The sequence below is a fragment of the Patella vulgata genome, chromosome 2 (assembly GCF_932274485.2).
Source record: "Patella vulgata chromosome 2, xgPatVulg1.2, whole genome shotgun sequence".
NCBI lineage: Eukaryota > Metazoa > Mollusca > Gastropoda > Patellidae > Patella > Patella vulgata.
In genome coordinates, this window is record NC_065880.2 from 78,061,926 (window position 1) to 78,182,000 (window position 120,075).

At 36.9% G+C, this 120,075-nt stretch overlaps 4 protein-coding genes and 1 long non-coding RNA gene across 6 annotated transcripts; 3 read left to right on the forward strand and 2 right to left on the reverse strand.

Annotated features, from left to right (window-relative positions):
• Positions 1-1,358: 1,358 nt before the first annotated feature.
• LOC126811608 (noggin-2) lies at positions 1,359-38,486 on the reverse strand. 2 transcript variants are annotated; one of them, XM_050537315.1, is made up of 2 exons: positions 38,395-38,486; positions 1,359-5,110 (listed from the first exon to the last, which is right to left on the reverse strand). In XM_050537315.1, the coding sequence occupies exon 2, from the start codon at positions 5,098-5,100 to the stop codon at positions 4,378-4,380; it is 723 nt and encodes a 240-aa protein (XP_050393272.1). In that variant the 5' UTR covers positions 5,101-5,110; positions 38,395-38,486; the 3' UTR covers positions 1,359-4,377. The 2 variants fall into 2 exon arrangements, with proteins under 2 accessions (XP_050393272.1, XP_050393271.1); XM_050537314.1 differs by lacking the exon at positions 38,395-38,486 and adding an exon at positions 30,451-30,711.
• A 5,898-nt stretch (positions 38,487-44,384) lies between these two features.
• LOC126812422 (uncharacterized) lies at positions 44,385-50,208 on the forward strand. Its single transcript, XR_007675923.2, has 5 exons — positions 44,385-44,526; positions 45,860-45,895; positions 46,535-46,681; positions 47,382-47,530; positions 48,908-50,208. It is a non-coding gene; the product is annotated as an uncharacterized LOC126812422 (long non-coding RNA).
• Positions 50,209-51,992: 1,784 nt separating this feature from the next.
• LOC126812417 (tetratricopeptide repeat protein 30A) lies at positions 51,993-70,283 on the reverse strand. The gene is made up of 16 exons (XM_050538809.2): positions 70,122-70,283; positions 68,940-69,005; positions 67,588-67,797; positions 65,423-65,479; positions 64,275-64,343; positions 62,662-62,833; positions 61,779-61,907; positions 60,821-61,023; positions 60,336-60,401; positions 58,738-58,857; positions 58,346-58,422; positions 57,346-57,556; positions 55,454-55,525; positions 54,722-54,825; positions 53,910-54,118; positions 51,993-53,087 (listed from the first exon to the last, which is right to left on the reverse strand). The coding sequence occupies exons 1-16, from the start codon at positions 70,173-70,175 to the stop codon at positions 52,963-52,965; spliced, it is 1,944 nt and encodes a 647-aa protein (XP_050394766.1). The 5' UTR covers positions 70,176-70,283; the 3' UTR covers positions 51,993-52,962.
• An 842-nt stretch (positions 70,284-71,125) lies between these two features.
• Positions 71,126-105,935, forward strand: LOC126812527 (chitotriosidase-1). The gene is made up of 8 exons (XM_050538980.1): positions 71,126-71,138; positions 88,173-88,347; positions 88,841-89,052; positions 90,140-90,152; positions 90,769-90,892; positions 91,463-91,648; positions 92,869-92,991; positions 105,930-105,935. Exons 1-8 carry the CDS (start codon positions 71,126-71,128, stop codon positions 105,933-105,935), a joined length of 852 nt encoding a protein of 283 aa, XP_050394937.1.
• Positions 98,836-118,277, forward strand: LOC126812420 (uncharacterized). The gene is made up of 4 exons (XM_050538815.2): positions 98,836-99,218; positions 109,856-110,633; positions 112,014-112,156; positions 117,794-118,277. Exons 2-4 carry the CDS (start codon positions 110,552-110,554, stop codon positions 118,034-118,036), a joined length of 468 nt encoding a protein of 155 aa, XP_050394772.1. The 5' UTR covers positions 98,836-99,218; positions 109,856-110,551; the 3' UTR covers positions 118,037-118,277.
• Positions 118,278-120,075: the final 1,798 nt, after the last annotated feature.

The window sequence follows — 120,075 nt, forward strand, 5'->3', positions numbered from 1 at the left end:
CAAGTAAAATTGACATCACGATTGCAGCTCAGATTAGGTGGGAGGGGGAATTAACTCTTCGCGCCATATGGACTAAGACTGTACGTAGTGCACCTATTTATAGCAATTCTCTCTTTCTCCCATTCACATAACAATTTTCGTAGACTTTTGAATTTCCAATTTTGGTGAATATTCCAGACTTTTAGGGCGGAAGAACCTGGAAGTAAACAGATATAAAATGGTACGTCACTGTCATTCATTTGACCATGCCTAGCAAAAAATCGAAGTGACCAACACCCATTAATAATAATATTTTTACCAGATGATTGTGACACTTTGGGCGCTTTGTAGTCATCAGAATGTTAAGAAAAAAATGCTATGGGCCAAGAAGTGTCACTGATTTGACAATGAAGTCAATAGGATATAATTACTAGTCTGAATCCTTATGGATTCACACCACAAATGTTATATTCGCAACTGTCGTTCTCCATGATAAGTTCAAGCTATTTCTTGGTACATATCTTAATTGAAAATCGCATGGATTCTAACGATTTAGCCACTTTGCCAAATAAGTCACAACTATCTTTTTGACAAAATATCACCTCGCGTACGATTCTGGAACAATGCCTGCAGCATATAATAGGTGTATGCAGTGAGGATTTACATAGAGGAAAAAGGTGGGGGGGTGGCTGAATTGTTAGCGCGTGTGCATTGTACGTGACAAGGAGTATGATCGCCTGTCCAATCTCTGGGTTTTCTCTGGGTCATTCGGTTTTATTTATTGAAATAAAATTGAACAATATGTTAGCCCCAAAAACACCTATCTCTCTCTCTCTCCGCCCCCCCCCCCACCCACTGCTAAAGACCACGACGCGCAAGCGAATTATTGAAATAAAATTGAACCATATGTTAGTCCCAAAACCACCTAGTTTGTGTCGAGTAGACGTTAAACCCCATTTCTCTCTTTCTCGCTAAGTGGGTAAGACGCTGGCTCGTTAGCCTGGAGGTCGGGTGTTCGATCCCTGCATTGGCCGAGAAAGTTCATCCAGATTTTCCACCGTGGTTTCCGCTTGTCAGTGATGCAGGACGGAGGGCCTGACAAGGACAGCTGTCTAGTCGTTCGGATGGTACGAAAAACCGAGGTCCCGTGTACACATTGGCGTGCACGTAAAAGATCCATTGGCAGTTGGAATTCGATATAAGAGTAGGCCGTAGTGCCGCTGCCCGGGCAAAATTTCCCTCATAGCACACTGTATGGCGTATGCCCGTCTTCATTAGCCCAGTTTAGGAGCAGAACAGTAGAACGTTAAACCCCATTTCATTTCATTTCATTTCTCTCTCTCTAGAACAAAAAATAAATTGAAATAAGAAGATAAATGTCTACTTTAAATCAGCTTTATTACAAGTTTATAATCTAATATTTATACAACTATTACATCATCTTTATAAATAATACACAAAACTATTTATACCCTGCTTTAATTATAAATACACACATTTACATTGATACATGATTAATTATACACGATGAGGTCTTTATATAATATACATGTGACCGGAACAACTTTCTAAATGAGGTGCGTCTCAAACTGATCAGCAGTGAATATTCGATAGGCCGCTACAATCACTGACAGGGGTGACATCGGTGCAAGTTAATTAGCTCACAATATTAACTTTTTTCCTTCTGCAAATTATTAGAAAAATAAATAAAGCTGTTTGAAGTATATCCGGATAAAAAATATTTCCTATCTAACGTAAATGGGTTCCTAAAATAGTACGCCAAGGCGTAAAATGAGTAAAAGGCACCATTCTGCCACGACCAGTTTTACATGACTACGCGCTATCGATGCCAACGATCGAAGTCGTATTGCCCAGTGAGTAAGACACTGGTTCGCTAACCAGGAGATTTAGGGTTCGCTCCCGGGGTTAGCCGAGAAATTTTCCTCGGGGTTGTCCGGCGCGGTTTTCCCTGCGGTCACTCTGACAAGGACAGTGTCTAGTCGTTCGGATTCTACAATGAACCGAGGTCCCGTGTACATATTGGTGTGCACGTAAAAGAACCCTCGCCAGTTAGAATTCAATTGCTGTCCGGGCAAGATTTAGCTTATGGCACACTGCATGGCATGTGTTCGCCTTTATCAGCTGGTTTCAATTTCCCGCTTGTACGTGGCAAAGAGTATGGTCGCCTGTCCAACCTCGCGCAAGCGAATTATTAATATAAAATTGAACCAAATGTTAGTCCCGAAATTACCTGGTTTGTGTCGAGTGGGCGTTAAACCCCATTTCCTTCTCTCTTATTTCTTATTATCGTGTATCATAATCTAACCCAAGACCCAGCCCTGTTTACATCTTGTGACCTTGGCAAAATATGCAGGTGGCCTTGTGAAATAGATCAAACCATCCTGCTCCCTATGTTACAAGACGGCCGTCATCTTTATTTGCTGTAAACAAAATTGTTTTTAATCTGATTGTAATCCAAGCCGGGATATTACCTTGCATTAATATTTTGATTTTCTTTTCTTAAACAATATGAGTACATATTACCATGGATTAAGCCGTGGGTCATTTGATATTTTAGGGCAAAATGCAAATGACGCAATGGAACTATTAAAGATACATTATGGGAGATAAAATAAAGAGCTGACAATTCTTACTATAATAGTTAAAAACTAGATAATGTAAAGGAAATTTGCTGAAAATTTCAGTCAAATTGATCCACCCTGAACCGAGAATTTAGCGATTGAAGTCGGTACGATAAAAATCATAGTCTCGATTATCCATTTCATGATTAAATCATGGATGAAAGTTGAGCAGCAAACCGGATCCTAATCCAGTAAATATCGCAGACTAGCGATGACATCGAGAGTTGATTATGGTCTGGATAAGTTAATTAATGTCTAATTAATAATTTAGATAACATTTCAGGCCTAAAGAAAGACCTGCAATAGGCAGATTTAGCTCTTGCATAATGTATATTTAAATAGTAACGGAGCTATTTAAAGCCCCGAAACGAATTTTAAAAACCCATTGGACTGCGTGAATCCATGTTTTAATTTACATGCACAGACCCTATACAATCTTTTAACACATTTTTTCTTCAAAAATCATTATATATCAATTGGCCCTGAACCTACAAACTGCCTTTTTGATTTTTTTCTGAATGGCTTGCCTGGCCGAGACTCAACAATCGACCCGAGACTCCACTGACTTTACCGCCCAAACAATTATACAGAGAAGTGGATAGACACAGTGTCGACACCCCCTGGTGGATTTCATTGATTTAACTTCCCTCTAATAGTCTGACATTGTTCACAGTCGCCACTCGCCATCACTTGATCAAATAATGTTCACAGTCGGCGAATTACATTGATAGCACTAGATCTGTCGGTTTTACACATACATAAATATATATATATATACAATTACATTATATACAACAAATAGCATATATACACATATACTTATATCATTTTTCATTGACAATTATAGCCTGGATTATTTACACTCGATTGGCACATTGAGGAAACTTTTAAAAAGTGGTGTCGCTTCACAATCATGGCTTTATTGACGTTAAATCCCGAGTTCTTTTTTAAAACCAATTATTAATAATTCACAAACTCGGCGACAGAAGAACGAACAATTCATAACGTCGTTTGAATAGTATATTTGAATTAGATATATAGAAAAATGTTCTCAGGGTCCTTATCAGACAACAGATATTGTCTTGTACAGGTTCACAAATCTGTCGTGTTGTTATAGAATATTTTAACATATAAATTTATTGAGTGACACACACAATGATTATTGTAATGTACAATCTACACATGTGTTAAAATCCAAAACAACTTTTGCTTTTATTCTAATTAAGAGAATACACCAAATCATAAACTAATTAAGGTATTTCGTGATGTACAGGTTTACAATCTGTTGTGTTGTTTTAATATATCAGTTTTTTGAGTAACACAAGTTATTGTAATGTACAATCCATAAATGTTGTGTTGTTTTGATATATCAGTTTGTTGAGTAACGCAAGTTATTGTAATGTACAATCCATAAATGTCGTGTTGCTTTAACATATCAATTTGTAGAGTAACGCAAGATATTGTAATGTACAATCCATAAATGTCGTGTTGTCTTAATATATCAATTTGTTGACTAACACAATTGTTATTGTAATGTACAATCCATAAAAGTCGTCTTAAAATCCAAACACACAAAGTCAGAAATTATATAAAAGCAACGACAGTCTTTCGTGTTGTCAATTATATAATAATTGTAATGGGAAATCTCCCATTCTTTCACTCGTGAACAAGTCCATAAATAAAATAAAATAAATGCCATTAAAAATCACAACCGTTGTTTTACAGTTTCTGATATGTCGAATATGTCGAAGTCACTTTAACACGAACAGGAGCACTTTGTTATGATTGGATATTGAAAGGCTAACCACTCACAGTCAGTTGGTATGTTCTCCACAGTTCGGTTCCTGCAGTACCATCTTAATAAAGTTTTCGTCGTGGATCCACTCGGACGACACGACATTCCAGGAGGAATCGAGCACGACCGTTGTTTACTGGATGCGCACGAGCCTTCCTTTATCCACCTCGGCCAGAATCGAATACCCAGATCTTTCCAAACATATTTCACAGGACAGTAAGTGTAATTCCACAAATATTTTTGAAATTTTCGCCTCTCTTTTTTCCCAACTTTTAATTTGAACGTTGGACCATTTTTGTGTTTAATGGATTTGAAGACTTTCACAAATTTGGGCCTTGGACCTGCTGGTCTTCCTCTCACCATGGTGAACATTGTTAGGTTTTTACGTTCAGGCGGCGTTTTGATGGACATGTAATGCTTATCATAAGCGTTACCTATTAAATGCTTCAGTATCTTTCTGTTGATATCTTCTGGTTTTGGATCATAAGAAGTATTTGGGTTTTCAATCAGATCTTTAATAGGGAGGGTATCTGAAGGATGAGGTCTGTGGCCGTCCTGGTGATGAATGTCTTTCTCCGATACCGGATCGTCTGCTTCCAATAACCGGAAGAAGAGTTGTGACGATGAGCTCGCACTGCTATGGAGATTGATGAGCAACGCCAGTAACTGAAATAGCTTCCACATCTTTAGAAATCTGAAAATATATTTTATAATATTAAGAATTTAATTTCATGCGGCCATGGCCATGTCTAGACATCTTAATTAGGTGTTCGAGAAAGCCTAAGCATATCCCGTGTCGCACACGACACAAGTCACTATTTATAGCTATTTGAAGCGAGATTTTATCTTTTGATTCTCCGAAACCAAGGTTACTTGTTAGGTAATATTTATTTATAAACCTATAAAGGTAAATCTCGTTTGGGTATATTCTATGCCCGGAATAACTTGTAGTCTAAAAGTCGGGGGCGGCTTTGGATGGGAATTTGAGGTTATATAATTCTTCTGAAAGGTTTTCTTTAAACCTGTAACGGGCTATTCTTCCAAGGTAGGTTTTTGTTCCATAAGAAAACATGATATAAGGTTTTTCTTACTGGAATTCTGGGATATTCTCATTTTACGTACATGTAAACATAAACGATTTATAAGCAAGATAAAGTCCTCGACTTCGGTTATGCAGGGGAAAAAAGACTCGGGTTTTCTTTTTCTCGGGTTATTTTCTTCAGTCTTTCTTTCCCCAGCATAATCCCAGCCTCGTGCTTTATACTACACATACCATCCCACAGACGCCCATGCAGATTCCTCGGATGTAAAAACACAGCAAGTAATTTATACGCCCCCAACTCCATGAGAAGTCATCTCGTGTATTCTGGACATAATGTACTTAGAAATGGCTGAACATGTAACGGGTTTATCCCTACCGGCAAGGGGCAATGTATCGTAAAAGAACCCTTGACAGTTGCAATTCCAGATAAGAGTAGGCCGTAGCGCCGCTGTCCGGGCAAACTTTCCCTCATAGAACACTGTATGCCAATCTTCATTACCCCAATCGGTGCAAAAAAGAAGGAAGTTAAACCCCATCTCCTTTCAATTCGTATCATATTTTATAAAAATTACAAGGACATCTTGCCAACTTTCTTATTTTCACAACACGACACGGGTTCATGGTGCCACGACACGGTATCATGGTGCCACATACCAACACGACACAGGTTATGGTGCCACATACCAACACGACACGGGTTCATGGTGCCACATACCAACACGACACGGTATCATGGTGCCACATACCAACACGACACGGGTTCATGGTGCCACATACCAACACGACACGGGTTCATGGTGCCACGTACCAACACGACACGGTTTCATGGTGCCACATATCAACACGACACGGGTTCATGGTGCCACCTAGAAACAGGAAAGGAGTTCGTCGTGCCACATACCAACACGACACGGGTTCATGGTGACCATAACAACACAACACCGGTTCGTGGTGCCACATACCAACTCGATACGGGTTCATGGTGCCACCTAGCTACACGACACGGGTTCATGGTGCCACATAACAACACTACATGGTGCAACATATTTCAATTTGATTCTTTTTTTTAAAATTCAGATAATGTTGACATGTTTACACTTTTGAATAAACATAAATACAAAACTGTTTTCAAGGTCTCAAAGATTAAACGGTCATATCATATTTTCTTTTTGTTATAAACAATATTTTAATCAGACTTGTATCTGAATAGGAATTTGGGAACAGGCATAGCCTATATTAAACCAATCTCATATATGCAATTTACATTTAAGGAGACCAGACGGATAATTAACCACAAACAGACGTATTTTTTTAAAAAAAAAATTATCAAATAGCGAGGTCATTCATTTAAAAATAAAATTGTCACATTCCGACTGCACACACCAAAGAAATTATAAAAGGTTTGATAATTCTCATTGATTTCCACTCTTACTCACAGTGTCTACGTGCATCTTTTCTTTGTTTCAATTTTCGCGGGGGCCGCGGTGGCTTAGTGATTAAGACGCTGGATCATTAACCAGAAATTGTCAGGTTCGATCCCGGATTTTTCAGTGCTCGGTCCCCACTTGCCAATGGTGCACAATATAGAGAGCCTAACTGACAAGGAAAAGTATCTAGTCGTACGGATTGGACGAAAATCTCAGATTCTGTGTACTTGCTGTCGTACACGTAAAGAACCATTAACAGTTGGAATTCACTAAACAATTGGAGGTAACGCCGCTGTCTATGTTCATTAGCCCGGTTGGCGCCCAAAAGTAAAGCTCAAACCACATTCATTTCATTCCACAAATTTAATTACAAGACTACAGTGTATATAGTATATTTAAAATAAATTATCTATGTCTCCGTAATACAGAGTTTAAACCCACTCATTTACAAAGAAAACGTCTTGCACTTAATATTATGCATCTTTTTCTATTAAATAACTGTTGTAGAGAAGTAAAAATAGCGTCAAACTAATTCTGTTATAGTATTTATAGACGTCGAAATAACATTAAAGGTAAATCAAGTTAATCAATATTATTTTCAAAATCGTCTTTTTAAAATCAGACGCATAAATAACACAAAAATACATATAAACAAGAAATGCGATAACATTTTTTTATATGTAAAATTAAGAAAAATGTACTAACCACCAATCCATTCAATCCTCGAAGCGTAGAAATTTACATTTCTTATGCCATTAAACAAATTTAAAAAAAGCGTCAAATATCCAAATAAAGTTATCCTAGGTCGTGACGTAACACACAGTTATCACATTTTATCGTGAGCACAAGATTGAAAACACTATAAACAAATCCTTCATGATTAATTAAATCTACAGAATCTTGATTAAACACAAAAATAGAACTGGCGCTAAGACGTCTCATTGGTGAACAACCACTTCAAGATTTCAACTTTTAGTAGAAAACGCACAACACACAACAGACCAGAGCTTGACGTGCACTGAATTAAGTTATTCCCCCTTTTTTTTGCTTTAGCTTTCCCCCCACTACGGAGCGCCGCTATGCTTGCCTGATTTCAACTGTATTGTGTATAGCTTACTATATCTAAGCCAAGGTGTAGTATATTTAGATATGTATATAAAAATCTACATGTATATGTATGTATAAGTAAAAGATATATATGTGTGGATAATTTTACTTAAAGTCCCATTGTCGTCAACTCGAATATGAACAAATACAGCGGCACGAAGTCTAGACCGTTGATAGCGATAATATGCGACCAAACCAGGGTTGGCTAACTATTGTCAACTATCTACTATAGCACCTTGAATGACAACCGCTACTTTACCGTCAATTCTCCACGCTTTAATTGGCGTTTGTGGTCAATTGAATCTCTTTTTACCAATGTCGGAGACAAGGGGCTAGCCGGCCTGCCCTTTGACTAACTATGATAGGGCTATTAAATGACACATTACTTATTTCTATTTACTTTTTACATTGAGGAGATCATAATTTAGACAGATTAAAATCGCGACATAAAGAATTATCTGTTATAAATCATCTCTGTGGTTAAAAAGAAATATTTCAAGTATCTCGAAAGTGGCAATAATCGTTTTAAATGGTAGAATAACCGAGTAGTTGTGGTTTTTGTGGTCGCTGTCTGTCGATCTAAAGCAGCTTAGCGATTTTTTTTGTTTCTTTTTTTAAAAGCGGCCCGCGACCCGATTTTAAACAAGGCATATCATTAAAAATAACAAGTTGGAATGTTTAAACTTCCCACACTTAAAAAACATAGGTTGCCATGCAACAGTATATAAACTCACAACAGCTAAGTCGTCCGTGCATTGTGATTTTAAGTGTAAATGAAAAGTAAAATATTTATATACTGTAAATAATCACTGGAGTGTTGAAAGGTTTAATTTTCTAAACTATTTTATCCGAAATAGTTTTAATTTTATAAACTATCACAAATACATGTAGTTTTAATTTTATAAACTATCACAAATAGCTTTAATTTTATTAACTATTTTATCAGAAATAGTTTTAATTTTATAATCTATCAGAAATAGTCGAAACAACGAACATACATCTATAACAGATCAGATGATGTTTGCTATTAAAGCATATACAAGAACAAATATCAAGAACTTTACATGGTAATTTCGAAATGTGCCGGGGCCGTACCTCCCCAGGTAGTATGTGTATTTGGTACACATTATAATGGTAATATTTAATAGGGGGCAATGGCAAAGGTACATTCATTATATGGTATTGCAATAGTCAAAAGACAAACTCTTTGCCATGTTTGTTCATGCCCGGGAGCCACGTTGGTCCAGTGAGTAAGATGTTGACTCACCCCCTGTTCGATCCCTTCGATTACCGAGAAAGTTCTTCGGAATTTTCCTACGTCGTTCCTCCTTGTCAGTGTTGTAAATTAAAAAAAATATGATGCGAGTCGGTCATAATTGTAAAATTTTGTTTTTGGAAAGTTTTTAATTGGCAGTGTGTGAAATGTATTTCTATTAATGTGATTATAGTATATGGTATGATGTAGATTTCGTGTGATATGTAAGATAATCTGGTAATATGACGGTAGTTGGCGACTGTCTGTCAATCATGGTCTATGTACCTACTACTTCATATCTACTGGATTAAACTAATACTTATATACGAAGGTGTAAAAACGTTATGTGCGGTCCGATCATACTTAACAATGCGGCTTCTATACGGTTGTCACGGATTGACAGGTCGTTAGATCTCTCCCGGTAATTTAGGATAATATATTTCAAGTGTACATGTAAATCACGAAACTTGATGACCTAATCATTTTAATTTACCTTGGAACAATACTCAATAGCCACAGAACGTTAGAGTAATGACCTAAGGTATGTGAAATGAAATGAAATGGGGTTTAACGTCCTACTGTTCTGCTCCGACTGGGCTAATGAAAACGGGCATTTTGCCTTGGCAGCGGCACTATGGCCTACTCTTATATCGAATTCCAAATGTCAAGGGATCTTTTACGTGCATGCCAATGTGTAAACGGGAACTCGGTTTTTCGTTCCATCCAAACGACTAGACAGCTGTCCTTGTCAGGCCCTCCGTCTTGCACCACTGACAAGGAGGAACCACTCCGGAAAATCTCGACTAACTCTCACGGCCAATCCAGGCATCGAACACGTGACCTCCAGACTAGGACTAGAAACTTCCCATTGCCATGCCCATGCATCATTGACAACGGGAAACTAAGCTGGGTCGTGCCCGGAAATTCCGGGTTATTAAGGCAGTGCCATATTCACCAAGCCACCGTCTAGGTATTGAGTGTTTTTATTGGGGGTGGGGGTGGGGTGGTGCTCTTGAACAATACGGCTGTGGCACAATACCCATACCTTGGCGGGGATTACTCCTGTCATCAGATCCAGATATCTAACATCATGAAATAGCATTTCTTTTATGTATCATTTACAAATAAGTTTTTTTTTGTCCTATTCTGAAGCGATACAAATATATTAACGTGAAATGGCCTTCTTGAAACGGTTGAGTTGATTATATCTTGTATTGAAACAACCCAATTATATATTTCACATCTTCTTCACAATACAGGTTACACCATAAACACAGGGCCGTGAAAAAGTGTCATATACAAGAATTTTAATTACTTATCTCTTATCTCAATATTCGGCTATGATATTTTTGACTGCACCCTAAGCCGACAAACAATGTTATTCAAATAGAAAAAAAAAACAGAAAAAAATTCTTAAAACCTGATGTTTATAAAATTTGTTACAGAGAGACAGAGCTAGCATGTTACTGAAACATTTCTATTTCTAAACAAGGTGTTAAAATTCACATTGTTTTGATAACGGTTCATCGACATCAAGAATTGCAAACATGTGTCTTAAAGTTGCATTATCACTTTCGTTAGGACAATATATGAAATGGGGTTTAACGTCCTACTGTTCTGCTCCGTCCGGGACAATGAAGACGGGCATACGCCTTACAGTGTGCTATGGGTGAAATTTTTCCCGGGCAGCGGCACTACGGCCTACTCTTATGTCGAATTCCAACTGCCAAGGGATCTTTTACGTGCACGCCAATGTATACACGGGACCTCGTTTTTTCGTCCCATCCGAACGACTAGACACAGACCCTCCGTCCTGCACCACTGACAAGGGTTATCCCGTCTGTCTACAATTAGCTTCACTTGAGAACATTTTAATTCGTAAGTCGATGATTACCCCGTCTGTCTACAATTAGCTTCTCTTGAGAACATTTTAATTCGTAAGTCGATGATTTTATTCGAAAACACTAAGCATACTTCGAGAAATTTGAAAGGTATTTAGTCTGCTTCCATGTAATAAAATTGAGAATGTCTATTTAGTATTTGAGTGTAGGTAAAACGGGGCACTACTACATTACAAAATAGATTACGATTTTATCAATATGGTGGTCATTCAGTACAGAGGTCTATTCTAAAAGTCTATAGTTCTCAGTGTGCAGAATGAGGAAAGTAATCTTTGTGAACTTCATATACATCTGTAAATGTATTACCAACTCCACGAGGTTCGACAGGTGACCCTACTCCTTGTCACGTTCTAGCGGGTAATCCCGCCACGTGACTCAATGACAGACCTTGTGATTTTACGCGCACGCGTTCAACCACTAGACCATCCAACTCCCTTGGTGTATTAGATCTCAGATAAACTTCAACCCGTAGAATAATCGCAAATGAGACTGGTAAATATAAAAGTAAGAGGGAGGGACTAACATAAGGTTCAATTTTATTTCAATAATTCACTTGCGCGTGGAGGTCCGTAGCATAGTGGGGAAACCGGAGGACCCGCGTTTGCACAGGCGATCTTACTCCTTGACTCAATGACAGACGTTATGATCTAAAGCACGTGTCTTATATTCTCACCCCCTCCCCCCGCCCTAACTATAACAAAAAAATAAAATAATTAAATTATCTAATTTTAACATGCCCGATGGTAATCAGTATGGTAATCTGAAATCAGATCGGAATTTATTTTTTTTATCAACCGGAAACAATTGCCAAAAGCGACAGCGACTCTTTAAACTGATCTAAGATGAAGTTGGGGTGAGACCACTGGTAAAATGCATTTCGTCATCTACGGAATGAGTTAAAGATGGGTGTGAGATTAGGGATGAAGGTTTCTAGATAATGGCTGCTAATCAACAATGATGTTGAAGAATGGAGATGACACGAGTTGGATTGTGTCATTAAAGGCCTGTGTTAATCCGAGTGGAAACATAAGAAGATGACTAGTGATTGTGTAACGTGTCATAAATAACACCATGTTAAACAATATCTTTAACTGAACAAATTAAAGAGGACAAAATCAATATGCATTCTGACCAACTTTATTTTCTATGCCGTCTCATCGGCGCTCCTCTAACATTTTTTTCTGGCTCAAGAACAATAAGGTGCCAATCCATCGCTTGCTTCAAATAACTTAATAAACACGCCACTTCCATACCGATTAAATTTAAAGTCTATTTTATTTTCAATTCCACAAAAAATGTTTTCTGAAATAAATGAATGATCATAATCTGAGTCTCACTAGAAAATACAATGACCGTAATTGTCTGTGATATTGCTACCGATATTACTACAATTCGTTCTTTGCAAATAGTATTAAAGTTTCTGGTGTACTAGAGGATTGGTGGCCGAATGTTTTGACGCGTGCGCTTTAGATCGTAAGTTCTGTCATCGAGTCAAGTGGTCTGGTTTCGATTCCTAGCTTGTATGTGTCCGGATCGCCTGTTAAACCTCGTGGGTTTTCTCCGCGTCCTCCGATTTCCTCCCACTTATAAAGACCCCCTTGCCCCCAGTCTACACAAAAGCGTTCTTTACGTGCACGGTTGTCTGTCCCGTACCATCAACTGTATTTTGTTCCTCGTCAGGCCCCCAACATCCAGATGAACTTTTTCAGTTAGCGAGCCAAAGTCTTACTCAATGAGCCACCGTGTCTCTCTACTTTCTTATGATTTGAATTCGTAAACAATAAAGGCGTCAATGAAGCCATTTTAATTCATTAGAATAAACTAGAACGAAAATCAACAATTGTATGTACATGTCTATATATGATACATTCATTGACAAGGTTATAATGCAATATTGTTATACTCGCTTACGTTTCAATATACTGAATCTCAGTGTATGTAAATATATTGTATGTATCTTTTTAAGTTTTCTGTCTCAAGTAAGGTGTACATAAACTTTACCTCAGGGGTACAGACATGGTTACTGCTAAATGATAAGGCTAGCTCAATTTTTCGTCATAGGTCACGAGATGTAAACACGGCTAGCTCTAATCCCAACACCTAACCCTAACCTTGGACCTAGCCCCAATGCTTATCCTAACCCTAACCTACAATCTCGCCAAAAATCACGCGCGCTAACCTTATTTCACAAAAATAGAGATGGCCTTAACAAATAGACCTACAGACTGCCGATCCAACGTCTTACTCACTGAGCCACCGCGGCTACCGATTTCTTATAACAATTTTATATACAAAATCACTCAAGATGAAGATGGAATTATAAAGTGGCCGGATGGTTAGCATGCGCGCGCTGTATCATACGATCTGTCATTGAGTCAACTGGCGGGGTTTCAATTCCCCGGTTGTACGTGACAAGGAGTAGGGTCGCCTGTCCAACCTCGTGGGTTTTCTCTAGGTCCTCCGGTTTCATCTCACTGCTAAAGACCTCTACGCGCAAGTGAATTATTGAAATAAAATTAAACCATATGTTAGTCCCGAAATGACCTAGTTTGTGTCGAGTGCACGTTAAACCCCATTTCTCTCTCTCCCTTTAAACACTTGAATATTTGCACTACTCTTGGGATAAACACATTCACTAGTCCCCAAGCCCGTATTATTTGCGGCTATGGCGCCCCGTTGATCAATGAAAACAGCCTTATATACCTGTAATTATGAATTTTCACAGGTAGGAGTCAATATTTAATTGACATTTGGTTCCTTGTAAAATGATGTTTAGTCTAAAACGATAGTTTCTTTGCCTTATTACATATTTGTAAAAATTTGTGACGTTTAATCTTTGCTTTTTTTTAAAACAAAGACTATCGTCTAGGCTAGTAATATTAGTTTCTTTGCTAACGGCGACAATGACGCCTTCGTATATATATAGTGTAATTACACAGTTTACATTTGGCTAGTCGTTATAATTTTAAAGTTTGTTTTTAGGAAATGTTTATGTTAGACAAGCAATAGGATACAGGTTTAATTATGCACATATAAAAAAAACCCCAACCAAAATGAAATATTTACACCTCCACACCGTGTAAAACCTAAACGTCATAGTTTTAAAGACAATGAAATGAAATGGGGATTAGCGTCCTAATTTTCTGCATCGACTGGGCGAAAAAAGGCGGGAATACGCCATACAGCGTGCTATTAGAGACATTTTGCCTGGACAGTGGGTTTTTCGCTTACTCTTCATTGAATTCCAACTGTCAAGGATTTATTTTTACACCTCAACGAGTGTACGGAGGGGCCTCGGTTTTTCGTCCCATTCGAATGACTAGACGGTTTTAGAACAAACATTGACTGCAAATCGGTGTCAGGTTATAAAATCTGGAGGAGCTTTCTCGGCCAAAACCTCGACCAAATCCCCCCACCCCCATCCTCTCCACCCGTGCGCTGATGGGCAAGAGCTACAATCACTGAACCGCCGAGGCCCCAATGTATTTTAAAGAGAATTGGACATCGTGTGTAAGTAATGTTAGCGGTTTATCCTTAAAAAAAAAAAAAAAATGATAAACAAGCTACTTTAATTGAGAACATTTTTTATAAGATGTTTTTCAGACGTTTTTAACAGGCACGGAAATTATGTCTAAACCGGGGATTTTTGGCATGTCGACTTTGTGCCACCTTCAGAGGTATCAAGTCCACATTAATTATCTACAAGCCGAAAGCATGACTGTGCTACGACGTAGTGTTAAATCTAAACTGTTTGGCACCTAGAAATGGGCACAAATAGGTTGCAACGCATATAATAATGTAATGCGGATGTATATAAACTGATTTACAATCAATCGTTTCTGTTTTACTGTAATTTCTAATCAGTAATGTTCGGCGAAATACGACAGAAGTCTCAATTGAATGGCAATCTTTGGCATCTGGTTATTTCAGTCCACACTGCAGGCAGTAATCGCCTGTGGGGTATACTTAGTCTTGTTCATCAAGTCGCTTCATTACAAATGGCGCTGGAAAGCATTTTGGCACGCGATTCTTGTGCCAATTTTAAAATTTCCATTTTGTCTTAAATATTGGATATCAGAAGCCCATCTTTTCACAGTAAGATAATAACACCTATAAGTCGTGTTTGCAATGTCGAAGACTTCTGATGATATTGAGTTAAAGACTTGCCTACTTTAATACCCATTGGTTGTTAAGGTCTATCAGACATGAAATGGAATGGGGTTTAGCGTCCTACTTAAGCACACCAACCGGGAGAATGAAGACGGGTATAATACGCTATGCTAGAATTTGAATTCTAACTCCAAAGAAATATTTTACAGGAACTCGATTGTTTGTCCAATCTTATGGAGTAAACACTGTTGATTGCCACGCCACCCGTCCGAAACCACTGACAATGAGAAGCCACCCGGGAAATTCCCGGTAACACCGACAGCGAATTCGAGACACCGCGGGATTAACACATAGTTCGATTTTATTTCAATAATTAGCTCGCGGAGGAGGAGACACGGAGAAAACCCACGAGGTTGGACAGGCGACCCTACTCCTTGTGTGTCTACATAGACTTCAGATGGTAAATTCAATAGCTGAAAAATAACAACGGTTGTACTCATAATGAACAGTGGTGTTCGCCTATATCACCATGTTATCAACATTTATAAGAATTTATACAAACGGTTCCTGAATTTCAGACTATCTCTGAGAATACAGAAACCTTTAAGAGACCAATTACTACTTAAAATACCGCAAGTACATGCGCTCTTTGTTTATAAGAATGAGACTGAACTCGACAGCAATCTCTGTTCAATATTTAAAATGATGTTAAAGGGACCATCCCGAATTGAACAGAGTCTCAAAAAATAAAAGTCCGAGTACGTATGAAATTTAAGCGCCCACTTATATTGAGTCGTTTGGACGTGAAAGTCAAAAATATTTATCCGGACACGTAACCCTTTTTAAGATTTCGGGTCAATTTTTTCGTTGGGCGACCTGATAATCGATTCCCGTTTCTTTAGGGGTCTATACAGATGAAGACTGGCGGGTTTAAGTTGTTTGAAAACGAATGACAAATATTGAGTTAGTTGTTCGGCACTAAGGTAGAGGATTTTAAGAGATTTTAACACAAAATTAAGCAGTTTTATTCTCCAAAATATTATCGGGATTGGCCCTTTAAACCAATTACAATAAGGTCAAGATATATATTAACAAAATGTAAACCCTCTTTCCAGACAATGTATTTAATCGAAGAAAACATAGATCTGGAAATGGGTGAGAGATAAAGATTAAAAGTTGCATTGACAAAATATACAATGGTCATTATTAGGGAAGACGTTATGGTAGCTACATGAATATTGTGCTGGCTCACTAACCAGTAGGGCTCAGGTTCGCCCCCCCCCCCCCCCGTTTTCACAGGATGGAGGGGCGTTTAGTCGTTTGGGTGGGACTAAAAACTGGCGAACTGTGGTTGGTTTCCATTGGCAGCACGTTAAATTTTGGGAACATTTGGGAAGCATTTCACTCATAGCACAGTACATATTATCCAATGGACAGGACGGAAGGTCTGACAAGGACAGCTGTTAGTCGTTCGAATAGGACCAGAAACCGAGGTCCCGTGTACACATTGGCCTGCACGTAAAAGATCCCTTTGCAGCTAGAATTCGATATAAGAGTAGGCCGTAGCATGGCATGGCATATGCCCGTTTTTATTAGCCCAGTCGGGGCAGAAAAGTAGGACGTTAATGATAATTATAAAATGCATATGTTGTCAATCGTGTTGGATCTGTTTCAAAGCACTAAGGGGGGGGGGGGGGTGGGGTGGATGGCCGAATGGTTAGTACACGCGCGCTGTATCATACGGTCTGTCATTGAGTCAACTGGCGGGGTTTCGATTCCCCGGTTGTACGTGACAAGGAGTAGGGTCGCCTGTCCAACCTCGTGGGTTTTCTCCGGGTCCTCCGGTTTCCACCCACTGCTAAAGACCCCTACACGCAAGCGAATGATTGAAATTAAATTGAACCATGTGTTAGTTCCGAAATGACCTAGTTTGTGTCGAGTTCTCTCTCTCTCTCACTCCCTGTCTCTCTCTCTCAAAGCACCAATGTTTCTGTGTTTATCAGTCTGAACTGTTATGGTAGAGTATGCTTAATATTTTCAAAATTCCTGCCATTACCGTACTACGTGAACACACTAAACATACGGTGGGGGAGGGTGACCGAACAGTATAACTCGTGCGCTTTAGATCATAAGGTCTGTCATTGAGTCAAGTTGCGTGCTATCGATCCTACACTTGTACGTGACACGGAGTAGGGTCGTGTATCTAACCTCGTGGGAGTTCTCCGGGTCCTCCGATTTCCCCCACTGCTAAAGACACGAATTATTAAAAAAAATGGAACCATGTGTCTGTCTCCAAATGAACTAGTGTTGAGCGGACGTTAACCCCCCCCCCCCCCCCCTACACACAGACACTAACTTGGTCTTTGAAATGTTATATAAAGTATTGTAAGTATACATGTGAAGTATATACATGGGGGCACCACTCTAACAATATCCTGGTCTGTGATGATGATATATGGTATATTGTAATTAGTAAGTATACATGTAATAATATGCCTGGTTTGTGATGATATACAAAGCATTTTCCAGCCATTACCGTACCACAGGTACACGCAAACAATAAACCTGGTCTGTGATGATGATATATAAAAGTATTGTAATATCCTGGTCTGTGATGATGATATATAAAGTATTGTAATTAGTAAGTATACATGTGAAGTATATACATCATTAAGGAGAGATTAAGACAGAAAGCTTGTAGAAACCACCTGTTGCAGGTATGTAGGTTGGTGCCATGGATCTGTGCTTACAACGACTAGACACAAACTATCACACTTTAATAACACGTAAAACTAGGTGTGGAGTCGTCTCACTTGATTCATTCACACAATTACCACTAGCCTCTTCCTGCTTAAAGATGAATTAAACCATCAAAATTTAACAAGATATACACCATCATTAAAGAATGGAACTCAAGTGGAAAATGAAATGAAATGGAGTTTTAAAACGTCCTACTGTTCTGCTCCAAACTGGGCTAATGAAGACGGGCGTACGCCATACAGTGTGCTATGATGGAAATTTTGCCCGGACAGCGGCACTACGGCCTACTCTTATATCGAATTCCAACTGTCAAGGGATCTTTTACGTGCACACCAATGTGTACACGGGACCTCGGTTTTTCGTCCCATCCGAACGACTAGACAGCTTTCCTTGTCAGGCCCTCCGTCCTGCATCACTGACAAGGGGGAATCACGCCGGAAAATGAACTGAAGTGGAGCTGCACCGACTGGGATAATGAAGACAGACTAAGAGGGAAATTTTACACGGACTTCTGCGCTACGACCTACTCTTATTTTCGAACTCCAACTGTCAAGAGGTTTTACGTGCACACCGTTATGAGCAAAACATCGGGTTTTCGTGCCACCCGAGCGACTAGACACTGTTCTTGCTAGTCCGTCCGTCCTGTACCACTGACAAGGGTAAGCCACGCTGATTCTTTCTCGGTCAACACCGGGATATAACCCCGGACATACTGGTTAGTGTACCAGCTTCTTACTCACTGAGCCACCGTGGCTTCAATGAATGAAAGGTAAATACATAACGCATTAGGATTAACAACTTATAACAAGCCCGTATCTCTCTAGGATCGTAATAATCTAAAGCACAGGTTTAAGACTTTCAGATTAATAACTTTTCAAGACTGTGAAACTATTCCAAATTCTTCTAATATGAGGGTGTTTGAAATACCAGCATGGTAGTCTATACATACCCAGCATGACAATCATATTATAGCCAATTAGCAGTAGTGACGCGGTAGTTGATCGGTATATTGCTGTAGTTATTAGTAAAATCACGGGAGGGGGCAAAATTTGGTCTGAAAAAGTCGTTACCACCCACTCTTGTTAGAATTAAAAATGTAAACGAAATGAAATGGGGTTTCACGTCCTACTGTTCTGCTCCGACTGGGCCAATGAAGACGGACATACGTCATTCGCCAAAATTGCTATGAAGGAAATTTTGCCCGGACAGCGGCGCTATCGCGTACTCTTATATCGAATTCCAGCTGCCAAGGGTTCTTTTATGTGCACGCTAATATGTACACGGGCCCTAGTTTTTTCGTCCCATTCGAACGACAATACGATGTCCCCTTCCGATCCCCACCCCCCTGCACCACTGACAATGGGGAACCACGCCGAAAAATCCCGGTGAACTTTCTCGGCCAACGCAGGGATCGAACACGTGACCTCCAGGTTAGCGAGCCAACGTTTCACTTACTGAGCCAATCAAAATGTAAACGGGTCTGTAAATAAATGTAACTTCTCCTTTAAAATCAACAGGCATCTTCATCTCATGAACTTATACATGTATGTATAAATTGCAAGAGACAATCAGATGATAATTTGAGCCTCTAGAGCGTCCACAAAAGTTTTTTTTTTTAATAAGGGCGTAAATCGTCCCATGATTTAACATATCGGATGATAACTTTAGTTTCTAGAGCGCCCACTAGCACTTGTGAATGAAGGACGGCTGGACGGAAGATTTTAATGTAGGCGTATAAAACTGACATGGCTATTCTTTGGTCAGTCACTGTTCAGTACAATACAAAAAGTAATAGAAACTGTTGCTGTTCTTGTTGGCCCGACCCTAATAAGAAATACAAACTGACGCTGTTCTTGTTTGTCCTTACCGTAATAAGGAATACAAACTAGTGCTGTTCTTGTTGACCCTGACCTTAACAAGGAATACAAAATAATGCTGTTTATTTTGGCCAGACCCTAATAATGAATACTAATAACTGCTGCTGTTTTGTAGAAATCCAGAAAAAAAAGAAACAAAAGAAATGAACCGCGATGTTTAACTCCATATTATCGTAATTCAGAGGACTAGGGAGAGAGAGAAATGGGGTTTAACGTCCACTCGACACAAACTAGGTCATTTCGGGACTAACATATGGTGTAATTTTATTTACACAATTCGCTTGCGCGTTGGGGTCTTTAGCAGTGGGAGGAAACCGGAGTACCCGGAGAAAACCCACGAGGTTGGACAGGCGACCCTACTCCTTGTCACGTACAACCGGGGATTCGAAACCACGCAAGTCGACTCAATGCAGAGGACTAGGACACAGACGATCCCCAACAATTGGCCTGAGTTCACTATTGCTCTTTATAACCCTCGATATTTCATGGGTTCCACTGCACAAACCTGTCCGTACGTTCAATATACACAGCTCTACAGAACAATGTTGGATTTATTTGTGTTGATTGCCCCAAGGGCCAAAGACACCAAAAACGGAACCGTATCGACTAGACAGAACTGCAGGAATCAAATGCTCGGTTTCAATAATGGCTCCACAAACGTTATTCCGTTTCAGATTTGATGATCTTTTTTACTAACAATAGAACCGGCAGATCAAACCAAACAAGTGTTTATTTATTTATTTATTTATTCAGTTATTTATCTTCATAACACCTTTACACCTAAACATAGGTTTCTCTGTCTAAAAGAACATAACAAGAGAACGGGTTTTAGAATCAGACTCAGATATACATCCCAACATTTAAAGCACGGTATATGTAATTACTTCCATTTGGCAAATTATCCACAAATAGAGAGAGAAAAAAATACTTGATGACTTGAAAAGGTTTGGCTAGACAGATAATAAAATAAGCACAGACTAACCGACGACTTGGTCTAGGGATGGAGAAAGACGCCATATATCATCTCGAGTTGTTTATATACATGAAAATAAGATTGATCTGCAAACAAGGAATCGGTTTTGTAGAAGTTGTTATGGTGGTTAAGAAATATACAGGTATATCTAACGGCTAGTCAAAACAGGTTGCTTTCTAAATTAAACATGGAGTGAGATGAAATGTTCTGATGCTTTTCTATTCAGCCTGGGTTAATGAAATGAAATGAAATGGGGTTTAATGTCCTACTGTTCTGCTTCGAACTGGGCTAATGAAGACGGGCATAGTCAAAACAGGTTGCTTTCTAAATTAAACTTGGGTGTGAGATGAAATGTTCTGATGCTTTTTTATTCAGCCTGGGCTAATGAAATGAAATGAAATGGGGTTTAACGTCCTACTGTTCTGCGGCGAACTGGGCTAATGAAGACGGGCATAGTCAAAACAGGTTGCTTTCTAAATTAAACTTGGGAGTGAGATGAAATGTTCTGATGCTTTTCTATTCAGCCTGGGTTAATGAAATGAAATGAAATGGGGTTTAATGTCCTACTGTTCTGCTTCGAACTGGGCTAATGAAGACGGGCATGGTCAAAAAAGGTTGCTTTCTAAATTAAACTTGGGGTGAAATGAAATGTCCTGATACTTTTCTATTCCGCCTGGGCTAATGAAACGAAATGAAATGGGGTTTATTAATGTCCTACTGTTCTGCTGCGAACTGGGCTAATGAAGACCGGCATACGCCATACAGTGTGCTATGAAGGAAGTTTTGCCCGGCCAGCGGAACTACGGCCTACTCTTTTATCGAATTCCAATTGTCAATGGATCGTTTACGTGCACGCCAATGTATACACGGGACCTTGTTTTTTCGACCCATCCGAAGGACTAGACAGCTGTCCCTGTTAAGCTCTCCGTCCTGCATCACTGACAAGGGGGAACCACGCCAGAAAATCTGGATGAACTTTCTCAGCCAATGCAGGGATCGAACACCCGACCTTCAGGCTATAAGCGAGTCAGCGTCTTACCCACTTAGCCACCGTGACCTCATGGGCTAATGAAGACCGGCATAAGCCAAGCAATGTGCTATGAGGGACATTTTTTTGTCCGGAAATGAAATGGGGTTTAACGCCCTACTCTACTCCAACCAAACAAACGAAGACCAGCATACGCCATGCAGTGTGCTATGAGGGAAATTGTTGTCCGGAAATGAAATAAAATGGGGTTTAACGTCCTACTTTTCTACTCCACCAGGCTAATAAAGACCATGCGGTGTGCTATGAGAGAAATTTTTATTCGGACAGCGACGCTACGCCCTACTTTTATCTAAAATTCTGTCAAGGATTCTCTTACGTGCACGCCGACGTTTACACGGGAACTTAGTTTTTCGTCCAATCCTTACGACTAGGCAGGTCACTACTGACATAAAAGAACCACGTTGGAAAATCTCGAGGAACGTGACACCTCAAAATAAACGCGATGTGGTCTAAGCATATACTGTACACGGTACCATTTACAACTCACTGGTTGCTAATTAGAAGCATAGTTTTGTTTTGGGTGTTGCTTTTATACACCAGTAATCACCATGATCTGAACATCCTATATTCTGATCCGGGAGTGTGTCCCTAGAGCATGTCAAAATGGTAGATGCTAATTGTAGGCCGGTTGGGGAGGTTCACAATGGACGCTTTATATAAATGAGTATTTGGGGGAATACTAACCCTAACCCTTTTTATAGGGGTAAAAGGTAAATTGGACCCAAGTTCAGTCTTCTAAAAAGGGTTAGGTTTAGGATTAGTATTACCGAAATACTCATTTATATAAAGAGGCCATCGTAGACTCCGGAAATTCCCGAACCTCTCCAAACGGCCTACAATTAGCATCTTCCGCAAAACTTTAGATAATTACCACATTGAAAAGGACCACTAAGGACCATTTTGAAACCGCAAACACGACAGATTAACGATACGTGGGTGTATTGACATTACATTAAATAGACATCAAGAATAAATTAAAGTGAAGGGTTTTCTGTAAATAATGTCGTCATCATGAAAGCTTCATGAATGAAATCTACAATGAAAACGACAGTAGTCTACTTATACGTGACGGATATTATCGGTAACCACGATATAAAGACAGAAAATATACCAGTTGAGGGCAATGTAACGTTTACGCCAATATGTAGTCAGTACCTTGATTTTTCGCCCTATCCTAACAATTAGACGATTTTCCTTACCAAGCCCCGCCCCCACCAGCCTTGCACCACTTACAAGGGGGAACCACACCGGAATATCACGAGGAACTTTTGCCGCCAAGACCGGGCCCCCCAAGGTTAGATAGGCAGCGCCTTACTCACTAAGCCACCGCAGATCCCAGATTACATTGCATGAAGGTAAAAGAATATAGCCATGTGTATTTCAGCCTGCTCTCAATATTTTTTTTTTGGATATCAATATAATTAATATAGACTTCCGTAATTATTCGTTAACACTGATCAAAATATATCTGATTTAAAGGAGCTATACCTCTAACTCAATATCATCCATAATATTCGACATTAAAAAAAAAATAGAATTTAATATTGGTCCATTTCAACCAATACTGAAGTTATCTTACCGTAAAAATATCCAATATTTAAGACACAATGAACATTTCAAAATCTGTACATGACGTCGTGTACTCAATAGACATAATGGTTTCGAGCACCATTTGTAATGAAAAAAGAAAAATATCTCACAAGACAATGCGGAAGAAACTGAACACGGCTGATTCACAAACGGCAAAATAATAAACCCATGTAGAATGGACTAAGCAGGCGCAAACGACTTCCGTTCAATTTGGACTGTTCACGTATTTCACTGAACATAGAAATACCTAAGATCGAATATAAATCACTTATATATACTTATATTACATTTATATGTGATTTTAGACTCAGTTTCGCCTATTCTAGGGTTCCAAAGAATAGAGCCGTGGTTCTCAACCCTTTTTTGCCAACGCATGAAAAAATAGCGGCACACCTGGCTAACTATATATGAAAAATATTTGAATTTTGCAAAATAAAAACATGTAAGTCAGACGGTATACAACTGTAGACAGAAACTAGTCATAGACACAGCTATGAACAACGGTGAATACTCAATTGGACTCACGTGGTTTTTCGCATTTTCTTAGTGTGCCTTTCAAAATTTCGCGGCACACTAAGGAAGTTCTCGCGGCACACCTGTGCGCCGCGGCACACTGGTTGAGAATCACTGGAATAGAGCCATGCGCCCTTTAATACTACAGAATATTATTATCTACTTCCTGAACCCAAACCAATTATATAGATAAATAGTTTAACTTACTGTTATATATATATATATGAATGAATCTATATCTCCATCTTTCTTCTCGTGAATAATTGAATCAAAGAACCTTGACTTAGAACGGATCTCTCTCTTTTCATATATTTGTTGAAATATCTATGTTTAATAAATCACATAGAAATTGCTTTGACTGTGTCTTAATTCAAGACCAAAAACAACGTAGTCACACAACTAAATAGACGGAACCTTTACTAACTTCCACACAGGAATGGTACCGATGAATAATGGTAAATGTATTAATATCAGGAATATTTATTTTTCTAATTTCTGATCATTAGTCATAATTCCTCCCACCAGTTATTGTGTAAAAGCCAATCAGAACGATGTTAATCGATGATAAAGAGACGCCTAGATCGATGTTAGATTATGTTGTCTTCAATCAAGTATGAAGACATCAATATGATCAATCACGTTGATATGTTTGGATAAATCTGATCAAATCAAAGAAAACATTTATTACCACCCCCTACATTCATCGCATTGCTAAATACGTAATTTCAGTGAGCCTTTGAGTTTCGGATTCAAGTCCCCTAAGGCGAATATCCATATCGGTTCAGCCAGAAAAGCCACAGATATGCTAAAGAAAGCACTAGGTTTCAGATTGGTACACTAAAAGAGAGTATTGCTTATAAAAAAAAAACCTAAAAAAAAACGACAAAGGGAAATGAATTGAAGTGGGTTTTAACGTACTACTGCTCGGACTACAGCGAGAGAGAGAGAGAGTGGGGAGAGAGGGAGATAGAGAGAGAGAGAGAGAGGGGAGAGAGGGAGATAGAGAGAGAGAGAGAGAGAGACTAACACATGGTTCAATTTTATTTCAATAATGCACTTGTGCGTAGGGTCTTTAGAAGTGGGAGGGAACCAGAGGACTCGGAGAAAACCCACGAGGTTGGACAAGCGACCCTACTCCTTGTCACATACAACTGGGAAATCGAAACCACGCCAGTTGACTCAATGACAGACCTTATGATAGAACGAGCACGCGCTAACCATTCGGCCATCCAATCCCCCGAGACAACATTATGCTTTAAAACAACAAGTTTTTACTGAACTTATAATAATATCTCTCAGAAACAAACATACAGATTTCGTCTTCTTTATTAATAGTCAATATTTTCACTGTGCCATATTCGGCTTAACAAAAATACTTGACTACTCGATAAATGCTAGCTATAAATTACGTCTTTTATTTAACAACAAATATATAAACTGTCAAAGTTGTCTTAGTGCCAGGATTATTGGGAATAACACCTACAAGGTACAAGAAAATCACATCAGGGATGCATTGTTTAACCATTAACCGTTTAATTTTAATTGCCCACATAGACAAACGACAAGAATTAAAGTACCATGAAAGGAGATTAATGATGAATTGATATTAGCGCGGGTGTTTGATTATTGACTATATAAAGAAATGATAAACCAATGAGTCGACCATGTCTAATAATGTGTTAAATTTAGGTATCTTTCATCTTTGGTATTGATGTAATTAGGTCTTCATTTTTTGACATTAATCTCCAAATGGTTGTATTCATATCTACAAAAAGATTGTAAAAGGGTAGGGGGTATTTGTTCATGTTTTAGCCACATCTCTAATAGCGCTTGTCAAAGCTAACTGGTATATAAGGAAGTCTTGTTCAGTAATGTTATATCTAAAACTATCACACATGATTTCGGTAGATGTTAAATAATTAAAAATATCACACATATAAATCATTCGGAAGTACTTAAACTGATTTTCATTCATTCACAACAACTAGGTCATTTCCAATCAGATCAAAATACTATTTCGTTTCGGTTTTTTTTAAAGATCAAATGTTAAATAATGAAAATATTATTTCCAGTAAATTTAAATTTATGCAGAAGTAATCAGATTTATAACTGATTTTCTACAAAAAGGAAGGGGGCGTTCATTCATTCAACAGAACTAGGCCATTTCCAATTAGATTAAAGAACCGATCCTATTTCGTTTCGTTTGTAATTGATAGTTCAAATGTTAAATAGTTAAGAATATCACACACCAAGTGGTCAAAGATCACGAGATGTGAACAGGGCTAGCCCTAACCCTAACCCTGGCCCTGGCCCCAACCTTTACACATACCCTAACCTACAATCTCCGTCAACAATCACGTGCCCTAACTTTTTCTACATCTCACCGACCTTGGCGAAATCTGGAGGTGACCTTAAGAAATAGTCTAGCACCAAATAGACGCTGGTATCTAAATACTAAGGCCAACTGTAGATTTAGTCACCCTAACCCTTACCACAACCCACAATCTCGTCAACAATCACGTGCCCTAACCCTATTTACGTTTCGCAACGTTGACGAAATCTGCAGTTGGTCTAATATTTAGATTTTACCCCACGTAGACTAAATATAAATTATACGGAAGTAATAAAATGTATAAGGGGTGTTCATTTAAAAATTTCGATTAATGGCTATAAACAGTTCTCGCTATAACAGTTAAACATTAGATAATGAAAAGGGAATATGTTTCAGTGAAATTAATCCATTCCGAGAGACGTTATGGCCGTTTGAAGAATATCTAGCTTTGGCTGTATGACGGAAAGTGATATGTAGGTAGCTACATCCATACAATTGTGATGCGGCTGTCGGTTTACTATTAGGAAGACTTGCCGCTTTTAGAAAGAAATTCTCAAAATGGCGCCATTCGAAGACATTCGGCACACCGCGACAGACTGCAGTAACCTACATCTAACATTAGCTGTTTTAGGGGATTGAAGGTGTGCCGAATGGCGCTACCTTTGCCAAGTGGGGATCCCAATATGAAAGGAAGGAACGGTTCGCAAAGCAATGGTAACGAGCATTTATCATTGCATCCGCCACTGCCACATTTACGAATCAACCATGGCTCATTACTTTCATTGTTCTACCACTTCTTTTGTAGACTAATGAAAAATTATTACAGTCTCGTTTTTTTTTCGTACTTTTATCAAATCTATTTCTGTTATAAATCATCAAATACACCGATTGAACTTTCCGAAATGTATAGTTTTTCTTCCAAATTCGAGTCGCAATTGTATCAAGTCGTAATGGTTCATAGAGAAACATAGCTTTTAATGCTAGTAACCACTACTTCAGCAATACGTTAATTATTATATTGGGCCACCAAAGAGGTATATGTTCTTCAAAAGAAACAAACGTCATAAATACATTATCTAACTATATCATCTTTCAAATTGAGCTTTGAAGTTAATTGAAGTGGTGCAAAATAAATCGATTTTTATTTTAAAACAAAACGATTAAAACGCCGTAGACAAGAATGTTTAAATAGAATATAATTGAATAATAAAGACAATAAATAGTTCCTGGATATTTGGTGCCAAACATCTCATAAACTATGTCTCGTTCTGTATAGAATAAACGTATTATAATGAAAATGGCTAAAGGTAAATCTATTTGAAGGAGTAGTATTGTACAAGTAGGTACTTCAATTACAACTTTAAAAATCTCTCCTCCTTCAGTATTAAAGATGCGTTATGTAAGACTAACGGTTGACTCGGCGCTCAGGGGGTTGGATGGCCGAATGGTTAGCGCATGCGCCTTGTATCATTAGTTCTGTCATTGAGTCAACTGGCGTGGTTTCGATTTCCCGGTTGTACGTGACAAGGAGTAGGGTTGCCTGTCCAACCTTGTGTTTTTTTCCGTGTCCTCCGGTTCCTCGCACTGCTAAAGACCCCAACGCACAAGGGAATTATTGAAATAAAATTGAACCATATGTTAGTCCCGAAATAACCTAGTTTGTGGACCATTTCTCTCCCCCGTCGACTCGGCGCTGCACGATTTATGGCCTTAACTCCGAAACCGGAAGTGGTAGGCCGTCGCGACCAAGCCTATGTTATTGTTACTCCCTGGTCTGACCAACCTGAAGCACGTGCTAACCATTCGGCCACCCAACCCCCCTCTGAAGAAACGGACGACAGTCAAAAATATTAGTATAGATTTAGATAATGAGATGGCCGTTCTTGCTAGAATAGGTCGGAGATAGACACGCAATCAAACTGAGGTATTGGTAACCCATAAATCATTTTTTTTCTCTTTTAAAGCAACATTATGTAAGATTTTGATAAAAGAACTGACCTTTCTTGCTATAAATGAATCTATTGGAAATTTTGCTTAAATTGCTTTATTCTAAGCGAAATGATGCTTATAGTTAAATATGAAATGGCTAAGATGATCTAATCCATTTATTATATAAGCCATCCGCTTGCCCAGAGAGTTGATTATGGGTTTGTCATGTGACTAAATGTCTAAATAATAGTTTATATAGCAGTTGAAGTTAGAAAAAAGACCTGCAATAGGCAGATTAAGCTCTTACATAATGCATCTTTAATAAAAGGATATAAAAAACCTCTCTAGATAAAAGATGTCGGACAAATAGGTTTTAATTTAATAAAGAGGTTTGACGCCAAGAACACTAAACATTAATTGAAATTACACCAGAATGTGTGGGCTATTCAACTAGAGTCGAAAACCATCACACTCCAAACTAACGACACAAAATCTTTGAAGTACAAAAGCTAATAATAAATGTACTATCCTGCAGCTGATTTGATTCAAAATGAGAGAGAGAGAGAGAGAGAGAGAGAGAGAGCGAGAGAGAGAGAGAGAGAGGGGGGGGGGTAAAGTCCACTCGACACAAACTAGGTCATTTCGGGACTAGCATATGGTTTAATTTTACTTTAATAATTCGCTTGCGCGTAGGGGTCTTGAGCAGTAAGAGGAAACATGAGGACCCTGAGAAAACCCACGAGGTTGGACAGGCAATCCAACTCCTTGTCACGTACAAGCTGAAGCTGGATACCACTCCACTTGACTCAATGACAGATCTTATGATCTTAAACGCACGCTTTAAACCACTCGACCTCCCCCCCCCCCTTCCTCCGTTGTATGAAGGTAAATGAAATGAAATGAAATGGGGTTTAACGCCATACCGTTCTGCTCTTAGTGGGCTAATGAAGACGGGCATACGCCATACAGTGAACTATGAGGGAAATTTTGCCCGGACAGCGGCACTACGCCTACCCTAATTTCGAATTCCAATTTTCAAGGGTTCTTATTCTTTTCGCTAATATGTACACGGTGTATCGGTTTTTGTCCCATTCGAATGACTAGACACTGTTCATTGACAGCCGCCAGGCTATCTGTTCTTAACATCAAGGGGAAACTTCAACGTAAAAAGCCCGGGAAAAAGCTAGGCCAACCCCGGGATTAAAACTGGGACCTCCTGGTTAGCGATCCAGCGCCTAATTCACCGAGTCACCGCTGCTCCACAGTAAAAAAAAGATACAATTTCTAATACGACCACCATAAGCACCCAAAAATGCTACTGACTTGTCCATAGACCTGTGGTCATCTGACATGCTGGCCAAATGAAACCGTGAGAGTAACGGCGGCGAAACATCATAGGCTGTCGATGTAGAAAAGTTTCACTCAGTCAAGATACACAAAAACTCCGCTGTAATCCTTTTGACAAAGCAGCGTTTCTACTTAATTTAACAATCATAATTTAAATTGTTCGAGTAACAAAACTAACATGCATGCAATTTTAAATAGGTGTAAGATTTAGATAAAGAGCTGACCGTTCTCATTGTAATATTTCAAACATAGATAATGCAAAATGAATATATTGAAAGTTTCATTCAAATGAATCCATTTTGAGCGAAGTTATCAATGGTTGTAGTTTTGACAAGATGTATGCTTGGTCGTAACCTCGTTTCGTCAGTTTTTAAAATAAATCATTAAATGTCCGAACTGTTCTAATCTACTTAATATCGGGGCCATCTGACTGATGGCATCGAGGGTTGATTATGATCTTGTCATGTCAACAAATGTCTAATTACGGTACTGGTCATTCGAGTCTTAGCCTCGCTTCTCCATTTTTAAATGAAATCATTAAATGGCCGAACCGTTCTAATCTACTTAAAATCCGGACCATCTGATGACATCAAGAGTTGATTATGATCCTGTCATGTCAATGAATGTCTAATTAATAATTATATAAATTTATCTAACACCCCCCACCCTACCCCACCACCACCTAAAAAAGACCTGCAATGGGCAGATGTAGCTCTTACATAATGCCTGTTTAAGTCTATAAAAGTATTCGTTTAATTCTAAGAAAGTAAAAGGAAAGCGTGAGTATATCAATATCGACCAGATATATTACAATAGAACCTACCTTAACATCAAGTCTGTAAGCTGAATCTCTATATAACTATATAATAAAAAACACGTGTTCAATATCAACACTTCCACAACAACAAAACACCTCTTTTCATTATCATATCTACTTTGTCTAAATCGTAAATTCTTTCCCATTTCACCTTTTATAGGTCTCATTTTCTCGCTACGGGAGCAATATTAATTGATCATGTTTAAGGCACCTTAAAGGCGCCAGTTTGTCCCTTTCTTTCACGTTTACCCAGCAACTAGAGCAATTAGTTGGACCACTTCCATTCAAGTGTGTCTCACCATCTTCTAGCCCGACAGCTCAGCCTGCGGTGCATTATTCTATTTGGAAAGCGGAATCCGCCAAAAATAGTTTAATCTAAACTAAATCAAGAATTCCGCGTAAAAAAGAAGAATAAAAGAAACAGACTGAAATTAGCATGAAATGAAATCTACGGAATGAAAGAAATTTCCATTTACATATATAGGTAGATTTTAAAACATACAAATGAAATGGTGTTTAACGTCCTACTTTTCTGCACCGTAGAGGCTAATAAAGACGGTCGTACGCCAAATACAGTGTGCTATGAGGAAACTTTTGCCAGGACAGCGGCACTACGGCCTACTCTTATTTCGAATTCTAACTGTCAAGGGTTCTCTTACATGCACGCCAACGTGTACACGGGATATCGTTTTTTCGTCCCATTCGAACGACTAGACACGGACCCTAGGTCCTGCTCCACTGATAATGAGAAACCATATCGGATAATCCCGTGGAACCTTTTCGACCAACACCGGGATTGAACGCCGAACATTTTGGTTAGTGAGCTACCGCCTTACTCACTGAGCCATCGCGTCTCCATAAAACATACAAGTTTCTATTTTTTTTAAAATAATGGGATTGGATATAATAACATATTTAACCCAAACAGTATATTATTACGTTAGAATGTAAGTGTTCGGGGAAGGATGGGAGAATCTTTTATATCCACTAGTGTTAAAAATAAACATATTTAAACAAACAAGCAACAAAACTATTTATTAACTAGAACTGCCATGCAGTGATGACGGGTTTCACCGGTGCCAAAATGAAAAAAATGAAATGAAACGGGATTTAATGTCCTACTGTTTTGCTCCGAACTGGGCTAATGAAGACGGGCATACGCTATACAGTGTGCTATGAGGGAAATATTGCTCGGACAGCGGCACCATGGCCTACTCTTATCTCGAATTCCAACTGTCAAGGGATTTTTTCAAGGCCCTCCGTCCTGCATCACTGACAAGGGGGGGGGGGGCACGCCGGTGGCACGTTACCTTTTAACTTCTGCCATTCCCATTACCAATAAAACCGTTAAACAGAATTTCCATATGAGCATTGCACACGTGTTATATAATGGACGAAGAATTAAATTAAATCCAGCAATATCAGTTCCATTTATACATTTGTTACATATATCATAAAGAACATACAGCAAACAAAGACTCGACACGATGAAACCACTTTCTTATCAACAAAATTTATAAACTCTTTATAACGTCTTATTATAATGCGAAATATCTTAAAAAAACAGTCCTGATAAAATTGGTTTTCTCGGCAATTTAATAATTAATTATGAATCAATTATTTAAATCGTCCCGCTCATCACAAAACAAACGTGTTGTTTCTTGGTTGGGTCCCCTTATATGAAAGTAAATTGGAAAATATGGATCCATGAACAAAAATACAATACTGCTTGGTGGTTTTTAAAGAAGCTCTTGAGGAAGCCCCGCGGGCATGCGACCGGTGTTAATACAGATCACGCTGTTCTAGAAGAAAAGGTAAAATGAAATGGGGTTTAATGTATAAATGGATTGCACCGACTGTGCTAATGAAGACGGGCATACGCCATGTCAATGTATGTATCCTTTGTTTGTTTCATGTATCTTTCTATTATGTTTATTTGTATATGCACATAACCTTGTAAGGTTGTTTTATGCAATAAAGTTTCTGCCCGGGCTGCGGCACTACGACATGTGGAATTCCAACTTTTAAGGGTTCTTTTAAGTGCACTCTAATGTGTACACGGGACCTCGGTTTTTCTTCCCATCCCAACGACTATACGTAGTCCTGTACCACTGATAAGGGAGAAACACGCCGGGAATTTTCTCGGTCAACACAGGGATCAAACGCAGAACCTCCAGTTTAGCGAGCCAACGTCTTTCCCACTGAGCCACCGTGGCTCCCTTGAAGAAACAGTGAGTTAATTTTGACTTCCCATTCTTTCCATAGTATAGTACATACATCATCACACTAGAGACAAATGAATCTGTTTCACTAGCATCAAGTTACATGCTAATTATAAACAAATCACTTATATATTAATTATCAGGCGTGAAACTGTTAAATACGTCGGATTGAAGGGGTGTTCAGACAATAAAAACTAGCGGGAAGCCCTGTCTGGAGGAATAGAAAGCCATCTTAATGAAAAAAAATATTGTCTGTATTAAAGGCGCTGCAGCTCTTAAACTTAGGTTCAACTGTTTGGTTGAATTTTGTTAATTTTAATCTGATTTGAATTAGTGATGGGATGATCTTTGTGCGATTAAATATTCGTATAAACAGGCAAGCGGAAGTCAGTTTGGCTTTTAATTTTTGTTTCGTTCTTTGGCTAAATCTATGGACAACTGAAGGTAAAATCAATAATATCTCAACTTTAGCCCTGTGTTTTCGGGTCTTGCAATTACTGAAATAAAATTGAACCATATGTTAGTCTGAAAATGCCCTAGTTGTTATCAAGTGGCCGTTAAACCCCACTCCTCCCTCTCACTCTTCCTTGTTAAAGAGGAGAATTGTGTTTTTTCGACCACCAAGTACCTCACGAAACAATACGCATTAAGCATTGTGTCATGCTACTAATATCTTTCTACTGCCCCGACAGAAAATGCCGCCCTAGTTACGCTACTCTACTAGATATATGGGAGTCACGGGGGCTAAGTGGGAGTCACGGGGGCTAAGTTGGCTCGCTAGCCTGAAGGTCGCGTTTTCGATCCCTGCATTGACCGAGAAAGTTCATCGGGATTTTCTGACGTGGTTTCCCCTTGTCAGTAGTGTAGGGAGGAAAGCTTGACAAGGCCAGCAGTCTAGTCGTTCGGATGGGACGAAAACCCGAGGTCCCGTGTATACATTGGCGCGCACGTAAAAGATCACTTGGCAGTTGGAATTCGATATAAGAGTAGGCCATAGTACAGCTGCCCAGGCAAAATTTCCCTCATAGCACACTATCAGCCCAGTCGGAGCAGAACAGCAGAACGTTAAACCCCATTTCATTTTATTTCATTTCTACTAGATATGAGATTCATACATCAACGTAAATATCTATCAAAGCCTAGCGTTATAGTGCATCAGATTTAAATCTAATATCCCCAATAAAAAAATATCAAAAAGCGATTAAACTGTCAATAATGCTCGTTGAAAACGTCTAAGAGGGAGATTACAAGTGATCTCTATAGCGACATTTCATACAACATCGCTGAGCGGATTGACGCCAATTCACGACTTGAAACCCCACGAGACAACCCAAGGGCCCTATAGACCAATAACACCTCTCCACTCATCCTGAAGATTGAGACGATTAAAATACTTGAATGAATTTATTCTTCTTATCGATACGTAAAGTTGGTTTGATATTTCACGACACAAGAGACAAATCTTCATTTAATTTTAGTGGTTAAAAGAGCCACTCAAGGCTTCAAGATCAGCCATTTACAAAAGATGGCGTCAGTTAGGCGAGTCGAACACATTTATTTCTACATCTTCCGCAGTGTCTTGTGTTTTTCCAATTCTAACCAAAACAACCCCATATGCCCACAACCCATTATTTTTCATTCGGTACACCACTTCATCGGCTTCATTAAGCTTCAGAGTAAAATACTGGACATTTTTTCTCCCCGGCAATTGTGTCTGAATGTAGCATCACCTCTTGGCCCGCACAGCGCCGTACATTTTCACAAATCAATCCGCCTTTTATTGTCTTGTCAGACAGACAACAAATATTCTAAGTTCCTGAAAGTCACAGACAGTTAATAACTCATTCATTTAATTAACGTTTTACTTTTTTCTTACACTACAAGTTATTGGCAAATTTTCCTTGGTCTTTTTTCCGCGCGGAGAATGAAATGTGTATTAACGTCCTACTGTTCTGCACCGACTCTACTGCTGAAGACTGGCATACGCCGTACAGTGTGCTATGAGAGAAATTTTGCCCGAACAACGACACTGCCGCCTACACTTATAAAAAATCTCTGACAGTTGGAATTCGATATAAGAGTAGGCCGTAGTGCCGCTGTTCGGGCAAAATTTACCTCATAGCAAACTCGATGGCGTATGCCCGTCTTCATTAGCCCAGTTCGGAGCAGAACAGTAGGACGTTAAACCCCATTTCATTTCATTTCATTTCTTTTGCTCTGAAGTCGACAGTTTCTTTAAAACTGTTTCTCAAGTTCTCCTTTTCCAAGAACAACAGTTTGTGATTTTAAACTAATATGATTAAAACACAAATTTATACGTCGTATTTCGCTTCGGTTTTGTATAATTCCGGTGACCTTCACAAAATGAAGTCAAGTACAAGTATAGAAAAGTAAAACGAAATTTTGAACTTTAAATAAAAAACGAACGAAATAGGATATGTGGGTTTGTCATGTTGGGTCTATACCAAAGCCTGCCGATTTTCAAATAGTGTACTTGTGATCAAAGTCGGACATTTTTTGGCGATCTTTTTAAACGCACAGATCACAGCCTATATCTGAATAAGGTACAAAAACGTGTTCAAGGTACATGTACGCTCCGTTTGAAATCCATCCATTTATTAGACAACGTAAGACTTATGTGACATAATATAAACCGTAACAGATTTTTTGGGGCCCAAAACACGTTATATATACACCGAGTCATTTGGAGACTAAATCTAGCTAATTTTTGGAACCTAGAAATGGACAAAAATGTTTCGCAACGGTTTCCTCTCACTGCTAAAAACCCCGACGCGCAAGCGAATTATTGTAATAAAATTGAACCATACGTTACTCCCGATATGACCTGGTTTGTGTCAAGTGGACGTTAACCCCCCCCCCCCCCCCCCAAGCCCCGCCTCTCTCTCTCTTTAACGTTTACCCCCCCCCCCCACACACACTCTTATTAACGTTCGTTTATACCAAAGTGACATCACCCATAAACAACCCAATCCCTATATGAACGCCTTCTTCTGCCCAGTCGGTGCAGATAGTATAGGTAGCACGTAGGGACCTTTAGCAGCAGGGGGGAGACGGAGGAACCTGAGAAAACCCACGAAATTCACCCTGCTCGTTGTCACGTTCAAGAGGGGAATCGAAACCACCCCACTTGACTCAATGACATACCTTGTGATTTCACGCGCACCCGTTAACCACTAGATTATCCAACTCACCCAATTTCAATAGGAACTCTGCACTGATTATTATTGCAAAGTTTCCGTACGATCATCAAATTTCTTTTATCTTACATCGCGTGTGTCCTAAGAGGATAGGTAAGACGTCTGCTATATTTTGATAAACTTGCATCAACGATCATTAAACGACTATCTGATATGTGTATTTACTCGAAATAAGTCCCGCCAATTTAATTTTATGTTTTTTGGGAACACCTGTAAAATTTTTCCTTCTTATTTTATTGGGGAAAAACTAGTTTCAATTCCAAAAGTACTTGGTTGCATTTTTTTTTAAGTTTTGAAATTTTAAACAAGAAATAATTCGCATAATTCGTGTGGTTATTTATTAATCTACACCCGGACTAACAAAAAATCAAATTGGTGTAGCCTAAGAGTAAGCTTACAGGATGTGAGTTCATTCCAGATTAACTTCGTTTCGTATTTTGGTGTCTTATATTACGGGATGAAAGCCGCGGTTATCACTTTTTAAATGGCCAAGACCCGAATAAAACCATTTATAGTATTATTGTTTAGCTTCACTAAATAACCTATTAATCTTCGTATGGCTAATATAAGCCTTTCGTTTTTTTTTTACTGTAAACGTCTGATAGACTTTAAGACGCAGGATCTTTTCTTATTAAAGGCACGATAAAATATATAAGAGTTCTTCCCGCGCCTTGAAAAAACAACATCAAACGATTAGAAGATTAAACAATAGACATTAGATAGTCATTATTATTCTTTACATACCAATATTAACCCTTTCTACTCACCGGCTATATTCAACATATCCATTTTCATTACAAGTTCATCAAGAGCAATTGGGAATTGCAAGCAAATTTGAAAAATTGGTGTTCACGTAAATACTTTTGTGTAAGAAAAAAAAAAAAATAAAAAAAAAAATAAAGCAAAGCAAAGCGCCGTATATATCAATTAGTTTTTATTCAACGTATCTATTCCATTTTCATTAAGGTCATCAAGGACCACTGGGAATTGCAAGTGGTTTGAAAAAATGTTGTTCACTTCAGTAGTTTAGTCGATAATATAAGAAAGATAATATTATAGCAAAAAAATCCCCAAAATCCCCCAAAAAAAACACCCCCCCCCCAAAAAAAAAAACAACCCTTATATATTAAGCAGGCTTCATGTAGGAGCTAATTCTGCCTATTGCAGGTATTTAATTCTTTGGGCCTTTAATGTTATTTAAATTATTAAATAGACATTTATTAACATGACAAAACCATAATCAACCCTCGATGCCATCGGATAGCAGATTTTAAGCAGATTAGAACGGTTCGACGACCATTTAATGTTTTAATTTAAAAATGGAGAAGCAAGTCTAAGACTCGAATGGCCAGTACGGTGGTTACGGTCAATGCACGCATCTTGTCAATAATACAACCATTGATAATAATTACGCCCAAAATAAAGTAATTAGAATGAAATAGTTCAATATGTTCATTTTTTCATTATCTATTTTTGAAATATTTTAGCGAGAATGGCCTAAATCTTACACAATTCCTCTATAACTAGACTCTAATCAGCCCGTCCTTTCAATTTTCATTATGTTCATAATGGTAAATTGGGAATTTTCATTATGTTCATAAAGGTTAATTGGGAATTTTCATTATGTTCATAAAGGTTAATTGGGAATTGCAAGTAATTTGAGAAATAGTTTAGTAGTTATTAAAACCCCAAGAACCAAAGAATTAAGACAAAGAAAAACTTTTTAGTAAATATCCATTATGATTTTATTCAACATACCCACATACCATTAATTTCACAAGGAGCCGTTGGCAATTGCATGTAAAATTGAGAAATTGGTGTAACCTTGTAAGATAGTTTAGCAAAAACAAAAAAAACAAAAAAAAAATAATAAAAAATAAAACAAAAAGACCCCCCCCCCCCCCGAAAAAAACCCAAAAAGAAAAACAAATTAAAACAAAGAAAATCATATTGCGTAAATATAGGGTAGACTGTATTCAACATATCAATTTTCAAGATGTTCAGAAAGGACTATTGAGAAATGCAGTCAGTTTGAGAAATGCAGTCAGTTTGAGAAATGGGTGTTCACTTGTAAGATAAGTTAATAAAACAAAACCTAAAAAAAAAACCTTAAAAAAAACCCTCAAAAGAAACTTTTAAAAAATCGGCGTCCCAGAATCTGTTTTTCGATGTATCTGATGTTGTTGTACGAGTGTACAATATAAGCACACTAAGTCAACCGCACGATGTAGATGACGTGAATGAAGAGAACGTGTTTACAGACGTATGTTGCGATTGGCATCCAATGATGATGGTCGGGTTACATAGGCAACTGCGATTAAACCAATAATGTTTGCAAAAACATTCAATTACACCGGCTAAAATTTTCATAACTATGTAGAAGTCTCCAAAGCAAATATAAAGTACAATTGTTGGTATAAATATTGTTTGAACAATAATCGAAGCGTTCTTTCTAACGTCTAGTTGTTAAAATTATTACAAGTTATGTCGTAATATGATCCAGTTCTTACCTTATGGTCTGTGTATTGCGACCGATGATTGTCCGACTGTCCGTCTCCACCAAGTCTGCAATTATATTGATAGAGACTATACCACTCGACAACCTCACAGCCAATTAGCTTTTGTTATAGAAATTCATTTACAAAAAAGGTGTGAATAATTTTCATTTGTAATACAGTTGACGCCAACGACAATGTCAAGCATCTCTTTCAGTCACTTTGTAAATTCCAATGCTAACGTTTCAACCTGGCAAGGACAGTTTTTTCTTCTTGTTTATAGTGCTAGAAAATAATAAAGACACTCAGAAGTTTGTTTCTACAAATATCAGAAAACAATCAGTAATTTCAAACTTTCGCTCGTCCGCCTCCGCGGTGTCGATGACTACGTTAAACGTGTGTTTCATGTATAAAGAAGCAAGATTTCCCGCCAGAGACAACACCACAGTGTATACCCTTGTCTCTGTTTGGCGGCGTGTTTTTGACGTTTGATACCCGAATTATCTAGTCTTTGGTCTTGTGTGGTCACCAAAATCGACCTGACCTTTGACCTTACCTGTTTACTACCCTTATAAATGAGTCCCAGTGGCACCAAATCTCTCTAAATTCATTCATCTTTAATCGGAAGATGAAGTCTTTTACAATCTAGACGATATAAAGAAAATACATTTGAAAATACATTAAGTGACAAGAGTCTTGATAATCGCATATTAATCCTATACTGATATGCATGGATTAATGTAATTGCAGTTTACCTAGAACAACCCTCGACTTCGTCTTCAAGCTGTATTTCAATCGTTTTCAACAAGCGTGTTTATTTACGTTATTATTAGCCGTGTTGCGCTTTAAAAAAAAAAAAAAAAATAACAGTCGTCAGTCAGACTGCATCATTGAAATTGATAATTTTAATCGGTTTCAACGCGACAATCAAATTGAGAGGGATTAAAAAACACTCAAAAGGGGACGTCTATGTTTGAAGAGCAGAGGTAAACTAAGTCTTACTACCCTACTGTAAATTCCTCATTACGTAAAGAAATATGCTAGGCCATACAAAATAAATATCCTGGGTCCTGTTTCACGAAATTTTAACTAAAGATAAAATCCAAATTTTAGTAGATACTTCTATTTTGATTAGATAAGCAGTACAATCAGTCTAATATTATAAAATCAAATTACTAAAATTTGGATTTTATCTTAGTTAAAATTTCGTGAAACAGGCCCCTGGTTCTCTAAACGGGCTGTATGACCCTTTTAACTTTAATAATAAAAAATAAAAACTACATCATGTAAATAGTTCCCCACACCTCTATCACCGGTTTACAGGAAGCAACCCTATAGGTACATTTGAATGAAACCAGAAGCGTTACGTAGGTTAGTTTATCAAGTCCGCAACCATGAAAAATGTTACTGGCAATCATAAATGATACTGGATAATCATACATTCTTTAAAACAGCACGAGGAGGTAAATATAGTGCCTCGATGTGTTTATAAGAAGTCATTTAGCCCAGTAGTCAACATTTGAAAAACAAAAACATAAAAATACACCCCCACCCCCACACACCTCCTTCCCGCATCGGAGTTTTAGGATGGATCGTCTGAGGGGAGTCAAAGTGACTAAGTGGGTAAGACGCTGGCTCGCTAACGCTAACTTGGAGGTCGGGGGTTCGATCCCTGCATTGGCATTGGCGTGGTTTCCCCTTGTCAGTGGTACAGGACAGAGGGTCCGACAAGGAGAGCTGTCTAGTCGTTCGGATGGCACGAAAAACCGAGGTCCCGTGTATACATTGGCGTTCACATAAAAGATCCCCCGGGCAAAATTTCCCTCATTGCCCACTGTATGGCGTATGCCCGTCTTCATTAGCCCAGTCGGAGCAGAACAGTAGGCCGTTAAACCCCATTTCATTTCATTTGGATCGTCTGTGAACCAAAATAATTTTTTTTGTATGGCCTTACGCGTCTTCAATGTTACGACTATATTGTCAGTCTCCAGTGTTATATATATTGTCAGTCTCCAGTCGACGAAGGCTGGGGTCGCGTGGATGACAAGTACAAATCATGCCTTATCACACCTCTTAGATTGACACAAGGTTTTAGGGATATCTAAAACATTTACCTTGCTTCTTGTCAATAGATAGATACACAAGTCTAATGTATATATTTACTGTGTCGTAATCGCCGCCCGCAATTCATAGGTGTCACTCAAACATCCCTAAGTGACGGAGGTATTCAACATTAAAAGGGCAGGGCTAGTCTGGGTATTGTTTAGATAATTGTAGGGATTTGAAAATGTATGAAATAGCTTTAATTTAACGCATAAGTAGCAGACAAGCGGGATTTGAAACTCTTTTAATACTGAAAAATTCGCTTCAAAGATTTATGCACGAGAAGGAAATGAAATGGGGTTGAACATAATCTTTAAGTGGCATTTAGCGATTGAGAAAAAAACATTAACAGAACACAATTTTTATGGGAAAAATCACTGGTTTTATTCTAAAAGCACGACGTTTCGACAAGTATCATCTTATCGTTATCAAGCAAAATTGTGTTCTGTTAAATGAAATAGGGTTTAACGTCCTACTATTCTTCCCCGACTGGGATTATCAAGACGAGCTTACACCATACAGTGTGCTTTGAGGGGAATTTTGCCCGGACAGCGTCGCTACGGCCTACTCTTGTATCGAATATAAAATTCCTACTGTCAAGGGATCTTTTACGTGCACACCCATGTGTATACAGGACCTCGCTGTTTCTTCCCATCCGTACGACTAAGACCCTCCGTGCTGCATATTCCCGAGGCATTGGTAACCAGTGACGTAACATGGTACGTAACATGGTAGGGACGATGGCGTGGGGTTGGTGGGGGGGGGGCAGTCGCCCTCAAGCGCAAAGGGGCGCCAATGTGCACTTGCTTATAGTACCCGTTTATTAAATTAATAATCCTTCCGCCGATTTCAAATTTATATTTCGGCTCAAATATTATTATATATAGAGAGAAATGGAGTTAAACGCCCACTTGACACAAACTAGGTCATTTTTGGACTAACACATGGTTCAATTTCATTTCATTCAATAATTCACTTGCGCGTAGGGGGCTATAGCAGTGTGAGGGAACCAGAAGACCCGGGGAAAACCCACGAGATTGGAAAGGCAACCCTACTCCTTGTCTCTCATAAAAGTGGGGAATCGAAACCACACCACTTTTGGTTTCACGAGAACGCGTTAAACGACAAGACCCCCACCCCCCTGCGATATTTACCAGATTTGAATACATTTTGTGGTGGATAACCGAGACTTTGTTATCATACCAATGTTAGTAATAACGAGTGGGACTAGCTAAAATAAATTGAATGGCTAACATCGTATCTCGGTTCAGAGTCAAAGTATGACTGAAATTTTCAGCATACTTTGCTTTCGTTATCTATTATTTAACTATTATAGCGAGAACTGTCAGCTCTTTTTCTAATCTTACCTAATGCACCTTTAACTTTTATAAAACTTTAAGTGACTTAAGGACAACCAATTTTTTTAAGAATTAACATCTTTTGCCCGGACAGCGGCACTATACGGCCTACACGCCAATGTGTACACGGGACCTCGGTTTTTTCGTCCCATCCGAACGACTAGAAAACTGTCCTTGTCAGGCCCCCCGTCCTGCATCACTGACCAGGAAAATCTGGAATCGAACACCCGACCTCCAGGCTAGCGAGCCAGCGTCTTACCCACCGTGACCCCCTGAAAGGCCAAGATCTTTGCTCAGAATAAAGTAATTTGAATGAAATTTTCAATATATTTATTTTGTATTATCTATTTTTGAACTATTATAGCAAGAACAGTCAGCTCTTTATCTTAATCAGAAATAATGTATCTTTAATATATTTAGTAATGCAACACATGGTTGTGGATGCTCTCAATTATATTGTTGAATCGAGGCTGACTGTCATTGATATATATATATACAAGTTGTTGTTCTTAGTGTTTAACGTCCGCTTCCACCGAGGGTGATATCGCAGACAGGTTGTCTTATTTTCATTTTCTTATTATCTCAGCGCACGCGCAGGGGTCTTTGCTGTGGGAGGAAACCGGAGTGCCCGGAGTAAACCCACTAGGTTGAGAAGGCGCCCCTGTCTCCAAGCCACATACATGTACGCTTACACCAGGGATCGGAACCACGACCGCAAGCCAGAGGTGACCGGTCAGCGGGAGCTCGAAGTGCGACACTCTAGACCACTAGGCCATCCCTACCCCCCGATATATACAAGTATATCCTACGCTTATAGTCTATCCATGGGCTCAGTCGGGGATTTGTTTAATGGTTGTTGTAGTCTGGTTTTGATTGAGAGAGGATTATCACTTATTGTGTTAGTTAGCATGCTATGTAACAGGTAGTCGTGAGACGATGTTACGGTTTGGTGCTAATCCCAGAACGTGTTGTTAGCCGTCGTCTGAAAACGTCACTCTCGTGAACTGCCCGCAAAGCAAAACAAAATCTCTTCACGTATCCAAGAGAAGAGGGTTTTATTTGTGGAATATGAATGAATTAATGTTGACAGATCATTGAAGTAATTAATCTTTGATACAGATAGCACAGCCAGGATTATAAAGGGGTGGTTACTGACTGTCTGGTGGCATATACTGTTTACAAAACTTGTTTACCTTAAACAGTATGTAGATAATGAAACAATTTGCCCAAATTGAGAGAGAGAGAGAGAGAGAGAGAGAGCATATGGTTTAATTTCATAGCAGTAGGAGGAAACCGGAGGAGCCGGAGAAAACCAATAAGGTTTGACAGGGATGCTATACTTCTTGTCAGGCACAAGTGGGGAATCGAACCTCACCACTTGACTCAATGATATAGCTTATGATCTAAAGCCCACGCTTTAAATTATGCCCCCACCCACCCTCCACCTTGTTTAAATTGAGTACGGTACTACTAGGATTATGTCTTGTATCATTAAAGACGTATTGCTGTTACGACCCATGTTTTAGTAATGTAGGCCTATCCTTCGTCTGGAGGCTGGAAGATATAATATTACCATGAATACTGATTTTCTTGATAAATTACGCTGTATTAAAAAAATCTAAACAAGTGTTGTCAGGCAACAGTGGCATAGCCAGTCACTTGCTCTGGGGGGTGTTCGGGGGTATGCATTACCGACATGATGACGCGACTCCAATAGGGATGGGGCTTGCTCCCATCCCCTCCCCCCCTAAAAACTTAAGCACTTTAGCTGTGAGAGGAAGAAACTGGAGGACCTGGTAGAAAACCCACGAGGTTGGACTTGAACAGCCTTACCACCAAGTGTTAAACCATTCAGTCACCCAAACAGGGTTTAACCACAGAGGTGTAGGCCATTTATTTTGTCTACGCCATTCATGACTGATAAGGGGTAATCACGCCGGAAGATCCCGAGGAACTGATATGATTGAGCCATGGTGGCTCAGTGTGTTAGTGTTAGGGCGCTGGTTTCCCCTTTTCAGTCAGTAGCACGTTGACGAAATCGAAGGGTCTGGCAAGGAACAACGTCTATCCCTAGTCGTTCGGATGGGACAAAAAAGGAGGTCCGGTGTAGGCTACACGTCACATTAATAACCCTTGACAGATGGAATTCGATGAAGAGTAGGTTGTCCGGGAAAAATTTCCTTCATGAGTCAAAGCACCATAGAATAAGAGTGCAATCTTTTCGTTGCTAAGGACTGGTTAATCAAACATAGGCCACTGCAAACTGGACCGCAGTGGATCACACTTTGCTGCTAATGTCAAGGGAAGACACGAGAACTTGAATATTCAATGTGAGCCAGATTTTGACTATCGGTTGTCTCTGTTCACACATAGTACATGTTACGATTATCTGTACATGAGCCAAGTGCATGAACCATCAACACATAATGCGCTTAAAGCTAAAATTCGTAATATCTGGCAGGTCAGAAGTTTTAGTAATATGGATGAGATTGATGCAACCCAACCAGAGTTATCTCCCATAGAGCACCTGTTTCACCCCGAGTGAATAGCAGACGTTTTTCGTTGAGACCATGATCTTATAAAATGTATTTAAAGACGCACGAAATTGTGTTTTATATTTCATTTATTGAAATCGTCTCAGCTTTGATGAATGGTAAATTAAATCTTCCAGATAATTTATCGAAAGGTGAAAAGCTTACTTCTAATTTTTCTACCCGATTTCTTGTTCTTCATTCTTGACGACTAGGCTAAATGATATAAGGCCAGCGCAATTTTTCGTCAAAGGTCACAAAATGTAAACAGGGCTAGCGCTAATCCTAACCCTAACCCTGGACCTAGCCTCAATGCTTACCCTAAGGCCTAACCCTAACCTACAATCTCGCGTGCCCTAACCTTATTTACAATATTACATGTACATGTCAGCGACCTTGACAAAAATTGAGCTGGCCTTAACAAAAAATAGATTTAGCTGACTTGAGTGTGTAAATCAGGGCCCTTATTCACGAAAACTTAAACTAAGATACAATCGAAATTTTAAGAAATACTGCAATTCGATTGGCTGACCAGTAAAATCAATTGGATATATGCAAATTGATTTTACTGGTCAGCCAATCGAATTGCAGTATTTCTTAAAATTTCGATTGTATCTTAGTTTAAGTTTTCGTGAATAAGGGCCTAGGATGAATAAAATCAGATGCCATTCATAATGTATTCAATCAAAAAAGTATTGATATAATTTAGATGATTTGTACTAAATACGGGGGGTTCGATGGCCGAATGGTTAGCATAGTGCAGTGAGTCAACTGGCGTGGTTTTGATTCCCTGGTTTTGATTCCCTGGTTGTACGTGACAAGGAGTAGAGTCGCCAGTACAACATCGTGGGTTTTTATCTGGCTCCTCCGGTTTCCTCCCACTGCTAAAGACCCCTACACGCAAGCGATTATTGAAATAAAAAATTGAACCATGTGTTAGTCTCGAAATGACCCAGTTTGTGTTGAGTTGACGGAAACCCCATTTCTCTCTCTCTCTCTAGTACTAAATACTAATAAATTGTTACAAGTATTGGTACCAATTATTACAATTTAAATGATTAGTCCACAACAAAATTACAAAGCATCACTAAGTGTAAGTGATAGACACAATTCATATTCCTTCTTCTCACTACTTTTGTCTGCAGTCCCACTTGCAAACCACCCTACCAGTAGCACCTCACCCCTAAATTTCAAACTTGCTTGAGCTGTTATGATTTACAAAGCTAAAAATTGAAAGAAAAGTTGTAATAGTGATTAGGTTATTCATTACGATACTTTAAGTAAAATTCATTTTCAAGAAGATACAAGAGAAAAACTTATTTGCAAAGGTAAATGAAATGCCTCCAAATGTTGATAAAAACAGTCTGACAAACAAATATTTTTTGTTTGTGGAACTATATTCTTGCAAAGTTACTTGGTCGCTGACAGATGGATCGGATATATCCTGTTCTATTATCCTACTAATGCTGTTTGGTTTTTATATTTCAGAACTCTACTGTGCAGGATGTGAGGAAACTGTTAAAGGTAGGCTATGTTGTCTGTAATTTCATCTGGATGCATACTCCTCGCAGTGTTTCGTTTGATTAGAACTAATTCCACTCAAGCATTGCCGTAATGAAAGCTAATTTCTGTTCCAAATTATGACTGGTCAATAGTCTGATTAACAACCAATGCCTAACTGCGTAACAATGTTATTTGGGTTTAAACAGAACTCCACATTGTTTACATAACATTACGTCATAACCAGTGCATAGCAGAATATTGCAGAAAAATTAATTGCATGACAAACAAGGCTATCAAACAGCTACAATGTAAACAATACTGTTTGGAAACGAACAATACTTTCACCGTTTTTAATACCTTAATTCACTGTTAAAAGTTTTAGGGAAGACCCCAGATTAAACGAAGGGTTGTCATGTTGCTGTACTTAGGAGAGATTTGATTGAACAGGGAGAATAGACACACTCCCTCAAAAGCTCAAGTATCATAAGTCAATCCAGCAATGGCCAGAGAGGGATTTCTCGGGCCATTGCTTCAGGAATATGATCTGAATGAAGCTATCTGTGTTTTAAAATAAAAGTTTTTGGGGAAATATTTAAGGTTAATTTAATCATTTGAGTTTTCTGTCTGAATTTATTTATAGTGTCTCTTTTTATATTTCAGCATTGGACAAGATGTTGAGTCCTCGTAATAGTGATACATATGATGTCCGGGTCCTGGAAGCATTGAGCATGATCTGTGAAAAAAATACCTTCAAATCATCAGAATATTCTCCTCATTATATGAGTATAGCATGTAGTCATATGTTAGGTAAGAAAACCAATTATTGTAGTTATCAAATGTGTTCTAATAATGTGAAAAAACTTTTGTAATCCAGACATCAGAATATTCTCTAGACATGTAGTGCCTTTCATAGCCTTTTTATTTAGAGAAGGGGGTTGGATCTCCAAATGGTTAGTGCGTGCACGTTGTATCATGAACTCTGTCATGAGTTAATTGGGTGGTTTATGACCGGGTTTGTGTGTAGGTTACCCCCCTCTCTCTCTCTCTCTCTCTCTCTCTCTCAGTCTCTCTCTCTCTCTCTCTGTGGTGTGGTTTCCCCTTGTTAGTGGTGCATGACGGAGGGTCCTAGCGAGCAACAGCCTCTAGTCGTTTGGATGGTACGGAAAAACCATGGTCCTGTATACACTTATTTTGTCCGAATAACCAGACTTCTCAGGATTTTTCGCCGTGGTTGTCAGTGGCCACTGCAGAACGGTAGGCCTGGTATGGAACAGTGTCTAGTTGTTCTGATGGTACAAAAAAACAAGGTCCTGTGATTGGTGTGCACGTAAAAGTACCCATGACAGAAGGAATTTGAAATAAGAATATGCTGTAGTGCTGCTATTTGGGCAAAATTTATCTTGTAGGTGTAGCACACTATATGGCGTATGTCCGTCTTCATTAGCCCAGTCGGTGCTGAAATGTAGGATTTTAAACCCCATTTATTATTATTGTATCTATATTTCAGAAGTACATGATGATGTTTTAGATCCATTTCTTGTCAGTCATTATAGTAGAATTAACAGAAACGGTTTTTCTGAATTGTTAGAACAAGTCTGTAAAGGACTTTCATCTGCATGTACAAAAGTTAGTCGAAGCAAAATGGAAAAATTAAAGGTAATGTGAGAACTTATATAGAAAGTAGATTAAAACTATAAGATACATGGAAGTCTGGATCATTCAGTATTCAGTCTTTAACATCGTCATTGGAAATTGTGAATCTGGCACAATTTCAAGTAGTACACATTGTCTTACACTGCAAAACTGCTAGTCATTGAAAGTCTCCAGCCTGAACTCCCTTTGACTTTTTTGATATATTTTCAATTTAATACAATTTTCTGACTGTTAAGTCTCAATTTAGTTCTAAAGCATAAGACACATCAAAGGGAGTTATAACTTGTTTGATTCCCCTGTTTATTGCATACTGAACAATTTCTGTATACAGCTTAGTTTATAAGAAGGGAAATAACTCTTTTAGACCCCAATTAAGATTGATATAAAGTTTGTCATTTATGAATATTTGGTTTCTAATACATATGCTAAAACTGTGTGTTCTACTGTCTCTTTAACAACATATTGCTGTAGTTTTTAATGTTAAAATTTATTGCTAAATTGTTGCTTTTTTTTGTATTACATGGAAGCTATCAATCTGTTTCACAGAGAATTACGAGTCTAGAGTAATATATCTGTCAAAGATGACTGCCTTAACACGTGCCGTCACAGCACGCGCGTCAATCATTGGCTGAATGGCGTGTGCATTGTTTACATTAAGACATTACTGCTTCGGGCGGGATGCTGCGTTTTAGTCATTTTAATACCCATTTTACACTAAATAGGAAATAATTTTTACCTACATATACGTCAAACACCTTTATTTTTTTTTCCCATACATAAAAAAAAATGTTTAGAATTTAATTTGTCGCAGGAAAAAAGTTAATATTTCTGGCTCATAAAGTCGCATCGATGTCATCCTTATCAGTGATTGTAGTGGCCTAGCGAAAATTCACTGCTGATCAGTGTGGGAAGCTATCTGATTGCTGGGATGATCATTAAAGGTTCATTTTTTAATCCCTCCCTTTGAATATTTCCAATAATAATATAATCTCTGGTCATTATAGGGAGACATGGGGATTCAGTGAGTAAGACGATTGCTCACTAACCAGGAGGTCCGGTGATCACTCCCAGTGACAGCTGAGAAAGTCCCGTAGGGCCTGGCAAGGACAGTGCCTAGTTGTTTGAATTGGACAAAAACTGAGGTCCTGTGTATACATTGGCATGTGCGTAAAAGAACCCTTGACAGTTGGAATACGAAACAAGAGTAGGCTGTAGCACCGCTGTCCCTACAAAATTTCATGCATAGTGCATTGTATGGCACATGCCCATCTATTATTAGTCCATTCGGAGCAGAAAACTGGGATTTTAAACCCCATTTCATTTCACTGGTCATTATAAATATATTCTTATATATTGCCACATGTATGTTTTATATTTTAGAAACGAGATGTTCGTATCAAGGATGATGGATCAGTGGACCTTAATGAAGGAAATTGGAAAAGACCAAACCCAGCCCATGAAACCAGAGATGAGTTTTAGAATAAGCTATTTACAAGACAAATTTTTAGCAAATGTCGATAAGAACAATTCATTTTAAGAATGTGTATACACTTTCAGTAGATTTGATAGGAAAAGTGGATTTAACAAATTTGTATAATAAAGTTATTAAAACTCTATGCAATATGCTTTCAAATAAGCAAGAGAATCTCAGTGAAATTGACAAATACCCCTCACTCCCTCCCTTTACCCATGTCAAAATTCTTTTCTAGATATAGCTGTAGTTAGTGAATATATTATCTTTCATGAAACTGACACAGGTTTTATGTTTAATAATTGTATAAATGAAGGTCAGGGATCAGAGTTATCACTTCAAAATTTTGGCAGTTGGTCAATTCTTGGAATATTTTGTCCAAAGAAAATGATAGTTTTCTTTTAGCAATACCCAAATTTGTTGTATATTTTTTAAGTGTTTTTACAAGTATAAACCACAAATTTAACTGTATTTTTTGATTTTTGAAATTCAGGGGATGGGGGGAATGGTCTAGTGATTTGATGTGTGCATGTGAAATCACAAGGTCTGTCATTGAGTCAAGTTTCTTCTAGAGTTATGGCCCTTGTTTCACCTGGTGAACGCTCTAACAACAAAAAGTTAATATCCGATCTGTATGAAATTTATATGCATCATTCAAATTAGTGAAACGAAGAATTATATTGAATTTCAACAATTTCTGTCAATTACGTCAAGGGTTATGGTTCTTGTTTTACTTTGTTGAACCATGTGAACATTCGAATGATAAAAGTTATCCAATCTGTACAAAATTTATATGCATTATTTAAATTTGTCGAATTTAAACAATTTCTGAACATTAATTTCAAGAGTTAATTTCTTGTTTCAGTTTGTAGAACCTTGTGAACCCTCAAACGACAAAAATTATAATCTGATCTGTATGAAATTGTCTTGTAAGTGCCCCAAATTACCAACAAAAGAATAAATATGCAACAACCCTTGTCGACCGCTCGGACGATGTTTTATTTTATAGGCTATACTATATATTGTGTGTTTCTACTTGACAAGCTCTACAGTCATTTATATCACTGTTTTTTTTTCTTCGTATTTATTAAGAATTTATAATAGTATTATTTTATAGGGTATGATGTGATATTTTTTGAGTTTATAATATGTTCTATATTTTACATGTATTGTAATAACCTGTACAAATAATAAACAGATATAAATCTGATTTAAATGTCTACTTTCTTTAGACTAATAAAGGATACCCTCTTTTCTCATTCAATAGAAACACATCCGGTAATACATGTTTAAACATATATTATGCAAGAGTTAAATCTGCCAATTGCATGTCTTTCTTTAGGCCTATCTAAATTATTAATTAGATATTAATTAACTTATCCAGACCATAATCAACTCTCGATGGCATCACTAGCCTGCAATATTTACTGGATTAGAACCCCGTCTGCTGCTTCGGATTAAATCGAAAAAATGGATAATTGAGACTATGTTTTTTATCGTACGGACTTTAGTAATGATGATTGAGACTAGGCCCAAAATTCAATTGCTAAATAATCGGTTCAGGGTGGATCAATTGAACTGAAATTTTCAGCACATTCCCTTTACATTATCTAGTGTTTAACTATTATAGTGAGAACTACTAGCTCTTTATCTAATCTCCCTTTCTTAACATTAATAGGGATACCTTTCAATTTTTCATCAATAGAAACAAAGTTGGGCTTCTCTAATCGGGGATATTATTAACACCAGAGGATTCTATCTATGAGTGTTTAATATTGCAAGTTAAATATCTGTGTGGGGATTGCAAAAAACCTGTAAGTAGCTAGTAACTTTGTATTAATGACTAGGCCCCGAGTTCACAAAGCATTCTCAGACTAAAGTTAAGAATTTGCTCAAAATTGTTCGCCTTATTTTAACTAAATTATAGCCCTTTAAAAAACTTTTATATCAAATACATCAATAAGAAACTATGTGCAAACATATTTCTCATAAACAGTGATTGAAAGTTGAGTAAATTCTTAACTTAAGTTTGAGAATGCTTTGTGAACTTGGAGCCAGTTGTTGTTGAGTAGAGAGAAGTCATTTCAGGACTAACACATAGTTCAATTTTATTTCAATAATTTGCTTGCGTGTTGGTTTTTTTTAGCAGTGGGAGGACCTGGAGAAAACCCATGCTGTTGGACAGTCAGTTGATGAGTAGAAACCACCAAATAAAACCTACAAATAAAAGCATCATTAATGTCCACTATCATGACTAGTAACATAATTAAATTTAACATTACATGTCGTGGTCACATATTGCTGCTGCTGGATACAACTCCTTGTAATCACTTTACCAGAGTTTTTGCTTTGCTTTTTTTTTTTTACATATTACTTGCCGATCTAATTCAACAGCTAATGAACCCAGACAAAAATTTTGCACATAGCTGAACAGTAGGGGGGAGAGAGAGAGAGAGAGAGAGAGAGAGAGGGAGGAGAGTAACGTCCACTGGACACAAACTAGATCATTTCCGGACTAACATATGGTTCAATTTTATTTCAATAATTCACTTGCGCATAGTGGTCTTTAGCAGTGGGAGGAAACCAGAGGACCCGGAGAAAACAACCGGAGAATCAAAACCACACCAGTTGACTCAATGACAGACCTTATGATATAAGTGCACGTGCTAACCATTCGACCATCCACCCCCCTCAGAACACTAGGACGTTAAACCCCCCCATTTCATTTTCAGTCATTTTCAAATTACTGGGCTTATGTAGAGATGCATTTCAAAACATTATAACATCTATACACAGCTTGGGTGACTTAGCTGCTGGTGGCCTGATGTTTCATTCATGTGTCCAAATAAATAACCTGCCTAACAGGGTGGTTGGGTTTAACGACGCTATTGAATCATGAACCGAAATATGTCAACATTTTCTTTCTCTGTCGATGCAGGTCCGTTACTCTAATATCTTTATATCATCATCTCCAATTCATAACATCAAATAAAATTTTCTAGTATATAACTTTAATTAAGATTTGTCATTTTACAATAAACACATTATCACAGATTAACCAATATTGGGGGGTGCTCGATTGTCAGTTCGGAATGTTCGGAACTGATGCAATTGTTATTGAGTGATACGAAAATGAGTGCCGTCACAGTTCTTCCAGTCCCGAAAAAAGATTTTGTGAGCAAAATGTTTCAGCTATAGTGACTGGTTGAGATTATATCATGTTCAGTTTGCATATGCCTTGTCTCCTGAAAATCTAGTGTTTACTCGTTCCGTATCGACAAACGTCTAACTGGAAAAATTCCCAATCTGACATCAACATATGGTAAATCACATAAAAATTCCGAAAAATATTGACTGTACTGCAGGTATTACTATTACTAATCTCAATTGTCATTGATAATACTGCGGATCATGGAACTGATTAAATGGGCATTATGTAAGATTTAAATACATGCATAGAGCTGACCGTTCTCTCTGCCATATTTGCAAAATAGATAATGCAAAATGAATATATTGAAAATTTCCTTCAGAATACTTTATTTTGAGCAAAGTTATCTATGGTTGTAGTTTTGACAAGATGTGTGCATTGATCGTAACCACCGTACTGTTCAGTCAAGTCTTAGTCTGGCTTCTCCATTTCTCAATTAAAACATTAAATGGCTGAACCATTCTAATCTACTTATAATTGGAGCTATCCGGTGGCATAGAGAGTTGACTATGTTCTTGTCATGTTAATAAATGTCTAATTAATAATTTAGATAACATTTAAGGCCCAAAGAAATACCTGCAATTGGCAGATTTAGCTCTTGCATAATGTATGTTTAAGTAATTTGAGACAATTTAATTCCGGAACGTTCAATCGAGTATCTCCACTGATAAAAGGACGGAAAAAACAGGTTTTCTCAAATGAATGAATGAATAAGATTATAATAAATAGGACAGATTGACATCTTGATATTGACACTTAAATCAACTGTAACAATAGACTCTTTAATAGCCGTGCTTGAAAGGCAACAGTGTTTCTCCCAGGATGCATTGGTTCTTCTTCCAGAGGTTGTTCAATGATAGCTTTAACATTTCTACCAAACACTGAAAAATATATTTAAATTGTTTCAAAAAAGCAAAATTCAATTAGCTAGCAATTGTTAAAATATAAAAAAATAAAAAGACTGATTGAAATTAGCAAAATTTGACACAACAGTGTGCTATTAGTACATGTGCCATTTTTTAACCTCTTGGAAATATTGTGTAGCTAAACTTGATTCAAAATAAAGATGTTGCACATTGAGAGTGCGAGAGAGAGAGAGAGAGAGAGAGAGATGAGGTTTAACCATCCACTCCACACAACTAGGTCATTTCGGGTCTAACATGGTTTAATTTTATTTTAATAATTTGCTTACACAGCCACAGGGGTCTTAAGTAGTTGGCCAGGCAACTGTACTCACATACAAGCAGGGAATCAAAACCATGCCACTTGACTAAATGACAGACCTTATGATCTAAAGCTCATGCATTAGACTCTGGATTCCAAACCTCTTTTAGTATGGTCGTGACAGACAACTCTGAAACTTTGGAAAAATGCTATGTTTTCATGAAAAGCATATAAATCTCTGATCTATACACCTCTTGCCACATAGCCAATCCCATTTCCTTTCTCACGCCCACGATTTGTTTCTTCAGTCTCTCATTACAACATTTTGATCTGGAAAGTGAAACTAGTTTTCAGGCATTCCCACTCTTTCTATATCCGATTTTTTCTTCGGGGGTCACATTAAAATGGTGGTTTCTGGAATGGGGTCCCAACCAACAAAAGGTTGGGGACCACTGTGTTAGACCATTCGGTACCACCCCATCCCCTGTTAAATTGTCTAATTAATAATCTAAAAATTAAAATAAAGTAAATCTACTCACATTCACAGCATTCTAGGAAAGCGATACATTCTTGAACCACAGTATCTCGGATCATGATCATGTGTTTTGACATATTTTCTATCAGAGACAGGAAGCATCTTTTAGCATAAAACCATGTATCTGTACCAAGTTTTTTGTTGAAAGGTTCCAAGCTTTTCATAACACGAGAAATACCAAATTCATAATTCCCTTTCGCACAGTATAAGGTTCTGTAAAAAAAATAATGGGAATATAAAACAGAAATAAAATGGAGTTAATGATAATGGCTTACTTTTCTGCACAAACTGTGTAATAAGGACGGACATACATCATGCAGTTTGCGTAGAGGAATATTTTTTTTGCAGGCAGCAGGCCTACTCTTATTTCGACTTCCATCTGTCGAGGAATATTGTTCTCGGACAGCAGGACCATGGCCTACTCTTAAGTCTTATTTCGATTTCCAATTTGTCAAGGGATCAGGATCTTGCTTTTTTCATCCTATTAGAACGACCAGACGCTAAGGGGAAACCAGGATGGGAAATCCTGAGAAACTTTCTCGTCCAATATTGGATCGAACCCGGGGTCTCCTGTACTCGTCAAACCATCGTGGCTCTCTATAATTTATACAAATTCTCAATATTCAGGTATAGATGCCCATTTAACATGAAAATATAATGATATACTATTAAAAATATGATCAGGACTGCTTATTATATCATGTCTTTTTGACTTAGGATGGGGTTTCAGAATAATGAAATGAATATGGTTGATGTGTATGGTTGAGCCATTTGCAGAACTACTATTTATAAAGATTATTCTGAGATGTTCCTTACCCAATAACTAAATTGACAATACACAGATGGTAGGCTTTTTTATCAGGGTCTTCATATGCTGACTGTTCTTCTTCTTTTTCTATTTTACGCATCAATTCCTCACCCTGAATTATTATATATTGTCATTACAGATGCATTATGGAAGAGGTAAATATGCCTATTGCAGATCTTTTTGGGGGTTTAAAATGTTATTTAAACTATTATTTAGACATTCATTCACATGACAAGCCAATAATTAACTCTCTAGATCGTCCGATGGCCGAGATTTAAATGGATTAGAACACCCACAATATTTAAAAATTTAACAATAAAATAGTGAATTAAGACATTGTACCCGGAGAAAACCCATGAGGTTAGACAGGCGTCCCCTAACCTTTACACGTACAAGAGGGGAATCGAAATCACTCCACTTGACTCAAAGACAGACCTTATTATCAGCTAGAGACCTGACTGAGATTATATATAGCAGAATATAAACATTGGAATATGACTAACTTGTTAAGAACCAATATAAACAACATCTAAAATCAATCTAGCCATCGAAATTAATATTTGGCCATATAGGGCGATATAAATGACAGCTGAAGGCTTGATTGACGGAGACCTGATTATTGACAAACCATATGAACAGACAATATCTAAAGCACTGAAACCATTTATAAATCTAGCTAACGAAATAAATGTTTGGCCATATAGGGTGACAGAATTGTATAGATTAATTATTAATCTTACCTCTTCATTCTGACTGGTCATAATATACGATACGCACAGGTTAGCTAATACTATAGCACTAACATTTAATAACTGAAAAAAACAAAATATACAAATTAAATAAAACTTTATTTAATCACAAAATGGGTTTTTGAAAATATGCTAGTTCTACCACATGTAAATTATCCGATTGGTTGCAAGCAATTTCAGTTAAATTTTAAGACAAAAGAGACAGTTTAATTTCCACTGGAGATAAACTAGGTCATTTTGGGACTAACATATGGTTAAATTTTATTTCAATAATCCGCTAGTGTGTAGGGGTCTTTAGCAGTGGGTGGATACCAGGGACCCGGAGAAAAACCACGAGGTTGAACAGGTGACCCTACTCCTTGCCTTCTTACAATCAGGGAATCGAAACCACACCACTTGACTCAATGACAGACCTTATGATCAAACGCGTTAACCATTCGACCATCCAACCCCCAACACAATAAAGAGAGATAAATTTGTGTCAAAATATATAAAAGTAGTTGGGTAAAATACTAAAAATTGCCATTCTATTGAAAATATGTTGCTAATCTGATGTGAACAAAATACATCAAACTTGATCAGTTGGCAAAAGTGACAGACCTATCGTTCATACGTATTATTATTATCACATACAGAAGCAGGACTCTCAATCATTTATATAAATGAAATGAAATGGGGTTTAACATCCTACTGTTCTGCACTGACTGGCCTAATGAATACGGGCTTACACCATACACTATTCCATGAGGGCCTACTATGGCCAGGGCTGCCGACAACCAGTATCGCAGCGCAATTTGCGATACATATTTCGTCCGTTGCTAACCAAAAATTAAAATCTGACGTTTTTGATTCGCAGTTACTGCGAATCATTAATGTGCCTGTCATTTTGGATATTGTCACAAGAATAATCCACATTTTGAAGACTAGAAGGCTTACTCAACACTTTCAACGTGTATAAAATGTTGAATAAAATTTTATAAACAAAACTGAATTCTCCGTGTGACATTTTCTTCTCGAACTACCCAGACACAATACTATATAACACAGGGACATAACTCTATGAATAGGGACTATTAAACCGGAAATAGGGAATCAAGTAGTCGCACTCACGTTGCGAGACATCAAGTAATTATATCATATTCATTTTGAAATAAATAACTCCAGTGTATCGCACGTATTGTAAATAAAATATAAAAAAATAAATACATGTTAACGTATTGTAAAATGATAAATCAAAGTAAAAATTCCCGTAAAATATTATTGTTTATATCGCGTGTGTCTAGTTAATCGAGGTGCGCCCGATTGAACAAAAATAGTAATACACGATAAAAAGCAGACGAGATCGTTTTCTAACGAAGATTTCTAACGTAACAAAAAAATAACAATTAAAATGAGTGGGGCTTCGGAAGTCACTGTCAAGAATTGGCTTCAGACATAAGACCTAACTAAATGTCTACATCACATTTACAAACTGTCACAAGTACTTGTGGCAGTGCTAAAAAAATCTAAGAATAGTCAGAATGGAATCTAATCATATTTGTTATGAATTAAAGTAATATCTAATTATTTACATTGAAACTGAAAAACTGCTAATCAATTTTTAAATTTGCTAATCAAATTTGGCAAAATTGGACTTTTTGATTAGCAGTGCTGCTAATCAACTGTGAAAAATTACCGACAGCCCTGACTATGGCCTACTCTGATTTTTGAATTACAACTATCAAGGTTACTTTTACCTGCACGCCAATGTGTACAAGGGACCTCAATTTTTTGTCCCATCCGAACGAACAGGCACTGTCCTTGTCAGGCCCTCCGTCTCGCACCAATGACATTGGAAATCTACAGAAAAATCCTGGTTAGTCTATAACGAACAATCAACTTACATTGTCATAATTCTTTTTCACAATTGGTTCATAAAATCCAGTAGCTTCTTTATATTTATTTTCTTGCATGAACAGAACATGAGCTACGTTTAGTTTCCATGCATCATGTTCATTACAGAATTCTACAGATTTACGGAATATCTTCTCTACTTGTAGATAATTATCCATATCCCAATATATCTTAGCTTGCTGCATTAATATAGGTATATATCTGAAAATATAATAGGTTTTATCCTTGAATAACATTTAGAAGTAGAGGTATAATATTCATAAAAACACAACTTTATGGATTTACTACTTCTTAGTTTATTACATGCAACGTTTCAATACTAGAACAGGTATCTTTATCAAGTTAGAGTATTTAAATGTTGCATGGAATAAACAAAGTAGTAAATAAATAAATAAGAATAGATTTTATTTGTGGTTTTTTTTTTGGGGGGGGGGGGTTAAAAAGATTTATTCGTAATAAGGCTTGATAAGAGAAATGATTTGTTTATAGTTTAGATATAAAACAAGTCACAACATTAGTTAACAAACTTTGATGGGATAAGATAAGAAAGGGAGAAAGAGAGAGAAATGGAGTTTAACGTCCACTCGACCCAAACCAGGTCATGAGTTCAAAAACCATTCTCAGACTTACATTTAAGTTAAGAATTTACTCAACTTACAATCACTGTTTATGAGAAATATCTTTGATCCAGAAACACAGTTTTTTATTGATGTATTTGATACATTAAAACAACAAAAGTTTTATATTTTAGTTAAAACAAGGCAAACAATTTTGAGTAAATTCTTAACTTAAATCTGAGATTGTTTCGTGAAATCGTGGCCTGGGTTTTTCTAAACCCATGCCAGGATTAGACCAGGATATTCTAACTGAAAGTCAGTTTCCCTTCACTTGACTATATCAGCCCCAGATAACAAAACAGTCTTCATCACTCAGTGATAAACTGGTTAATAACGTATGAAACAAACACAATTGTTAACACAGTAAACTGACCTTTCTAAAGCATCATCATAATCATTAACAGTTTTCTTCACAGCATCATCATCATGATTCTGTCTGGCTTCTTGTACCTACAATAAAAAACTAGAATTCAAGACAAAAAAATAATGTGCATTGATTGTTCATTAGCGCAACCACAGTACTGGTTATTCAGAACTTAACCTCGCTTCTCCATTTTTAAATTAAACCACTAAATGGCCGAACCATTCTACTTCAAATTGGAGCCATCCGATGACCTAGATTATGGTAAGTTAATTAATGTCTAATTAATAATTTATATAACATTTAAGACCTAAAGAAAGACCTGCAATAGGCAGATTTAGCTCTTGAATAATGCATCGTTGGGTTGGGATTATCTTATATTACATGTACAGGAAAATTCTAACCTGTTTTGTCAGTTTTCTCAATGTCTCTGTTTGTTTTGATGCCATATCATCTAACTTTCTATAAGCTTCTTCTGGTGATGTCTGTCGTGTTATAACAGCTTCAAGGAAATCATACAAATACTGAAAAAAACAACAAACCCATACATATTTGTGACAAATACATCTCCCTCCATTTATCAACCCTCATATAACTGACTCAATTCAACTTATATTAATGAATAATGAAGGGTGTATCAAAAATGTTAGATGCTTTGTACTGATAGCTTTTAATAAGAGGGATACAAATATAGCTAAATAGGAGTGAGTGGCTGCTCGTACAGATTCTACTGTACAGGGAACACAGTCCAAAATAGTATTTTAAAGTTCTGATCTAAAGTCGTTGACCACCGTTTGAAGGATTTTGCATTCCTTGCAAAAAATATTACTAAAAAAGATGAACAACTAATTATGAAAGGATATTAATCTAAAACAGTACTATTCCTTGAGAGGCATTTAGTAACCGGGTAGATCAATAAACTATAACTGGTTTCGAATCCCCGGTTGTACGTGACAAGGAGTAGGGTCGCCTCTCCAGTCTCGTGGGTTTTCTCCGGGTCCTCCGGTTTCCTACCACTGCTAAAGACCCCTACGCGCAAGCGAATTATTGAAATAAAATTCAACCATGTGTTAGTCCCGAAATGACCTAGTTTGTGTCGAGTGGACATTAAACCCCATTTCTCTCTCTCTCTCTCTCTCTCAATAAACTATAACAAATACTTACGGAAAAACAGCTACTGAGTTATTTAGGCGACATTTCTAAGAGTATTATCTTAACATTATCGAGCTTGATAAGATTTTGATAACGTTGAGAGAATACTGTTTGAAACGCTGTTTAAATAAATCAGTAGCTTTTTTCCATAAGTATGTGTTATAGTTTATTATTCTAAAACAGATTCTATTCCGTTAAGTGTTTACAACGACATGACGAATCGAAAATTTACAAACATTCAACATTCTCTCCAGATGATATTGTATTAAATTGTTTGACGGGTTTCTCATTAATTCTTTTGAATCAAAGCCATGGAAATGAAATGAAATAGGGTTTAACATCCTACTGATGTACACCGACTGGGATAATGAAGACGGGCATATGCCATACTGTGTGCTATAAGGGAAATTTTGCCAAGACAGCAGCGCTACAACCTACTCTTATATCGAATTCCAACTGCCAAGGGATCCTTTACGAGCACTCCAATGTGTACACGACACGTCGATTTTTCGTCCCATCCGCATGACTAGACAACTGTCCTGGTCACCTGTCAGCACCACTGACAAGGGGAAACCAGGCCGGAAAATTTTGATGAAGTTTCACAGCCAACACTGGGGAGCGAATCTGCGATCCTTCACGATAGTGAGCCAACGTCTTACCAACTTAACCACAGTGGCTCCTCAAAGCCTTGGAGATTATCTACCAGTGATACTTTGATTTATTTTTCTAAATTAAATACATTTTTAGCCTTGAACAATTATATATTAAAAGGCAATTGATGTTCAACTCCCTACACTTAATTCTAAACTAATTATAATTATTAACAGAGAATTACCGAAACTATACATACCGGTGTCAGATATTTGTAGGTCATGTGAGCATTTTCAGCTAAAACATCTGCTGCTAAATCATAGTACTGAAATATTAGATAAAATATTTACAATAATTCAAACAGTATCATTAAATTTTAATTTTAGAATTCACAGTTTTTCTTTTTATACTGCCATTTCTCAAGGCCACATGAAAATAATATATTAATTTCTAATCATTAATATCTGATAAAACAAAATACAGATAACTCTACATGTACAGATCCCCAAATATATTCACAATAACAAACTTCGTAAATATACAGATCTCCAAATACATTCACAATAACTAACCTTATATCTCTAAAGATACCCAATTATATTCACAATAACTAACCTAGTAACTATACAGATCCCCAAATATATTCACAATAATTAACCTTGTTATTATACAGATCCCCAAATATATTCACAATAACTAACCTTGTTATTATACAGATCCCGAAAAATATTCACAATAACTAACCTCATATTTAATATACAGAAGCAAGAGATTTCCAAATGTTTCCAATGGGAATGGATTTTGTTGGAGAAGAAACTGTAATTTTTGGAAGCCTTGTGTAGGTTTAGCTTCCATGTTCATTAAGGCTTGATTGTGTAGTGTAACAGCATCAAGTTCTTCTTCACCTCTTGGTGGCATATCTGTTAAAGCTTCACAAGCTGCATCAACTACAATAAACAACATAGTCTACATATACTGATGGTGACATTTAAATTCAGTCAATGCAAATTCTGGTCATCATGGATATTAAAGTTGCTTGTTCTGATCCATACATGGTATTCCCAATGGAATCGTTCTGTTCTACCCCACTAACCCCTGGGTACATTCACAGGGTTTACACAAATTCAAATTATCTGCCCTTGATGATTTCATTAGCCATGTAGGTTGATTCTATGAACCAATCAAAAACCAGTTTACATACTAGTCTTTGCATCATTGATCAAGTTCACCACAATACAGCAGCTTGTACGTTTGATATAAGATGGTTCATAAGAAATATAATTTAAGCAAGTGACATGCACACAAAAAGATGTACGCTTTAAAACACATGACCATCCATCCCCCACCCCCAGATTAAAAGAATTTACCCAGCAGTTATTGGTGGCGCTGGTTTGTTTATATCGACAGCAGTAGATGCTTAATGTTTAGTGATTCATCTTTGTAATTATTAATCGGAATTCAACCATCTTTGGACTGCTATTCATTTTTCACCATATTGTAATTTGAAAAGGATATAAAATCACTCAAATGCTGATCAGAGCCATAAAGATATCCAGGGATACATTTAATTTTCTGTCAACGTAAAACTCTAGACCCAACGGATTCGTTCTTTTTTTTCTGTTTTTACTTTGCAGTGCGTTTTCCAGACATTTACTTTTTCAAATTCTAACTGCCAATTTTTTAATTTGGTCTCAGTACTTACCATTTTTCAACTGATATTCTATAGCAGCTTTAAGATTAAAGGCTTCTATTAGAGCTGTTTCATGTAGAGTTAAAGTATTACCTACACTACGAACATCTATACCTTCTGTTGTCATACCAACACTTAACTCTACAAATATACACATATACATTATTAATATGAATAACAAGCTGTTGACAAGCAAGATATAGCCACATTTTGAATAAGGTGGACAGAGAACAAGCTTCATCAAAATTGGATAAAAACTGTGACCTCTAGCGTCCACAAGCTAAAAACAAACGTGATTGATACATAGGGTACTCAACTGGTTGCTCTAGAAGTCAACCAACAGTAATATCAAATAAAAGAATATCCAGCAACAAAGCATGTGGTAAGTAAAATGCGTTAAACGTTTTCTGAATCTACTAAGAGGGTTTGGTGGGTGAATGGTCTAAAGAATTCAGTAATGAAGACTATATTATGATCTGTTCTCATGCCAGAATGTTCACGACTGTTATTGTGATAGATGTTAAAAACTGACTAAGAACTTCACAGTGTAACAGCGTGGAGACAGGTTGACCCTAGTTACTTTCGGAGCAGTACCAGTACCATAAACGGTATATAAATCATATTTCAAGGATTATCTCTCTCTTTTTGGAGATGCTGGAGCATGGCTAAATCTATTTGTTAAGGCCCGGTCAATTTTTGTTAAGGTCGCTGGGATGTAAATAAGGTTAGGGCATGTGATTACTGGCAAGATTGTAGGTTAGGTTTAGGGTAAGCATTGGGGCTAGGGTTGGGATTAGCCTGTTTACATCTCGTGACCTTTCATTAAAATTGAGCTGGCCTTTTTATTTAGTACTAACCGCTGGAGCAATTGATAATGACATAAAGTAGTAATTACCTGGATGTTCACGAATACCCCTCTCTATAATATCAGCTATATGTTTTAACGCTGGAGCATATTGTTTTAGTTGATAATGACATAAAGCTATATTATATGACAGATGGGGTTGATAACCTAGAATCTGTATAGCGGTAGTAAATTTCTGGCATGCTTCTTCATATCTCTCTTCCTTTATAAAAATACAATAAATGTCACAAATTTAAAAAACTTAGTTAAATTTGTTTCCATTGAAACACAAAAATGATTAAATCCAAGAAACTCCTAATTAGCAAAGGCTACAACTACAATAATATGTTAACACACGACACAATTACATGGAATACAAGTTATTTCTGGTGACGTTTCGACGACGGTTCTCTCGCTTTTATCTATAATAGGCGTATACACGTTCATAAAGAAATTAAACAGGTTTAACGTCCTACTCTGACTGGGCTAATATAGACCGGCACACGACATACAGTGTGCTATATGGGAAATCTTGCCCAGACAGTGGCGCTACAGCCTACTCATATCAAATTTCATCTGCCAATGGTTCTTTTACGTGCCAATGTGTACACTGGACCTCAGTTTTCCTCCCATCCGAACGACTATATAGTGTCCCTGGCCAGGCCATCTGATCTGCACCACTGAAAAGGGGGAACTGTGTCGAAAAATCCTGATGAACTTTCTCAGTCAACACTTGGAGCAAACAAAGGACCTCTAGGTTACCAAGCCAACGTCTTACTCACTCAGCCACTGTGGCTCCTCAAAGATTTATAAAGATATCTTGAATTGTTTATGAGATATGCTATGGAAACAAAACTGGGACCTTGGGAGACCATTTCAATATCCCTTCCTTTACTTCATTCAGTGTGGGATAATAACCAAATATTTCATATTTATATACTGATCATTGGGTAGAATTAAAACAAGAGAGAGAGAGAGAGAGAGAGAGAGAGAGAGAGAGAGAGAGAGAGAGAGAGAGAGAGAGAGAAATGAGGTTTAACCTCCACTCCACACAAACTAGGTCATTTCGGGACTAACATATGGTTTAATTTTATTTCAATAATTCGCTTGCGCGTAGGGGTCTTTAGCAGTGGGAGGAAACCGGAGGACCGGAGAAAACCCACGAGGTTGGACAGGCGACCCTACTCCTTGTCACGTACAACTGGGGATTCGAAACCACGCCAGTCGACTCAATGACCGACTTTATGATACAGCGCGCGCACGCTAACCATTCAGCCATCCAGCCCCCCTCAATATACATATAGTAATTAAAATAGATCAGATAGTATAAAAGCAGCCTGATTAAAATGAATTTCTATGGCCTCCACTACATTAAGATCTGACTCTTTCTCGTGGGAGTTCAGGTCAGAGGTCATGGGAGTGACTTTTGACCTTATAATGCCAGTTATTCGGTAAACAAGCAGTGTTGGTGTTCAAGCGGCTCTTCGGAAATACAACTTTTGTTTTATTTTGTGCTCTATCACTGCGAATATCTACCAACAGATAAAAACTAAACTGTTCATTTGATTGGTTGATCCCTCAGATCACCAAGAACGTGGGTTATTTAACAATTTTGAATCAATATAAAAATCGAAAACAGGATCTGTATTAGGTATAAAAGTTACCTTGAATAAAAGACAGCCAAAGTTGATTTCTGTATCTGGGTCATCCTGCGGACATTGTTCTACTAAACTCTGAAAAAAAATAAATACTAATATTTCATTTTGAAAAACATGTAGTTAAATCATTCAATTTGACATATCAATATCATCCGTCATTCATGTCAACTCCTACAAAAGTGCTTTTTTCTTTTGTCATTACATGTTTTTATTATTTTGAAACATATCAATATCATCTGTCATTCATGTCAACTCCTACAAAAGTGCTTTTTTTCTTTTGTCATTACATGTTTTTATTATTTTGAAACATGTCCTTGTATTACATCAGGTGCTTGTATTACAATATATGTGCTAATATTACAATGTGTGCTTGTATTACAACATGTGCTTGAATTACAACATTTCCTTGTATTACATCATGTGTTTGTATAACAACATGCCCTTGTATTACAACATATCCTTGTATAGCAACATGTGCTATTATTGGATGCATGTTAACTCGTAAACTCGTCCACACCAAAAGTCTAGTCAAGATGTTGACAAATATTGAAATACATTGGTTGAGTTGTCTACACGACATTGGTTATGTTATAGATATGGACAGTATTCATAGTGATTATAATTAAGTGTACTGAGTGATGCTTTATCATCTATCCATGTCGTTTTCAGTGATTGATATGCATATAATTTTCATGACGTCAAACTATCAAACTATCGCCATTCAGATCCATTCCCTAATTAAACTCTATATATAAACCCATAAAAAAACCCACAAACATTTATTGAATAAATTTGTGTGATAAGCTCAATATACTTGACCTTTCCGTCAGAGATCTGTAGCTCCTCCCACTTTTTATAATGACATCATCTTAGACAACATTGACGCACCTTAGAGATTAACAAGCCAGTGGAAAGTCGGTCTAATGCAAATGTAATTGGACCGTTTCTATGTAACCAGCAAAAATAAAGCCAGAAAACGCAGGCTTTAAGTTCTTTAGCTGGCCAATTTCACTGCCAGTCACTCAGTACTGGGAAATATGACTGAAACAATAGTCAAAACTGGGAAATATGACTGAAACAATAGTCAAAACTGGGAAATATGACTGAAGCAGGAGTCCAATCAACTTTCAGTCAGTTTTATCATGTTTAATTACCTTAGCTGCTGGAAGATCTTCTTCACCATATTTAATAGCTGACTGTAACTTGGTTATCTGTTCATAAATAAACAACAAATACACTGATTAACTTAAAAACACATTCAAACAAAAATATTTATAGGATAGTTTTTTTCAAATAAAGAGAGAGAGAGAGAGAAATGGGGTTTAATTAACATCCACACGACACAAACTAGATCATTTTGGGACTAACATATGGTTCAATTTTATTTTAATACTTCGATTGCATGTAGGAGTCTTTAGCAGTGGGAGGAAACCGTAGGACCCGGAGAAAACCCATAAGGTTGGACAGGCAACCCTACTCCTTGTCACGTTTTTCAAATAAAAGTATGGCATTTTGGGTATATATGGAAAGAAAAGACACCCAATCTTACTAGAAAAATACTAGATTCCCTGAAAAAACACCCATGGGGTGCCCACAGGGCAAAGATAAGAGGGTGTCACAGGTCACTGACAGCCTGTCTCCTCAAGTTAATCTAATGGACCAAAGGTTGTGAGACTTAAACTTAATCAACTGCCATCAAACATATTACTTTTATTTTGCTATTCAATGAGTAGTGTGTAAAGTTAGCTACTGGTGAGGTCTTTATTAAAGGAGCTATATCCCTATTTTTGGGCACCTAGAAATGGACACAAATGGTTCACAATGCATATAATATGTACTATGGATGTATAGAAACTGATTTACATTCAATTGTTTCTGTTCCTACTGTAATTTCTAATCAGTTATGTTCGGTGAAATATGCAAAGAGCCTAAATTCAATAGCAGTCTTTGGCGCTTGGTTATTCCAGTCTACACCGGTAGTATTCTCCTATCGGGTATGTTTGGTTTTGTTCATCAAGTCACTTCATTACAAATGGCACTTGAAATCATTTTGGCATGGAATTTGTGTGCCAATATTCAAAATTTCATTTTGTCTTAACATACTGGATATCAGAAGCCCATCATTGCACATTAGGATAACAACATCAATGTTGATTTAAATTGACCAATAAGTCGTGTTTGCAATGTCGAAGACTGTGGATGATATTATTGATAATGAGTTAGAGACTTGCCTCCTTTAAAGTGGTATTTTAAAAAGAAATGATCTCAACTAAATATATTGTTATATTATACATGATCTACCATATTATTTTAAAATTGAGAAAAGTCAAAATAATCAGGGCAGTCAGAAAAATCACAGGGCAGTAAGAATAATCAGGGCAGTCAGAATAATCAGGGCAAATATAAATAAAACACAAATCTTAAAAGAGAATGTAACAATTCATGAACAAAAATATATCTTAAAAAAAAATAAAGCCAAAGGAATTATTAACAAAACTTAATTTTCAATTCAAAATTTTGATTTCAAATTTTTATAACTGGCAACAAAAAAAGAAATAAAGAAATAAAATTTCCTGTTTTCTTGTTACGTGATGGGTGTATATGGGTGTAGTATCGCCATTTTCACTCTAAAAAAAATCATTATTGTCACTCTTACAAGTCATCAACATTCTATTTTGATTTATCCATCATTTTTTACTCAAATTTTTAAAATTATTTTATAGTTAAAACAATTTTGTTAAAACAAGTTTTACGTAAGACAGAGAGAGATGGGGTTTAATGTTCACTCAACACAAACCTGGTCATAATTTTATTTCAATATTTCTGCTTATGTAGGGGTCTTTAGCAGTGACAGGAAACCGGAGGACCCAGAGAAAACCCACAAGGTTGGACAGGCAACACTACCCCTTGTCACGTACAAGCGGGGAATCAATGATCAACTAAGACTTTATGATGCAACACACACACGTGTTAACCATTCGGCCACCCAACATACCTTATACATAAGAAAACGGTTGCTTAAACACAGCCTGCAGCCTAGCTAATGTTTAGGTTTAGACACCTATATAAACACTATTAAGAGGACAATAAAATATGGTTGTTTAATTCACATCCAATTAGAAATGTATCCAGTCAGTGCAGATAAACATTTTGCCAAGGCAGCAGCATCAAAAAACAATTTCTCAGGAAATAGAAATTGCAATGCTACTATATTCAGACAAATTATACACTGCATGAATATCTGTACTAGGCCACTTGCTTTCAAAATTGGAATAAAACCTGTAATTGTCTTACACCATAATTAGTAGTGGGTAATTACCTTTCCTTGGTAGTCTGGATTATCTATTTGGCAGGCAACTTTCATAGCTTCTTGAAACAGGCTGGTTTTATAAAGACATTGAGCAAAATACAATCGATAGTCTTCGTTATCAGGGAATAACACTGTTAACTGTTCATAACAATCAGAGGCGTTTACAAAATCTTGACTTTGAAAGTAACAGTAACCTAGTAGAGACAATGCTGGTCTGGACTGAAAGAAAATTTAAGAGTTATACTTTTCAGTTTTATTAAAATACATGAAATGAAATAGGGTTAAACGTCTACTTTTCTGAACAAACCGAGACAATGAAGACGAACATATGACATACAGTGTTATGAGGTTAATCTTGCCTGGCCAGCGTAGTTTCTGTTTATTCCTCATCAAATTCCTACTATCCAGGGTCCTTTTACGGGCACACAAACTATGCAAGCTGGAATCAAGATAGAACCTGGGTATGACTGACTGGTGAGCCAGTGGCTTAGTCAAGTCTGGTTTTATTTTTTAATCCAGATCATTGGCCATCATGGTCATCACTGTTGTCTCTTCTGTGATAGAGTTAAATCTGCCTATTGCAGGTCTTTCTTTTGGCTTCAAATGTTATATAAATTATTACTTTAACATTTATTCACTTCACAAGCCCATAATCAACTCTCTAGAACATCGGATGGCAGTGACTTTCAATGGGTTCAAACACAATCGCCATTTAATAATTTAATTTAAAAATGGATAATCGAGACTGTTTTTATTGTTGTAACAATTGTACTTGACAATCCAGAACTTCAAACCCAGAACGACTAATTTCAAATATAATATATTCAATTTTCATATAAGCTTACTATTAAAGTTTATAGCAAGAACAGATAGCTCTTTATATAAATCTTCCAGTACCGTATACAGTGAGTTTAAAGGCTCAATACCACTCTGGTTGTAACTGAATAATATGTCCCAATCTTTATTCTGGTCAACAAATTGTACTATTTTAGAATATTTCAATTAATTAATGATACAAATTTCATCTTAACACACCTTATTTAAAATTTTTGAAAAATTCAACATATTGGTTTGAAACGACTAACGTAAACCTTTTCAAATGAAACTTCGATTTAAAAATATTTTCGAACCCTCTGGACAAATAAAATAGGATGTAATGGATAATTTACACAACAGGTAGGACACTTAATCATCTAGTACTTAGATAGAGATATTATTTATTTTCTGGAGCTTTCAAGCCAGCAAGAGTGTTATTGTCCCTTTAATAAATCTTTATACAGTTTAATAAATGTTTATTATTTACACTGCTTTAATTCACATTTCAAAGCCATGTGTATCTAATAGGATAAATACTGTTATACCTTAGGATGTCCTTGTAACTGGTGATTTAAAACCTGAATAGCTTCATTATATCTTTGATCTTTAATCTGAAATATATAAAAGTATGGCAGATTTAATACAGTTTTACACAAATTACTAGAATAAGACAAAGAATTTAAGGAAATGAAATGAAATGGGGTTTAACGTCCTACTGTTCTGCTCCTATACTGGGCTAATGAAGACGGGCATACGCCATACAGTGTGCTATGAGGGAAATTTTGCACGGGCAGCGGCACTATCGCCTACTCTTATATCGAATTCCAACTGCCAGAGGATCTTTTACGTGCATTCTAATATATACATGGGACCTCGGTTTTTCTTCTCATCCGAAGGACTAGACAGCTGGAAGAATTTAAGGAGGCAATATCAATGTCAACAGATATGTGCTTGATCTTCATAATAATATAATATAATAAATGTCCATTTCTTACAGCAAAAATTCCACAAAAATTCATACTCCTCGCAGTGTTTTGTTTGATTATATTCAATCCCAGTAAACACTGCTGTAAAGGAAGCAAATTTCTGTCCAAATTTATGACTGGTCAATAGTGCGATTAACAACCAATAGCTAACTGCATAACAATATCATTACACTTTAAACAGCTCCAAATTTGACTAAATGTTTACATAATGTTACGTCATGACTCACTTTTATATTATGCCCAATTAACCTGTGCATAGCAGAATACTGCAGAAAAACTAATTGTGTGACAAACGAGGCTATAAACACGATACAATGTAAAAAATACTGTTTGGAGACGAACAATACTTTCACCATTTTTAATACCGGTACCTTAAATCACTGTTCAAAGTTTTAGGAAGACCGCAGATTAGAACAGAGTAGAACAGAGGTGGGGAAGTGGGGTATTTTCATATAGGGCCTATAATAATATATATTGCAGCTATAGCCTATTGGAACTGTAGACGCAGTGGACATCATCCGCTCAGGGACAATTCCTAAAGGAACTAAGATAAATCATGGACAACATAGTATTAATTAATGAAAATATGAAACGTATCCAGTATCATAACAACATAATTAATAATTAGCATTACTCATTTGGACTATACGTGACATATTTATTTGATACCGGTAAAATATATTTATTTAATATTTTTTGTTTACTTGATTAGCTTTTTGCAATTACCATATCCATACTTACCATTCCATACACAGTAGACGTGTATTCTCCTTCTTTTAACTGCAAATGAGCCATTATAAATAACAGATATAGCTACCAGTTTATTTAGTTTCTCAAACTTACAACTTCTCCGCTGTTTTAGTTTGTTTACCTCTGGAATGTTTGACTACGCGAGACATTAGAAACCTCTTCCGGGGAAATAACTCTTTGGGAAGTTATCTCCCTTTATTAACTCGAGAAGAGTCGTATCCAAGCTGATTCTGAGCCGCATATAAATATTCGCTTGGCGGCTGTGTAACAGTTTATGCCAGATCTTTATACACAACTCTAATTAAAAGTTTTTGATTTGAGTCCCACAAAAAGAAGAAAAAAATAGGTCGATTTCATTTAAGTTTATATGTTGATTTATTTTGTGGAACTAGCTGAAAGTGTCTTTGTTGAAAATTTAGAGTCTATAGATAAAACCAGTGTTGAGTTAGCCAAAAATTGAATTAAAATTATGTACACAACGAAAACGTAAGCGTAATCTTTCATGGCAGACTTTTCCTCATCACCAATCGAAATAACAATTGAAAATAAACATAATTCAGTATTTTTTATAGCTCCTTCAAGTAAAGCAAAAGTATTTTACCCTAAGGTAAAAGATTATAGGACAACACAACTTTATTCGAGGGAAAAAAAGGAATGAAAAAAAAAAGAATATACTATATATCTTATTTTCACTGTTTTTGGAATCGCTTGTGGCTCAGGTACATTACTACCTTTAGCAATTTTAAACTCAAGTCAGTCGATTTTATAAACCAGTTTGAAACTATTTACAAAAAAATTGAAAAAGCGCAAACCGTTTCAAACTGGTTTTTTTTTCCGATTGATAGAAAATGCAATATCTATCATAGTTTGTATGTATATGACAAAGACAAATACCACATTAAAACAGAATGCCTTCATCATTTTTTTAAAAAAAAGACACACCCCCAATTAATAAATCAACACGTATGCAGAAACAGCCCGATCTCGTCGGTGACATGGACAAACCTCGTAAATCTACTTATCGAAAACAATTTTTTTTTATATTTATATTCTGTATTTAATTTTCCACCTGTCAATGTCATTGGCTAGATTTGATCGTATATAAGTTATCCACAATTTCAATTTGAAAACAACCCAGGAGGTTTTCTATGATCACTAAATACGAAATAAATTCCTTTGGGTTAAGTTATTTGTAATTATGTGCAGGATAAACACATAAATCAGCATATTTTGAGTCCATAATGAAATTGGAAACCCCGCAAGAACAAACAATACCCAATTATTTACATTATTTCATGTTAAATTTAGTCATATCTTACAAACAACACATCAAAACTATACATTTCAGCAACTTTATCTGTAACCTATAATCTCTGCTAAGAATGCAATCCAATCTGATTTAAATACAGATCTATATTTCGTTTCGTTTTTTTTATACTTTTGATGGCTTACACTACATGAAGATCTGACAAGCTGTACTCGAAGGTCATGTCAAATGTCTTACGAGCGGTTTTTGACTTTATGACGTCAGATATTGATTAATCAATCAGCGTTGACGTTTCTGGCGGTTTACCCACAATTCCGTGCATGGCACGCCAAGAAGTCGCCGTAACAGACCGCTTCATTGGCTAATTTATCACCCTTCCAGATCCTAGTGTAATAAAGACAAGTAAAACGGAACAAATAGAATCTGTGTTTTAATCAGATTGAAATCCAATCATGCTAAAATGTTTTTTTGTGATTTTCTCAAAATCACGAAAAATGACTTGCCAGGTTTTTCCATGTCATCGATGCTATGTGTTGGTATTTGTTATGGTAGGCCTATGTTTATTTTCTTATATCAACATGATGCGTATCCTTCAGAATGGTCAAACTGAGAAAGTTCATCGGGATTTTCCAGAGTGGTTTCCCCTTGTCAGTGATGCAAGGTGGAAGGCCTGACAAGGACAGCTGTCTAGTCGTTCGGATGGGACGAAAAACCGAGATCCAATGTACACATTATCGTGCACGTTAAAGATCCTTTGGCAGTTGGCTTTCGATAGAAGATTAGACCGTAGCGCCACTGTCCAGGCAAAATTCCCCCCCCCCCCCATAGCGTACTGCATATATATATGCCCGTCATCATTAGCCAAATTGGAGCAGAACAACAGGACGTTAAACCCCATTTCATTAGGATTTGTGAATTTCTTCTATATTTTTAATGACATATTTCATAGTATATCTAATGGAAATTTTAAGTCGATAAAGGTTGACAGTGTTAGCCCTTTTTAAAACAATCTCCTGTTCCTGAACACCAAAATATGTCTGCCGTTTAAAATGAATTTCGTATATCACAATTATTATTTTTTTTTACGAACAATTCGTTTTTTTATGAATTTCTAATATATGTTAGATACTGCAAATGAAAAAATAATAATAATAAAAAACCCCAAACAATCAAATTTTCAGATGAAACTGTCAAAATATATCTTCGTACACAGAAAACCCTTACAGCTATGTTTAAAATACATTTTCAAAACTAAAATAGGAGCAAACTTGTCATAAATTTGAAATTCAATAATTTATGTAAATGGAAGAAAAAAATTAAAATGAACGACTGCCATTCAATTTGGACTGTTCACGTATTTCACCGAACATAATTGATTAGAAATTAAAATAGAAAACTTAAAAATTGAATATAAATCACTTAATATGCATTCATATCACATTGATATGTGTTTTTAGAGCCATTTTCGTATATTTTAAGATTCCAAAGAATTGAGCTATACGCTTTTTAATGTATTGTCTGCATTGAGATCTATATTTCGTTTTGTTTTTCTATTACTTTCGATGGTCTACACTACACGAAGATCTGACCGGTTGTAGCGATAGGTCGCGTCAGAGGTCATAAGAACTGCTTTTGACCTATGACGTCAGACATTTGATTAAGCAATCAGCATTGATGTTACTAATGGATTACCCACAGTTCCGTGCAAACACGCCCAAAGCTCGCCGTAACAGACCGTTTCATTGGCTAATCCCTCACACCATTAAGAACACGTCAATGATAACAACTCTTCCAGATCCTAGTGTAGCAAAGACAAGTAAAACGAAATTTTGAACTATAAAAAACGAAACGAAACATGATTTGTGTTTTAATCAGATTGTCATTGAGATGAACCGACACGGTTACTTTTGAAATATAAATTCAGTAAAATAGGAGCAAACAGGATACCAATTTGAAATTCAAAAATTTATGTAAATGGCCAAAAAATTAAAATAAATACCTACTTGTCATACCGCGACACGTTTTTCCAAAATATTTACTTCCCGGGTGATTCTGCTGTCAAAATTGCACGTAATAATGTGTTCTTGTGAAACTCTTTTGGTGAAATGAAATGAAATGAAACGGGGTTTAATGTTCTACTGTTCTGCACCGAATGGGCTAATTAAATCAGAGATATGCCAGAAGTATGGTCTACTCTTATATCGAATTCCAACAGCGAAGGAATATTTTATATGAACGCCAATGTGTACACGGGATGACTATACGTTGGAACTGGTCAGGCCCTGGGTCCTGCACCACTGACAGGGGTGAGTCACGCCGGAAAATCCCAATGAACACCGGGGTCGAACACGGGACCTTTAAATTAGCGAGTAAACGTCTTGCTCACTGCGTCTCCCCGACTCCCCTCTTTTGGTGAAACAGTCAGAAAGATAAGGAGACTGGGAATAGATGTTTGAATATGGAAATGGTAAAAACTCCACAGTAACTAGGACTCTCTTAAGGTAGCCAAATGCCTCGTCATGTAATTAGTTGCGCGCACGAATGGATTAATGGATTCCCACTCTCCCTAATGAAGAGATCTATTTGAAGCAGCGCTACGGTCTACTCTTTTACTTCGAATTTCAACTGTCAAGGGTTCTTTTATGTGCTCGCAACTTAATCGTATATTGGATACATATTTTGTATAATGGGAATTCCACAAGGATTATAAATCTGCACTTATATTTTTACATAGGTGTACGTGTGTTTTAAAGAGTGAAGACCTTTAGAATTTGACCTTGTAGACCATGTGACCTTGAGATGTAGTTTCATGAAACATTTAGCCCAACATGTTTACCACACAATGTCAAACAACTGGAGACATAACAGCTTTTATAAGCATGTAAAATCAACTTAAATATTCACACCTGAGGCTGAAAATCAGTGTCTTTACACTTAAAGCAGGATACATAGTAACCTGCTGCCGACTTTCCTAAAGATAGATAAATATGATTCAAACACCAAGCTTCTCGCTTTTCCAGCAATACTTATTCTAGCAATTTTGACCCCCTCGGTTACTGGGTTATGGCCATTTGAATAATGGTGGTCACGCCCATTTTGGCCGAAATCCCCCAAATTGGGTGGACCGTAAGGAACCGTTAGTCGGATCAAGCTAAGATTTGGAATATCAGCAAAATCGAAGGGGCACGGTTTAACTCACTGGATGATAATTGATATAGAATGACCCAAAACACAGATTTGGACAAAATCGAAAAAATATCGAGATGGTATGGGACTAGAAGGTTTTCCGGTATATAGTATTGCCAATTTTTAGGTGCTCATATACCGGGTTCAATCGGCTCGAAAATATGAGGCAATTTTCGAAAATTTGTGTCTGAAACCATATTCGAGGCCAATTTTCTGGGAATCTAGTGAAGACTGATGCGTTTTCATATGTTTCTTATGTACTACTACTGACAATCTCTAGATCGGCCAAAACTTTTGTCTGTATCTATTACTTTGTAGCTCCCGAAGCACTACAAAATCCAGAAATATACAATTATACCACATGTTTTTCGTTTTTCATGGCCATGATTGCCGATTCATAATCTACACAAAACGTTCTTTAAGACTACCAAACGTGAGCCCTATATCTTCAGTAGAAAGGTAAAAACAAGATATCTGAAACTCTAGTAAATTATTGATACATATAGTGTTTCGAAAACTTATCAGTAATTCTTAAAACTCAAATGCCAGTATCTCAATCAATTTTCAAGCTACAGACCACAGTTTCTAGTTTTTACATGTACAATAACATATTTTTTTTCCAGATTTTCGGGGGGTCGATTTCCCAACTTTCTGAAGACTGACCGACTTGACAAGCAATGACCGTATAATATTACATGTTTATTGGAATCTGTTTAGATTTGTCGAAGTGTCTGATGATCAATATATTATTTTACCTGTATAGATAAAGATCATAATTCAATGATTCTTAACCCCTTTCCACGCGCGACCCCCCCCCCCCTTCGGACATTTTATAAATCTCTTTGGGGCCCCTGAATCTGTATTTACTTTGTTCCGACAAATAAGATGGACCACCTTACCCTGAATACAGAGGCCTGATGCAATCTTGTCGAGCGTATCGAGAACAAATTATTTGGGAATGACGTTTTCCCCAAGAAATTAAAAGCCCGGCAAAGTTGAATAAAAATGTCTATTTGTGATATTAAAACAGTTTGTGACATACTTGTTTTTATTTCCTATATGTTCGCGCAATATTTACGACAAAAAAAACCAAAAGACAGACGACTTGAATGAGCTATATAAATCTATTCTAACTCTTTGAAGCTTGATAAGTACAAATATATTTTACAGGTTTTCAAGTAATAAACAATATGCTTATTGCGTCGTATGTCATTTATGACATTATTGACTCCCAGCTCTACGAAAACTGCATATACGTCTTGCATCTCAACTGGTCGAGCAAAGGTAGTATATAACAGACGATTAAATTGCCTTGAACTATGATATGGATACATTTTATGTTTATATTTGTATTTATAAATAAGAAGGCGATCGGAGATAATAATTACATTTTAATCTTCCAAATCACCCTTTCACTACAGGTTGGGAAAACATATATTACGAGAATCCTAAATGCAGATAACTAAATGAGGAATAGCGATATTGTATGGTTGTACAGAATTAACAAAAATGATAATTTTGTAAACACTGAAAATCCCGATGTTAATCCACACGAAATCCCTATTGTAATGAATACACACACAATGGCAACAACCTACCCACCTCAATCAAAAATAATAAAAAAAATCCAATTGAAAAAACCAATCTGATTAAAATACATATCTATATTTCGTTTCGTTTTTTTATACTTTCGATGGCCTACACTACATGAAGATCTGACAAGTTATAGCGATAGGTCACGTCAGGGGTCAAAAGAATACTGATTCAGTATGTGTTATAAGTTAGAATATATTAATGTGATTATTGTGATATATTATTTCTCAATTTTGTATTGGTATTACTATATTATATTGTCCGATATTTAACTATATAACTCCGGAGATAGTTATCCCTTGAAGACGGACACAGATCCCTAATTTTTCCGAAGTTTTATTAAAGATACATTATGGGAGATTCGGTAACGAGTTGGCAGTTCTCACTATAATAGTTAAAAACTAGATAATGTAAAGGCAATTTGGTGAAAATTTCATTCAAATTGATCCACTATGAACCGAGAACTAAGCGACTGAAATTCCCATAAGCCTCGGTCATCATTACTAAATTCAGTACGATAAACAGCATAGTCTCGATTATCCATTTAATCGTTTAATCGAGAAGGAAAGTTATGCAGTAAATCGGCTTACAATCCAATAAAGATCGTAGGCTAGCGCTGCCATCTAGAGTTGATTATGGTCTGGATAAGTTAATTAATGTCTAATTAATAATTTAGATAACATTCCAGGCCTAAAGAAAGACCTGAAATAGGCAGATTTAGCTCTTGCATAATGTATGTTTAAAGGGATTTTTTTGTTGGCAGGACTGTGCTTTGAGGGAAATTTTACCCGGGCAGCGGCACTATCGCCTACTCTTATATCGAATTCCAACTGGCAAGGGATCTTTTACCTGCATTCCAATATACACACGGACCTCGGTTTTTCGTCTCATCCGAAGGACTAGACAGCTGTCCTTGTCAGGCCCTCCGTTCTGCACCACTGACATGGGCAAACCACATAGAGTAATGTTAGAGTAATAATTGTATATTATATTGCTGTGGGCGTACATTATGTATATAGTTGATACAAAATCAAAGTCAGGCGGATTGACACTGCATACCACTAGGAGTGTTATGGTTTTTAATTTGAAGCAGGGGAGGAAGAGATAGAATACATAATACGGTGATTTTACATGAAACAAACTCGAAACAAATACTCACTAAATAAATATATTATATACATAAATAAAACCAAATATCATAGTAAATATAAAATAAAACAAATATGAAGATCATTATATATACATGTATTAAAGATACATTAAAAACTAGCTAATGTAAAGGGAATTTGCGGAAAATTTCAGTGAATCGATCCACTATGAACCGAGAATTTAGCGATTGAATTTTCTAGCCTCGATCATCATTACTAAAGTCGGTACGATAAAAAAAAAACATAGTCTCGATTATCCATTTCATGATTTAATCATGAATGAAAATTGAGTAGCAAATCTGATCCTAGTCTAGTAAATATCGCAGGCTAGCGGTGACATCGAGAGTTGATTATGGTCTGATAGATTTCGATGAATTTTCATGATCCCATCACACTGAAGTCTATAATTGTAGAGTAGAAATTGGGCATACCATAACCTTTCTGTACTAAGGCTTGACGTAATGATAAACCATGATTTATTGTTGAGTATATAAAGACATAAAATTATCAAAAACATAACTGAATTTTTTTTTGTCCTTCTAAATTTTTCTTAAAGATACTGTCAAACTGGGTAGGGTCCTAAGCATACTAATCTTACGCTGCCTGTCTACAATTAATTCCGTCTGAGGACAGACACTAAGCTAGTTGACGGACATTTTAAGTTCTAAATCGACGATTTTAGTGGAAAACACTAAGCATACCTCGAGAATTTTGATAAAACTGAAAAGGTTTACTTAGTTTTTTTTGTGCAAGACAGATGTGAAACAGAATAGAACCGCATTACAAAATAATATAATAATTTATGGATATGGCGGCTATTTAGGGCACATATCTATTATCGAAGTAGGTAGTTCTCTGTGTGCATAATGGGTCCTAAACTTAGATGTCCATTTTTACATGTAAAACGGTTCCACTAGAATGGTTCAAAAAGGGTCCATACCAAAATAAATTTACCATTTTATAAACTACAGTACACATAAAAGGCCACTCAAAAATCATTTAATAGTTTAATACAGTCCAAAATCAATGTTGGTTTGCGCCTGCAGCCGAACTGTTTTACTGCAATTAACGGTTAACGGGAGGTATTATATATGTTTATTTTTTTTTAATTCAGTTTAATAATAGTAACGGATGATGTATGCTAGCAAGAAAGCGTGCAAAAAAGGAAGTGGCGAGTAAGCAGATCTTGAGGCCAGGGTGATGCCGAGAAAGAGAGAGAGAGAGAGAGAGAGAGAGAGTCGACACAACCTATTTCGAAACTAATGTATGGTTAAATATTGTTTCAATAATTCGTTTGGGCCTACGAGTCTTTCTTTAGCAGCGAGAGGAAACAAAACCACGTCATTCCACTTTATCAATCACTGAAAATTTCTCATGTCACTATATTAGGCATTTTCATATTATAGATTGTTTGGAAACTTTAAGGTCCACCCAGTGATCCATTATGTACATGTACCCGTGTTTACGACTAGTTCAAAGTTAAACCAAATTTAATAGAAAACCGTCTCAGTGACGAAATCGATTGATCTATTTATATAAAAAGTAATAAATAATATTATGTTTCAATGGATTCGGCGTTTTCACACCCGATCCTCATTTATTAAGCGTAACGCCCGGGGATCTCAACAAGAAAAGATTCCTTTGATTCGGATGCAATGGAAATAAAATGAAACGGGGTTTAAAGTCCTCTTTTTCTGCACAAACTCGAGATAAGGGTGGTTGATCACTCCTGGTCGTCTGTTCTCGCTGTTTGTTTACAATAGGTCCAGTAGCAATATTTTGCCTTAACTGGGCTACACTACACGTGTCGGGATTTTTATGACGTGCTATATTTATTATAAAATATCAAGATCAAATATCAAAAATATAAGATATTTTATTTTTACCTCGAACATTGCTTATATTTCTCGTTTTCATTAAACCGGAGAACGCTAGTTTGGAGACGGTCTAGCACGTGTGTTAGGTTTAAGAATTTTTTTTGTTTTTGTTTGTGGGGGGGGGGGGGGTAAGTCTCCACACAGGCACTGACCTAAGGATGATGGGAATATAGTTCGTGGTGTTTCCTAGTTTTATACATTAAAAATTAAACATGATTATATATAAAACCGGTATTGACCAAATTTATACAGGAAATATCCCGTAGGGATTTCAGTGATGCAGGACAGAGGGACAACCTATCATAACTTCATGGCTTGTGGCCCATGATTGTACGAAAAATTACAATTTTATTTTTAGCTTGTTCTCTCCCCATCTCTTGCAAAATGTGGGCGTATATTGCCTGGCAACCGCTGGTTTGTTCAGCACGTCAGAATCGATTGTATTTGTTATATAAGACAGCTGCAATTACCCGTTTTGGTCATGATTTCCTTTCATCATATCATACAATTGAATGAAATAAAAAATTGTTTTTGTGATTGGTTGTGGGATGTGTCATATGATTTATCTTAAATGTACATGTATATAATAAGTCATACAATCCGACAATCGCTATAAATAGAACAAGCCACATACATCCAAATAATTAATATGCATTTGTGCTAACAATATAAAAAAACATGACAACTAATTGTACATTTACGTTCATTTATGATTGATAGACAGAAATATTTTAAAGAAAAGACATATTATGAAACCGCGCCTTGTTTGTCGACGACTTTTCAGACGTAATCCGGCGGAAGACAAGTTTACTATATATTCATCTTTTAACATATTCTTTACTTCTCATAAAATACTACCGCTGAACAAACGGATATTAAGAGATACATTCAATTGATCTGAAAGCAAGAACAATAGAGAGATAAATACCTATATTGTGAGTTAATCGCGTGGAGTAACATTATTAATATCATTATCAGGCTAATATCGAATTATTAAATATAATGGCCAATAATTGTTTCGGATTTAAAATGGTAAGTTGTTTTTATCTGATTATTTTACTAAAAACATCATTTCTTACATCTTCGAAATTTTTAATTTTACTTTTTTTATTTCACATTAAATTTATTAAAATACTTGCTGAATTATCTCAGGAATAATCTGAGAAAATTTTTCATTACTGTTTAAATTGATTTATTATAAATTGGTATTAAGCATTGGGGTCATGCGTGTACGAACCCAATCTATTCCCCACTCTTCCAACCCAGATTAAACCTTAAGACCACGATAATCAGATTTGCTTTTCATAAATTCGAGTCAATCATTGGGTCCATGAGAGAACGAACCCTATCGTTTTCGAAACCTTCCGATCCAGAGCTCCCCCGCCCCCCCCCCCCCACACACGTGATCTTCATTGCTAAAACCTTGTGAACCCGATGGAAGCAATAGTTTTTAACAGATTTTTTTTTTCATGTTGGGTATTAACCACCAGGATCATACGCGTATGCAAGGAGGGGGGGGGGGGGTGATTGGTCTAGTGGTTTAACACGTGCTCGCGAAATCATAAGGTCTGTCATTGAGTCAAGTGGCGTTGTTTTGCTTGACCGCTTGTACATGTCGCCTCGTGGGTTTTCTCAGGGTCCACCGGTTTCCTCCCACTGCTAAATACCCCTACTCGCATGATAATTGTTGAAATAATTATAAATCATATGTTAGTACCGAAATGACTTAATTTGCGTCGAGTGGACGTTAAACCCTCTTCTATGTTTTTTTTTTAAAAACATATTTTATTTTCAAATTGGATGTGTGAAGCATTGGGGTCTCATTAGTCGATTAATTCGTTTAATTAGTTATAACGAAATATTAATTCGTTATAACGAAATATTAATTCGTTATAACGAAATATTAATTCGTTGTAACGAAATATTACGTCGTTATAACGATATAATATTCCGTTATAACGAAATAATATTCTTTTAAACGAATTAATTATTTCGTTTGAACGAATTAATTATTTCCTTACAACGAAATAATGTTTCGTTTAAACGAATTGATTATTTCGTTATAACGAATTAATTATTTCGTTATAACGAATTAATATGTAGCATAAACGAATTAATATTTCGTTTAAACGAAATAATTATATAAGAGTGGAAACGTGCCCGAAAAAAATTATATACGAGTGGAATCGTGCACTTAAGGGGCTCCGTAATATCCCATTCGTTTCGAAGGAAGAATGTTGTGTACTTAGCATTTGACTATTACCAGTAATTTGCCACATTACTTGACATAAAAACAAGTATTATCTTATCATAATCTAATAAAACTGTCGAGTCCTTGTCCAAATTGTCAGTTTTATTATTGCATGCATGTCCATTTTCACATATATAATTAGACAACAATTGTTTAAATGTAACAATTATGTTCATTTAGAATTTTGACGTAAGACATTTTAATTGGGTTAATTTTTCAAATAATTTTCTGTTCTGTTTGCAAAGTTACGTGGTGCATTCTAAGTATATAAAGTTCGTTTGGTTCACCATCTTTAGACAGGGGGGTTGGATGGTCGAATGGTTAGCACGTGGGCGTTCAATCATGAGGTCTGTCATTGAGTCATTTGGCCTGGTTTCGATTCCCGGTTGTACGTGACAAGGAGTAGGGTCGCCTGTCCAACCTCGTTGGTGTTCTCATGGTTCTGGTTTCCTTCCACTGCTAAAGACCCATACGGGCAAGTGAATTATTGAGATAAAATTGAAACATATGTTAGTTCCGAAATGACCTAGTTTGTGTCGAGTGGACGTTACTCTCTCTCTCTCTCTCTCTCTCTCTCTCGCTCTCTCTCCATCTTGTTTTCGTCAAGTTTCGAATTATGAGTCTGCCATGGCAATCTAGGAAAAAAATCGTTTGCACTCTGTAGTTGAAATAATATAATCAAAATCACCTTGTAGATTCATAATTTAATTAAAGATTCACAATTCAATTAAAAGAGCTTAAAACACCTTCAAATATACCTTCAAGCTTCATAATTTAATTAAGAATTGCTTAAAGATTCACAATGTAATTAAAAACACCTTAAATAATCATAATTTAATAAAAAAACACAATAAAGATTCACAATTTAAATAAAAACATTATAATGATTCACAATAAAAGAATACGTTAAAGATTCATTATTCTAAACACTAAGTAAAGTTCAAATACAGGCATAAACGAATAATTTTGGAAAATGGAAAACCGTGAGAAAAATCGCACCCGACTTATCATGCAAGAAAAACCAAACAAACCGTATTTCGTATTAATACTACTGTTGGCGATAAAATGTATAAGATTTCTTCTCAGAAAGAAAAATTCTTAGTTTCAGACATTAGGAATTATTTTCACTTCTTATATAATAATATAATAATATATCCTAGCTTCAAGAATTTTAATTGGTAAAACTGTTATCGCGAGTTGCGGTTCGGGTAACTTAAAGATACATTATGTAAGATTTAGATAAAGAACTGGTCGTTCTTGCTATACTAGTTCAAAAATAGATAATGAAAAATGAATAGATTGAAAATTTCATTCAAATTACTTCATTCTGTTTAACGTTTTGACAAGATTGTTTATCATCGTAGCAACGATACTTGTAAATCGAGACAAAGCCTCGATTCACCACTTGAGAATTAAATCATTAAACGGCGATCGTGTTTCAATCCGTTTAAATCACCCCCATCTGATGTCCAAGAGAGTTGATTATAGGCTTGTCAAGTGAATAAATGTCTCAATAATAATTTATAAAACATTTAATGCAAAAAAATAAAGATCCGCAATACGTGGATTTAGCTCTTATATAGTGCAACTTTTTAAATCAGAACTATGTAATTTATTTAGCCACAGTTTAGGTAAAGAAGAGTGTAGCGAACAAAACGGGCAGAGATCACCCAACAGGCAGAGATCATCAAATAGGCAGAGATCATCAAATAGATTGACCCTTTAATTACCTACCGATGTGATGTAACAATATTGATTTGTTTTATAATTGTAGGTTAAAGTTCAAGTGATGATGGTTTTGTTTATGTTGGATATATCCTATATCACAGCAGGTAGGTACTAATTATAACCTATATATACTAATATTGTATCTATAATTATAAGCTTTATATCTACAAAATACTGCCTCTAATATTCTAGTTTGCCTCTGGGATCGCATAGCGAGGTCGTGCACGAGGCAGAGTAGACACGTGATGCTTGTTTTATACGCCCCAGTGTGAAAACACAAAGTACTTGTATTGAGATATTTTAAATTCGATTTAGATCTATGAGTAATAGTTATTGAATAAATTTTAATACAACGAGGGTGAAATCGCAGATAAATAATTTATATGTCAGGGGGTCACGGTGGCTATGTGGGTAAGACGCTTATCGCTAGCCTGGAGGTTGGCCGAGAAAGATCATCCAGAAAAACCGGCGTGGTGCCCCCTTGTCAGTGATGCAGGATGGAGGGCCTGATAAGGAAAGCTGTCTAGTCGTTCGGATGGGATGAAAAACCGAGGTCCCGTGTACACATTGGCGTGCACGTAAAAGATCCCTTGTCATATAATAGCAGGCCGTAGTGACGCTGTACGGGCAAAATTTCCGTCACAGGCACACTGTATGGCGTATGCCCGTCTTCATTAGCTCAGTTCGGACCAGAACAGTAGGACGTTAAACCCCATTTTAGTTCATTTCATTTCCTTTCAGTAACTTGTCAGACGAGCCACTTGTGTGTGAGAGGCTCCGTTCCCGTAGATAAGATAAGAGCGCAGTCGTGTGTAAGAGTCTCTTGTCCCCGTGGATAAGGACACAGTCGTGTCTCGTGAAACATTTTCAGGATCTAACGCGTAAATAGCTCCTAGGAATAAGTGATAATGGATAATTAGTTTAAATGTCATATTATGAGTAAGCGATTATTTCTATTAATGAGGACACGGACGTGTTGTCAGTTTTTGGGATAGTCTTATTGACGACTTCCAACAATACATTGCTTGTCATATACACTATAAGTCCTTAAGCAGAACTTAAGTTGACGTAACCGTCATCTATTTGCCATATTTCCATTCGGTGTGTATGTTCTCGACAACCCGTGATGTAAAAGTTGGTCAGAAAATGACGCCACTGGCGTATTCTTGATGCTTCCGTAATAATAACTCAAATAAAATGGGCTTAATTTCTCGTCAGTACTAATATACTTTGTTAATTTCTCACCATACTTCCAACCTCGTGGGTTTTCTCCAGGTCCTCCGGTTTCCTCCCACTGCTAAAGAACCCTACGCGCAAGCGAATTATGGAAATAAAATTGAACCATATGTTAGTCCCGAAATGATCCAGTTTGTGTCGTGTGGACGTAAATTTTAATGCTCTTAGATTAAAGGGGCTAAGTTTCTAACTCAATATTTTCCATAATATTCAAAATTAAAAAGTCTAATTAGAATTCAATATTGGTCAATTTCAATCAATATTGATATTGTTATCTTGCTTAAAATTATAGGATCGTAATATCCAGTATTTAAGACACAAATAGCAATTTATAATCAGTACCCTATGCCCCCACAACCCGCACGCACGCACACACAACACACACACTCACGAAAGACCAGATAAGAAAATCCTTGTCCGTGTTTTGTAAGTAACTTTATTTGTTTATGAAGGAATATAGCTATTAAAATATAAACTATAATAGGAAGCTGAATGTATATTGCTGTTAACATTTAAGCTTTTCTATATATGCTCGGACAAGAATCGACAAACGCGTTTTTTTTGTCAGTTTCAATTATCCATAATTGTTTTAATTTTTTTTATGAAATTGATTAAATTTTGAACATGATGTGAATATCTATATGACCACCTTTTGCAATAATTTTGACGATAAGAACGCTCTGGTCGATCCGTAATACCTACTAGTTGATAAATTAATATTAATTGTCTCCGAGTTCAAATAAAGATACCTATACACATGGGGAGTTGGGTGGCTGAATGTTGTAGTTTTTTAAACATTAAAATAACCCTCTAGGCGTAACTACATACTAATACTACTCAATCAACAGTAATACACACAAACACATTTGTCAAATTAATACTACATATCAGAATTTCGTGGAATGTATGCTCAGGGGCTGATCCAGGCTTTTTCAGCAGGAGGGAGTCAGATCTCCATATTGAAGTGTGGTATCCCAGAAAATTTGGAAACATGGGCCGGCGGAAGCAATTCTTGATTGGCGCATATAGGACCGTCACTTCCTATATATATATTTTTAGCTTGTGGGTCCTCTAAAGATCACAGTTTTTATTTGATTTTAAAAAAGTCTGAGTCTCTTTTGATATTGGCGCGTATTGGACCTTAACCTTCTGGATTATGACGCCTGACTGAACGAAATATCACGTTTTTAGCTTGTGGGCCCTCTAGAGGTCATCATTTTTATCTTATTTTCGAAGTCGTTCAAATATATCACCGTTACATAATAATTATGGTTGAGTCATATTTTGTATCAAATGGCCGCTCCCTTTTACGCATATAGTATAATGCATGTATTACTCAGGTTGTAGACCATCTAGAGGTAACAATTTCTTATCCGATTTAGATGAAACTTAAAACGAGTATCACTAGTTCTTGGATGAGTACGATTTTGGTGCGCATTGACCTCCTGCTTTTTACCCAAAATTTGAAATATGAATGAAGTTTGTGGACCTTCCGATTCAGGAGATAAAACTTAAACTATGTGTTAAGGATCAAAAGTTCCTGGATGAGTCTGACTTTGGTACGCATCAGACCTTACATTCTAGTGCTATAGCCCCTGCGTTTTACACAGAAAGTGAAATATGTAGCCCTTTGGAGGGGCTACAATAATGTTGTCCGATTCTGAAGAAACTTAACCAATGTTGTAAGGATCAAAAGATCTTGGATGATAAGATGAGCCCTATTGATTTTACCTCTTCCCCATACATTTCTTACAAAATGTGTCATACCTAATCTGTCATAGATACAACGGAAGCGAGGTGGGGTTGAATTAAAGATCGACTGTTCAGTTAACTAATCGTTTCCCTCGCAACTGAGGATCTCTCAACCCAGGGATCAGTATAGATCATACCTTGGTTTTCTTCTGAAACTCTAAGTTCTAGAAGTCTCACTTCTATTTTAAAATCAGGTCTCGTTGTATATAACCGCATAATTACTTGTGTGCAATAACCTGGAGAAAGGGGTACTTTACCCCAGCCACGCCCACTCCGACGGGCCTGCTGTAGATGCCACCTCCGACTATCGCGGGCCCCGGGCCCCTAAATTGAGCCTGAGTAGTGGGGGTCCACCATCTTTGGATCCGCGCCGGATTTTCAGACACCTCGTAGACAAATTAAAAATAGGCTCAAATTGGTCCGATGCGTCATAATAAAAGTTAGTGTGTAACAAAACCACACTCAATCAAAAGTACATGTCTCAGTTGATATAATAATATTACAATCATATCTGTGTTTTGTCAAAATCAACCAAGCTGTTCTGTCAAAATAGAGTTTCTGGTGAATGTTCTGCTCACAGGAGACTTGACCTCCAAAGTTATCAGTTTGGGGTTATCTATTTTCAGATCAATTTGGGAAGAGTTCAGGTCAGTTGGGAAGGTCATTTTGAATTATAGATAGGTTTAGGGTTATCCACCCACTACCCACACCGACATACCCAAACACTCCCAACCCAACCCTGGAAATATCCTATCGTCCCAACCTCCATGGAAATATCCTATCCCTCCAATCTCCTTGGATATATCCTATTTCTCCAACCAACCTGAAAATGTCCTATTTCTCCAACCTCACTGGAAATATCCTATCCCTCCAACCACCCTGGAAATATCCTATTTCTCCATCCTCCCTGGAAATGTGCTATTTCTCCAACCTCCCTAAAATGTCCTATCCCTCCAACCTCCCTGGAAATGTCCCATTTCTTCAACCTCCCTGGAAATGTCCTGTTTCTCCAACCTCCCTGGAAATGTCCTATCTCTCCAACCTCCCTGGAAATGTCCTATTTCTCCAACCTCCCTGGAAATGTCCTATTTCTCCAACCTCCCTGAAAATGTCCTATCCCTCCAACTTCGTTGGAAATGTCCTATTTCTCCAACCTCCCTGGAAATTTCCCATGTCTCCAACCTCCCTGGAAATTTCCCATGTCTCCAACCTCCCTGGAAATTTCCCATTTCTCCAACCTCCCTGGAAATGTCCTATACATGTATCGACTATCACCCTGGAAATATCCAATCTCTCCAACCTCCCTTGAAATGTCCCATATCTCCAACCTCCCTGGAAATGTCCTATATCTCCAACCTCCCTTGAAATGTCCTAACTGCAACCTGTCTGGAAATGTCTTATCTGCACCCTCTCTGGAAATGTTCTATCTTTTCAACCTCCATGGAAATTTTCCATGTCTCCAACCTCCGTGGAAATGTACTATCTCTCCCACTAACCTGGAAATATCCCACCTCTCCAAACTCCCTGGAAATGTCTTATCTACAACCTCTCTTGAAATGTCCGATCTGCAACCTCTCTGGAAATGTCTTATCTACAACCTCTCTGGAAATATCCCATCTCTCCAACCTCCCTGGAAATTCAGCCCATCCAAGTAGAAGTAAGGCACGAGTTAGTATAATATTAGTTCCTCTGAAAGGATGAAGTCCTAGGACAGTTCCTGTTATGCCCGACCTCCCTGGAAATTAGACCCTTCCAAGTAGAAGAAAGGCAGGAGTTAGTATTATATTAGTTTCTCTGAACGGATGAAGTCCTATGACAGTTCCTGTTATGCCCGACCATATAAAGCTGAATATGAAAATACCGCCCATGCCACAATGACAGAAATTATGATCTAAAGCGCATGCTATAGACCATTCGGCCACTCAACCGCGCCTATAAAATTCCTGGTTTAATTTAAAAAAAAAATAATTTATGATTTTTGTTTTACAATTTTTATTTTTCCAGAGTACAGAAGGGTGTGTTATTTGACGAACAGGTCGAGGTTCAGACAATCCCAAGCCCAGTTTTTACCGGGTTTGATTGATCCATTTCTTTGTACTCACATCATCTACAGCTTCGCTGATTTTGCTGTTAATGGCAATATATTTGCAGACAGAGAAGACCAGACAGAATATGATATGTAAGACATTTTGTAAACAAGTACGAGCGTACTTAGGACCAAGAATTGAGCATGACGTAATCGCCGCCATCTTCGAATTATGACGCCATCGCCGCCATCTTCGAATTATGCCGCCATAACAAAAATTTAATTATCCAAGGGACAAGCATGCTAGGTTTCATGTTTATCGTACTTGAATCGGCGGAGCTTTAGTCTTCTTTCGAAGAGAAACGCCTCAACCGTCTGACCAAAGCAGTGGGATAGAATGGAAATCCGTTTACACATTGGGGTGAAGGTAAAATAAACCCTGACAGTTGAAATTCGAAAGAAAACTGTCCAGTCCGTGCAGAAAAGGGCGAAGTTACGGCGTCAAACCCCATTCCTTATCATATCATTTTTATACTGCTTCACAGCGGTACAAAAATTAATACTACCATAGAATGGGCAGAAATACATGCTTCATTTGGAATCTTTATACGAGGTTTATTTTGTATAATTTTATTTTGGTAAATAGGTATGCCCAACTCAATTCTTTAAAGAATACCAATCCTAAACTTAAAACTATACTGACCGTTGGTGGATGGCTCGAAGGTGGATCGGATTTCTCAGATATGGTAGCATCGTTGACAGCCAGGTCACAATTCGTGCAGAGTGCAATAAGGTTTTTGAGAGAAAATGGATTTGATGGTCTCGAAATTAGCTGGCAGTTTCCTGGATCTAGAGGGGGTAAAGTCGAGGACAAAACAAATTTTAGTTTATTTCTGAAGGTAAGTATTACGATATATTTATTTCATTATCAAATGGTCTAGTTTTAACGGGAGTCGGGAGTCTCAGTGAGTAAGACCAGGAGATCCTGGGTTCGATCCCGATATTGGCCAAGAAAGATCCTCTTGTCGTTCGGATGGGACGAGAAATCCGAGGTACCGTACACACTTAGGTGTACACGTAAAAGAACCCTTGACAACTGAAATTCAGTTGCTGTCCGGGCAAAATTGCATTATTCCAATCGTACGTTGTACCCAATTTCATTCACTCATTCATTCATTCATTCTTAAAAGGTCTTGTGTTAACACCTTATCTTGTCCGAACGACCATGCAACACCTTTCTTATCGGCACTGATGAATCACCCCTTTGGTTAAACGGTCAACTCTAAATGGATTGGGGATGGGGTGGGCTAATGTCTTGTCAACGCAAAACACAGCAATTATTTTGAGACAAACATATAGTAATTTTTATTTCGATGGTTATATTAGTACTGTCAAACATGTGAATTTTGCTCTCACAGCGAGAACTGGGGTTTAACGTCCACTCGACACAAATTAGGTCATTTCAGGACTAAAATGGTTCAGTTTTATTTCAATAATTCGCTTTCGTGTAGGGATCTTTAGCGAGCAAGCGAGAGAGAGAGAGAGAGGTAGTGAGAGAGAGAGAGAGAGGGTTTAACGTCCACTCGACACAAATTAGGTCATTTCAGGACTAAAACATGGTTCAATTTTATGTCAATACTTCGTTTGCGCGTAGGGATCTTTAGCAGTGGGAGGAAACCGGGGGACCTGGAGAAAACCCACGAAGTTGGACAGGCGACCCTACTCCTTATCACGTACCACCGGAGAATCGAAACCACGCCAGTTGACACAATGACAGACCTTATGATACAGAGCGCACGTGTAAACATTCGCCCAACAACCCCGCCACCCAAGGGATCTTTAGCAGTGGGAGGAACGTTGTTTTTAAATGACTAACTATACTTTGTTTTTATGGTGTTTTATAATATTGTTTAGTAATATTATTTTCGATGCTTCTTTTTTTCAGGAATTGAAGGAAGGTTTTTTGAATGAAGAGACGATAGCTACTAGATTGTTATTAACGGCGGCTGTTAGTCCTTTATTAGATATAGTTGATAACGGCTATATTGTTCTAGATTTAGCTGAGTAAGAAATTGATTTGTATTTTAAATGTAATCAATACATATAAAGATAGTTTTTAAACTAGAAAATGAAATGAAATGAAATAGGGTACAACTTCCTATTGTTCTGCTCTGAACTGGGCTAATGAAGACGGGCAATACAATGTGCTATGAGGGAAATTTTGCCCGGACAGCGGCACTACGGCCTACTCTTATATCGAATTCCAACTGTCAAAGGATCATTTACGTGCACACGGGACCTCGGTTTTTCGTCCCATCCGGACGACTAGACAGCTTTTCTTGTAAGACCCTCTGTCCTGCATCACTGACAAGGGAGAACCACGCCAGAAAATCTGGATGAACTTTCTCGGCCAGTGCAGGGATCGAACACCCGACCTCCAGGCTAGCGTCTTACCCACTTAGCCACCGTGATCCCCCTTTTTAAACTAGAGTAAAACATGAATTTCTAATCTGAACATTCCGACAAGTATTATTCTATTTTGTGTGTATTTACATTCTCATATTTTTTTTGTAGGTACCTCGACTTTGCCACCATTATGACGTATGATTTACATGGATCATGGGATACGACTACAGGATGCAACAGTCCACTTTATCCCAGAAGTAGTGAAAGGGCAGAGGAAAGAGAACTGAATATGGTAGGACTCTAGATGAATGTGTTTTATAGCGACTGGTATACATGACCACACGTCGTACGGGAATGTAGGACGTTTCGGGCAGTGGACATTTCGGCCTAGCACATTTCGTCCTAGGACTTTCCGGCCACTTTATTTTTTAGAAAGAGGTCGTTTCGGCCAGATTTATTTGTTTGTTTTCTCCTACAGATCTTTTCTTTGCTGTGTATTTTGGGGTTTTGTTTTTGTTTTTAACTGCGCCAAATATATTTTTCTAAAAAAAAGTCTGAACTCGTTGTCAACTTTGTACATGTTGCAAGTCTTAGTGACTAGACGTGTCTCCAAGTTGATTGAGTAAGGTGATAAAAACAGTACCGAATCTGTACTTGTGGTCCATGCACTGCATGAAGAGCAAGATCTACAAAGCGTTCAAAGTCTATTATAACAGTTGATGGGTCACATCCATGCTTCTCTAACAAAGAAAACATTAATCCATAAGTTGTCTGAGACTTGTACTATGATAAATAGCAACAATCAATACCAAGTACTGACAGGTTTATTTTCGTAGCTAAATTTCTTTATTTTCTTTTGAAGGATTTTGCGGCAAAGATGTGGGAACAAAAAGGATTACCAAAAGAAAAGATCAATATAGGATTTGCGACTTATGGTAGATCCTTTACATTGGAAGACAGTGAAAAGTTTGGTATTGGTGCAGCAGCTGCAGGTCCTGGTGCACCAGGTGATCTAACTGAAGAAGCTGGTTTTCTATCGTATATGGAGGTTAGTAGGAATAGGAGTCCCTTGCAAACCACAATATTGTGAAAGATAAATCTCTAATAGGGACAGGACGTTAATATAATTTCATTCCATTCTTCGATGAAACAAATGAAATGAAATATGCTTCAATATGCTCCGACTGGGCTAATGAAGACGGGCATATGCCATACAGTGGGCTAAGTGGGAAATTGTGCCCGGACAGTTATTAAATGCCTCTAAATGTCGTGTGTATATAATATAGTGATTGTTATCGATGAATATGTCCATACTTATGTCCCTTATAAAGTCCACATCCGTTGGACGGTCGTCACAAACCTTATTATTACACTAGAGGCTACAATAATTTATAGTTATACTCTCTGCCCTGGAAGATGATCTTAAAACAAAGAACAAACACAAGATAGTTGGTGTGAAAATGTCAATTTATTAAATGACGACTGAAACACAGGTTCTGAGAGTAATTAAATATAAATAGATTACATTAAAGATAGGTGATTATTAAAAACTATCAAGCAATTACCCGAAGAACTTCATGCTTCTGAGGATCAAATATTTCTATATCTTTTTGTCCCCCGCCTTTTGAAGATAACTTTGATTGTAACGTATGGAGAGTGATGGAACTTAGCACCAGGTACTTCAAAACCATGACTGTGTTCGATAGTGATCATTTGCTCGAGATACTCTTCAAGAAGATACATGTGCAGTTAATTAATATGTGTCATCTATTTATTTTAGGATCGCGGCGGGGGACATGATTAAATGGAATGGGGTTTAACGTCCTACTGTTGAGCTAATGAAGACGAGCATACGCCATACAGTGTGCTGTGAGGGAAATTTTGCCAGGACAGCGGCACTACGGCCTACTCTTATATCGAATTCCAACTGTCAATGGATCTTTTACGGGCATGCCAATGTGTACACGGGATCTTGATTTTTCGTCTCATCCGAATAACTAGACAGCTGTCCTTGTCAGGCCCTCCGTCCTGCATCACTGACAAGGGGGAACCACGCCGGAAAATATGGGTGAACTTTCTCGGCCAATGCAAGGACCGAACACCCGACCTCCAGGCTAGCGAGCCAACGCCCTACCCACTTAGCCACCGTGGCCCCCCTGTTGGCTTGTTAGTGAGTTCTCTGTCTCTTTGAAACGGAGAAGCCCAATATATTTCAATAATAATCTCCGGTGTTTTTCATAAAGTTATGTTTCATTTGAATTAATGTAGATCTGTAAGAAAAGGAGCAACCCGGGAGTTAATATTTTCTATGATGAAGAACAGAAATGTACCTATGTAGTGTCCGATGATCAATGGACGGGTTTTGATGATTTAGCCAGTTTCGCGACCAAGGTTGGTATTTGTTTAACTATAGCAGAAATGAAATGAAATGGGGTTTAACGTCCTACTGTTCTGCTCCGACTGGGATAATGAAGACGGGCATAGACCATGCAGTGTGTTATGAGGGAAATTTTGCCCGGACAGCGGCGCTACGGCCTACTCTTATATCGAATTCCAACTGCCAAGGGATCTTTTACGTGGACGCAAATGTGTACAAGGGACCTCGGTCTGTTGTCCCATCCGAGCGACAAGGGGAAACCACACTGGGAAATCCCGATGAACTTTCCCGGCCAACACCGGAAGGGAACCCGCGACCTCCAGGTTAGCGAGCCAGCGTCTTACTCACTTAGCCACCGTGGCCCCCGTTTTAGTATAGCAAGGAGTAGGTAAATGTTCCTCTGCTGACGAAGTTTGCCCTACTGCTTTGTAAAGAAACAGTGGGGCAATACCTATGCTGTATAGTGAAAAGCACAATTCTTACAGAAAGCATGGGGCGTTCACACCACAAAACACCACTAAGATGCTCCAGATTCGTGGGAATTCTCCGGGTCTTCTGGTTTCCTCCCACTGCTAAAGGCCCCTGCAAGCGAATTATTGAAAGAAAATTGAATCATATGTTAGTACCGAAATGACCTAGTATGTGTCGAGTGGACGTTAAACCCCTAGCCTCTTTCTCTCCCTGTCTAACATGAAAATACACACGTCTTTACATATCCATTTTCTTTACAAATTCAGACGGACTGGGTAATCGAGAACAGATACGGGGGTATTACGTTTTGGTCTGTGGAGTTAGACGACTTTGCTAACGTTTGTGGCGATGGGGAATTTACTCTGATATCTCTAGCCAAAGAACGACTGATTGCCGATGAGATAGCACAGCAAACTACTACCCCAGCACCAACGACGACAACTATTGAACCAACAACAGTGCCAATTGTGACGACAACGGTCGAGAGTACAACAGTTGAACCAACGACGATAACTGTTAAACCAACAACTGTGCCAATTGAACCAACGACGACAACTGTTAAACCAACAACTGTGCCAATTGAACCAACGACGACAACTGTTAAACCAACAACAGTGCCAATTGTGACGACAACTGTTAAACCAACAACAGTGCCAATTGTGACGACAACGGTCGAGAGTACACCCGTTGAACCAACAACAACTGACGTCGCAACGGGTACATCCACGATTATATCTCCAGGAGCCGAAATTTCAGACGAGGCCTCTTCCCCTTCAACGACGACAGATATTAACGCATTGAGGATGAAAATTATCAACTATAAATATAATAAAAGTAAGTAATATTCAGTTATATTATATTATCAACTATAGATTTAATAAAAGTAAGTAATACTCAGTTATATTATATTATCAACTATAGATTTAATAAAAGTAAGTAATACTCAGTTATATTATATTATCAACTATAGATTTAATAAAAGTAAGTAATACTCAGTTATGTATATGAATGTATATATGTATGGTAAAAATTATTTTTTTTGTATACATTATTAATATCTGACGACGCCTATAGAGGACAGACAGGTAGCTTATATGAAAGTATTTTTTATTTATTTATGTATCTATCTACCGTAAACATAGACGTACTCGTACTTTATCGACTTTAATTATACACTGATTTATATGGATGAGCTATCATGAGACATCGTTTATCTTCTATGGCCAGGCAAATTTTGACATGGCAGCGGCTTTTACGCCTACACAGTAGCACTAATTGCTCCACCATAAATTCTATTTTCCACCCTTCCGAACTACTAGACACTTTATACCTCGGGTTCTTATCGGTTCTTAGTCGTTCGGATGGGACGGAAGAGCAAGGTCCCGTGAATACATTGGCGTGTATCTATAAACGAACCGTTGACAGTTGGAACTCGAAATAAGGGTGGTCCGAAGCGCCGCTGTCAGGACAAAATGTCCCTGACAAAACACTGTATGGCATATTCCCACCTTCAATAGCCCAGTCGGTTCAGAAAAGTAGGACGTTAATCCCCATTTCGAACTAGGAATACCTAGTGGTTGTCCTAATGCACTATTTGGCCCCCTTTATATTATGATTTGATTTGTGGGCTTCAGTAGGATGAGGAGCGTGACTGTGTTACCGGGGGAGGGGTGACTAGTAGAGCACTAAAGATGCCAGAATTGTAAAATTCATTAATTTCATTTCAGGGAAATTGTCCTGCAGCGGAAGAACCAATGGCTTGTATCGTGACCCGTTTAACTGCGCTATATTTTACAGCTGTTATAACGGAATAACAACAGAAAAGAGATGCCCTAAGAATCTTTACTTCGATTCTCGAATAAACGTGTGTAACTGGAAAGAATACGTCACATGTATACCGTCCTTGGACTTTTAAACAGACTATGTTGAAGTAGGCGTGATCATGCTTTGTATAAAGAAGACAAATAGTAACGAGGAATTATGCAAAGATTAAAATTGCCTATTGCCGGGCGTTTTCTGGCTTTAAGTGTTATATAAATTATTATTTAGACATTTATGCACATGGCAAGCCCATAATCAACTCTCTAGATCATCGGGTGGCTAAGATATAAAGTGGGTTATACAATGCTTATATCGCCGGCACCCGAAAGTTTGTTATCGCGGCAGTGGTTCGTGATAATGGAGAATATAACTGTCAATCGGCAATCGTCCGGGACAATTTCTGGCTATTCTTGTTAAAACTTCAAACATTCATAATTTCGCCCAGAATAAAGTAATTTGACTGCCAGCCATTTCTCTAAATCTCGCAGAATTTATCTTTAATTTTAAAACCGACCCGCTTATAACATTAACAAACATTTTAAAACCGATCCACTTATAACATTAACAAACATTTTTTCAAACCAGTTTATTACCAATACCTGAATTACACAAGTTTCTGACTGGAAAATTGTGAAGTTGATTGTTTAGAGAACAATGAACTATGTTTGTGTTTTGTTAATGAGGTCCGTCTTCATAAGCCCAGTCGGAGCAGCACAGTAGGACGTTAAACCCCATTTCATTTCAATTGTTTCATCGAGGTCCGCCTTCATTAGCCCAATCAGGAGCAGAACAGTAGGACGTTAAACCCCATTGTATTGTTAAAGAGGTATGAAGGTGGAATTTACAATTCTACAAATAATTCAAAGTCAGATAAAATAAAAGTTGTGTATCCGATGAATATAATTCTATATAGTATGGATGTTTTTATGTGATTGTCTAGTGTCTAGTCTTCTTGTAACGCGAGTGTTTTTCCTAACCAAGGTTAGCTAAAATACGTCATATTGTTACGCGAGTGTTATGCCTAACCACGGTTAGTTAAATACGTCATAAACTTCCAAGTGGTAGCTGGACTAGTTCTTAGAAGAATTCATTGTTTATTCACAGTACAATACAGTGTTGGAATCTAAAAATGGTGTCTGAATACTCAAATCGTACTTCTTCTTCTACTTCTTCTTATTTACAAGTATAGTTTAATATCTAGGGCCTGATTCACAAAACTTTAAACTAAAATATTCTAAGATAGCAGCCTTTTCATCAGCTAATATCTGTACTAGTATTTTAATGTTACATCACTGGGAACATGAGAGCATGAAACCGATCGCTTATCATTTTTCTCTGCTGGTCCATAAGGGACGAACACTGTCAATAATCAGCATCCCGCGATCTTCCGTTCAGGAGTTACCCCTCTTCCCCATTGTAAAAAACCTTGTGAAAGCGATAAAAGACACACATTATTTTTCAATTTTTTTTTATGAAGCATTGGGATTGTGAGAGGGCGAACCCTATCGATATTCAGCGTTCCACAGCCTTCCGTTCTATAGTTATACCCCCTTTCCGAACACCTAGTGGACCCGATTGAGCTAATAGATTTTTTTTTCAAATTTGGGGTGATGCATTAGGGCCATGAACGGATAAACTCTTTAGATGATCAGCGATTCTCAACTTTTTGTTCTGGTGTTATACCTGTCGATTTTCTGTTTTCCCCGTCCATTTCTAGTAAAATGTGAACGTATCGTTCTTGGTAACCTCTTGTTCTAAAGTATCAAAACTTTCAGCCATTAATCATTAATTCTCTACTTTATTTTGCACCTTTGGTTATCGTGAATAATTTCATGTACTTATTTAGGAAAGGATGTTTTTGTATGTTTATGTAACTTTTCTCCAATCCTTTTACTTTATCGTAATAAAATATATTGAAATCAATCATTATTTTTAAGCATGACTCTAGGTAAATTCGGGCGTGACAATTCATCTCTATGTATCTTTCGAAATGAGGGGGGTTGGATGGTCGAATGGTTAGCACCCGCGCGCTGTATCATACGGTCTGTCATTGAGTCAACTGGCGGGGTTTCGATTCCCCGGTTTTACGTGACAAGGAGTAGGGTCGCCTGTCCAACCTCGTGGGTTTTCTTCGGGTCCCCCGGTTTCCTCCCACAGCTAAAGACCCCTACGCGCAAGCGAATGATTGAAATAAAATTGAACCATATGTTAGTCCCGAAATGACCTAGTTTGAGTCGAGCGGACGTTAAACCCTCATTTCTCTCTCTCTCTTTCGAAATGAATTACTTATATCAATAACAAAAACGCATACCCCACTAAACATACCATTTGTCTTTGGAACTACGTCAGTTCCTTTTTGTAGTCCTGTTTGGCTAAAAGAAGTGGGGTTTTTTTTTATCATCGTTTAGATTTTTAGATTTATTTTCACAAACTACTGGAAAGGTTTCAGTTATATTTTCTCGATTCTATATAAGGATGGGATAGATTGAGCTTATACTTGCGTAGTGTTTAAATATATTTTCGTTGCTGCTTTTATAGGCATTTTTGGCCTATTCTCCCGAACTGCTTGGTAGATAATTTAACCCATTTGGGCTCTTGTTTTCGTACTGCTTTGTAATACCATAAACCATGCTTCATTGTACATATAATCTTACTCATATTCCTATATGTATTTATTTTTTGTTTTGTTTTTTAATGCAATAAAATTGTATAATGTTTTATTTAATATTTAATTAATGAATTGTGTAGACAAAGAAGTCGATATAAAATATAGATATCCAAGTTTCTTTCCGTTTTGTTTTTGTGTTGTTTACTGTTCTTCATCATTGGAATAAAACGTAATGTCGTCATTTGCATGTTTTGCCACAATATTAAATTTCTCACTGCTTTATCCACGCTAATATGTACTCAGATTGGTTATTTACCATCTGATTACGAAACCATTATCAAAATACGAACTTTAGGTAAGGTCCCAGCTTCGATTCAATTGGATTTAAAACAGATCTACCATTAAAATTTTGCGGACAACAAAATGGCGGCGAACAGAGAGAGCAGCATAGATCGATGAAATTTCAATTCCACATATCGTTTTAATACTGAACGGAATTAAACCATTTTACGCTGACTAAATGCGAGATCTTGGATTCTATTCTGTGCTTGTCTACCCTCTAGTCTTTCGGATGAGACGGAAAAACTGAGGTCCTGTATGCCCGGGCAAAATAGCATTATTCCGTCGTTGTATGGATGAGGCGTAAAACTGGGGCCCGAGTACAAGTTGACTTGCACGTAAAAGAGCACCTGCCAGTTGAAATTCGGATTTAGAGTAAACCATAGCTCCGTTGTCAGGGCAAAATTCCCCCCATAGCACACTTCATAGCTTATGTCCGAGATCATTAACTCGATTGCTGCAGAAAAGTAGGACGTTAAACCCCTTTTCAATTATAGCTTTGATAGTCTGAACCAAATATAACAACACTGGGCTCCCATAGATTTTAAATTCCTATAGAATATAGCCAACTTATTCTTTTTCTATTGAATCGGGTCTCTAGAGATTAACGTCTGCATTCTTGGTCTAGTGACGTTCAATGCGACATTAATTGTTGGATTATTGATCTCTGGCAATCACCAATCAATCTCAGACTTGGTCACTGTTTAATTGATTATTCAATTATAGATCGGGATCTAAATAGAAGTATTCAGGCTTGTAAAATAGGACTGAGTGTTATGGTATCGCCTTCATAGTTTATTGTCATCTCAATATCTATTATAGCAGCTTTCAACAACACTTGATTACTGCAGTGTACTGTTGGAATTGTATCTGAGTGAATCACGCCAAATCAGGATTGTGTATGTGTGTGCTTAAAGTAGCTTTATTTAACATCCGCTTCCACTGAAGTGATATCGCTGACAAATCAGGATATTTATATCCTTGTTATATATGAATGAAATGGTAAGTGTCATGTTTTTTATGCATTATTTCTAGATAAAGTGACCGCTTCAAAATGGCAGGGGAGGGGGGCATTATGGTTAGCGCGTGCGCACTGTATCACAAGGTCTGCCATTGAGTCAATGGCATGGTTTCGATTCCCTGGTTGTACATGACAAGCATTAGGGTTGCCTATCCAACCTCGTGGGTCCACCGGTTTCCTCCCACTGCTAAAGACTCCTACGCGCTGGCGAATTATTGAAATAAAATGAACTATATGTTACACCCAAAATGACCTAGTTAATTTCGAGTGGACGTTAAACACCATTTCTCTCCCCCCCTCTCTCTCCCTCTCTCTCTCTCGCTCTCTCTCTCTCTCTCTCTCTCTCCAGTTGGCAACATTTCAAAACTGGCGTCCAAACAAAATGCAGGATGGGTGGGTTGAACGACACTGAGGATATAAAATGATAAATAAAACTTTAATAAACATGTTTTCTTTTTGATTCTATAATTTCTTTCTTCTTAAAGCAGAAAACGTGCTTTGTTTTCTTTGAAGATGTCATTAATGGGAAAACATGTAAAGAAACCCCTACGGCAAGTGAACAAAGAAAAGTGCAAATTGTTACATATTACATTAAAACAATTTGTGACATTATTATTCCTATTCATATGTTTGCGTAATATAGTCGAGTTGATGTCAATAATCTCAATGATCTGGATATGATTTCTCATCGATGGGCGGGAACACCTAACATCTGTAATATTATTTGATAATTTATGCGAAATTGTAGTAGACGAATATAAGTGCATCAGAGGACATTAGTTATATTTTGATAAATACATATGTTTCATTTCTATTCTCCATTGTCAGTATATTAGCTATGGTATGAGTTTATTTAAAACTCAAATTAAATTGTTTATGAAATATTTTGAGAATAACAGGAAAAGGGGTTTAAGTTCGAGGATCGATTCTATGTCTAAAATCATGCGATCGGAAAGTCACCATTTTATATTTGGCATGAGTGACCAATCACATGATTAATTACATCATAATTAGTCAATAGAAAAATTAATGACTGTGAATCTGAGAATATATAATTAATAGAATGTGTGTTCTCGGTTAGACACCATGAATATTTGTGAGAGAGGGAACATCACGTAGAAATTCGTTAAGATCCAAGTGGCAACATCTGGGTTGTGGGATAGAGAGAATCAATTTATATACTCTTCAAAAGAAAAGTAGGGGATATTGAAATGCAAATACCTATGCAGGTTGCGATATGATAAATAGTAATGGACATGTGACATGCTTTGAGAGTATGTTCACAGATGAAGAACTGATCGCCCCAATAGAACCACTGAGCTGCACATGCGACACGCAATAGCGCCATACACGTGGGAGGGGTTCATTGTCAAATTTGACACTCCAAGAAAGGGTTGATGAAAACTGCCGCGTGCTGGTTTATCTATCCATGTTTGCTTTCCTATCGGTTCTTGCATAATATTTACTGTTTAGCATATCTTTGCTTTAGTGTGTTACGTTTAATTTGATCGGGAGACATGTTCGTCAACGTCAACTGACAACACTGCAAGAATTGGCCGTGGCACTGCAAGAGGAGTGGGTCAGATTGCCCGAAATCGTGATTGGACGGTTGATTAGGAGCATGCCACGACATATTGCTGAATGTCTGAGGTTTGGTTGAGCAATTACTCATTATTAAGACAAAAATCAAAAACGTCCATTTTCACTTTTGACGGTGTATCTCTTTGGGAGTGAAATGGGGCCGCCAGATAAGCCGCCCATATGAACTGTTTATGTACATGTGTTGGCAATTGGCCTGTTATTAACATACACTGGTTACCCCTAATAAAACAACAGTGCATTTCCGCAGTTTTGTATTGCTTCTGAATATCCCCTACTTTTTTGAAGAGTATATTATAATCTGTACTTATAACTATGTAACCAGCTTGATATAAAACTGTAGAAACCGTACTTTTGTTCCAGTCATCTTGTTTGTTAATCATACATATTGTTTAAGATGCAGTATATTCAATCACAATGTGAAGTCGTTATTAATGTGAAATGTCAGAATGACATTTAAAGATACGTCCTAACCAGTTAAAGAATTACAAATGTAACCAGAGACGATACTAGACTATCAAGGGCAGTTCCAAAATATGTAGTAAGAAACGATGCATGGGTTTATACGCCAGATGTGGCGACCGGTTTTAGTGAGGGGGGGGGGCGGGCGGGGGTAACGGGGTAACGGTAACGTCCACTCGACACTAGGTCATTTCGGGAGTAACATATGGAAGTCGGAGTACCCGGAGAAAACCCATAGGGTTGGACGAGATCTAAGAACGGAATGCCTCGAGCTAAATAAATCTGTTCTAGCGCGTTCAAGGTTGCTAAATACAAATATTAAACATTTTAACTTTTTTCAAAATATAATTAAAAATATGTCCATTGTTTCCGGGGTTTATAACACTGTAATGGCATATCGGGAAATTGTATATTTCTTGTTGGCCTACAGGTTGAGTAAAGCTATCCGAATGTAAAATGGTCAGCAGAGTGTAATTTGTCCCGTATCACGGACAAGGAGTAGCTAGCCTGGTAAGTTCCGAAACTTTCTCAAACGACAATGGGATCAAACACGGGACCTCTTGGTTTATAAAGTCAGCGCCATTTTTAACGAGCTACACTTTACGAGCTACAATCTCTCCTTTAAAAAGATTAAACCAATGCTAGTTCTAAGAGAGAGAGAGAGAGAGAGAGAGAGAGAGAGGGGGGTTTAACGTCCACTCGACACAAATTAGGTCATTTCGGGACTAACATATGGTTCTATTTTTAGTTCAATAATTTGCTTGCGTGTTGGGGTCTTTAGTAGTGGGAGGAAACCACAGGACCCAGAGAAAACCCACGTACAACCGGGGAATCGGAACCACGCCAGTTGCCTCAATAACAGTTCTAAAATAAAACTAGGTATTAATTGCATGGATAGCCATATCGATAGCGGCTTCATATTTCAGATTGTCAAGATTTTCAGGCTGATATTTCATAATAAGAAGGACAACAATACACCGGTCGTCTTGTCAAGATTTTCAGGCTGATATTTCATAATAAGAAGGACAACAATACACCGGTCGTCTTGGTGATACCATATCAACCCTAAATAAAAAACACTTGATTGACACATAAATCACTTTTAAATAAAGTGATCATATTTAGATCACTAAACTCGATCGATTAACGGTTTACTATCAATACATAGACAATCAACACTAAAAGCAATTAATTCATTCTCAACAATTTATCAAAATTGTATTACTGAGTGAGAGCTATACTCCTCTTAAGTGGTATTGTTACACAAAATGGTGAAAAGAACCGCTCAAAATAAATTCCAACTTGTGTTTCGCCATTTTCAAAAGTTCAAAGGCATCGGTTTGAAGTTGTGTACATGGTTTTGGTCCATAAATTGAACGCCGAGTCTTGAGTAGTAGAAGAAACGATAATCCCTGGCGATAAAAATGAGAATGAAACAGAGTTTTATAAGCCAAAGAAATGGTGTTGTGTATTTCAGTAGGGTTGTTATGTTAAGATATATATTATATAATTTTTGCATATGCGAAGACAATTCTCCCATCCCATTCAGATATTCTGAATTATATATTGTGTATAAAAAACCCCCCAACAAAATACAGCTGTTGACCTATCCCATTCAGATGTCTCTAATAAAATATTGTTTGAAAGAAAAGCATTTTGAATTCGTCAATATAAAGATATACTATTAACAATGACTCTATTGTTTTTGTAAATTATACAGTGGTATATTAAACACACCTATGATGACCTATATAGATGTTATGTCAACATGAGTTACACAATAAGTAAATATACACTAGTTATTTTCATAGATAATAATCTCTCTATTGTATATCATTGTTTAGCTTATAAAATCTTTCATGCACCATAACTCATTAACTCACCATCGTAAAATATTATTCGGTGGCGGATTAAGAGGGGACGTTAAGTAACATACGCCTCGCTCCCCCAACGCTTTGTTTTACACAAAAAAAAATCAAAAAAAAATCCTTACATCAAATTTACCTAGCGTACAATAACTGTGAAACTAATAACCATAAATATTAAAGATACGTTATGGGAGATTCGGTAACGAGTTGACAGTTCTCACTATAATAGTTAAACACTAGATAATGTAAAGGCAATTTGCTGAAAATTTCATTCAAATTGAACCTCTATGAACCGAGAACTAAACGACTGAAATTTCCCCCTAGCCTCGGTCATCATTACTAAAGTCAGTACAATAAACAGCATAGTCTCGATTATCCATTTAATCGTTAAATCGAGAAGGGGAGTTATGAAGTAAATCGGCTCACAATCCACTAAAGATCGCAGGTTAGCGCTGCCATCTAGAGTTGATTATGTCCTGGATAGGTTAATTAATGTCTAATTAATAATTTAGATAACATTTCAGGCCTAAAGAAAGGCCTGCAATAGACAGATTTAGCTCTTGCATAATGTATGTTTAAGAATATGGACAGGGTTCTACGTCCCCCCAATTGTATATCAAATTAGATGACAATTTCTGTTACTACAGGTTGGTAAATAAGGTGAAAATATATGGCTAAATGTTTTCATCGTATTTATATAGCACAGTATTTGTGTTCGTCATGCTTTCAAATTCAGTTCCCATGATTCGATTTGAGCACAATAATAAATTTATATCATAAAAAAGTTTTTTTTATTGTAATATTATAAATATTTATCACCCAATAGGAGATATCGCTTTACATGAATTTGATTGGTCAGTTAAAAAGGAACCTCTTTTTTATTTTCAAAGAACAGTTCATTTCTTATTAAAATTAATATTTTTTTTTTATTAAAAATGAACTGTTGTTATTTAATGGACCTTGATGAAAACACTGGGTCAATATAAAGGACTTTGCAATGGTTGAATTGCTGTCAAAAATAATGTATCACTACGCCGTAATGTAATCAGGTTCAGTGAAAGTGAAATCTATAGCAAAGAATTATATTTATTTATTTGTGCATGTAAGAATGGATTGAGTGATAAATAAAATCTCCTATTCGTCTTTCTTGATGTCAGAAAATATCAACACAATTCGCTAAAGTAACAAAAACGAGGCTCTGCCGAGATTTTTTTACTTTATCAACGAGTAAAAAAAGACTCGTAGGAGATTATCTATATATAAACGATATCATTTGTATAAACGATATCAGTTGTATAAATATCATTTGTATAAACGATATCAGTTGTACAAACGATATCAGTTGTATAAACGATATGCATAAACGATATCATTTTATGTACGGTAAGCGAGCTATACACATTGTCCGAATATCACACTTTTACTGATCACTTGCCAATGACAATGAGAAAAAGACGTATTCATATCTGTATGCTTCATCGGGTACACATCTTCAAACATACTGATATAAATCACTGTCTAAAAACTTTCTATTTATTAGTGAAATATTCGATTCATCCTTTGTTATAGCGGAATAGATTCAACGTCCTGATTATTCTGACACGAAATAACAATCGAATGTAATGTTTACAATGCAATAAAAGAAACAGTTGCAGTTTAAACAGGAAACGTATTCAAATGATCAGATTGACGAGTTCTTTTTTTTTCTTTGCTTTTCTTTCGGTGTTCGAAGGCTTTTATGAACAAAATTTAATTTCATGGCCACAGAGTGGAATTATGAACCCAAAATGTTATCACAGGCTGTAAACTAAGATTGGCATGATATTGAATGCAGGAAATGAAATGAAATGAAATGGGGTTTAACGTCCTATTTTCCTGTACCGACAGGGTTAATGAAGAAGCGCTAACACAAGTCAAATTGTCAAGGGTTCGTTTACGTGTATACGGGACCTCCATTCTTCGTTCTGTTTGAGGGAGGTTGGGTGGTTGAATGGTTAGCGTGCGCGCGCTGTATCATAAAGTCTGTCATTGAGTCGACTGGCGTGGTTTCGAATCCCTGGTTGTACGTGACAAGGAGTAGGGTCGCCTGTCCAACCTCGTGGGTTTTCTCCGGGTCCTGCGTTTTCCTCCCACTGCTAAAGATCCCTAGGCGCAAGCAAATTGTTGATATAAAATTAAAAATCATATGTTAGTCCCGAAATGACCTAGTTTGTGTCGAGTGGACGTTAAACCCCATTTCTCTCTCTCCCTCTCTCGTTCTGTTTGAATGACTGGACACTGTCCGTACCAATCCCCCCATACTGCACACCACTCACTGAACACAGGTTGATTTATTAACTAGACTGTGTTGATTTAAAACTGTTATACTAGTACTCATTGAATATAGATTGATTGACTTGATATTAAACTGTTAAACTAGTACTCATTGAATATAGATTGCTCTATTAACTAGACTGAGTTGGTTTTAAACTGTTATACTAGAACTCACTGAATATAGATTGGTTTATTAACTGGACTGGGTTGATTTTAAACTGTTATACTAGTACTCATTGAATACAGATTTAACTATACTGAGTTGATTTTAGACTGTTATACTAATACTCACTGAATACAGATTGGTCTATTAACTAGAACTGAGTTGATTTTAAACTATTATACTAGTACTCACTGATAAGTCCACTGGTTTTAATTGTTTAATGCCATCAGTATGTTTCATTTTTTGCATCAAATATTTAAAGCAATAACTATCAAATAATATTATAGAAATAGAAAACTCTTAGCTAGTGAAAAGCCTGTATATTTCAGATATTTTATTTTCAGGTTTTTAATATTATAGTCCCCGGTTTTATCTATGTAATGCCACGACTGAATTTCTTGCATTAAGCCTTCAACGCAAAAAATAACAATGAATATAAAGAACCTATACAACAAACATCCCCAAAATAGACACGCACCAAGAAGCAAATAACAGAAAGTTGAAATTGCATTAAAATAATTGAGCGTTTCTATAATCAATTAGCTAGTAACTGTAGTAATATAATTAATTACATAAAAAATAAACCATTGTCAATATAGACTGATTTAACCAAATACAAATGCAGAAATGTTGATAATATTGATAAAATTCGTCCCAGAATAAATATGCATTGACTAGAAAAATGATCCGTTTTAGCCAAAATAATGATTGGTTTATACAATGTTTACTGAACACAAATATTATCAATATAAACTAAATATCGCCTACATTTCCAACCCGCCTTTATTGCCTATAGACATAAAATAATGGTTATTATCTCACAAGAAATGTGGTTGTGCCAATAAAGTTGTCTAGTGGCGCATATGGCCAACGTCTTAAAATGTATGGAATTCCAGTATAAGTGGCTCCAATTTAGGATTATCTTGATAAATATGATTGAAATTCAGCCACGAAATAATAATAATAAAGCTAATCATTTTATGTATTAAGGGTGGAAAATTAGGCCCCTAGGCAGGTCTGAGATACAAAGGTACATACATAAAGTGTAAAACAAAAGCAAAACATTAAACATACACAAATACCTACATCCCCGCCCCTACACACCCACGTGACATATTCTCATTGTATTAAGGCTTGTGTGCTGTATTTCTGTTCTGTCTATAACAAGTATGTATGTAACAACGTTTGTGCGGTATAGATCTGTATGTAACAAGTTTTGTGTGTCTTGTAGCCAAGGTTATGTGTTATATTGTCTCTGTGTAACACAATTTGTGATGTCTTCTGTCTGTAAAATAGTTTGTGGGTCAGTGTGCTTGTGCGTTACAGTCCCGTGAGTAACAATGTTTGTTTTATAGTTCTGTATGTTTATTTCGTGTTATGGCCCTTAATCAGGGTTTGTTCTAAACCAGTGTGGTATTGCTCTAAATTTAACACGATATGTGTAATATAGCTCTAAATGTAACACGATTTGTGTGTTATAGCTCTAAATGTAACAAGACTTTTGTGTTATAATGCTATATGTATACAAGATTGGTGTGTTATAACTACAAGATTTGTATGTCGCAGTTCTATATGTAAACAAGAATTGTATGTCAAAGCTCTATATGTAAACAAGATTTACATGTCACAGCTTTACATGTAAACAAGATTTGTATGTCATAGCTCTATATGTAAATATGGTTTGTGTGTTATAGCTCTATATTTAAACAATATTTATGCGTTATAGCTCTATATATAAACAAGATTTGTGTGGTATATTTAAAAAAAAATGTGCGTTATAGCTCTATACGTAAACACGGTTTGTTTGTTATATTTAAACAAGATTTAAGCGTTAAAGCTCTATACGCAAACAAGATTTATATGGTATAGCTCTGTATGTATAAACAAGATTTGTGTGGTAACGCTCTGTATGTAAATAGGATTTGTATGGTACAGGCAAACAAGAGGTGTGTGTTATAGTTCTTTATGCAAACACTGTGTGCGTGTTATAGCTGTTCATGCAAACACGGTGTGTGTGTTATAGCTCTTCATGCAAACACGGTGTGCGTGTTATAGCTCTTCATGCAAACACAGTGCGTGTGTTATAGTTCTGCATGTAAACAAGATTTGTATGGTATAGCTATATGTAAACAAAATGTTAGAACGCCAGATATCACTTCGCATTTGAGAAATTGACATGACTAAAAATATTGTGTGGCTCATTTCCATTAAAGTCTTCTCTTATAACGAATATGAAATAAATACAAGGATCGCTCTTTAAACATTTAAATGGACAAGAAAAACGAATAAAAAAGTTGGACTTAAAAGTAAACACAAAATGTCAATATAATTTTAATAAAAGGTAAACTAATCTTGTAGACCGCCAGATACCACTTCTCATTTGAGGAGTTGACATAACTTTTACCACTGTTTGTCGTGTATTTTGTACACGGTGAACAGTCCATATGCTGATTACACTATTTTGCCTGATTACACTATTTTGCCTATACCACTTTTTAAGGACTTCGAATTTTGTCTAATGATTTGGATTGTTCGTACTTGGTTTTATTTTATTTCACGTTGTGGAGCTGATTTCTGTTAAAGATCGATCTCTTATAAAGAATAAAAGATAAATACACGGAACGCCCTTTCCATTCAAATGAGAAGTAGGCGGCATAGCTATCAGTACTCCTGTAACGAATATAAAATAAATACACGGAACGCTCTTTCCAATCAAATGAGAAGTAGGCGGCATAGCTATCAGTATTCATATAACGAATATAAAAAAATACACGGAACGCCCTTTTTATTCAAATTAGAAGTAGGCGGCATATAAAATAAATACACGAAACGCCCTTTATACATTTTAAAATAAGAAGTTAAGATAGCTGGCAATATTGTGTGGCTCATTTCCGTTAAAATAACGAATATAAAATAAATACACGGAAAGCCATTTATACATTTAAATAAAACAATAACCCGGGGAAAACATGGGCTTAAATGAAAACCCAATATGTCAATATATTCTTAATAGATATCATTGCAAACTAATTTTCGTTTTTTGTAATCAATATATTATTAATCATGTTGGTGTTTATAAATCAATATTTTGTCCATGTAAACGATGATTTTATTGATCTTACAAATTATCATGACAATGAACCCATCGATAAAATTTCATATCGGAATAAATATGAATCCCGTCCAAAGTAAGTAATTTTGTTTCTAAATTGGAATGAATGTGGGCTGAACCATAGATAGAGCGTACGGTCCATGGTTGAACGTGTATCCCACTTAATTAAAGATGCCTTACGTAAGAGATAAAAAGGTGGTCGTTCGTGCTATAATAGTTCTAAAATAGACAATTAACAACGAAGTTACTTTATGCTGTGTGAAGTTATGAGTGTTTGAAGTATTTTGAGTAAAGTTCTGGGATCTGCTACGATAATAAACAAGGTCTCGACTGTGCATCTTTACATTAAGTTAATAAATGGCGATTGTGTTTTAATCCTTTCACAATCACGGCCATACGATGGTTTATAGAGTTGATTATGGGCTGGTCATGTAAATAAATGTCTAACTAATAATTTATGATATAACAAGCCAACAAAAAAAAAACCACATAGGCAGATTTAGCTCTTACATAATGCGCCTTTAAGTTTAACAAAAATATTACACGCTTAATTAGAATATACACTCAAATAACAATGCAATGAAAACACGTAATGTTAATACTTACAATATTTATGTATAAATAATAAGTTTTCTATTATTACATAATTAATTCAAATATTCACTCGAATAACAATGCAATGAAAACATGTAATATTTATAATTTCAATATTTATGTACAAATAACATGTTTTCTATTATTACATAGTTAATTAAAATATGCTTTCAAAACACATAATATTTATACTTATAATATTAAATATTTATCATTAAATAATATGTTTTCTATTATTGAAAATATATTACACGATCTATCCATATAATTAATTGATATACACTGACTAATCTTTTGTGATTGTCTTCAAACAAATTGATTCCATTTATAATTTATAATATGTATATTTGGTGTGTTGATTAGTAAGCTAAATAGATATATGTTTTAATTCACGGACGTTGGAATTAAAACGTTATGTACTTATACTGTAAAAATGTTGATTCTTTATTAAAAACAAAAATAAGAAAAAATCAATTGAATTGTTTTCTCTATTTTGTTCTTTTCCAGATAAGCCTCATGGCGTTTTAAATGGAAGGAAATTCATACAAGAATTAATGGTCTTTTAGTGTATTATGGACTGGGCGTGTGTATTATATTGCCGTATCCAGGGATGCTACCGCTTTCAGCAACCACCATTGTCATTATGTACACACTCTTCTAATTGATGCCATTGTCTACCTTATTTCAACGTTAAGTGGATAGTAAATAAAACACAATATAGACAGATTGGCCAACAGCTAAGAGAAGATACCTTTTCATTGATCTCATCGATTTAACTACCTTCAGTGATTAGTGAAAATATAATGAATTTTATAGTATTTATAGGTCCATTATGGAGTATGACTTTTCTATCACAAGAGCACTTGTATGTTAAGAAATATGTATATATAACCTAGAAGAGACCACGTCCATAATCTTTTGGAATGACAATGGAGCATATGTGAATCCAAGGGGGTTTATGTTAAAAGCTATCGTGATTTATAGAACAACTGGATTATAGCAATGTCGTTTAAATCAATTACTGCTTTAGGAAAGATTGTTGAAAAACTAAATCACATATCTTGTTTAAAACTATTCTGTATATAAAATCAGAGAACAGTGATCAATACATGTTATTGCATGATTGAATTTATCTGATAAATACTATCCTTAACAAACCATTGCTTTTTGGAAGCGGAAAGGAATGTCATATAAAAAAGAAAGATGTTTCAGAACTTTTGGAAAATGTTATGTCTAAGACTTCTTATTATCAGCATTATATGTTTAAACAGTCACGTCAGAATAGGTAAGTATTAGTAGCTGTAGCCTTTTTTTAAAATTAAAAATGGAATTAAAAACATTTGGGAGTTTTTGTTTTAATAATTTGCCTGTAGATTCCTAATTTACTTTGTGTACTGTTTGAGATATTGAATTCCTCAGTCAAATACGAAATGATATTCTGGGTAGGGAACATATGCACTGCCCGTAAAATACACCCATAACTGGGACGTCAGTCGTGACACGTGGGAAATGGACACTAACTTAAGTCAACCGCCTGAGTATGCGACAGGTTATGCTTACTCTTGGAAACTTGATTCCCATTATTGTACTGTCTTTTTGTTTTATATGCATATATGCCGTAACATTTTTGTTGTACATTCTTTTGTACGACAAAATTTACTAGCTACGCCGGCTGTGGGATAACTTTTAAAATTAGGGTAGTTTAAATAGAAAACCGAAAGGTATGACATGAAATTCTCATCTACATTTGTCTTCATGATTTATGTTTTAAATTAGGCTATCGCGATATTGGTTAATTTTGCTGATGTAATGTACCACCCAATCAATCGTATTATCTAATCAATTACTATAGCAAATATAAAACCTATTATACCTGTAAGCTAGAGACAGGTAATTAATAGTTCAACATCGATTAATATTATATACGGTAGAATGTAGGTTGCATGGTCGAGAGCGAGAGGTGGCGGCCGTGTTTGCCGGGGAGGGGGTAGGTTAGGGCGTGCATCCACCCACTTCTTAGGTCTCGCCTTCCCCTGATACAGAAGTATCGATCCCTTTTCAGGAGAGAGAGAGAGAGAGTGAGAGAGAGAGAGAGAGAGAGAGAGAGGGTAGGGTCGCCTGTTTAACCTCGTGGATTTTCTCCGTGTCCACCAGTATCCTCCCACTGCTAAAGACCCCCTTACGCGTAAGCAAATTAGTGAAATAAAATTGAACCATATGTTAGTCCCGAAATGACCTACTCTCTCTCCCTCTCTCTCTCTCTCTCTCTCATACACACACATATCTGTTTTTTGTATCCTAAATGATTATGCATCAATTTGACACTGTCTTTGACAATAACAAGACAATCAAATTTTGTATTAGAAACTAGATATACTCATCCAAACATTCCACATCTACAGGAACCGGACTGAGCTTACACAACATAATGACAAAATTTCTAAATTTAATCGGAAGAGCATACCCCACTCCACCCCAACCACCCCAACATGACACCTAGTAAAATCGGAACACCTGCTGAGCCACTTTATAAAGCTGCCAGCCAAATATGCTAAATATAATAATATTTTGGAGAAAGGTTGGATGGGTACGATTTCCGTATCTCAACTTTGTATGAGAGTTAACAATATTTAATTTTGAACAAACCCCATTATTTATATTTCAGTTATGTCGGCTGCTGTAAGTAATCTAACATGTTACGACTGTTCTGATTCATTCAAGAATTTCTGGGATCCTTTCACACCTTGCCAAAGAAATCTAAGTGCAGTTCGGTTACGTCAGTGTCATGTGCAAGATCGTTATTGTAAGGTAAAAAGATTTTTGTTGTTAGAAATTAGTTTAAGATACCTATTTCGGCAAATATTAAAATCTGCTTTTGTCCGAAGAAGAAATACTGAATATAAATAAAGACCGCTTCTTCTATGGAAGACCAAATGGGACAATATTCATGATTCTTGTTTCTACATTCCAGTTTGAACATTTTAGACATGAACGCAACATTCTAAACTAATGATTCTTGTTTCTACATTCTTATGTCAACATTTCATGCACAAAATCAACATTTTAAACAAAAAATTGACTTTATGTTTCATTTTCGGCGTTTTATCGGTAACTTTTATATATCATTAAATATTAAAATTAAAAAATAATTTCTTAATTTTACACGACAAAGAAATCAATTCATTGGTTTCTGAAAGTATCAAAAAAAATTCTGGAATTTGAACTCTTATGAAAATATTTTCTACGTTTCAAAAAGTCTTGAAGTTAAAATCTTGAAATGAAAATGTCCAGAAAAATATCATGAATTTATCAACATAAGAATGTAGAAACAAGAATCATTAGTTTAGAATGTTGCGTTCGTGTCTAAAATGTTCAAACTGGAATGTAGAAACAAGAATCATGAATATTGTCCCATTTGGTCTTCTATACTCTTCCTGTTACCCATTCGGTCACTAGTTCCGGAAAAAATGTTGTTTAGATATATTAGCCATTCTATCTGTATGTTGTTTCAATTGACTAGTCAAAGTCCCCATATTTAAGAAAAACAAAAGCTCAAGTGGGATTAATCGCCATTAGTAGTTTATTAGGTTGTGTCAATACATCAATGGGGTCGTCTCGTCTCGGATATTTGTTCGCGGATAAAACTAGTTAGTTCTGTGTGAAAACAAACTTAGAAACATTATTCCCGCCCCAGTATATCTAAACATCGACTTTCGATGTGAAGTAGTGTCTGGATAACCAACCCACTCTTAGTCCAATGGATGCATCTATCATGCCACTTATCTCACAATGGGCCGTAATTCTTTTCCAGAGTTACGTAACCGTTTTAATCAAATTCGAACAACTTTTATCAATCGGTATGGTATGGTAATATGTTCAAATGATTATGAGAAGATGTCAACATTTGTAATTTTAAGGTGCCTATACCCTGTCCCCGTTAGGCGGTAAGGTTTAATTTGCACTTATGTGTATAGGTGCTATGAAACAAACATTTGGGTGACACATTGTGGAGGTGGTAGTTTACCAGATACGTAAAATTTGTGTTTTAAAAAAAAAATTAAAGATTCATTATGTAAGAGCTTAACCTTCCTATTGCATGTCTTTATTTTGGCTTCAAATGTTATATAACTATCATTTAGGCATTTATTAAAACAACAAGCCTATACTCAACTCTTTGTAACATCGGGTCGCCGAGATTTAAGCGGATTTAAACATCTGCGAGATTTAAAAATTTAACGGATGGCAGAGATTAAAATGGATTGAAATACGATTTGCATTTAATGATTTAATTAAAAATTGTAGAAGCTACACTAAGACTCGAATGTCCAGTACCGTTGCTACGATAATAAACAATCTGCGCTACATCTTGCAACACCCATAACTTCGCTGAGTATAAAGTAATTTGAATGAAATTTGCAATATATTCATTTTTCATTATCTATTTTCAAACTATACTCTTCAAAAAAAAAAAAAAAAAAATAAGGGGATATTGAAATGCAAATACCTATGCAGGTTGTGATATGATAAATATTCATGGACACTTGACATGCTGTGAGAGTATGTTCACAGATGAAGAACTTTTCGCCCGAACAGAACCACTGAGCTGCATGTGCGACACGCAATAGCGCCATACACGTGGGAGGGGTTCATTGTCAAATTTGACACTTCAAGGAAGGGTTGATGAAAACTGCCGCTTGCTGGTTTATCCTATCCATGTTTGCTTTCCTATCGGTTCTTGCATAAGATTTACTGTTTAGCGTATCTTTGCTTTAGTGTGTTACGTTTAATTTGATTGGGAGACGTGTTCGTCGACGTTAACGTCAACCGACAGCACTGCAAGAATTGGCCGTGACACTGCAAGAGGAGTTGGTTAGATTGCCCCAAATCGTGATTGGACAGTTGATTAGGAGCATGCCACGACGAATTGCTGTATGTCTGAGGAGTGAAATGGGCCCGTCAGATAAGCCGCCCATATGAACTGTTTAAGTTCATGTGTAGGCAATTGGTCTGTTATTAACATACACTGGTTACCTCTAATAAAAGCAGCACCGCATTTCCGCAATTTTGTATTGTTTCTGAATATCCACTACTTTTTTTGAAGAGTATATTATAACAAGATTGACCAGCTCTTTATCTAAATCTTACATAATGCATTTTTAAGCAGAATCTGGTTGTTCTACTAACGTGGCATTAGGTTTCATAAACGTTTAAAAACCTATGTTTTTAGGGGGGGGGGGGCAAAGAGTCTTATCCTTTTTAAATTTCCTCGTTGAAGCCACTATATGATTGGCCATAATACAAAAAAACCCATTTCTTCTCTAGATTATACTGTATAAATACTTGCTGATTTTCTTTAGCCACTAAAGTACACCGAGTGTGATTGGCTATAATATATAAACAATATGTCTTCTCTCGACACTGTATAAATATAGGTATAATACCCCAACTCCTTTCATAATCAACACTTAAACAACATAGATATTTTATTTAATTTATCTTACACCGCGGTATATTATTCTTCCAATCTATTCTATTGTCAAGTTTTCGATTTTTACCTCATTCTCTCTTTATTTTACCCCCCGGCCGAGGAAGTACATCCTTGTCGATTAAATGTCATCAACCATCTACTTAGGCCTATCGTTAAATTTCCACTCGTCCAATTGGCTTTTGTTATAAAAATATAGATTGACAGATATTGAGAATTTGTGAAAAAAAAAATGAATTTCTCAATTTGTGTATTTGTAAAACATGAATAATGAATAATTAATGTGTATTATTTTTTGAATGCTAGGTTTTATTTGTCTTACGGAAACGTGAATGATCCAAAATAAAGATTTTCTCACTCAAATTGTGTATTTTTAAAAACATGTAATATGAATAATGCATTATGTAAGAGCGAAATCTTACTATTGGCATCAAATGGTAGCTTAAATCGTGCAGCGTCTTCGGCGCGTGGCTTAACGGCGACTCTCGTGTTGTGAAAGTCGCGGGTCGCCGATAAGGTAGTACGACGAAAAAGTCGCCGATCGGCGCCTTTTTCGTCGTGCTGGCTTAACGGCGACTCTCGCGTTGTATCTAGAAACATGCCGATCTAAATGGACGCTTTCAGCCACCATACTTTGGGAGGTTGGGTGGCCGAATGGTTAGCACGCGCGCGCTGTATCATAAGGTCTGTCAGTGAGTCAACTGGCATGGTTTCGATTCCCCGGTACTACGTGACAAGGAGTAGGGTCACCTGTCTAATCTCGTGGGTTTTTTCCGGGTCCCCTGGTTTCCTCCCCCTGCTAAAGACCCCTACGCGCAAGCGAATTATTGAAATAAAATTGAACCATTGTTAGTCCCGAAATGACCTAGTTTGTGTCGAGTGGACGCCCCCCCCCCCCTCTCTCTTGTTAGTTTATAGTGCATTATATGGTTTAATGGTCGAGAGCGAGACATTAAGTAATATAGTGATACTGTACGAGGCGTAAGCCGAGTGTTGTTTCAATATATTACGCCATGTCTTTAGCTCGAGACCAATAAACAACTTAAAATACAGACACTATCCCGCACGTGCTTTTCAATGAAATACGTCACGCGAGTCCAATATTTCATCTAGTATAGATAATGTACGGTTGGCAAGTTGCCCGTACGTTATTGGAAATAATGGTACGCCAACATCAAAGGATGACGTCACACCTGTATTTTAAATCTCGTTAGTTTATCTGGCTTGAATTGCTGAATTGTTCAAAATATAATAAAAATATTTAAATATTTAATGTCTTTTTGAACAGCTATGTTGTTGATGGGAAGTACAGATTGGTTGTTATTTTGTGTTTGCTATTATGAATAATTAAATTTTCAAATAAAAACAAAACCAAAGGAGAAACAACAATAATAGATTGTTGAATAGCGATTTAAAATAGAATTGTCTCGGGGGAGTGTTTAATTTTGTACAAAATTTCTAAATCTAACGCTGGTACTGCTGGGTTAATCTATAGGCCTTATTAATATAGGGGCCACGGGGACTAAGTAAGACGCGGACTCGCTGGCCTGGAGGTCGCGGGTACGATCCCGGGAATTTCCGGCGTGGTTCCCCCTTGTCCGAGGTGCAGGTCAGGGCCTGCAAGCGACAACGTATAGTCGTTTGGATAGGACGAAAAATCGAGGTCCCGTGTACACATTGACGTGGGCATAAAAGATTCCTTGACAGTTGGAATTCGATATAAGAGCAGGCGGTAGCAAAATTTTACCCATAGCAAACTATGGCGCATATGCCCGTCTTTATCAGCAGAACAGTAGGACGTTAAACCCCATTTCATTTCATTTCATTTCATTTCATTTCCGAATTATATTTGAATAAGACGCTGGCTCACCGACTCGGAATTCCCAAGTTCGATCCCTGGTAAAAAAGGTTCCTCGGGATTTTCCAGCATGGTTTCAGTGGTGCGAGGTGCCTTGCAAGGAATAGTCTCTAATCGTTCGGATGGGAGGAATGGTCATTCGTGTAACGTTGACGAACCCCTTACAATTTGAATAAGGCGAAGAAAAGGCGAAAACGCCGCTGTTCTGAGAAAACTGCCATCATAGCCTATTACATGACGTACACCCGTCTTTATTATCCCGGTTGTAGGAGAACAGCAGGGCGTTAAACCCCAGTTTATTTCATGTTAAAGAAGGGGAGGGGGGTGGGTGGATGGCCGAATGGTTAGCACGTGCGCGCTGTATCATAAGGCCTGTCATTGAGTCAACTGGCGTGGTTTCGAATCCCCGGTTGTACGTGACAAGGAGTAGGGTCGCCTGTCCAACCTCGTGGAAGCGAATTATTGAAATAAAATTAAACCATATGTCAGTCCTGAAATGACCTAGTTTGTGTGGAGTGGACGTTAAACCCTCTCCCCCTCTCTCTCTCTCTCTCTCTCTCTCTCTCTCTCTCTCTCATGTTAAAGATGTTGTATATTAGAGCGTTATAATGATGAGCAGGGTTTTTAAATGGGCCTCTCATATAGCTTAGATTTGGGCTCTGGTTTGCATTATTCAAGCGTTCCTATTAAAGATGCATTATGTAAAATTTAGATAAAGAACTGGACGTTCTTGCTATAGTAGTTCAGAAATAGATAAGGAAAAAATTGAAAATTCCATGCAAATTACTTTAATCTCAGCTACGTTATCACTGTTTGAAGTTTTGACAAGATGTGGCATAGACTGTTTAATATCGTACCTGTTATTCGAGACTTAATTTATCGTTAAATTTTTCAATCTCGCGGATGTTTAAATCCATTCCAATCTCGGCCATTTGATGTTCTAGAGAGCGGATTATAGGCTTGCCATGTAAATAAATGGCTAAATGAGCATTTATGTAATGAAAGACCTGCAATAGGCGGATTTAGTTCTTACATAATGCATCTTTTAATTATTTATCGACTACAAATTTCATTACAGAATATTTTATTTTGATTATTCTAGGTAGAAAGAATTTCTCTGAAGAGTATCACTATAAGTATCAGTAGAGGGTGTGTATCAGAATGTTACTATGGATGTAAAGCGCATGGATACGGTATTACACAATTACGGTGTACATCATGTTGTCAAGGTTACGCATGTAATACAGACAACGGTTCCGGAATGTTGGATTCTTCCATGTCGACTTTTATGTTTATTCTGACGCTTGATATAATATCACAGATAATACCAATATCAGGTGGATGATTGGAGAACAGGAAATTAACAAAATGCTTGAAGTGTGTTACGTGATGAAACATACAAAGGGCTTTCGTTAAAGGAAAAACTCAACTCGTTTCGTTATTTGTCTTCGATGTGACAAGGACACAAAAGTTCAATTTATAGCTAGTTATAGCTGTTTATAGCTAGTTATAATTGTTTAAAGTCTTCTGTGAAATAAATCGTTCGTGTATAGAGCAAGAGAATAAATCAGTCTAATTAAAAATTATACCAGCATTTCGTTCCGTTTTATTTTCGGTTGTGTAATATTATTCAAGCGACTATCAAAATAAACGGAACGCAAATATTATACTTTTGCTTAAGAGTGACTTCTATCAGTATTATTTCCTTATGACTTCCCTGGGTAACTAAACAATTTACCGACATTTCGCTTCTTTTTTTCGACTGTTCAAGTAACCATCAACATAAACGAAACGAAAAATAATGCCTTGTTTTGGTTCTAGATAGAGTCGCGGTGGTTCAGTGAGTAAGACGTTGACTCGAACGCCCGGAAATCTCCAGTTCGCTCCTAATGTTGGCCGATCAAGTTCTTCGTGCTTTCCCCATGCCAGTGGTGTAGGACGGAGGGGGGGGGGGGGCTTTACAAGGACAGCCCCTAATCGCCCGGATATGACGAAAAACCGAGTTCCTGTTTACACATTTTCATGCACCTAAAGGAACCCTTGACAGTTGGAATTCGACATAAGAGGGCAAAATGTCCCTTATAACATACTGCATGACATATGTCTGTCTTCGCTAGCACAGTGGACGTTAAACCACATTCTATTTCATTTTATATTTCTAGATAGCCCATCCACCCACCCAACCACACGGAATATAATCTTTATTTTGATTTCCTGGCGATACCGGCGCCCATATCAATAAACCCGGCGATCATATCAATAAAGAAAACAATGTTACCATATTTGTTAATCCCCCCACCCCACCTCCACCTCCAGTATTATCTTCCTTTTGACTTCCTTGAGCAACACCCATTCATTGAATAAAACAACTTTAACACCATATAAGGTTACAAAAGGTATAATAGTTTGTCGTATTAAAAATGGTGATTAATTGTCATCCATCATGTATCTATTTAACTGAATATGTAGATGATGTGATATAGACAAGAAACTCTTAAAATAACCAAAAATAGAAATCAACCAATCTATCAAGTTATGTTGACATATACTACCCGATCATGTCGAATTCTTATAATTCTTTGTTTTCCACATATTATATTCATTTCACACTTTTAAACTAAGCTAGTTTTCAAATCACGACCATAAAATTACTTTATTCTGTACATAGTTATGAGTGTTTGAAGTTTCGAAAATATAGTCTAGATTGCCCAGCGCTATTGTTAAGATAATAAAAAAAAGTTTAGGTTATCTATTTTTATATTAAATTATTTAATGAAAAATCACGGTCGTCAGATGTAATTCTTATGGGGTTGTCATGTAAATAAAGACTTATTTAATAATTTATATAACATTTGAATGCAGGGCCGTAACTAGCTCAGAGAGAGAGAGAGAGAGAGAGAGAGAGAGAGAGAGAGAGAGAGCAACGAGGGGGGCGGGAAGTGTTCTCAGAGGGTGCTGTAAAGTTGACGGACAATGTATATCTATTGTTTTTATGGTCGACAATTTTTCATTTGCAGGGTGGGGTGGGGGGGGGCTTAGCCCCTTAGCCCCCTAGTTACGGGCCTGTTCTAGTGTACATAATGCATCTTTAGAGCCACATTACTCAAGAGTTAGGTCAGCCTTTTGCTGTTCTTTCTTTGGGCCTTAAATGTTGTATAAATTATTAATTAGACATTAATTAACTTACCAAGATCATCATCAACTCTTGATGCCATCTGATGGTGGCGATATAAGTAGATTTGGATACGTTTTGTGGTCGATGCGGCTACCGTAAAAATGGATAATGTTTATTATCTTAACAACGGTAGTAATGTCAATCGAGGCTAGACTATAATTGTATCGCCGATATCTAGGCTCAGGGTGAAGTAATTTGACTGAAATTTT

Coding starts and splice junctions, on each gene's coding strand:
- LOC126812527 (XM_050538980.1), top strand. Junction 88,348..88,840: donor GACCAGACAGAATATGATAT/GTAAGACATTTT, acceptor TTTGGTAAATAG/GTATGCCCAACTCAATTCTT. Junction 91,649..92,868: donor GTTTTCTATCGTATATGGAG/GTTAGTAGGAAT, acceptor GAATTAATGTAG/ATCTGTAAGAAAAGGAGCAA.
- LOC126812417 (XM_050538809.2), bottom strand. CDS start 70,175: ATGGCTCATTTGCAGTTAAAAGAAGGAGAATACACGTCTACTGTGTAT. Junction 60,402..60,820: donor TTCTGTATATTAAATATGAG/GTTAGTTATTGT, acceptor CTAATATTTCAG/TACTATGATTTAGCAGCAGA. Junction 58,858..60,335: donor CCTACAAATATCTGACACCG/GTATGTATAGTT, acceptor TGTTTTTTTCAG/TATTTGTATGATTTCCTTGA.
- LOC126811608 (XM_050537314.1), bottom strand. CDS start 30,611: ATGAGACCTATAAAAGGTGAAATGGGAAAGAATTTACGATTTAGACAA. Junction 5,111..30,450: donor CTTACAGACTTGATGTTAAG/GTAGGTTCTATT, acceptor ATATATTTTCAG/ATTTCTAAAGATGTGGAAGC.
- LOC126812420 (XM_050538815.2), top strand. CDS start 110,552: ATGTTTCAGAACTTTTGGAAAATGTTATGTCTAAGACTTCTTATTATC. Junction 110,634..112,013: donor AAACAGTCACGTCAGAATAG/GTAAGTATTAGT, acceptor TTTATATTTCAG/TTATGTCGGCTGCTGTAAGT. Junction 112,157..117,793: donor TGCAAGATCGTTATTGTAAG/GTAAAAAGATTT, acceptor TGATTATTCTAG/GTAGAAAGAATTTCTCTGAA.